Here is a 101,181-nt window from a genome sequence, read left to right on the forward strand (position 1 = left end):
CCAGCAAAGCTAGAATCAATGAGAACCTGGGGGCAATCTCTCCGGTGTTTGGAGTCATACCTGACACACAGGAAGATGGTTGCGGTTGGTGGAAGTCAGTCATCTCAGCTCCAGGACATCTCTGCAGGAGTTCCTCAGGATAAATGTCCTCGGCCTAACCATCTTCAGCCACTTTATCAATAACCTTCTCACCATAAGGTCAGAAGTGGGGATGTTCACTGATGATTGCACAATGTTCAACACCATTCACATCTCCTCTGATACTGAAGCAATCCGTGTTCAAATGCAGCAAGATCTGGACAATATCCAAACTTGGGCTGACAAGTGGCAAGAGACATTCGCACCACACAAATGCCAGCCAATGTCCATCATCTAACCATTGCCCCTTGACATTTAATGGTGTTGCCATCACTGAATCCCCCACTATCAACATCCTGGGGGTTACCATTGACCAAAAACTCAACTGGCATCACCACATAAACACAGTGGTTACAAGAGCAGATCAGAAGCTATGAATACTGAGGCAAGTGACACACCTCCTGACGTCCCAAAACCTGTCCCCAATCTACAAGGCCCAAGTCAAGAGTGTGATGGAATAATCTCCACTTGCCTGGATAAGTGCAGCTCCAACGACACTCAAGAAGCTTGACACTATCCAAGGCAAAGCAGCCGGCTTGATCAGCATTACATCCACTCCCTCTACAACCAACGCTCAGTAGCCACGGTGTATATTATCTGCAAGATGTGCTGGAGAAATTCACAAAAGATCCTCAGTCGGAATCTCATGACCACTTCCATCTATAAGGACAAGGACAGCAGATAGATGGGAACGCCAACACCGTCATGTTCCTCTCCAAGCCACGCACCATCCTGACTTGGAAATACATCACCGTTCGTTGCTGGGTCAAAATCTTGAAATTCGTGCTCTAATGGCATTATGAGTCAATCCACAGCAGGTGGACTGCAGCAATTTAAGAAGGCAGCTCAGCGCCACCTTCTCAATGGTAGCTAGGGATGGATAAGAAATACTGGCCAGCCCATGATGTCAGGTTTGTTTTCAGAGACCCCGACGGACTTGCTGCAATAACAAGACACTGACCCGTTTAGAAAAACACAAATCCTTTATTCCCAAGCAAGTACAAGCTGTGGAGAATCACTGTACTCAACCCAGTACAGAGTGCTGTGTCTCGTAAGTAATTCTCCCCGAGCAGCGGACAGTCCCTGCTTTTTATACTTTACTAAGCACATAATACATAAAACAATTTCACATCACACAATGACATGATACATGAAACAATTATTACAACAGACAAAGACAGGATACCAAACAATTATTACATCAAGAACATAAAAGACCAGGATCTAGTATCGATTGTTCGTGAAGTGGCTGCTAATGGCAGGAGGCGATTTCAAGTTGTTATCAGGACAGATTGCGATTTCAAGTTACCAATGTGCCTGGCTGGAACAAAGTCAGTACCCTGGCCCCTTTGTCAGAGACAGAAGTTACATACTTCAGAAGTCTCACACCTTTACAAATGTTCCTCGCTTGACCTTATTTGAGACAGTTTAATTCTAATTTTATTCAGTCAGGAAGCTTAAGACAGTGTCTGCATACCAATGTGTGGGAAGATAAGGAGTTACAAAGTCTTACACTGAATTCCTCGCTGGGCAGGAAGCTTCAGGGCAGTGCCTGCATGCCTATGTGTAGGCAGATAAAGGACATTAATTTATAGAAGTATAGAAATCAATGGGATGTTATCACATTAACATCTCATTCCCTCCTTTTATCATTTCATGATAACCAATAATGGGGCCGAGAGGGGATCTGCTAACCTGTCAAACACAAATCTGCCGCAAGGGCTCAGACATGCCATAAATGTACAGCAGGCAGCTATGACAACCACGAGAACAACTAACCCAAGCAGCAAATATGAGCCCCAAGAACCGCCCATAAGCCATCCCAACAAACCCTCTCCAGGGCGGGGTCCCTCACTGTGCTGTTCCAACTGCCCCTGTATGGCTTGGATAGCCTGGGTAATGTTATAGGACTCGTTGGTGACGTGGGTAATGCACTTGTCCCCGATAATAGTGCATACTCTCCTTGCTGAGCCAGCTGATAGTCCACTGCATACCGGGTTTGGTGAGCATAGAGCCGAAGTTTGGCTAAGTCGTGGTTGACTGCCTCCAATGCCGTCATTGTGCTGTTTCCCAGGGCGGTGAGTCCACTTACAAGGTAATTTTGAATTTTCTTTTGTGGCCACCACCCCAGGGGAGCTTCCCAAGCCAACAGTTCCCAGGAAGCCGTATCCCAAGGAACAGCCCAAGGCAATCGGGTTCTGCCATGCAGAGCAAAACTCCCGGCTCATGAAGCGTGTGACAATCCGCCATCGAGTTTGTGCTTGTTGGGGACAAGGGACCGTGAGGAGCCCAATGGTCCCAACAGCAAACAGCATCGGCAGGGCTGGAGCAGCAGTTGTGAAGGCCCTGTTAAAGAGGAAAATGAATCCCTTTTTAGCCCAGTAGCAGGTAACAGACTCACGTATTTCTTGATAGCTATGCCAGGAGGACTGACCCTTATGTGGATGGAAATTTGCGGAGTTAAATAGAAATGACCCATAGTCCATTCCTACATGAGTGCCACTGCAATCCCCACAAGTCCACTGTATGCCCGGGGTCACAGTTATTGGGTTAGATTTCAAGCAGGGGCAGTTCAACAATCCGCCTCTAGGGGTGCAATTTCTCTTTATGTACCGATGGGGCCAGGAAACATTATGGGGGTGATTAGTGACTAGAGCATGCACACAACAAGCCCCAGTTCCATTAAAGCAAAACGGATAGCTGTTGGGACCTGTACAGTTAGCCCTTTTTTTCCCATGCCCAGGTCTAGTGTCCCCACAACCAGGGAGCCACTAACTACCAGGTTTACACATGTACCCTGCACACCCCTCGTCCAAGTTCCCCTCTCCCCTCGGCAAGGCTTACCGGAATACTCTATTTCATAAAGCTGACTAGGGTTCTAGGTAGGTGTTGCCACAAATAACACTTCTACAGACCTGCTAGTGGGTAACATACTGTCTCGTTCCCATGCAGCCGGGTGTGTGTTCTATAAAACAGATTGTCCAGCTGGCCATGCATGGGCAGAATAACACTCAGTCCAATGGTTAACTGCACGCTGATGGGGAAATCCATTGTTTACAGTCACTAAGGTGGATCCAGCGATCCTGTCCTTTAACTTTAAGGGCTGTTGGAGTCTGAAGAAGCACTTGGTACGGTCCTTTCCACCTTGGTCCAAGCTTGGAGCGACCCCAGTCCCGGACAAGTACAAAATCTCCAATCTGCGGCCACGAAGATCGATCCTGAATTTCGAGGTCTTGTTCCGGTGTCTGCGGAGGCAGTCCGAAGGCGCACTTCACCTGCGAATGGAGAAACTTTCAAGATGATGTTAGTTGTTGGAAGTACATTTGCATTTCTTCTCCCATCACATTTAGGTCAGTTTTGGTGGGTGGGCTGGTATTGGCATCCCATGGTGTTCTGCTGTGTCGGCCATAGACTATTTCCGCTGCTGAGATCCCAGTAGTAAAATGGGGTGTTATTCGCATGTGATACAAGGCTAGTGGCAAAACCTTTAACCAATTCAGGCCGGTTTCTGATGTCAACTTGGTTAGTTTAGTTTTAAGTGTTTCATTAGCCCTTTCCACTATCCTTGCCGCCCGAGGGTGGTTGGCACAGTGGAATTGTTGTTGGATGTTTAATGTATCACACAGTTCCTTATTAATTTTCCCTACAAAATGAGGGCCGTTGTCCGAACTAATTTCTCACGGTACTCCAAACCTCAGTATTATTTCAGTTAAAAATAGTTTTACTACGGTTGAGGCTTTGTTATTTGTCATTGGGAAAGCCTCTATCCACCTACTGAATACATCTACAATGACAAGACAATATTTGTAACTGTTTACGAGCAGCAATTCAATACAATCTAGCTGAATGCATTCAAACGGTCCACCTGGCAAGGGTGTTTTTCCTGGTGAGCATCTCACCCCGACCCACATTGTTTTTCTGGCATGTGGGACATGATGCTATACGAGACTGGGCTGCCTCAGTCAGTCTGGGGTGCCACCAGGCACGGACCATAATACCACTCATTCCCTCCTTGCCAAGGTGGGTGTCAGAATGCAGACAGTCAACAAGCAGAGGTAACAAAGTATCAGATACACACACCTGGCCAACTGGGGTAACCCAAAGGCCTCAGGACGCAGAATGCAACATCCATGCGCCTTCCAAATATTCTTTTCAGAAGCAGGGGCGTCCCCCTGTAAGTGCCGAACAGTGACCATATCTGGCATGCCCATCTTGTCTGAAGGCGTGCGATTGACCACCTGCTTGTTCACAGAGGGTATAATAAAAATTTCATCTGCAGCAGCCTGTTTAGCAGCCAGATCAGCCTGAGCATTTCCCCCGAGTAACTATAGAATCAACAGAGGCATGGGCAGTGCATTTGATAATAGCCAATTGTTTAGGGAGGAGGATTTCCTGGAGAAGGTTTTTAACAGACAGGGAATTGTGGATGGATGTACCTGAGGACGTTAAGAATCCACACTGGGACCAGAGTGGGGAGTGGGGCATCAGTAAGGGCCGGGCGGGGAGAGGTTAGAAATTGGTTCCTCAGCAGGCAGTCATGTGGGGGTTCACTCAGAAATGTGGCTGGGTTAATAGTGGAGCAGGAAGAGATAAGGAACAAATCACAGGAAGAATTTGGGAACAAGGGGGGTAATCCCTGAGCTACAGTGTCCAGGCAAGTGGAGTAGTAGGCAATCGGTCATTATAATTCAAGTTTAAAGGGCCTATTGTAAACCTGTCATTAAGGTGGACAAGTCCCCATGACCGGATAGGATCTATCCCAGGTTACTGAGGGAAGCGAGAGAGGAAATAGCTGGGGCCCTAACAGATATCTTTGCAGTGTCCTTCGACACGGGTGAGGTCCCAGAGGACTGGAGACTTGCTAATGTTGTCCCCTTGTTTAAGAAGGGCAGCAAGGATAATCCAGGTAATTATCGACCGGTGAGCCTGATGTCAGTGGTAGGGAAGCTACTGGAGAAGATACTGAGGGGTAGGATCTATTCCCATTTGGGAGAAAATGGGCTTATCAGTGATAGGCAACATGGTTTTGTACAGGGAAGGTCATGTCTTACCAACGTAATAGAATTCTTTGAGGACGTGACAAAGTTGATTGATGAGGGTAAGGCTGTAGATGTCATATACATGGACTTCAGTAAGGCGTTTGAGAAGGCTCCCCATGGCAGGCTGATGGAGAAAGTGAAGTCACATGGGGTCCAGGGTGTGCTAGCTAGATGGATAAAAAAACTGGCTGGGCAACAGGAGACAGAGGGTCGTAGTAGAAGGGAGTTTCTCAAAATGGAGAACTGAGACCAGTGGTGTTCCACAGGGATCTGTGCTGGGACCACTGTTATTTGTGATATATGTAAATGATCTGGAGGAAGGTGTAGGTGGTCTGATCAGCAAGTTCGCTGATGACACTAAGATTGGTGGAGTAGCTGATAGTGAAGGAGACTGTCAGAGATTACAGCAGAATTTAGATAGACTGGAGAGTTGGGCAGATAAATGGCAGAAGGAGTTCAATCCAGGCAAATGCGAGGTGGTGCATTTTGGAAGATCAAATTCAAGGGTGAACTATACAGTAAATAGAAAAGTCCTAGGGAAAATTGATGAACAGAGAGATCTGGGTGTTCAGGTCCATTGTTCCCTGAAGGTGACAACACAAGTCAATAGGGTGGTCAAGAAGGCATATGGCATGCTTTCCTTCATTGGGCGGGGTATTGATTACAAGAGTTGGCAGGTCATGTTGCAGTTGTATAGGACTTTGGTTCGGCCACACTTGGAGTACTGTGTTCGGTTCTGGTCGCCACATTACCAAAAGGATGTGGATGCTTGGAGAGGGTGCAGAGGAGGTTCACCAGGATGTTGCCTGGTATGGAGGGTGCTAGCTATGAAGAGAGGTTGAATAGATTAGGATTATTTTCATTAGAAAGACGGAGATTGAGGGGGACCTGATTGAGGTCTACAAAATCATGAGGGGTATAGACAGGGTGGATAGCAAAAAGCTTTTTCCCAGAGTGGGGGACTCAATTACTAGGGGTCATGAGTTCAAAGTGAGAGGAGGAAAGTTTAAGGGAGATATGGGTGGAAAGTTCTTTACACAGAGGGTGGTGGGCACCTGGAACACATTGCCAGCGGAGGTGGTAGACGCATACACGTTAGTGTCTTTTAAGATATATTTGGACAGGTACATGGATGGGCAGGGAGCAAATGGACACAGACCGTCAGAAAATAGATGACAGGTTAGACAAAGGATCTTGATCAGCGCAGGCTTGGAGGGCCGAAGAGCCTGTTCCTGTGCTGTAGGTTTCTTTGTTTCTGTCAGTTTCAGTATGATGTCTGTGCGTGTGTAAGTGATGTAGTACCACACGGGGTAGGACAGCTTCAATACCCACTCTGCATGGTGAATGCGATCAGTCAGGAGGAAGGGCAACAGGGTTAGTACACGAAAGGGATCTCTGCTCTGTGTCATGTCTCATTTGCACTGTCACCATATCCCATTTGCCAAACTGAACCAGGGAGGCAGTATGGGCATTAACATTGCAATGGTTTCCTGAACTTAGAGAGAGAGTGGCATGAGGGGGAAGAAAGCTCTAGTTCGTTTAAAAAATTACCAAGCAAGAGTTGCGTGTTTTAGAGATGCGTGTGTACAGCACCATCAGTCAACAACTAGTCAAGAATTATCGTGTAAATTGACCAAATTATACATGCTATAAAAATTAACCAAATTTACCAAACACAAAAATCAGAAATTCTTGGTAATAAAAAGAGAATTAATGTTGCACGTCCAGCGACCCTTCCTCAAAACAGGAATGAATGAATGGATGGTGGTCCCTAGGACCCAGTGGAGCCACAGCTGTGGGAAAAACAGCAAGTTTCAAGAGGTATCCATTACCTGGAGAAGTGGTTGTGAATTTCAAATCAATAGCGTGTGCCATTGATGGAAAGGCGTTCTCCTGCCTTAAAGCTGCCTGGGGGGGAGGGTGGAATTTCACGGTGCTGGATATCTCGAATGGTTTCTGGTCTGTCCCGGTTCGGCAGGACCAGTACAAATTCGCATTTACTTTTAAAGGACAACAGTACACGTGGAGTTGTCTGCCACAGGGTTTCCATTATAGCCCCAGCATTTTCCACCAGTGTTTGACAGACTGTTTAAAAGATTGCAGTGAGCCACACAGGGTTGTACAGTACGTGGCCGACATCCTGTTGTTCACAGACAATAGTGAGGAACATGGCCCCCTACTGAGTGAGTTGTTACAACTCCCGTACAAGAGCGGGTTGAAGGTAAACCCTAGGAAGGCACAGATAGGGTTAAGGGAGGTCAAGTTCCCGGGACTGACCCCGAGGGCTGGAGAGCGCAGCATAGATGCAGCACAGGCTAAAGAGAGCTTGGGGGTGGCTTGGTACATTTGAATAGTGCCCAGGATGTAATCTATAAAATCTTCTGGGTTAGTCTTTTCGATCAGGGGCCCTTGACATAATTAAACACATCTCTTGTGGCTTCCAAGGGGCATAGACCTGCATTGCATTTTGACCCACTTGTGTTGGGTCCGGGTTCGGGACCGTGTGAGTAGGAATTTGTCGGAGATTTTTCTTACGGGGGTCCTTCTTTAGGGGATTGCTATTCGAGGGTCTTTTCCAAACTCTGTCCTCACATTCACTATCCTCTGCCTGTGAGTCGGGACTATCATATTCTTCGCTCCTTGTAGAATCACTAGGAAACACTGAACAGGCGCTAGAGGGTCAACTGAACTGCACACGGGACTAATGTTTTCCCAGGCTTCTCTTATGGGTTTTAAAAGAATCCTGCCATCCCTCCTTTTGTCCACTAATGGTCTGTTCTGAATTCTGTTTCCTGTCTGTTTAGTTTTAGACCGAGTACGACAGGAGATAGGGTCTGTACAAGCCGTGGGTTTGTCAGGGGATTCACGTGGGCTGACTACTGAAGGGCTTGGAGATTCTATAGCAGGTTTGGTTTGGTCTGGTCAGCGTACGGTGGCAGCGATACAGCTATGGGAGATGGCTGGGACTGATGGCAGTGTTGGGGTGCCTGCAGATGTAGGTTGGCCAAGGACGGGTAGGGTTGTGGAGGGGGTAGTGGTCCCGATGGGACAGAGGGATGCCTTACCCAGTCCTCCTCGTCTTGCTCACCTGTATCATTAATTTGGAACAACATCGGCACGCCAGATATGTCAGGAGGTACCTCCGATTTTTTGTTTTCTGTCAACGCGGCCTGCCACTCTAGCCCCCGATCTTGTCTCGTTGTTCTCTCTCCTGCCTTTTTCATTTAACTCTTTCCCTTTCATTCATCTCATGATCCTCACACTGCAGTTTTAAAACTTCCCAAGTTTTAGGTTTCCCCTCGTTATCACAGGCACTGATCCCTCTCCTGTGCGCATTATCCACCCAACTGGCCAGTTTTGATTTTTCAGTCAGCTCCTCAGCTCTCTTTCACCAGAATGACATTAACCCTTTCCAGTGTCTCTCCTGCTGTAGTACATAGATCTATATCCCACGTTCCCCCCAACGGCCAATTCTCATTTCCCAATTTTTTGTTTAAGCATGCTGACAGACGTCTGTATTGTACTTCATTTTCTGTGTCATCCCGGCATAACCGACGTAAAAGGGGTTCCGACACCCGACTTATCCAGCGCTTTCACTTTTTACTTATCTCTATATACTACAGCAGTGTCCTTAGTCTCAACACCCACTTCAGAGTCCTGACCTTCGCGTGGGGGATTCCCCTCTTAACAACCGGTCTAAGGCAGGGTGGTTGAAACAGACAGACATTGTAACTATTCTATACCTAGGTCTTGTACTAACTCCCCTCCCTTTTCCCAATTGCCCGACACAGGGTTTCACCCCCGGTCACCGGGGGATCTATCCTCCCAGATTTTAATTTTTTTTTCAGCTACTTGTCCCAGGGACTTTAGCCCCGGCCACCGGGGGAATCGAACCTCCCGGATTTTTGTTGTTTTTTTTAAGTTACTTGACTCAGGGACTCGAACACTGACCACCGGAGGACACCAACCTCCCGGATTTCTTTACCCAGTTCTACCGGGGGACTCCAACCTCCCGGATTTCTTTACCCAGCTCCAGTGGGGGTCTCCAACCTCCTCGATTTCTTTACCCAGCTCCAGTGGGGGTCTCCAACCTCCTGGATTTCTTTACCCAGTTCCACTGGGGGACTCCAACCTCCCGGATTTCTTTTACCAGTTCCACTGGGGGTCTCCAACCTCCTGGATTTCTTTACCCAGTTCCACCTTAAGAGTTAACATTTCGGAGACAGTAGGAACTACAGTTGCTGGAGAATCCGAGATAACAAGGTGTAGAGCTGGATGAACACACGCCAAGCAGCATCATAGGAGCAGGAAGGTTGACGTTTCGGGCCTAGGCCCTTCATCAGTCTGGTGACCCTTCCTCAGAACTGATTGTGGCTGGGATAACATCAGTTTATATGCAGAAATTAGGGAGGTGGGTGGGGTAGGGAGTAAATGATAGGATAGAGCCTAAAGAGAGAGAAAGACAGTTGGACAGACAAAGATGTTGATAACAACCTCGCTGGAAGTGTTAATAGTTGTTAGTGACTAACAAGAGGTAGTGTGTAATGTGATAACAAGGCCTGGTGTGAGGGGTAGGAGGCTGAGGCATGGGAGAGTTTAGACCCTAAAGTGATATTGAGTCTGGAGGTCCCCAAGTAGAAAATGAGGTGTTGTTCTTGAAGCTTGCATTGAGCTTTGCTGGAAAACTGCAGCAAGTCAGAGACAGAGATGTCGGCCAGGGAACGAGGTGGTGCATTAAAGTGGCAGGCAACAGGTTGTTCAGGATCTTTTTTGCGGACAGAACGTAGATGTTCTGCCAAGTGGGTCACTAAGTCGACGCTTAGTTTCCCCAATGTAGAGGAGACCACATTGTGAGCAGTGAATGCAGGAGACTAGATTCTGGGGAGTGCAGGTGAAGTGCTGCTTCACCAGGAATGTACGTTTGGGCCCTTGGATAGTGGTGAGGGAGGAGCTAAATGGGCAGGGATGAGGCCAGGGGTGGGGAGATTTTGAAACTGGTCATATCCACTTGAGACCAATGGGTTGTCGGCTCTCAACACGGAATTTGAGGTCCTCGAGTTTCAAACTGGACTGGTCTTTGTACAGCTTGCCATCACTATCTTCTGGCTGAAACTGGCACTGCAATAAACTGCACAGGAAAGGGCAACACTCTGGGCTCGATTTTCACTTTCATCATAGATCATAGAATCCCTACAGTGTGGAAACAAGCCTTCAGCCCAACATGTTCACGCTGACCCTTAGCACACCCACGCAAGCCCACTCCCCTGTAACCCACCTAATCTACACCTGAACACTTTGGGCAATTTAGCATGGCCAACCCACCTAGCCTGCACATCAACCTCTCTCTTTAATTAAGCTTTTGGGAATTTGATCTAATATATTATGAGGTGGCCTATTTCTCCACCTTGGGCCCCTCTCTTCTGTGCTTGTCCACTCTCTTCCGTGTTGGGCTCACTATCCTCTGCACTGGAACCACTCAGGTCCATACTGGGCCTACTTGAGTCTGCGTTGAACCCAGTTGGGTCTGTCTTGGGCCCAATTGAGACTGTACTGGACAAGCTTCGGTTTAGCAGTCCTACTCCACCATCGTGTTGGTGATATATGAGAAGGCAATTGCTCAAAATTTTGACAAGGCTTCAGACGGCTCAACAGCAGTTTTGTAATTGGTTTCATTTTTAAAAAACCTGTTAATGTTTCAGTTAAATAAAACACCATTAACTCTGATTTATAAAAGAATACAAAAATGGTTCCTGTGAGCACAGTGAACTGTGTAAGTTTCATTAGGTATTGCATGGAATGGTGTCACAGGATCTGGGGAGAAGCAGACTTACAAGGAAATTCCAAAATGTAATAGTGAATTGTTGTGGTGTTTTGACAATACTGCTTTGATATCAGCGTGTGTCATATCTCCTTTATACTCAGTACAAACTGACCACTAACACCAATAAAGGTCATTATTTTGAATCATGTCAGTAATTAAGAAAGGCAGGGGGACACAGTGGGACGTGACTCCCTGAGCCATGAATTCCAATAACATATCAAGATGAATATCATCTACTCCTGGAGCACCGTTAAGCTGGTGAAAATTACTACTCTGTGATCTTCCTGCGTTTGTCAATCTTACAGACCAAAGAGCTGTCAATAACTGTGAACTGTCGATTTGCACATTCCAAGGTCCAGGACGACATGCTGTGAGCTCAGAACATTCACTGCAAAGCTCAATGAAGAAACGCCATAGTCTAAGGTCATCCCAACAATTTTTTTTAAAAAATCAACCTTTTCAAAAATGTTATTATACATCTCTCAAGTAGGTGGATCTTGAAACTAGACCTTGTGGCTCAGAGGTAGGGACACCGCCATTGTGCCATAACAGGCTGGATCCCATGTCAAATCTCTCAAGTTGTCTGCACCAGAGAATGTTTAACATGAAATACAAATATAAATGTGTACTGTAAATGAAAACTCAAATTGTAAGTGTAATGAGACGCCTCAAAGTGTGATATTGTCATGACAAATGAAATCCATTGCAGCTTTAAATTCAAACTAATGTAATTTGTTTCATGGATTTCAGGAACACTATTTATTATGTAAATAAAACTGTATTTTATCATTTACTGGCCTGCTATCTGGATTGCTGCTTCTAGTTCTTCTTTCAATAGATGGTTATGTATGACACACTTGAAGCTTTTTTCAAATATTTTATTATGCCACACTGCTGTGGACATTTACAAGACCTTTCGAGTCACATCGATAGTTTATTTCAGGCTGTGCTGTTAGGTTCTGTCCATTTCCACCAGTCAATGATATCTGGGGCTGTGGGAACCATCCATTGATTCACAAAGAAGCCGAATTCCATTTTTACGGTAACCATCGACCTGGATCCAGTGCTCACAGCCCAGTGGTACACTAGTCAATAAACAACTTTTAAAACATCTTCCAAACAATTTGCAACTCACAAGTCAGCTTATTTACCGTTATTGAATGATAATACAGTTCAAATATTTCTGTGACAGCACAGTGTGGAGCTGGAGGGGCTCAGCAGGCCAGGCTGCATCAGAGGAGCAGCAAAGTTGAATATTTGGAACTCAACTCTTACATTCCCACAATCTGATTGAAGACTTTTGGTTCTGAACGAGGGTCACTGGACTCGAAACATGACTTTTCTGATTTCCAGCATCCCCAATATTTAATTCCATTGACTCTGTCCACAGATGCTGCTTGGCCTGCTGAGTATTTTCAGCATTTTCTGGTTTTATTTCTGGTTTCCAGTATCCCCAGAATTTGATTGTGTAACAGTGTCATCTGTTGGATTTGAATGTCACTAAATGATTTTGGGCCACAGTACCGTGTCCTGCCAGGCAGAGACAGAAAAAGAGGACATTTTCAGAGATTAACTGTTGTTTTGAACATGTTTACATTTTACTCTTCATTGAAAAAATTGTGGAAAGTAAAGTCTCTAAATCCTCAGCAGGTCAGGCAGCATCCACGCAGAAAACTGGAGTTAATGGAGTTGAATTCTGGGGATGCTGGGAGAGAGTGGATTTTGTGTAATTCCCTTCCCCATGATGCAAGGAGCTCAATACAGTATAATATGTAAATACAGTTCTGTCACCATGTCAGTGTTTGGATTTGCCCCTCAGGATTTCATGTTCTGGGTGCAGAGTGAGAAATGGAAACACAGAGAAATCCCAGCTCCAGACTGGACAAGATGTGAAGGGATAAAGAATGGGACTGGGGCGGGGCGGATGAATGAAGGTGGAATAAATAAACTAAAGGGAGATGTAAGATACTTAATGTAATTTTCATTGTAATCCGTTGACCTTGGTTTTTGCATTTTACAAACTATTATCTGGAAGCTCGCTGGCAGCTCTGCTGCCGCGCAGTGCCAGAGTTGGTGGGTTCAGTCCCAGCCTTGGCTGGCTGCCTGAGTGGAGTTTGCACATTTTCCCTGTGTTTGTATGGGTTTCCTCCCACAGTCCAGAATTGTGCAAATTTGGTGGCCAAATTTGTAGTGACTAGGTATGTCCAGGCTAGATGGATTAGCCATGGTAAATATGGGGATAGGGTAGGGGACTGTGCCCGGACCTCTGCAGATGGCAAGCACAGACTTGAATGGGCTGTTTCTGCAAACAAACAAACGAAGAAACCTAAAACACAGGAACAGGCCCTTCGGCCCTCCAAGCCTGCGCTGATCAAGATCCTCTGTCTAACCTGACATCTATTTTCTAACGGCCTGTGTCCATTTGCTCCCTGCCCATCCATGTACCTGTCCAAATATATCTTAAAAGGTGCTATCGTGTCTGCGTCTACCACCTCCGCTGGCAACGCGTTCCAGGCGCCCACCACCCTCTATGTAAAGAACTTTCCACGCATATCTCCCTTAAACTTTCCTCCTCTCACTTTGAACTCATGACCCCTAGTAATTGAGACCCCAACTCTGGGAAAAAGCTTTTTGCTATCCACCCTGTCTATACCCCTCATGATTTTGTAGACATTTTTGCATTGCAATCATTCTATGATTTAGTGATAATCTGTTGTCAATAGTGGTTTCTGACTTCCACCATCTACAGTTCTTTGTTTTTTTCCTAATTTCCTCCCATCCCAGCGTCAGGTCATTGTGAGGTGAAGGAGACTCTGAGGCCTACCCCTTTCCCAGATCCCGATCTGAGGTGGAGCAGATTTTCAGAAATTGGTTCACATCAAATGTTTGAAAGAAAGGATAAAGTTTCTCAGTGAATTTATTCCCAGCGAAGGTGTGGAGATGAGACTTGGTGTCTGCGTTGTAAAATGAAATTGTCCCAGACTCATAACTGAGATAAATTCCCACCTTCCCAGGGACCTGATCGACACAGAGTGGAGTTTGAGGGATTGAGTTTACATCAAAATTCTCCCTAAACCGCTCAATGGTCCAGAATCTATTATCTGGGATCAGTCTGACCCAATCCTTCCTCTGTACAGACTCTGAGGCTACTCCCAGAATCCAGCGCTGATTCCCCAGCACCTCCACCTCCCAGTAATGTCTCCCCGATGTGAATCCCTCTGATCCAAGGGCACAGTCCCAGTTTGAAAACCTCTTCCCAGTGTCAGGGAGACTCCTCCAGGTCCAGGTCCGTTTCATACTCTTCAGATCCTTCGACACCTCAAGCCAGGAACTTACTGTTTCCAAATCCAGGGTAACAGAGACTGGGAGAGAAAACAGAAATTAGAAGCAGCCCCTGGGGATGTGTCTGTCTGTATTTGGTGACCTTGGGGGGATATGAGAGTGTGTGGGTGGAATGGTTTGTCTATGCGGGTCAACGTGTGTATGGGCATGGGAATTGTATAAGTGTGTGCCAGTGTTTGTGTGAGTGTGTGTTTTTGTGGGGGGGTTCAGTGCAATGAGATGTGAGTGTGTATTCTGCGGTATGGTGTGGGGAGGCAAGGGGGACATGCGTGTTGGACACAGGAATACAGGTCATCATCATATTGGGAAGTGCACCTTGAGGCAGGCAATAAATGTGATCTTTGCAGTGATTCCAAATACTACAAAAGAAAAATAATTTTTAAGACTTTCTCTTTTTCAGATAACTGAAGCTACAGAAGACTTTTGCCAACAGCTTTGAATTTCTGAATGTCTGCAGACTTTCAACGTCACAACACAGTGATATATGAGGCATTCAGTGATAAAGCTGTGAACTTAAAAATGTTATTTTGTCCTGAGTTTTTCGGAAGAGAGGTTGTAAAGGCAGAGGTATGAAGTGGCTATGGAAGAAGGCCTAAGTTAACAGTCAGAGGAGGCCTTTAGGTTCTTTGTTACAATAGTAATTTGTTGTAACAATAGTTGTAGCAATGGAAGGCGAGTGGCCAGTTTTCACAGATCAAGCTTTGTAGCTTTTTTCAGTTGTAGCAGTCAGAAGCTATTTGGGGTTCCAGAAGAGTTGGAGCTTTAGTAAATGATTTCTAGCTGCTACTTTCTCTGAAATCACTCTTGATGTTGTTTCCTCCTGGACTGGGAACTGCCTGTCAGAGTCTGCATCTGAATTTACCATTTTTCCAAGGTGTGTACTTATGGGATGTTACTGTATTGGATTAATTATTAATAGGTTAATTATTAATCGGTACCGTATCTATCATTTGGTTAAGTTTTCCAATAGTTAAGTTATTCTAAATTTCTCTTTCTTTTGTTATTACTTTAACTGTCATGTTTAAGTAAATTGTGCTTTGCTTAATGTCAAATAGGTTGCCCATTCACCACCTCTGGAACGTGCACTTCACACCTTCATTTAAAATAAGAAAAAGTGACAGTCTTGGCTACCCTCTTAAAATACTTTGAGGGGATCTAGTCTGGTTCATAACAAACTGGGGGCTCTTGTCGGGATGTAATTCCATAATTCCAATTTGGGTTTAGGGCTGTTGAACTCAAAGGTGGCGAGTGGTAGGTGTTAGTGTCTTTTGTTTCAGCTGTTGTTTCAGATGGTTTAAACAGTGCTTTGTGCAGTAATGGCTCTTTCAGTCACTAAGAGTTTTCTGGGGGTGGAAGAAATGATTTCAGGGGTTTGACAAAAAGTGAGCAAGGTGAAACTGTTGGAATTAGCAGACAAGCAGGAGCTGAGGTTGCCTTTGTGAGAAAAGGAGAAATAATTATAGCAATAAAATCCGAATGAACTGCAGATGCTGTAAATCAAGAACAGGAACAAAGTTGTTGGAAAAGTTCAGCAGGTCTGGCAGCATCTGTGAAGTAAAAAACAGAGTTAACATTTCAGGTCCGGTGACCCTTCCTCAGAACTGATGGTGGCCGGGAAACCATCAGTTTATTTGCAGAAAATAGGGAGGTTGGTGGGGTAGAGAGTAAACGGTAGGATAGAGGACAGACAAAGGAGTTGCTAATGATCAGGCTGGGATGGTGATTAGTTGTTAATGGGGACTGTTAGTGACTAACAACAGGGGATGTATAATGACAGGCTATGTGATAACAAGGCCTGGTGTGTGGCGTAAGGTTCCGGAACATGGGAGAGTTTAGGCCCTAAAATTATTGAACTCAATATTGAGTCCGAATTTCAGAAAGTTTTCTGAAGAAGGGTCCTGACCCGAAACGTCAGTTTTCCTGCTTCTCTGATGCTGCCTGGCCTGCAGTGTTCCTCCAGCTCCACACTGTGTTATCTTATTTTGTCCTAGGATTTTTTTAAAGAGAGGCTGGAAAGGCAAAGGTGCTGAAGTCAACAATCCGTGGAGGCCTTTATGTTTTTATTACAACAGTTGTAACAATGGAAAGAGGGTGGCCAGTTCTTACAGATCAAGCTTTCTATATTTTTTAGCTGTAGCAGTCAGAAGTTGTTTGTGTGACCCTAAGACGGTTAAATAGATCTTCAAACAGATTTAGCAACTCAAGTCTGGGCCTCCGTGAGGTTCTGTAGGCCGTCAGTAGCATCAGAATTGTACTCTAGCACAATCTGTAATCTCATGGCCTGCATTTCCCCCACTCAACCATTACCATCAAGCCAGGGAATCAACTCTGGTTCAATGGAGAGTACAGGAGGACATGCCAGGAACAGCACCAGGAATACCTGAAGATGACGTATCAACCCGGTGAGACCACCAAACAGGACTACTTGCACACTAAACATCATAAACAGCAAGTGATAGACAGAGCTAAGCGATCTCACAACCAACGGATCAGACATGAGCTCTGCAGTCCTGCCACATCCAGTCGTGAATGGTGGTAGATAAACAACTCAATGGAGGAGGAGGCTCCACAAACCTCCCCAACCTCAATGATGGAAGAGCCCAGCACATCAGTGCAAGAGATAAGCCTGAGGCATTCGCAGCAATCTTCAGCCAGAAGTGCCGAGTAGATGATTCATCTCCATGTCCTCCAGTTATTCCCTTCATAACAGATACAAACTTCAGCCAATTTGATTCACTCCATGCGATATCAAGAAACGGTTGGAGACACTGGACACAGCAAAGGCTACCGGCCCTGACAACCTTCTGGTGACAGTACTGAAGACGTGTGCTCCAGAACTTGCTGCTCCCCGGCCAAGCTGTTCCAGCCCAGTTAAAACACTGGTATCTACCTGACAATATGGATTTTTTAAAAAATTCATTCACAGGATGAGAGCACCACTGGATAGGCAGAATTTATTGTGCATCCTTAATTGCCCAGTAGGCAATTAAGAGTCAACCACGTTGCTATGGGTCTGGAGTCACATGTAGGCCCGACCAGATGAGGATGGTAGTTTCCTTCTCTAAAGCGCATTAGTGAAACAGATGGTATTTTCTAAGAATGAACAATGCAGTCACAGTCATTGTTAAATTCTTAATTCCAGATATTTTACTGAATTCAAATTCCACCATCTGCTGTGGCGGGATTTGAACCCGCGTCCCAGGAATGTTATCTGAGTCTCTGGATTAACAGTCCAGTGATAATACCACTCGGCCATCACTTCCCCAAATTCCTAAGTATGCCCTGTACGCACAAAGCAGAACAAATCCAACCCAGCCAATTACCACCCCATCAATCTCCTCTTGATCATCAGTTAAGTGCTATCAAGCAGCTTCTGCTCAGTGATGCCCAGTTTGGATTCTGCAGGGCCACTCAGCTCCTGACCTCATTACAGCCTTGGTTCAAACATGGACAAAAGAGCTGAATTCCAGAGGTGGGGTGAGAGTGACAGCCCCTGATGTCAAAGCTCTTTGACCTTAGCATCAAGGAGCCCCAGCAAAACTGGTGTCGGGAGCAAACTGTCAGTGGTCGGAGTCATACCTCACACATAGGAAAATAATGACTCTGTTTGTCGGAAGTCAATCATCTCAGCTCAGGACATCTCTGCAGGAGTTCCTCACAGTAGTGTCCTAGGCCCAACCATCTTCAGCTGCTATATCAATGACTCCGTCATAAGGACAGAAGTGGGGATGATCGCCGATGATTGCACAATGTTCAGCACCATTCGTGACTCCTCAGACGCTAAAGCTAGAAGAAGGGTCTAGGCCCGAAATGTCAGCTTTCCTGCTCCTCTAATGCTGCTTGGCCTGCTGTGTTCATCCAGCTCTACACCTTGTTATCTCAGATTCTCCAGCATCTGCAGTTCCTACGATCTCATGTTAAAATGTAACAAGATCTGGGCAATATCCAGGCTCAGGCTGACAAGTGGCAAGTAATATTCATGCCACACAAATGCCAGGCTATAACCATCACCAAAAAGAGATCATTGAACCATCGGCTCTTGACATTCTATGGTGTTACCATCACTGAATCCCCCACTATCAACATCCTGGGGATTATCATTGACTCAAAACTCATTTGGGCACAACAAATAAACACAGTGGCTATAGGAGCAGGCCAGAAACTGGGAATACTGCTGTGAGTAACTCACCTGCTGACTCCTCAAAGCCTGTCCACCAACTACGAGGCACAAGTCATGAGTGAGATGGAATATTTCCAACTTGCCTGAATGGGTGCAGCTCCACCAACACTCAAGGAATTTGGCACCATCTAGGGCAAAGCAGCCCACTTGATTGGGACCACATCCACAAGCATTCACTCCCTCTACCATCGACGCTCAGCAGCAGCAGTGTGCACTATCTACAAGATGATCTGCAGAAATTCACCAAAGACCCTCAGACAGTGCATTCCAAACCCACAATCACTTCCATCTGAAGGACAAGGGCAGCAGACAAATGGGAACACCACCGCCTCCAAGTTACCCTCCAAGCCACTCACCATCCTGACTTGGAAATATATCGTCGTTCCTTCACTTTTACTATGGGAAATCCTGGAATTCCCTCTTTAATGGCATTGTGGGTCAATCCACAGCAGGAGGACTGCAGTGGTTCAAGAAGGCAGCTCACTACCATCTTCTCCAGGGCATGGGCAACAAATGCTAGCCAGCAACGCCCACATCCCACAATGAATAAAAAAATTCTGGTCTCCCTACTACAGAAAAGATGTTTTGAAACTTAAAGGACTCAGAAAAAAATTACAAGAATGTTGCCAGGCTCGTAGGTTTGAGCTATTGGGAGAGGCTGAATAGCCTGGGGCTTTTTTCCCTACAGCGTTGGAGGCTGAGGGGTGACATTATACAGGTATATAAAATCATGACGGGTATGGATAGAGTGAATAGCGAAGGTCTTTTCCTCAGGGTAGGGGAGTCCCAAACTAAAGGGTACAGGTTTAAGGTGAGAGAGAAAGATTTAAAAGGAAACTAAGGGGCAAAGTTTTCACATAGAGGGTAGTGCATGTATGGAATGAGCTGCCAGAGGAGGCTGACTCAATTACAACCTTTGAAATGCATCTGGATGGGCACATGAATAGGACAAGTTTAGAGATATGAGTCAAATGCTGGCAAATGGGTCAAGATTAATTTTGCATATCTGGTCTTTTGAGTTTCTTTCCCTCCTGTGTGTTAAAATACAAGTTGAGAGCTTACCTTCACAGTCACAAATTCGCTTCCACTCTGAAAACAAATAATAAATAGTTTGAAGAACTTGCTGTGATAGGAAGCATAACTAAAAGGTTTTCACAGACATTTTTGAATGTGGTAAATACAGCTTAATAGACCTCCTGTTGTAGTGCTCATTACAAACTGGAAATTAAGAATCAAATTTTCACAACTGTTACTGAGGCAGATAGCTCCAGTTGGGATGTTTCAGGACTCGCTTCAGTAAAAAGGACCTGAATTGTGCAATTTTCCCTCCAAAGGCAGTGGTGGATCGGGGTGTGGGAGTTGGGGACGTGGGATGGGGGTGAGTGCAGTGGGAAAGTCTAGGACAGAGTGGGACCTGACTGATCCTGGAAACAGATCCTTGGCCACCAAGGCAGCAGGCGAGGGCTGAGATGGACTGGTTAGAAGCCCTGCCTTGGTTCTCTGGGACTTTCTCACCCAGCTGTGATAAAACCAGGGGCTCTCTACCCCCGAACTCTCTAATTCCTTCACACAATCCCCATGGCCCTCATACTGTCCATGCCAACTCATCTCCCAAAACAATTTCCATGTCCCCTCTGATATTCCCCATGCCAGCTCAATGTCAACTCATACCATTCAGATATTTCTCGTGATCATTCATACTTTCCACACCATAGAACATAGAACATAGAACACAGAATATTACAGCACAGTACAGGCCCTTCAGCCCTCGATGTTGTGCCGGCCTGTCATACCAATCTGAAGCCCATCTAACCTACACTATTCCATGTACGTCCATATGCTTGTCCATACTCAATGTCAAATTATGTCCCAGTAACTGGGACTTGCTGGGAGCCATGGGTAAGATCTAATTAAATTACATTTCAAGATATTCCTGAATCTTGCTCACAATTCCTCTGAGAGGGATAGTTGGAGTCTTGTCATGGCAAATAGTTCACTTATCTGATTTGATTATGTTTCAGAGTTGGTGAGGAGTCACTGTTTGGTTGAATTAAGGACTGGAAGGATCGGTCAGTATTGTGGGAAGCAGGGTCTTGTTGGAATTCAGCTGATCCATTTGATCAGAGTGCTGTGATTAGACTGAATAGTTCATGCAATCCAGATGCGACCTGTCACTGGAAACTTACTGAAGGGGGTTAACAGGAAACAGGTGTGTTATTTCAGTTCTGAAAATATGGATGAAGCAAGCAGCGGTTCTTGTCTATTTTTCAATGCTTCATTAGTTATTCTGTTGAAGGATCTGCAGCCAAGAAAATTTTACTTATGTGATGGTGATTTGCAATTCTTTCTAAACTAAAAGTAAATGGTATCAGAGATAATGGGAACTGCAGATGCTGGAGAATCCAAGATAACAAAGTGTGGAGCTGGATGAACACAGCAGGCCAAGCAGCATCTTGCTAAGATGCTGCTTGGCCTGCTGTGTTCATCCAGCTCCACACTTTGTTATCCCAAAAAGGAAATGGGTTTTAGTTTCCAATTCTATGAAGGTGACATTTTCTTAAGCATCTTAAACTCATTTCCTTTAGCAGTAAGTGAAAGTGGCATTTCTGATAAATCATGTGACTAAATGGTTATCAAAGTTACCTGGTAATTGCTAAAACATTCAATAATTTGAGTTTTTCTGGACCAGAGAAAGAGAGGTAGAAGCAGGTTCGGTTCTGAGGATCCATTCAAAGTACCTGGAAATAACTCAGAACTTTTCTCTTTGATTATTATTGGAAATATATAGATGTGCTAATCAATGGAAAAATGGAGAGATTAATTAATAGAAATATCAACATGCAAATGATGAAGAATGGTGAACATTCAGAGATGGGGGTGCAGGGAGGGAGATTATAAGGCAGCAGCTATCACTCTGATAGCTCATGACATCAAAGGAAGTGACATCAGGTCACATGACACAGTATAAGGAATAGCTAACGGAGTCTATACAGATTTCTGTCAGGCCTTTGATAAGGTTCTACATGGTAGGCTGCTTTGGAAGGTTTGATCACATGGAATCCAGGGTGAGCTGGCAAATTGGATACACAATTGGCTTGATGGTAGGAAGTAGATAGTGGAAGGATGGAGGCTTGTGACTACTGGTGTTCCTTGGGGATCGGTGCTGGGCCCATCGCTGTTTGTTATCTATATCAATGATTTGAATGAGAATGTACAAGGCATGATTAGCAAGTTTGCAGGTGGCACTAAAATAGGTAGTATTGTGGACAGTGAGGAAAGTTATCAGAAATTGCAGCAGGATCTTGATCAGCTGGGGAAGTGGGCTAAGAAACGGCAAATGGGGTTTAATATAGATAAGTGTGAGGTGTTGCACTCTGAAAAGTCAAATCAGGGTAGGAGTTTCATGGTGAACAGTAGGGCCTTAAGGAGTGTAGTGGAACAGATGGACCTTGGCGTTCAGGTTTATAGTTCTCTGAAAGTGGAGTCACAGGTAGACAGGACAGTGAAGAAGGCTATTGGTACACTGGACTTCATCAGTCAGGACAATGAGTATAGAAGTTGGGAAGTTATGTTGCAGTTGTACAGGACAATAGAGAGGCCACATTTGGAATCTGTGGTCAGCTTTGGTCACCTTGCTGTAGGATGGCTGTTATTCAACTGCAGGAGGAATTTACAAGGATGTTGCCAGGACTCGAGGGACTGAGTTATAGGGAGAGGTTGGACAAGCTAGGATCTTTTTCTTTGGAGGATAGGAGACTGAGGGGGGGGGATCTTATAGAAAAGATTAAGATCATAAAAGGCATAGATATGGTGAATGCACTCAGTCTTTTGCAGAGGGTTGGGGAATCGAGGACTAGAGGGCATCAGTTTAAGGTGAGAGAGGAAAGAATACATGGGAACCTGAGGGCCAACTTTTTTTTACACAGAGGGTGGTATGCATATGGAATGAGCTGCCAGCAGAAGTGGTTGAGGTGCGTACATTAATAACATTTAAAAGGTATTTGGACAAATACGTGGATAGGAAAGGTTTAGAAGGATATGGACCAAGGGCAGGCAGATGGGTTTCGCGTGAAAAAAATATTTTTGTTGGCCTGGACCAATTTGGGCCGAAGAGCCTGTCTCCATGCTGTAGGACTCTATGGTACTACAGAACGATTACAATACGTGCACACCCTCAGTCAATAACCTCTTAGTGTATGTACTTTATTTATTGGTAGCTGCCACAGTTCTGTCTGTTTGAGATTCCCCTCTGCTGTCATTGAAATATCAACACCAATGTTCATTGTATTTTAGCTGTGGTCTGACTACTACCTTGTATAGGTTGAGCAAACCAATCTACTTTTATACCTTGTTTCCTTTTAAATAAAAGCCAACATTCCACTTGCCTCCCCTATTATTGGCTAAACTTAGGTGCTAGCTTTGTGTGATTGATGGATGAGGATTCCCAAATTCCTCTGTTCCATAGCTTTCTGCAGTGTTTCCACATTTAAATGATATTCGCTCCTTTATTCTTTTTGTAAAAGTGTCGAACCTCATATTTCCCACATTCCATCTGCCAAGACTTTGATCATTTGCTTAACCTGTCTGTGTTTATTTACAGATTCTTTGTTTCATTTCCACGTTTCTCCCCACCTTTGTTTGTGTCATCCACAAACTATGTGGTTGGATATTCACTTGCATCATCAAAGTCATTAAAACTGCACGGTGGCTCACTGGTTAGCACTACAGCCTCACAACACCAGGGGCCCAGGTTCAATTCCAGCCTCGGGTAACTGTCTGCGTGGAGTTTGCACATTCTCCCCGTGTCTGCGTGGATTTCCTCCGCGTGCTCCGGTTTCCTCCCACAGTCCAAAGATGTGCAGGCTAGGTGGATTGGCCATACTAAATTGCCTGTAGTGTTCAGGGGTGTGTGGGTTACTTGGGGATGGGGATGGGTCTGGGTGGGATGCTCCAAGGGGTAGTGTGGACTTGTTGGGCTGAAGAGCCTGTTTCCACACTGTAGGGAATATAATCTAACTTTACATTTGCCTATCATGTGCCAAAAAAACATGTGGTACTCTACTAGTTGCAGGTTGCCATCCTGAAAATGATCCCTTATCCAAACTTTCTGCCTTCCTTTAGTTAACCATTCTCCTATCCATGATAATATACTACCTGCAACACCATGGGTCCTTGTCTTATTACGTGGCCTTATGTGGAGTGCCTTTCCAAATACCTTTGGAAAAGGCCACATGTATTACATCCACTGTTTTTCCCTTCTCTGTGATACTTGTTATCTCCTCAAAGAATTCTAGTAAATTTGTCTGCCATAACTTTTCTTTCATGAAGGCATCCTAACTTTACTTGATCATAGTACTTATTTCTAAATCCTCTCTATTGCATTCTTTATAATAGATCCTAATATTTTGCCAGTAACAGTTGGTTATAGATAACTGGACAAGAGTTACCTGCTTTTTTGTCTCCTTCCCTTTTTAAATAAGTGTGTTACACCGGCAGATTTCCTATCCTATTGGGCCCATCTTCAATCTAGAAGATTACTACTAGTGCACCCATTATCTCTGTATCTACTTATTTTAATGTTCTTGGATGCAGCCCATCAAATCTAGACAGGTTTTTGTTTTCTAGCCCCATTTGTTTACCTAGACTTATTTTCTTTTGACAATTATTGTAGTTATTTCCCCTCTTCCTTTTGTCTCTTGAATACTTCGTAGTTTTGAAATGCTATTTGCGTCTTCTACAGTGAAGATTGGTGCAAAACCTTTATTCAACTCCTCGATTAATTCTTGCATTCCCCATTATTATTTCTCCAGCTTCATTCTCTCAGGATCCCATGTTCACAATGGCCTCTCTCTTACTTTGTGGACATTTACAGAAGCTCTAACTGTCCAGCTTGATATTAATTGAAAGTTTACCCTCAAAATTTTATTATCTCTCTCTTGCTTGGTCATTTTTTGTTTGTTTTTCAAACTTTCCCAACTTTCTGGCTTGTTACTAATCTTGCTTTATGTTTTCTTTCAATTTGAAGATGTGCTTAACTTACGTATTTAATCATGGGTGGTTTATGTCCTTCTGCTGCGAGCCACAAACTAATTTTTAAATGTCTGCCATTGTTGCTAAACTCCTTGTCCAGTCCACACCAGCCAACTCTGCCCTCATTTCTTTTTTTAAGCTTGGCAAAGATATTTCTGAATCAAATTCCTCCTTCTCTGACCATAACTTGGCAGAATTTAACATTTAATTTAGTGTTTTCTAGGGAATCTTTTTATCTTAACATACTTTTACTCCCTGTCCTTTGTTAAAATTGCCTCATTACACATCAGTAGATCCAAAATATCCTGATCTCTGGTTGTATCCTCAACATATCATTCTAGAAGAGGTAGTAAAAATTACCGATGCTGGAGTCAGGGATAACACAGAATAGAGCTGGAGGAACACAGCGGGCCAGGCAGCATCAGAGGTGCAGGAAAGCTGTTGGTTCCAATTGAGAGCCTTCTTCAGAAAACTGTCATTCTAGAAACCTGCCCTGAATATACTATGAATTCTTCCTCATAGCTTCCTCTACCAATCTGACGATAATAATTCAGGTTAAAGACACTTATAGACAGGAGTTTTAGAAACATTGTCACACCCAAAGTTCAGGCACGTAGGTGGGTGACCATGAGAAGGCCAGCAGGCAATGCAAGAGTCTTCTGTGGTTCTCCCCCACTCTAACAGGTATACTGTTTTGGACACTGTTAAGTGATCCTGTATCATGCGGTGGTGACAGAAGCACTTGCAGCAGTGGCACCATAGCTGGCTCTGTGGTACAACAGGAGGGTCAAAGTGCAGTAGAGCATGTGTCAGAGGTGACTGTATAATCAGGGGCTCAGATAGGCATTTCAGTGGCCACAAAAGAGACTGCAGGATTATGCGTTGCTTACCTGATGCCAAGATGTCTCTGAGTGGGCATGGGGCATTCTGAGAAAGGATGGTGAACAGCCAGAAACTAATGACATAGGTAGGAAGAGTGTTGAGGGAATAAGTTGAAAAGGAGGACCTCGAGAGTGGTAATCTCAAGTTTATTCCCTGTGCCACCTCACAGTGAGGCTAGGAATGGAAGATAATATAGTTAAATACGTGGTTAAAGAGTTGGCATACTAGGTAGGTCTTCAGATACGTGGATGATTGGGATGCCTTCCAGGCCGGAATATGTGTTGTACAGGAATAGGAAAGGTGCAATCACTTTTCTGGGACTATACTACTGGCCTACCAACAGCCAATGAGAGGTGGAGGAACAGATATAGAATATAGAACATAAAACATAGAACAATACAGCGCAGAACAGGCCCTTTGGCCCTCGATGTTGCGCCGGCCAGGTTATGGAAAAATGGGAAAACAACAGAGTTGTTGTGTTAGGTGATTTTAACTTTTCTGATTTTGACTGGGAATCACTTGGTGTGCGGGGCCATATTCAACCTGGTATTGGGGAATGAACCTGGCCAGGTGATAAATGTTTTAGTGGGGGAGCATGTTGAGAACAGTAACCATAAGTTACTTACGGATAAGGATTAGAGAGATCCTCAGGTGACAGCACTGAATTGGAGAAAGAATAACTGACAATATTAGGCAGGAACTGGGAAATGTAGACTGGGGACAGCTATTTGAAGGTAAATCCACATTTGGCACGTGGAGATACTTTGAACTTAGTCAAAAGACAAAAGGAGGCATAAATAACGTTTAGGAAACTAGAGATAGATGCAGCCCTCTGGTGGGGGGTCTGGGCCCGGGGCGTCAGCTTTTGTGCTCCTGGGATGCTGCTTGGCCTGCTGTGTTCATCCAGCCTCACATTTTGTTATCTTGGAATCTCCAGCATCTGCAGTTCCCATTATCTCTCTTTCCCAGAGTCTTGTACTGATTACCCCATTTGAATTTGTTTTACAATAGTTCCACAACTTGAGGGTATCCAAAAGCTATCATTCTTTTTGGTTCAACTAGCCTGAAAAAGTTTGTGAATCAGCAAACAAGACCATTTGACATTTGAGATGATGGGATGTGGGGCTGGATGGGCACGGCGGGCCCAGCGGCATCTCAGGAGCACAAAGGCTGACAAAGGGTCTAGGCCCGAAACGCCGGCTTTTGTGCTCCTGGGATGCTGCTGGGCCTGCTGTGTTCATCCAGCCTCACATTTTATTATCTTGGATTCTCCAGCATCTGCAGTTCCCATTATCATTTGACATTTTCTTTGGGTGACCAGGTTTTTGAGTATCGTGAATTGAATTTTCTTGATCTGCATCTGATATCTTTAACAATAAGTGTGAGTAAGATGGTAATTCTGAATATTGAAGAGGAGGCTTAGAATAAAGAGCAGCATTGGTGAGTCATCTTTTTACATAACACTTTATAATAAGCTTCATTATTGAAGACAGCAAGCATTGAACAAAGAAACTACAGTGGACAGGTAGTGCTGTCATATGACTGCAATCGTAACTGGGTTTATTTCAAATATATTCTTCAAGTCTTATGTTTAATTCAGTTGATTGCATTCGGTGACTGATAATGTACATCAAGTTCAGTTTGTACCAATTATGCAATTAAAAGAGTGCTATCAACTGAAATGGTGCGCAGCTGTAAGGATGAACTATCAATTCAACTTCAAATCCAAACTGAATGAACCTGGATTTAGTCTTATTTGTTTGTCTCCTGAATTTAACCAGCTAAACTCAATTCAGTGTTAGGATGACATATTTATCCAGTCAAAGTGAGTCAGTTTGCATTAAGTTAATTTGTATACAGTTGTGGCTGAATCACCAGCAGTGGAACCAAAATATCAGCGCTGCCCAAAAGCCAAATATGATTTTCACAACACTTGGAAACAATGCTGAAGTCTGGAAATATGACTTGAAACATGGTTTTCAAAGTTCACGTAGATGTGAGGCTGTTTTTATCTCTTGCTGTTGAGTTGTGGGATTGATGGGGTGGTTATGAAAATAATAATAGCTGGTATCATAGATGGCTGATTGAAATCCATCATGTCAAACTCTAATGGAAGAGAGACTGCCAGGAATTTTCATTCTTTGATTCTGGGATAATTAATTTCCCTTGCCGAAATTATCGAACATGAGTTGATCAGTTTACCTTTCAAACGAATGGGATTTCTTGCTGGCAGAAATATGGACCCCTGTGAGTTATTATTGTTAAGATCAAAGAGATTTTTGATCCATGGGTCTTGATGATCTTGTCAAATGCCCAAGTGCGAGATGAGAAGTTGTAGTCATTCAGTGGACCTATTTGGAAAATGCACAAGCAGCTTTGAAACTCTTGACAAATTAACATATTGATGTTGAAAACATTTCATGTATAAAGGGAACTAAGTTATTTCTGTGGAATACCACCTTGGTTCTGTCCCATTTTCAAGAGGACAGTTTTCCATGTACTTCTCAGCACGAACAGTTTTTCTCTGATTATCAAATATTTATATTTACATTCTTAATTTGTTGATTAAATCGTCCAAGCTCAGTTCAGGAAATGAGAATAACAACTGCCAACTGGGTCCCTAAGGATCTCAGATATTCAGAGAAAGCTCATTGTGGCCTTCATAGCATGAATTCTTTTGGAATCGCTTTTCAGATGTACCATCATGAACTCACTGCACAACTGCTTGATGATGCATCAGGTGGAATGTGTAATCCTTTCAGCTTACACAATTCCAGATGTATGCTACTTAAAACATGTCCCAGTTACAATATTAAGGACACAAATGCAAAGTAATTCCCTTCCACTGTATTTGACATTTTGTCAGAGAAAAAGATTAGAACTAGGAAACTACTACTGTCTCTGGTTTGTCGGCCTCAGGAAAGCAATGCAGACACACAAAATGAGAGCAGAAACAGAATAAAATAGGCCATCCAGATCTGTTCTAACATTCAATAATTTCATGGTTGATCTGTTCGTATTTGAAAGATCATATTCCCATCCACTCCGATGACCTATGATTCCCTTACCCAGAAAGAATCTATCTACCTCTGTTGTTATGGAGCAGACCAGAACCCCTTCAAATAGATCAAGGAGATAGCCTAGACCTTAACTTTTATTGTGTGTAAAGGCAAGTGTATGGTGCTGTGTTCCAGATGTAATTCTATTGGTTACAGTACTCAGCTTTAAACAAAATGCACTTTATTCTTAAAATACAACCAAAAGAAAGAAGACTTTTTGTAACTTTAACTCGATTGGAAAACTTTACAGAATTATAGATTATTTTACTGCTAAACAGTAACTGTTCCAGAATAGTAACATCCCAAAAGCACACCATTGGCAAAGGCAAATCCAGCAAAATAGATTGTTGCACATGCGATGTTTCTCCAGTCCATGAGAAATGAACACTAAGAAAAACTTACGGCAGAGAGAGAGAGAACTCCAGCTTTTTGCTGTAGGAACAAAAAATGAAATTACTTGCACAAACAAGTTCAAGACTCCAATTATTGCAGCTCTATAAAACTTTGGTTAGACCGCACTTGGAATATTGCGTCCAGTTCTGGTCGCCCTATTATAGGAAAGATGTGGATGCTTTGGAGAGGGTTCAGAGGAGGTTTACCAGGATGCTGCCTGGACTGGAGGGCTTATCTTATGAAGAGAGGTTGACTGAGTTCGGTCTCTTTTCATTGGAGAAAAGGAGGAGGAGAGGGGACCTAATTGAGGTATACAAGATAATGAGAGGCATAGATAGAGTTGATAGCCAGAGACTATTTCCCAGGGCAGAAATGGCTAGCACGAGGGGTCATAGTTTTAAGCTGGTTGGAGGAAAGTATAGAGGGGATGTCAGAGGCGGGTTCTTTACACAGAGAGTTGTGAGAGCATGGAATGCGTTGCCAGCAGCAGTTGTGGAAGCAAGGTCATTGGGGTCATTTAAGAGACTGCTGGACATGTATATGGTCACAGAAATTTGAGGGTGCATACATGAGGATCAATGGTCGGCACAACATTGTGGGCTGAAGGGCCTGTTCTGTGCTGTACTGTTCTATGTTCTATGTTCTATGTTCTAATACAAAGAAAGCAGGAAAGAAATTAAACAAGGAGTTAGAAAGCAAACAGGAGCCATGAAATAACCTTGGTAAACAGGATTAATGAAAATCCAAAAGCTTTCAACATATATATGGAGCATAAGGGTAGTTAGGGGAAGGGTAGGTTCACTCAAGGGCAGAGGACAGAATTCATGTGTGGACCTAGAGGAAGTGGGTGAGGTCCTTAATAAATACTTTGTGTTTGGAATGGTGAAGAAATGGCAATTGGTGAGACTGAAGACAGATATGTTGATAGTTTCGGGCATGTCAATATAAAAAAGATGTCAAGTGTTTTGAAAAACATTAAGATAGACGTGTCCAGTACCTGATGGGATCTACCCCAGAATAGTGAGGGAGGTAAGGGAGGAAATTGCTGGGGCCTTGTATAAAATCTTTGCATCCTCCTTAGGCAGAGGAAAGGTCCCAGAGGACTGGAGAATAACCAATGTTGTTACTTTGTTTAAGAAGGGCAACAGAGATAATCCAGAAATTACCGACAAATTTTCATTTGAACATCAGAGACTGTAGGGCAACCTATTGAAGTTTACAAAATTATGACAGGCATGGATAGAATGGATAGTCGGAGTTTTTTTCTGAGGGTAGAAATGTCACTTTGAGATGACATTTGTCTAAGGTAAAAGGGAGAAAGTTTAAAGGAGATGGGAGAGGCAAGATCTTTACACAGAGGGTGGTAAGTATCTGGAACATGCTGCGAGAGAAGGTGGCAGATTTGCATGCGAAAGCAACATTTAGAAGGAATCTTGCCGGATACATGAGTTGGCAGGACATGAATAGGCCAGGAACACAGGAATATGGACCACGGAGAGACAAAGGTTTTTGGTTAAGACAAGTGTCATGTGTCAGAATAGGAATAGTCAACTGAAGGACATGTGACTGCGGCACACTGTTCTTAAGATCCATTCTAGCATATGTGCCATTTTCTGCCTCAAAGTAACTGGAAAAGAGGTTTTCTCAGGGTGGAATGTTTTAGAGCCCTGTGTAACAGCACATTCCCTAGGTGAGAGACTGGTGTAGTATTGTGCCCTACAGCAAGATGGCCATTGCCTGGACTGATCCCGACTGACAGACTGTGGTGAGAAATCTTAGAGAATTATGTAAGAAGTGCAGTGAAGACTTTCTCAATGTTAGGAGCAACTTGTAACATTTTCAAATAGGTGTCCACCATCAAGATGAGATTCTGTCTATTGACGAGCTGAACCTCTCAGTGCTCCCTCACTTCACACCGACATGGAGACTCACAGCATCCTTGCCCTGTCTTGCCTTTCAGCACATTGGACCATCATCCAGACTGTTAAAATCTCACAGTGCTGTTGCATTGATTTACTGTTTAGTGCAAACACAGCCAGGCTGTGTGTCGTGTCTGTCATTTGGGATCCGTCCAGGTGATGGACATCTTGCTGTAGGGCACAATGCTTCACCAGTCTCTCATCAACAGAATGTGCCAGCTGCCTGCAGGGCAAACACACTGCATCATTTTTCACCCAATGGCCATGTCTTGGTGGGGGGAGAGTGGGGGGTGGTAGTCCTCCATTGAGATGTGGGCTGGGGGAACGGATCTGACCTCAGTCAGTGGACCCCAGTGTCCAGTCAGTTCAGGGATGGGTCAACACATGGTCCAAGGGCCGGGCCACAGTCAGACATCTGCTTGATGTGGTGATGGTCAGGAGCTCTCTCTGAGTACAGCCCAGGGAGTGAGCCACGGTCAGTCCTGTACGGCCATTGTAAGCAGTGAGGGATCTCGCATAGCATCAATCATAGAGTTGTAGAGTCATATAGCACAACTTGTCCATGCCTACAAAGTTTCCAAACAAAAATGATCCCATTTGCTTATGTTTGGTCCATATCTCTCTATACTTTTCCTTTTTATGTGCCTGTCCAAATATCTTTTAAATGTTGTAACTATATCTGTATCTCCCACTTCCTCTGGCATTTCATTCCACATACAAATCATGCTCTGTGTGAAAAAATTACACCTCAGGTCCCTTTAATATCCTTCTCCTCTCACCTTAAAAATATGCTCCTTAGCTTTGAACACCACTACCCTAGGAAAAAGGCCTTATCCATACCCTTCATAAACCTCTACAAGGTCACCCACCAGCCTCCTACACTCCTGAGAAAATAGTCCTAGCCTATTCAGCCTCCCCATATAACCCAAACCCCCCCAGTCCTGGAAACATCCTTGCAAATATTTTCTGAGCCTTCTCTAATTTAAAAGCATCCTTCCTATAGCAGAGCAATCACTACTGTACACAGTACTCCAAAAGAGGCCTCACCAAAGTCCTATACAACCTTGACATGATGTCCCAGCTCCTATACTCAATGTACCCTGCACTGAGTATATTACGATATATGTTACTGTGTGTAATGATGGCTTTCATGGTCGATGCTGTGCCGGGATGGGAAGGGTTCAGAGCACATGGTGCCCTACTAATAGACTGCAATGTGTTTGTACTGAGAACCTTGACCAAGAAGGCACTGATCCCAAAGAGACTCCACAACTCCACATGGAGCCCCCAGTGTCGGAAACTTCATGTCTCATTGTTTGGGGGAATGTGTGCAGTTGGTGTCTGCAGAGTACAGCAGCACTGACTATGTTCCAAACGAGGAACCTGTTCTGTTCCTTACAATCCCAACGCGGGTCATTCCCAGTGAGAGGGACGGATCTAGACACAGATGGGATGCTGCTCATAGTCGGTGTCTTTCTAAGAAGGTGAAGGCAGATTGAGGAGGAGTGGAAACAGCAGCGTTCCCAGGATCAGCGGTGATCCCAGGATCAGCAGCAATCCCAGGAACAACAGCAATCCTGGGAACAACAGTGTTCCCAGGAACAGTAACAGCTGCCACAGAGGGCAATGAGACTCCAGCTCAGAAAGAGGTTACACCTGTAGGGTCCTGCACTATTAGGGCCCAAGTCTTTCACCCTCGGTTCCATTTCCTCAGGATGGGCAAGGCGCAGTGTCAATACAGACTCTGTCTGTCCTGGACCTGTGACACTGAATTGTCCCAGCTGCTGGATCAGGCTCTGAGAGCTGAAGAAGTGGGGGCCAATCCTCTGTCGGTGCCTGGAAATGGGACAGCTGTGTGGGACTGCGATGTGACTGGCTTCTCCCAGGGACCCACTGGGGATCTGTGTGGGATCTCTCGGTCATCCACCCACAAATAGATCAAGCCAGTTATTGATGCCAACTGTACAAGAACTCAGCATTTCCTCTCATTTCCCCACATTGAGGCCAGTCCTGCAGCCCACGCAGTAGGATTCAGGAATAGCACTATCTTCCCCCAGGTACAGGGCACCATCAGCTGCACCCATGTCCCATTGAGAGGGAAATAGGACAACGCAGTGGAGTTCATCAGTAGGAAGGGTTTCCATTCCATTAATATGCAGGTTGTCTGGAATCACCAGTTCCACTTCTTAATGGTGTCCCTGGTATGTGAGAGCTGCCATGGCTTCTACACCTTGGGGCAGTCTCATGTCTCTGCTGTGTCGGAGGGTCCAGGTGCCTGACAACGTTACTTGGAGGCAAGGGCTACCCACTGTGATCCTGGCAGGTGGCACCATTGCTCAACCCCTAGACTGATGGCGACAGTGATATAACGCTGCCTCATGCTTTGACCAGGGCCATGGTGGAGAAGACAAGAGACCTTCTGAAGATGTAGTTCCACTGTTTGGACCAATCTAGCGCAGTGGGGCCTGCAATATACACTTGATAATGTATCACATCATCCTAACATACTATGCTCTGCACAAATGGAGTAGGCAGGGTGGAGATGTGCTGGATGCTGAGGGCATGTAAATACAGGAGCAGTCATCCAAGGAGAAAGATGAGGACATCATGAGTATCAGAGTTCAGCAACATTGGGCTACAAACCACACAGAACTTGACTGACAACCAGTTCCAGGAGATAAGAGCTGAATGTAACAGACAATCCTGGATTGTAATAAAGTCATTGATCATTATATAAGAATTTCGTTTTAATGGTGGTGGCAAACAGCCTGTAGCCTCTGGAGTTACATTGATTCAGAAGAGATTTCATTGAATCTTAGAAGGTCATGAAAGAATGTGACCAGTTGGATTCCTCTCATGAAGGAATCTAAAACTTGGGCTCACAGTTTGAAAATAAGGCATCACCCCATATAAGACAGACACAAGGAAACATCTTTTTCTCTCCAAGATTTGAGTGCCTTTGGAATTCCCTTCCACAAAAGGTGGTGCATGCATTGTCTTTAAATATCTTTAAGGCAGAGATAGACAGATTTTTGATCACCAAGGGGTTGAATGATTATCAGGAATTGGCAGGAATGTAGAGAGATGGTAAAATCAGATCAGCATGATCTATTGAAAGGCGGAGCAGGCATGAAAGGGTCAGTTGCATACTATTGTTTCTTATTCATATGTTTGTATGTCTAAAGTGGCCAAAAGATGTTTTGATGTTCGTGTAACCGCGTGTTCTCATCGGTACAGCCATAGTTCTGTACAACTCGTTTGTCAGAACATCTCTGGTGTATGACTCTGCCAAAGTGACAATACTTTAGAGATTGTTGCTGAAGTTTATCAATTAAAATGTAGGAAGAAAACTGATCAAATATTTGTAAAATTTACAACAGAATTGGGCCAAATGGTCTTTCTCTGGGCTACGAACCTCTATGTCTCTGTAAGAAAAAAAAATGTAATGAGATCAGTGGTCTTGTTCACTGAAGCCAATTTCTTTTTATAAAAATGAGAAAATGAGGAAAATCATAATTATGGATAAATTCTGGCATAGTGTTCTGGTGAACTACTTAGATGTGTGCCAAATATCAAAAATACAAGAAGTGAATGTTCTGGCCTTTACCTATGATATTGATTTTCAGACTGGAGGGCTGTGAGCAGTGGGTTGCCATAAGGATCAGTGCTGGGTCCACTGCTTTTTGTTATTTATATAAATGATATGGATATGATCACAGGAGGTATGGTTCATACATTTTCAGATGACACCAAAATCGGAGGAGTAGTGGACAGTGCATCTGGTTATCTCAGAGTACAACAGGAGCTTGACCAGAATGGCCAATGGGCTGAGGAGTGGCGGATGGAATTTAATTTAGATAAATGTGAGGTGCTGCATTTTGGAAAGGCAAATCAGTGCAGCACTTATACACTTAATGGTAAGGTGTGTTGCTCAACAAAGAGACGTTTGAGTGCAGGTTCATAGTTCCTAGAAAGTGGAGTCACAGGTAGACAGGATAGCGAAGACAGTGTTTGGTACGCTTGCCTTTATTGGTCATTGCATTGAGTAATAGCAGTTGGGAGGTCATGTTGTGGTTGTACAGAACATTGATTAGGCCACTTTTGGAATACTGCATGCGCAACAATTAATTTACAAAAATTGACTTGCTGTAAGGATATCGGCAAGATCTACCGAATGAGAAATATCAGCATTTGTTACATCAGGTGCACCTTTTTGGAAGTTCATTCTGCACTGTATTAGATGCTTTCACAAGCTTGTTAAAGAAAGACAAAAACTTTGAATAGAGAAAAGAACACCAGGGTCTCTTTGGAAACTTGGAATCTGTGCTACCACACTGGTAATGCTAAGTTATGATAAGCCATTTTAACTGCCAGTGATGCCGGTGATATTAGTCTTAATGCAGTGTTATTACAAGGGAATGATATGGGGATTGGATGGCCAGTCATTTATTTTTGATGCAAACACCCTGGTGTTCTTTTCTCTATTCAAAGTTTTTGTCTTTCTTTAACAAGCTTGTGAAAGCATCTAATACAGTGCAGGATGAACTTCCAAAAAGGTGCATCTGATGTAACAAATGCTGATATTTCTCATTCAGTAGATCTTGCCGATATCCTTACAGCAAGTCAATTCTGTCAACAGAAACCCATTCATGAAATGATTGAGAATCAGCTAAGGCTACTGACAAAATAAGGAATATTCCCTTTTCCTTATAGATTTGAGATATTTATGTCACTGGTTTAAAGAATAGAAGGGATTTTAGTAATTTTAAAAAATATTTTAATTGTCATAATGATTAAAATATTGTCACATTGCCTATTTATAAAATCAATCTAATCTTTCATTTTCAAACAAATTAAAATTAATCAATATTGTGAGCAATTTCAAAAGTTACTTAGCAATATTAATCACATGTCAAAAGTAATTCTGCAGTGCTGAGGAAGTCCCTGGGAAATAGTATGTACCTTTGTAAGTGCAATTTCTTTCTCAGTCTGTTATCAACAGTTTTCATCTCCCTGTTTTTGCTCCTCTCTTTCTGCTCCCACCCAGAAACTGCAGCTTTTATCAGTGATTATGGGCAAATAATAGTTTGTTCTTGGAACAATTTTTCATATATCAGCCCAGACCAGGGATCAGCAACTGTTTTAGCTGAAGAACCATTTTGTTAAAAGCCTAAAATAGAAGATATGATGTGCTGCATGCTGAGAATTCAGCATTTCTCAGCCAAATGCACTGTAAATGACCATGAGTATGGTTGAATGTATAATTTGCATGAGAATAAACTAAATACCTGTTTCGAATTTGAATCATCAAGTCATACAACACAGAACAGGCCCTTCAGCCCATCAGGTCTAACCATCCTATCTACACTCATCCCACTTTCCAGCACTTGGCTCACAGCCTTAAAAGTCTGAGGTTTCAAGCGTTCATCCACATACATTTTAAAAAGTTGTGAGCCTTCCACCCTCTGCTCACCTTCAAGGCATTGCATTCCAGATTCCCACCAGATTCTGGGTGAAAAGGTTTTCCTTAAATATCCCCTAAAATTCCTGACCTTTGCCTTAAAATAATGACTACCCCACCCCCAGCCTTCATTAAGGGGAGCTTTCTATCTACCTTGTCCATGCCCTTCACAATTTTTAACACCTCACCCAGGCCACTGAACACCCCCTCATGCTCCAAAACAACCTGAGTCTATTCAGCCTCTCTTCATATCAAAAATGCTCCAACCCAGGCAACACCCTGTAAATCTCCTTTGCACTCCCTCCATTGCAATTTCATCCTTTTTATTATGTGGTGACCAGAATTGCACACGGTACTCCAGCTGTGGCCCAATCAAAGTCTTATGCAGCTCCACATAACCATCCTGTGCTTATAATCAATTGAAAAACAATTTGAAATAAATCTAACTAAATGATCACATTTCAGATATTTTTGCCAATAGTTTTGTCAGAAACTTCTTCACAACAACTTTAAGACCTTTAGAAAACAGACTATTTTTGCTATTCGTTCCAATGATTGAACACAATGCTTCAGACATCACACACAAGATCACATATTATGTCAATCCCATCAGAAACTAATTACTGGAACTATATTTAAGCATTATGATGCTAATATTATTGAAACATTTGTTTGCTGGAATTAGCGTAATAGAACAGTCTCTTTAAATTATTTTTCTTATTTTCCTTCTCAACCTTTAAATTTGTAATCTTTTTCCATGATTATTTTACACCAATGTCTAATTTCAATCTGATTGTAGGTATAAATGAATTAACACCATTAAGTATAAAGAATTTTTTAATGAATCATCTTTTTTTTCTCTCAACATTTTGGGTCAAAATAAACCAAGCCTGAATGAATACTTTAAAACCAGAAGTCTCACAGTGTATTTGTCACTCCATCAATATATATTAACAATTGATCACAAAAAGGTGAATACAAGCACATTCAATCAAAATTTCAATTATTCCAAAACCCATAATCTTAATGGTTTGTGAAATTTTAATATGAAACACTTACCACATTCTACGAAAGATTTCTGAAGTTCTAGTTCTACAAAGATACAACAAAAATATTATCATGAGTATCAGAAAAAAATCATTTAACTGGTCACATCTTCTCAATAAAATTATTTACACAAATCTGATAATTTTTCAATGAAAATCAGTTCTTACCACTAATGATTCATAACTGTGCCGCAATTCATGTACTGTAATGTCTTACTAAGCAACTGATTTGTTTCTAAGGATGATGAAGTACAAGATGGAAAATTAAAACAATGGAATATTTAGGCAACTGCTTAAAGAAGCATAGGATAAGAAAGAAAACTAAAATACCACACCCAAGGGATTGTGGTTAAATTACTTCTAAAATTTACAAAGAAACATGAGCTGCAATAAAATTGTTCCAGAAAGAAATCACATTGTGCATGCAATTCATTAGAGATTAATGTTCCTGAAAATAAAATTAAGGCACCAGGTGGCAAAATGTAACCAGAACAGGGAGACACCAGAGAGTCAGATGGGAATAATAGGTGAGACTCTGCAGATTATAGAAACCTAAGAAATTTGTGACTTTGCCACAAAATGAGACATGAAAATGTTAAATACTAAAAAGGTTCTTTTAAAAGATCAGGGAACAGAAGATAATGATCAGGAAATGGCAGGTGTGATGCATGAGTTGGCTCAATCAATCCTTACATTTAAAGACTATGGACAAATTTCATTCAAAAGAGTCAAACTAAAATCGGACACACAGAACTTGTTTGATATACATTCTCATTAAGAAGGGAAAAACAACAACATTATAGATGAGTAATAAATGGTTAGATTCTGTCTAGATGGAGATAGTTGTAACCTGGCATTATGTGGTGTGAATGTTACTTGCCAATTGTCAGCTCAAACTTGGATATTGTCCACGTCTTGCTGCATTTGGATATAAACTACTTCCATTTCTGAGAATTCACAGATCGTGCTGAACACTGTGTAATCTTCGGTGAATATCCCTCAATTGTATCGTCAGAATTGGAGATAGTCATGGATAAAGCACCTGGAAATGGTTCAAAATGATACGTCCCTGAGGAACTCCTGCAGACAATGCCTGGAGATGACATGACTGACCTCCAACAATCATAACCATCTTCCTTTGTACCTATTATAACTCCTAACAGTGCGGTCTCAATTCCTGTATTGGTTGTGGTTACCATGAAGGTCCCAGTATCTCAACCCTATCCCTTGCCTGATCTGTGGTGACCCTGAGGTTAAACAACCACCAGTCATCTCTCTCTAATGAGAGAGAAGCCCTCTGGTATCTGAGACTATGGCAACTCTGCCTTTTACTATTGCTTAAACATGCGCATTCCTGGTTGTGAAGTCCCAGGGAAACAATTTCCCACTGTATTCCATTGTTCCAGTGCTTCTGCTGGGAATGTCTTGCCCAGAAGAGACAGGCAGGTTGATGATAGATGTTCATTTTATTTTAATCTACTTCAATATTTTCTCAATACAGAGAAGACTGTGACAGGAATGTCACAAATTAAAATGCCAGCAGCAAAGGTATAAGTACTGAGTGAGGCCTTTCTTTTTCTGAGGAATGTGGACCAGTCTTGGTCACAGTCCTACTCAGGCCCCGTCCCACAACTCTTTCCCTAGTTTATCAATGACTGCATTGGTACCACTTTCTGCACTCATTCAGCCCTAGAAACCAATAAGTTTTATCTCTAATTCCCACCTTTCTCTCATCTTCACCTGGTCCGTCTCTGACTCTTCCCTTTCGTTCTTTAACCTCTTGGACTTATTCCTGAGGATTGTCTCTGTACTAATATGTATCATATGTCTACCAATTCCCACAGCTATTTTGAAAACATGTCAGTTTCTCCACTGCATCTGTACTGATGATTGCACCTTCCGCTATGGTACTTCCAACATGTCCTTCTTTTTCCTCAACCTCCACCCATCTTTACCCTAGTGTGGTTAACAGGGCCCTTCATAGTGTCAAGCCCATTGCTCACATTTCTGTTCATTTGCCTTTCCCTCTTTCCCAGAATTACAACAGTTTTCACCACATCTTTGTGTTCCATTCCACCAGCTTCTGGATTTAAATGACCTTCATCCATAAACTCCACAAGATCCCACATGATGACACACCAAACACATCTTTGCCTCTTCTCCCCTGTCAGTACTCCAAAGGGATTGTTCTCTCCCTGGCCCACTCTGTTATCATCTTCAACAATTTGTCTTTCTCCTCTCATTGCAGAAGTTGTTACATCTCCTGATTTACCTCCTTCTCCTCACTGTTCAAGGTCCCAAACGTTCCTTCCACATGAAGCAGCTATTCTCCTGCCCTTCTTTCGATCTAGTCTACCACACTGACTGTTCTCAATCCAGTCTTGCCTTCACTGGGAGACTAAACACAAACCGGCTGATTACTTTGCACAGCGAGATTCTGTTTGCATGTTATTTCAAAACAGCACCATCCTCTGAAGCTCATGTTCCTGTCCAAGGCCTGATGCACGTTCCACTATAGCTGGAGGAACAGCATCACATTTTCCACGAAGGCATTTGACAGCCCCATGCCCCGAACAGTTGACTTCAACAAACCAATCAAGAACTCTGCTGTCCATTTAGGATGTTTTTCCCCTAGTGTCCGTATTTTATTCTCATGCTTTTGCTTTTAATCTAACCTTTCTCTGACCTTCACTTTTGTCCCATCACAACTCACCAATTTCCAACTCTAATCAGTTCTAAACAAAGGTTACATTGCACTGAAAACACTAACTCTGTTTTTCTCTCCACAAAAGCTGCCAGAACTGCTGAGTTTCTCCACCACTTTTGCTTTTTCTTGTAGCTGAAACAGTGCAATGGAGCTGTATTTGTTCACCTGTTAGTCACATACTTGTTACGGGTAAAGTTATTATTCCAGTTCCAAACAAGCATCACTGAACTTAAAATGTTAACTTTGCTTTCTCTCTACAGATGCTGAATTTCTCCAGTAATATCAGTTTTTGTTTCAGATTTCCAGCATCCACAGTTCCTTCTATGATATGTATTGTTCTGGACTATTTTTGCTTCAAATTTGCCCACCAAAATGTTATGCATATATACAAGAGGAGCATAACAACAAAGTATTCAACAGGTAACATTTGATTTAAAATTATTAAAGGAGTGTTTTTTGTTCAGCTGGAAACTGGAAATCACAACTGTTTCTTTGTTCTTCACCTCAATGTGACCAGCTCTTCACACTACCCTTCCCCAAACATTCAGCATCAGAACAAACCTAATCCTTTTCTACACATGTTGCACTGGAATAATATTGTGGTTCTGAAATTCCACAGGGTTGTTTGTGTGTCACAGCTTAACTGATGGAGACTGGGAGATTGCCAATGGATTTCCCAGGCTTGTACCTTTATTGTCTTTAGTCAGTGTTACACTGAGACTGTACCTTTAATCTGTCTATGGTGTTTCACACTCCAATAAAGCAGAGCAGCGATGCCAGCAATCACACAACAGAGGGTCGTGAGTAATGGTGCCAGCCAATCAGGGACACCAGGGAAGATATCGTCTGCAAAGTGAATACCAGTGAGTTATACAACTATATTTTCTATAGCATATGCCGTGAAAATATGATGACAAAACATCAACATATTAGTGAATGTGCATTAGGTAGAAAATCGGTAGTCCTTGCAGTAGTCTGCTGATTTAACGTCAGTAGGGGTCCACTGGACACCCAGAAACACCAAAACTGATGTTTGTTATGGGATAGAGCCCCTGCCCATTTCAATCACTGGCAGTGATGTTTATTATGGTTCTCTCTATAAAGACAGGGTCTCTAATATTGGCAATAGCAAAGGGGGAAAACAATAAAGCTCCATCTCTACTTTGTATTCCAGAATTCATTGGACCAACAATCCTGCTCTTCCTGACTCTCTGCCTGGAAAGGTGTGTCAAATGAAAGCAACATACTGCAGATACTGGGAATCTGAAACAAACACAGCAAATGCTGGAGAAACTCAGCAAGTGTGTCAGCACCTGCGGAGAGAGAAACTCCACAGACATTGCCAGACCTGTGATGTTTTTCCAACATTTCCTGTTGTTATCTCAAATATGCCAAGCCACATCCAAACCACATTTAATTTGTGACTCCATCCCTGATGCTGTGAATTCTGAAGGAGCCAGTAGCCGGAACAAGGTGCTGGCATGTTACAGCGCATACAGAGACACATAAGGCAGCTGGCAAATTATCCTTTTCTAGGCTACATTTAGTGGGTTATGAAATGTTTCACAAAGCAGTAATTTGCTAACAGTGGATAATAGGTCAAACGAAGAGATATTATGAAGAATGATTGCTCCCCGATCCACATTGCTTTTCATTGGTCAAACAATGTCTTGATTTTAAAATTTTCATCCTTATTTACAGGTTCATCCATTCCCTTGCCTTCCCTACCTCTACAATCTCCTCTAGCCCTAACCCTCCAAGCTACCTTCACTTGTCTAATTTTAGCTCCCAGACCAACCCCAGTTTAAGTGCTCCATACCAGCAGCAGCACCTAATGTTGCTGAGGACCTGAGCTTTAGAAATCATTCCTAAAACCTCTCCACCTTATTCTCCTTCTGCATGAAATAATTTAAAACCTATCGCTTTAATCAAGCATCATCCAATTTAATATCGCCTTAGCTATACCGCTTTAACTAAGTATTTCTTCATCTGATTTTATATCTCCTTTGTTGGTTAAGGATTTTGCTTCATTAAGCACCTGAGAAGGGCCTTGAGGCGTTTTCTTATATTGAAGTACTGTGTCAATACAAATTGTTGTTGTGAGCAACCGACAGTGAGAGTCCATCGCTCTCAGTTGGGTGTCAGCACAAGTGGGAAAAGACCAAAACCCTTTATTGCAGTTACAGAATTTGAAAACTGCCAAGATAAGTGACCAAAGATTCTGTCAATTTTGCAGAATGAAATACTCATTTTGTGTCCATATATAGAGTGTGACATTTTTTCAACACGTGAGATGTTGACACAACTGAGTTTGAAATAATCAAACAATTTTTATGAACATCTCATGGATTATCACATGAAGGCATCTTGGGGACAGTTAAACACATGATGTGATGTACAGTGGAATATAAATGACCTTTAACTGTATTGGTCAAACATTGTCATTTACAAACCTGATATCCTGATTGTTGTTGTTCGTGTAATTCCCAAATGGTCATTCTTTATCAGACATGTGAACTTGTTTGTCAATTGTTTTGTAACAATGATGATGCTCTGGACATTTACAAGACCATTAGAGTCTATATCGTTACTTAGTTCAGCTTGTGACAAGGCAAGTCCATCTTCATTGATCCACTGGATTTCCGGCTGAGAGAACCATCCACTGGATTTACACACAAGCTGGATTCCATTTTCATGATATCCCTTCAGCTGAATCCAGGGCTGATGACCCAAACCTGTAATTGATAGAGAACAGATTCAGAAATAGCAAACTATAGGAGCACTTCCTGTAGTCTGTTGGAACTATTTATTTTATCTATTAATCGATATCTAATCATTGTTTTATCACTGTCTTTAATAAGATTATGAACTACATTTTACCTCAGAACATGTCCGTATGGAAGATTTATAGAATATTGTAGAATACAATAATTGAAATGAATCAGATTACAATTATTAAGATTAATTAACTGTCACAGAATTATACTCCTTGGAAAGGAGAGGAAGAGAGAAAATCAGCGGGATTAAAAAAATTTTATACATTTCTGCTCAATTATACCTGTGAGGACAAGTGATATGTATGGACTTTAGAGTAATAATTGCCAATAGATTTTCAAGTTTCTGTTTCTCATGTTTTTCCCTGTTTTAAACCCAGTTCAAGACCTGTAATGGGCCTTCTTATATTTTAGGTTAAGATAAATGTAGCAGTAACAGTGCTTCGACTGCTCACAGTCATCTTGGGATTTCAGGTTGTGATGATAGTCTAAGAGTTATTTAGACTACAAGAGTTACATGGTGGTTTCTTTGTTCACAGTACACAACATTCTCCAGTCAAACATTGTGCACTGAAGAGGAACTGTTCCCTTATCCAAGTTGAGGAAAGCACTGATGGCAAACACGTTACCCAATCAGATTACAAGGTGGGGTTTGGGAGAGGGAATAAAAATGGTGCCAATCTCCTCAGCCTACATTAGGCATTCAGGGGGATGCCCTTCTTTCAATGAGCCTTAATGAGTTTGCAAATATGCACACACAGGGCCACTTCTCTCCAGGCAAAGTTTCTGAGTTCAAGATCCTGGAACGAGAGCCCACAACCACTTGTTTTGGCTGTGCCCGCCCGTGGCTGGACTCTTGCCCTCCTATGTAGGCACCAGCCCACTGAATGACTCCAACACAAAATCAGAAATTGCTGGAAAAACTCAGCAAGTCTGGCAGTATCTGATCTCCAGAATCTGCATTTCTTTGGTTTTGTGTTAACTGAATGATGCCATGTTGTTTTCAGAGCACACTCTCCTTTTGGCTAAATGACATATCTTCACTGAGCTTTGCAGAGTGATGAGTCTGGTGAGTTTTTTAGCTTCTCACTTCCCACAAGGAGATGCTCTATCATTTTGCAAACCCTGGTGTTTAACCCCAGTTTCATTCCCAGTCCATGTGTTTGGATTTTCTGAGCTGACATGACAGATTCAATTGAGTGGATCAGGCAAGCAAACTCAACCACAGCCACTGAAGAAACTAATGAGAAACTTTCCTACATCCCAAAGATTATTGTTTATTCACCCAGCTCTGTCACTCTTACTGTGTCAGAAAAATGAAGGAGGAAGGCATGAGAAATGTTTTTCGGTTGTCAGACAACAAAACAAGATGCCAAATCTCTCCTCTCTCTCTTGAGTTGGATTGAAGTTAGATCTTATTTTTAGGAGCAGAAGATATCAAATGGGAGAAGCAGGAACAGAGAATCACATCAGGGCAAGGGCTTGGCTCCCACTGTTCTTGGGGATTCCTTTGGACGAGGGTTAAGGTGACAGTCTTTGTGGAAGAGTAGATGGAAGGGATGGCTGTGATGGGAGCATGTGCTTTGATCCATTGTTCACATGGAGGTGTTGCAAGTGAGGCTATCATTTATTCTCCTTCTGCAGTTTGGAAAAAAAGTTCACAGAGTCAGGGCTACACAGAAAGGTACTATTGGCCCATGTGCTGGTGAGACTTCTCCTGAAACCAGATACTAGGTTGGATACTACTGAGTGTCTGAGCCACTGAGCAGGTTGTTCAACCAATCATGTTGGTGTGGGACGTATTGGCCCAGCCTCGGTAAGTACAGCAGGTTTTCTTCCCAAATGAACCACTGGATTTTTGTGGGAATCTGATTTCTTCATGTGCTTTGTCTCCAGATTTTTAAATCGGAACTTAAAAGTTCTCAAATAGCCAGGGTAAAATCTGAATTCCCTTCCTGTGGATTACAAGCCCTCTTGTGTGGACGGCAAACATAATATTGCACATGGATTGTTTGGTTCCAATTTACTGGAACTTTTGCTAGTTTAAACTTGGAAGTGAAGCCAGAAGTCATGTGTCAATCGAATATCTCAATACCAGGACTAGATATTCTCATTTGTCATGAGTAATGTTCTTTGTCATGCTTGTGAGAGTAAGGTCTTTTGCATCCTGGTGTCCAGATATTGCACAGGACCAGTTTGAAAGAAGCAGGGCTAGTTTCATGACATGAAATTTCAAATTATAAGCAATTGCATGGGCAGTGTGGTGGCTCAGTGGTTAGCACTGCTGCCTCACAGCACCAGCAACCGGGTTCAATTCTACTGTCTGTGACTGTCTGTGTGGAGTTTGCAAGTACTCCTCATGTCTGCATGGGTTTCCTCCCACAGTCCAAAGATGTGCAGCCTTGGTGGATTGCCCATGCTAAATTGCATGTAGTTTTCAGGGATGTGTAGATTAGGTGAGTTATAGGGGAAGGAATCTGGGTAGGGTGCTCTGACAGTCAGCGTGGACTTGTTGGGCCGATGGGCCTGTTTCCATGCTGTATGGATTCTGTGGATTTTTTTTGTCTAACAATGGCATGTTTGTCAAATATTTCATACTGAAGCCTGAGTTTTGGGGTGGCACATTGGCCCAGTGGTTAGCACTGCTGCCTCTCAGTGCCAGGAATGCACTGCCAGTGCAATTGGGTTCAACGCCACCATTGAGTGGCTGTCTATATGGAGTCTGCGCATTCTTCCTATGTCTGTGTGGTTTCCTCCTCATGCTCCAGTTTCCTCCCAAAGTCTGAATATGTGCAGGTTAGGTTAGGTTGGCCACAGTGTCGAGGGTGGGAAATGTAATGAAAGGGTGGGTCCAGATAGGATACTCTTTAGAGGGTCAGTGTGGACTCCATCCCCACTGTAGGGATCCTATGAGAGGTACAGTTTACAGAAGCTAAGATATTTTCCTAATTCCGAATAGGACAATTGGACCCTACTGAGACAACGGTGCCCAATATTCTGGACACGCAAAGGATGTTGGGGGATACGAGGAAGAGAAAGCACCCAGAAACAAGTCTGGGTCTTGTGATTCAACTCCCTGACCCTGATCACAAGTGCATCTTCAGTTACACCGCTGGCATGCAATATTGTACTATTAGATAGAAGTACAACAGATCGCAATATTAATTTTGTTTTCACGGCTTCTTAATGTTTTCTCAAGGGCTACCTTTTGGTTTTCAGGGGCTCATTTTTCATTCTCATCAACAATAATAACCGCTTTATTTATGTTGACTTATAGGGAATTTGAACCTTCTAGGAAGAATTTATCAATGCCCTCAATAATTATCAACACTCCGTTAAACATAAAGCTGCAAACACACAGGCAAACATTAATTTCCAACACATTACAGCATGTCAAATGAAACAAAATAGCAGGTTTAAGTGTGCAATTATTTTTACAGTAACTGTCAAACACTTCTACACAAAAAAAAATCACAATGACTACACATACCATACACTAAAAAGTCCGCTAATGTATTTTTGTTGCATATGCACAAAGCTGGAAGATTTTAAGAAGGCATTTATAACTCCATATACTGCAATGTAGATTTCAACCTGAGACTTAAAATTTCACATTTGACATAGTGATCATGACAATGGCATCTACTACATTTTCCCTAATAGTATCTTCTCAACATTTGCTGCTTTCAGCTGTAAAGCCCACAACCATTTGAAAAGAATTCACAACGTCAATGAATTGAAATTTTCTTGGATCCCTTTCAGCTGGATATTCCCTAATTGACAGGTTTAAAATTGTTCTCTCTCCTTTGCAGACCTGCTCTCACTGAGCAGCCCCTCTGTCCCTCCATGCACAGCCTACCCTCCACTGCAGCCTCCTTCTCCCCCGTCCCATGTCAGCTTTCACTGTCTCACTCTTTTGACCCCCTTAAAATCTCCTTCTCTCTATGCTTGGTTGCAGCCTCTTTTTCACTCCTCATGCAGTGTCCATCTCCATCCTTGTCTTCTCTTGAGCATTCTTCAGCCCCACAACCCCTTGAAGTTTCTTTGTCATGGCCACGTCCACCACCATCTCCACTCAGGTCTCTCTCATCCATGCACCTCCCTGTGGAACCTCTTTCTCTGCCTCCCCACCTACCCCTTTGGAGTTTCTTTATTGCTGTGGCCAGAGAATACCAACCACACAGTATCCAACAGACAACCCCTTGGCAAAACTCTGCCTGGCCTGGGCCCTTCAGCAGAAGGTTGCTTTTTTCCCGTGTTTACCCAAAGGTTCATTGCTCTTCCAATCATACACTGCTTCTCTTGCCCTTTTCTGGTGACTAACCCACTCATGAGCAGTAAATATGAGAGACTTTGAATAGTCTTTGATGGAGGAGAAACTCCTCACTTGTTCTGCCCATTCTACGACTGATGGGAATTTTGTCTGGTTGGGTTCCCCTGCTGAATTTTCAAGGATTGGTTTGGGGGGGCTCAGGACAGATTTACCTGCTGCCCTGAGTCTTTGAGCTGTGATATAGGTACACTACTGAATACAAACCATTAAACATCCACTCCCATTATTGAGGGATGTGGCGATAGAGATCGTGGATACATTGGTGGTTATCTTTCAGAAATCCATATATTCCTGTAGACTGGGAAGTAGTAAATGCAACCTCACTATTTAAGAAGTTGGGGGGAGAAAACATTTAAAATTTCAGACCTGTTAGTTTGACATCAGAAGTCAGTCATAGCGAAAATATTATAAGACATTATAAAGGATGTGATAACTAGACACTTCAAAAATAATTACAGGATTGGGTAGTTACATGGATTTATGAACAGGAAATCACATTTGACATTCCTGTTACATATTGTTGAGGATATTGTTTGCACCATTTATGAAGGAACATCAGTGGATATGGTGTATTTGGATTTTCACAAGGATTTTCATGATCCCACAGAAGAACATAGAACATAAGACAGTATAGGATCAGGTTCTCTGGCCCATCATGTCTGCACTGACCATGATGCCATTCCTAAATTATTCCCATCTGCCTGCACATGGCCTATATGCCTCTATTCTCTGCATGTTCCTGTGTCTTTCAAAATGCCTCTTAAACATTGCTTTTGTATATGCTTCTACCACTACCCTGGCAGTGTCTGGCACCTACCACTCTCTGTGTAGAGCTTGCCAAGCACATCTCCTTTAAACATTTCCCCTCTCACCTTAAACCTATTCCCCCTTGTATTTGATATTTCTACCCTGGGGAAAAGACTCCATTTATCCACCCTATCCATGCCTGTCATATTTTTATATCCTTTTATCAGGTCGGCCCCCCTCACTCTCCAGCTCTGTAATGAAAACAATCCAGGTTTGTCCAATATTGCCTTTTAGCTAATACACAGCAATCCAGAAAACATCCTGGTAAACCTCCTTTGCACCCTATCGAAAGTCTCCATATTTTTCTTGTAGGGTAATGACCAGAATTGCACACAATACTCCAACTAAAGTTTTATGCAGCTGCAAATGACTTGCCAACTTTTATACTCAATGCCCTGACTAATGAAAGCAAGCATGCAGTACACCTTCTTTACTACCATATCCAATTGTTTATCCCCTTTCTGGGAACTATGGATTTGAACCTCAAGATCCCTCTGTATATCAGTGCTCCCAGGGATTCTGCCATTTACAGTGTACTCTCCTCTTGCATTTGACGTCCAAAAATGCATCACCTCACACTTCCCTGGATTAAACTCCGTCCACCATGTCCCTATCCAACTTTTCAACAGATCAACACATCTTTTGATAGTGTTCCTTACTCTCCACAACTCCATCAATTTTTGTGTCATCTTCAAACTTACTAGTCAGATCAACTACATTTCGATTGAAATCATCATTATATAAATATATACTGCAAGCATAAGTACCATATCTGGAAGGGCTAATAGGACCAGGAATTCAAGAGGAATGTTTCCCACTTTTCAGGGCACAGAGCTAGGAGCCATTCAGGTTAGTTAGTTGTCTGAGGACAGTAGCATCATTTGTTGTGTGACAAGTAAACATTAAATACATCCGCCACCAATAAAAAAAATAAAAAGGATACACCATGTACTGATGCTTTAATCAGCTGTCTTTGAATATTTAATGATGACCATGAAATTACTGTTAGTCATTGTATAATTCATCTGGTTCACTAATGTTTTCAAAATAAGGAATATTCCGTTCACGATGGTGAGGAAGAGGAATATCTGCTCTCAGAGGGTAGTGAGTCTCTAAAAGTCTCTACCCTAGAGCCTGTAAAAGCTCAGTCATTGAAAATGGTCAAGATAGAGATATTTCTGGTTACGAATGACATCAATGGATACAATGATGGAGTAAGAAGGTTGTAGTGAGTTAGATGACCGGCTGCGATCTAACTGAATGGGAGAGCAGGCTCAATGGGCTCCACGGCCTACTCATGTCCAATGTTCCCACGCCTTATTTCATATTGATATATTACAAACGTTTAATTAGTATAATTATTCAATGTAATATTATATAATTTAAACCGGGCTTTTAGAAGACAGAAACATATAACTTCTCCAAAGTAACTGAATTGTACGAACCTATGACATTCAATTTGACTGCAGTTTCTTCAGAATAGTTTCCATCATCAATTAAACATCTGTATTCTCCACTATCAAAAACTGTTATGTTCTTTATTCGAAGAGAAATGGCTCCTTGGGTCAGTTTGTTTTTCAATAGTTCTGTCCTTCCCCTGTAATTCCTGTGCTGAGCAGCAGCATCATCTTCACCATGTCTGTATATGTGAACTGGGGATTCTAGACCTGATATAAACCACTGCACTAACATATTGCTGGCAGATAAATCTGGCACAAGGTGGCATTCCAACAGAGCATCTTCACCCACTGTGGCTTCCACAGGCTGAGCAGGTCCAACGACAAGGAACTCACCTAATGAATAACAATAAAAAAATCAGTATTTATGTCATCCACAGAACAAAATTACATTGAAAACAGCTGGTTTTATAAATCATAAACTGTCCTGCGATATAAAATTCCTCCAGAATTCCTGGACTTGTAAATGAATTTGAATTCAGCAAGTTTTTTATTCTGATTTTCAACCATTGGGTCATAATCAATTTGGAAGAGTCCTGACAACTTTTAACTTATAAGTTTACATGTCAATATTCCATTAAGTTATGATCCCTGTAACTTTTAAAGAAAGTAAATCCGCAAATTACATCAGCAAAAATAACAAATGGACAAGATTTTACATTTTAATTTATTACTGTAAACAAACAAAATTACAAGTGGCAAAAATAAGGACATATGAAATAAGAGCTAAGTGGGCCATTCAGTCTCTCAACTGTGTCACTAGATCATCGAATATATTCTCCCTCCACTCCATTTTGCTGCAACAGTACCATATCCCATGATTCCTTTGTCTAAAAATCTATTGATCTCTGACATGAATGTACTCAATAGCTGAACCTCCACAGGCCTTTGTGTTGGATTGTATTATTTTTCAATAATAAATACTATTGACTTAATTTAGCAAGTGAAAGATTAAATTACATGCTATTTAATTGTTGTTAGTAATTGAACAGTTTCTGTAGAGAATTGATCCATATAATAAGACAAAAAGTAAGGTTGAGACTTTGAAGGCATAGGAGCTGAAGTAGACCAATCCACTGATCAAGTCTGCTCCCACCATTTAGTATGATCATGGCTGCTCTGACGTCCTACAGCAAGTACTCTGGAAAGGTAATAGAATATTCTAGTTTATTGCAAAAGCAATTGAATGAAAGAGCAGGGACGTAATGCTTCAGTAGACTACATCTGAAATACAGTGTGCAGAACCTGTCATCATACTTACACAAGGATGTTAATGCGTTGGAAGCAGTTAAGAGAAAGTTTACTACACTAATACTAGAATGAGATTGCTTTAAGACGAAATGCTGGACAGGGCCCGCATATCGTCTGGAATTTAGAAGAGTCAGAGGTGACTGAATTGAAACAAATGATAGAAAACCTTGACTGAGTGGATGTTGAAAGGATGTTGATGTAGAGCAGACCAGACCCCTCAAAATATTTTAAGAAGGCAGTCTAGACCCTAATATTTTCTTATCTTAAAGGTAGAAGAGAAGCACAGTGTTCCAGTGCAATTCAACTGGTCAAACTACTCAACATTAAGCAGAAACAATTTATTTAAACATTATACTTAAAATATAAACACAAGAAAGAACTTAGAATAATTTTACTCTCATGGGAAACTTAACTGAGTAATAGATACAGTAACTATGTTCCAACATAGTAATATTCTATAAACACACCCCTTGGGAAAAAAGGAAAATTCAGACACAGATTCTCACATGCAGTTCTCCAATCGAGGAGGAAAAAAAATCACGAGAAAATTCAGAGAGAGTAGCAGCCAGGAGACATCTTCTGAAGCTTCCAACACTGATGACAGCCCAGTAGCTTTTGATGGCACTGAAAAACCAAAACCCAGAAATCCTAACCTGTGAGTCCTGGTCACACCCATTCAGGTTGTGAAAAAAAATACAAGACCTCCAAAGCTGTTTACTCAAGTGGTATTAACTAGCTAGCACTGTACCTCTCATTCAATCTGTCTTTGACAATAAACCAGAACTAGGAGTCATAGTTTAAATATAAGGATCACCCATTTAAGTCAGAGATGAGGAAACATTTTCCTCTCAAGAGATTTGTGAGTCTTTGGAATTCCCTTCCTCAAAAGGCAGTGGATGCAGAATCTTTGAATATAAAGCAGAGGTCAATACATTTATTTTATATATGAGGTGTTACTGAAAATTGCTCTTTTAGGCTTAATGTTATTGAGGGCATAGACTAGGCGCAGAGTGAGATGGCAAGTAGATTTAGAGAAACGACTACACAACAGGATCAGTCAGATAGATGAGTGACTGTCAGGAAAGGTAAGAAGTCCGTTCAAAAGCCTTCTGAGGCTATTCCTCCATCAAACAGGTATTCCATTTTAATAAAATGTGAGGCTGGATGAACACTACCTCTCTGATGAAGGGTCTAGGCCCGAAACGTCAGCTTTGTGCTCCTGAGATGCTGCTTGGCCTGCTGTGTTCATCCAGCCTCACATTTTATTATCTTGGAATTCTCCAGCATCTGCAGTTCCCATTATCTCAGGTATTCCATTTTGGGTACTTTTGAAAGGTACAGTCTCTCAGAGGAAAATAGAAGGAGCCGTCAGTTATTGGAGACTAGGAATGATTCTTATGTTAGGTAGCGTTTGTCAAAATTTGAAAGAATATTTGTTACAGGAGACTCTCCTGTTAGGGACATAAACAGGAGATCCTTTGGCAGTGAGCATAAATTCAGGATGGCCTGTTGCTTTCCTGGTGCTAGGATTAAGGACATCTCGAAATGATTCAAGTATATTGTTAAAGGTGAGATTGAGAAGCCGCAAATTATCATACATATTGGGGGTATTTACATTTTTGTGGAAAAGATTAAAGCTTTACAAAGTGAATGTAAGAGGTTAAAGAGAAGATTAAAACCTGAAAAGTAATAATTTCTGGTTTTCTCCTGGTGCCAAACTCAAATGAGGGAAGGAATAAAAGGTTAAAGAAGACAAATCAATGGCTGCAGAGGTGGTGTATTGTTGAGGGATTCAGGCTTTTGGACCATTGGAATCTCTTCTGGGACAGAAAAGACTTGTTCAAAAAAGATGGGTTTAATCTGAACCAGAAAGGATTCAATATGTTAGTGGAGTGATTTGTTGGCTCCATTAAGGGAGACATTACATTGCTAGAGGCCGGATGGATGGATTTAAGGTAGCAGTTTAACTGAAAAGATTGATGAGGAAGGTTCAGAATATGAAAAGAGTAATTCAATTTGAAAAGAAGAACAAAAGAGAGTCAGAGAACACAGTGCCTGTGAAGAATTAAATTGCAGTTATTTTAATGCAAGGGCCCTTACAGGTAAGGCTGACGAAGTCAGGCCATGTTTGCAAACATGGGATCGGGATGTCACAGAAACTTGGCTGAGGATTGACAGACTGGCAGTTCAATGTCATTTTGATGCCATTCCTACTAATGTGTACAATAATTTCCGACTTCTTGCTCTCCCCTTTAACAACATGCTTGAAATGTTGAGAGACTTCCTTAATCCTAACACCAGGTTTTAAATGCTAAAAAAGATAGAAAGTGGGGCCAAGAAAGAAGGGGGAATGGTATTTTTGATTAAAGAATACATTACTGTTGTATCTAGAGAAGATATTTCTGAAAAATCGCCCAGTGAAAATATATGGGTAGAAATTAGAAATAAAAAAGGAAAGATCACCTTGATGGGATTTACTATAAGCTTCCCCAACAGCCAGACAGAAATTGAGAAACAAGTATGTAGACAACTCTCAGATATATGTAAGCATTATAAGGTTGTACTAGTGGAGGATTTTAATTTTCTAAATATTGACTGGGGCTACAAGATTGTGAAAGATTTTTATGGTGAAAAATTTGGCAAATGTGTTCAAGAAAATTTTCTTTATCAGTGTGTGAATGTTCCAACTAGAGAAGGAGCAAAACGTGATTTTCTTGTGGGCAAGAAAGCAGGGTGACTGAGGTGAAAGCAAGGAAACACTTGGTGTAGTGGTCGCAATTCTATTAGTTTTAAAATAACTATCGAAAAGGATAAGCCTTCCATAAAAGTTAAAGTTTTTAATTGGAATAAGGCAAATTTTAATGGTATGAGGCAAGACTTTCAAAAGTTGATTGGAGTACACTGTTTACCAGTAAAAGAGTGTCTGGCAAGTAGGAGGCTTTCAAGAGTGTGATGGAGAGAGTTCAGAGGCATTATGTTTGAGTGAAGGACTAGCAAGATAAAGAACAATGGACGAATAAAGATATTGCAGCTCTAGTCAAGGATAAAAGAGAATCTTATTTTAGGTATAGAAAGCTGGGTTCAAATGAATCACTTAATCAATATAAAGAGTACAGGGACATTCTTAAAAGAGAAATCAGGAAAGGAAAGAGGGAATATGAGATAGCATTGGCAGATAAGGTTATGTATAATCCAAAGAGATTCTATGAAAACATTGACAGTAAGAGGGTAACTAGAGAGAGGGTAGAGCCCCTTAAAGATCAAAGAGGCCTTCTTTGTGTTGAACCACAGTAGATGGGAGAGATGCTAGATAAATATTTTGCACCAGTTTTTACTGTGGGGTAAAAAATGGAGGCTGGAGACCTCAGGGAAATAAAATTGATGTTTTAAAAACAATTGATCAAGGAAGTTCTGGAGGTCTTAGAGAAAGATGCATAAATCATTGGGACTTAATCTAATGGATTCTATGGGGCAGAAGGGGGTAAATTGTGGGTGCCCTTGCTGAAATGTTTGCATCATCTACAGCTACAGGTTATAGCCATGTGAATCTGACTTTAGGTGAATTGTTTGAGGTTATTCTAAAAGATTGGATTTATAAATATTTCGAAAGGTAAAAATTGATTAGGGATCATATGCATGGCTTTGAGCAAGAAAAATTGTGTCTCACAAGCTTGATTGATTTTCTTTTGAGGAAGTTACCAAAAAGATTGATGATGGCAGAGCAGAAGACGTTGTTCACTTGGACTTTAGTAAAGTCTTTAACAAGGTTCTGCATGGTAGAATAGTTTATAAAGTTCGGTCACATAGGATTCAGGGTGGGCTTACCAACTGGATACAGAAATGGCTTAATGGCAAGAGACAGGATGGTAATAGAAGGTCGCTTTTACGACTGGAGGCCTGTCACTAGTGTTTTTTTTCACAGGGATCTTTTGTTGTCATTTATAATAATGATTTGGATGTGAATATATAAGGCATGGTTAGTAAATCTGTGGAGACACTAAAATTGGTAGCATAGTAGTCAGTGAACGTTGTCTATGATCAAATAGGTCAATGGGCTACAAAATTGCAGATGAAGTTAAATTTGGATAAATTCGAGATAAACAAACCGGGCAGGACTCATACAATTAATATTAGGGCTTTGGATAGTGTTGGAGAACAGAGAGACTTGGGAGTTCAGATGTATAATTCTTTGAAGTTTGCATCACATATAGATAGGGTGGTTAAAAAGGCATTTAGCACACTTGCCTTCATTGCTCTGTCCTTTGAGTATAGGACTTTAGAAGTCCTGTTGAATTTGGACAAGACATTTTTGAAGCCTCTTCAGGAGTACTGTGTCCAGTTCTGGTCAACCTGGTACAGGAAGGATATTAAGCTAGAGGGGGTTCAGAAGAGATTTACCAGGATGTTGCTGGGTGTAAAAAGTTTGAATTATAAGGAGAGGCTGGACAGGTTGGGACATTGTTCACTTGTTCATAGGGGGTTGAATAGTAACCTTATAGAGGTTTATAAAATCATGAGAGGTATAGATAGGGTTAATGGTAGGTGTCTTCTCCCTAGGATGGGGGATTTCAAGATTGGGAGCAAATGTTTAAGGTGAGAGGATAAAGACTTACAAAAAGAAATGAAGTGAAATTTTTAGACAGAGTCTGGCTCACATGTGGAATGATCTTCCTGCAGAAGTGGTGGATGTGGACAGCGTTGCAATGTTTAAAAGACACTTAGCTAGTACAGGAATAGGAAATGTTTGAAGGGAAATGGGCCAGGAGCAGACAGGTAGGACTCATTTCATTTGGCATTATGTTTGGCATGCACTGGTTGCACTGAAGGGTCTGTTTCCATGCTGTATGACTCTATTTGCCTTCCCTATTATCTGCTGACCCTTTGTGTCAGCTTCTTGTGATTTATGCACAAGGACCTTCAAATCATCTGTGCCAAATCTTTCTACAGTTTGTCTTCTTTTAAATAATAATCAGCTCCTCCGTTCTTTCTGCTAAAATGCGGAACCTCACATTTTCCCACATTAAATTGCATCTGTCAAGATTTTGCCCACTCATATAGGCTATTTATTTCCTTTGTAGACTTTTTGTGTGATTGTCACCACTTGTCTTCTCACTGATTATTATGTCATTTGCCAACTTGGGAATAAGCTATTCACTATCCTTATCAGCATTGTTAATGTATATTGTAAATAACTGTGGCCCTGGCAATGATCTCTGTGGTGCTCCACAACAAGTTTCCAATGTCAAAATAACACAGTATGGAGATGGAGAAGCACTGATGTTGCCTGGCCTGCTGAACTTCTCTAGCTCCATGCTGTGCTATCTCTGTCTCCAGCATCTGCAGTTCTTGCTTTCTCCTTTCTGTAAATGTCCTCTTATCTTAACTCTGTCTTCTGTCCATTCTAATATACTACCCCCAACACCATGGGGTCTTACCTTATTATGTGGGATACCTTTCTGAGTATACTTCGGAAATCCAAATACATTACATCCACTGCTTCCCCTTTATCTTTCCTGCTTATTACATCCTCAAGGAATTCTAATAAATTTGTCAGGAACGATTTTCTGCTTCATGAAGCCATGCTGACTCTGCTTGATGGTACGTATTTCTATAGGTTTCACTATTACATCCTTTACAATAGGCTCAGATGTTTTCTCAAGAACAAATGTTAAGCTAACTGGCCTATAGTTCCCTGTTTTTGTTTCCTTTCCTTTTTGAGTAAGTGAGTTACGCTGGCAGTTTTATAATCTTATAGGAAGCTTGAAAGATTACTGCCAGTGCATGCTCTATCTCTGTAACTACTTTGTTTAATATAGTCCCTTTAATTTCCTTGATACTTCTTCTCCATTTCATTCCCCTTTCCCCTTTTGCTCTTTGATTATTCAATATTCAGTAGTTCTAAGCAAGATCACTGGACTCAAAGCATTAACTCTTTTTCATTCCCCACAGGTGCTGCCAGATCTGCTGAGTTTCTCCAATTATTTGTGTTTTGTTTACTTGGTTTTCCATCTGGGAAGGGCATTTGCGAATGAGATGGATTTTTATAGCAATCAGTAATGGTTTCATGGTCACCATTATTTCTTTGTCCTGGAAGGTGTTAAACTTCTTGAGTATTGTTGGAGCTGCTCTCATCCAGGCAAGTGGGGAGCATTCCTGGATTGTGCCTTGTAGATGGCAGTCAGGCTTTGGAGAATCACACGCCCTGGAGCGTGTCCAGCAGGGATTCACACGGATGATCCCTGGAATGGTAGGTTTAACATATGATGAACGGCTAAGGATCCTGGGATGGTACTCATTAGAATTTAGAAGGTTGAGGGGAGATCTAATAGAACTTACAAGATAATGTATGGTTTAGAAGGGGTGGACACTAGGAAGTTGTTTCCGTTAGGTGGGGAGACTAGGACCTGTGGGCACAGCTTTAAAATTAGAAGGGGTAAATTTAAAACAGAAATAAGATGACATTTCTTCAGCCAGAGAGTGGTGGGCTTGTGGAGTTCATTGCCACGGAGTGCAGTGGAGGCCGGGACGTTGGATGCCTTCAAGGCAGAGATCGACAAATTCTTGATCTCAGAAGGAATCAAGGGCTATGGGGAGAGTGCAGGGAAGTGGAGTTGAAATGCCCATCAGCCATGATTTAAATGGCGGAGTGGACTTGATGGGCCGAATGGCCTTACTTCCACTCCATTGTCTTATGGTCTTATGGTGTAAAGTGAGTTACTTGCCACAACATTCCTAACCTATGGTGTGTGTGTATGTGTGTGTTTGTGTGTGTGTCTGTGTCTGTGTGTGTGTGTGTGTAGAGAAAGAGACAGAGACAGAGATATAGTTTTCTGTATTTATTTGTAGAGTTGGAGCTTTTGTTTATCATCACCACTTGAGTAATGTTTGATTGCATCAACCTAGTTCTTCATTTGTTATGAAGAGAACCTGGTTGACTTGTTTCTGACACAAAAAGCTATATAAAATCTGATATACTATAACATATAATTGGCAATCTCTATAATCACTAATATCTATAATATAATCTCAATTCAACTGCAAGAAATGTCACAACCTGCTGTGAACCTTTCTGCTAAAATCTGACTCCAGCTTGAGACGTGGAATTCATTGTAGGACTCATTGTGGAAGATCAGTGACTATTACAATTTTCAGACTATTCCAATTGTAATCTGTGGTCATCCCATCATTATTTTTACTCAATGTGAATGTGTGTGAGAGTGTGGACATGCTTGAGATCGTGTTTATGTAGCATTACAATAATTCAGGTTAAGCGTATGAAATAAATAATGTTTTTTAAAATTCTAATTAATGAAAGCCTGCTGCTTAATACCACAACAAATGGTATCAGAAAAGATTCCACAAGTTCCTCGGAACCATCTTGTTTATGGAATAAAAGACACCACACTAAATCTGTCTGTAACACCTGGTCACCCTTGTCAGGGACATCACCGCTGATAGTTGGCTTCTGCCTACTAGCTGTTATGAACTGAAACCCAAGAAGATATTCCCTATCACATCGCGTCTTATTTAGCAATTGCCCTGCCCTCTTTACAGTGATACAACACAGATTCATCAGGATTTTGACTTTTACCAACAGACTTTGAGCTATTCTCTTCAGGTTCTAGCTTCTAATCTCCGTCTTCTTTCCTGAAAGTGTGCTTTCTTTTAAATTTCTAAATCTTTCAAAAACAAATGCCAACCAAGCACCCGAACTGTCCTTCATTCCAAATTGTGTTGAATTCCAAATTGTCCAATTCACCTCAGCTTGTTTAAATTCAGGATTATTTTTACTTTTACATTCTTTTTCATAATGTGAAGCTTAGGTTTTGTGTTCCAGGAAAGCCTGTTTAATGCTATTGTATTCCATACTTGCCATATATTTTGCTGCCAAGTTAAGTTCTGCTTTAAGAACTTCATTGAGGCCACTTTGGTGATTGTTGTCGTGGCCCATGACTAAAGTTGACAAGATGGCTGCTTGGGGATTTTTTATTTTAACTGACACAAGATGGCTGAAAGGGTTAGGCAAATAATATAGCAGATATTTACAGCCAGACTTGTAGTCAGCATACAGAGATACTGGATGAGATAAGGTTCTCCGAAGGAAGAAACGTCAGGGAAGATAATTAGGTTCTAAATAGCCGCTGTTAAAACATATAAGCATTTTAATAAGGGACATTTTGAAAGGCCTAGTTTAGCCACAGTCCCCAGTTTGTTACTTAGTTAAAAAGTAGAAGAGAAAGTCTTACCATACAGTGTTCTGAACCTTTTAAGTGTTTGTAAAATTAGAAATGCAAACAACGAATTAGTGTGAAAAGGTTAGTTGCATTCCTTGAGCAAACGATTGTCAGCGGTAAAGAGGCCCATTTCATTATTAGGAAATATAAAACGGTGTAAACAGACAACCTCTAAGAGAGCAAAGGAGGGTGGAAAACATGGAGAGATTAACATTTGCAGTTTAAGTGCAGATTCTTCTATCCAAAGATCAAAGGAAGCGTGACCGACACAGGTTATAAAATACAGAATGAAGCTGTGGTTATGTCCCCTCGTTATTTATGGAATCTAAACAAGTTTTGTTTAATGGTTTCGTAAAGTTGAAAAATGATTGAATTTCACCCTCATCAGTGGAATTTGAATAGATGCTTTTTATTGAGAAAATTAGTAATGGAAAGTGTTTAGAGCAGAAACAGTAAAAGATTCATCCAAGACAACAAGGCATAGAGCTGGATGAACACAGCAGGCCAAGCAGCATGTTAAGAGCAGGAATGCTGATGTTTCGGGCCTAGACCCTTCATCAGATTTCATTTCTACTGAAAGGTCTAGGCCCGAAACGTCAGCTTTCCTGCACCTAAGATGCTGCTTGGCCTGCTGTGTTCATCTAGCTCTACACCATGTTGTCTCAGATTCTCCAGCATCTGCAGTTCCTATTATCAAAGATTCATTCAAGATCTGATTTAAAATTTTCTAATAGAATGTACATAGCAGGGTGTCATATACTGTAGCTGCAAGTCAGAAGGACTGTTGTTTGATCTATCAAGCTGAAGTGAGAGAGGCTTGTCCCGATCTGTCAGTGTGTCGCGGAACTGTAGTAACGCAATTTTGATTTCAGTTGATTTTAAAAACTATTAAATGATTAGTAGAAATTGATAGTCTTCTGTTCAAATGTTTGCAGAGAATTTGGAGGAGTTTTTTGTGAAAAGTGACTATTTAGATTATTGGTATATAAAATGCAGTGCAGCTGACAAATGTCAGGGAAGGAATAGAATTGTCAGAAGCTTTGCAAGATCCCAAAGACAGAAAATGCAGGTATCTGGTAGACATCATGAGATTATGGGAGTATACAGGGTTGTCCATAGAGTTGTCTGTCATTGATCACTTGTTTACTGGATTGGATGTATAGATTAGGGGGATATGGGTAGTGATGACATTAACGTTGCATGTCATTATTGTAATGTGAAAGACATAAAAATGTTCTATTCTGCTGGGGAAAGTTGTAACGTCATTGACCTCTCCTGTGATCTGAGCTGTCATCAAGAGGGCCCCACGTGAAAAACAGATTTGGAGGGGTCTCTGACCTCTCCCACTTATGTGGTAGTGGAGCTCTGAACAAAGATTGTTTCTGCTGCTGAAGATTCCTCTTTGATATTTCTCCCTACAACATTGATCATCTGAGAAAGCATGATCTGTTCAGTTCATGAATTCTTCTGATTTCCTTTGGTTTTTCATATCTCCCTGAGATTAATATTAGCCTAATTTTGCCCTGGCAAGAGCTAGTGTTTCCTCAATCTGTTGCTTTAATTTACATTCAAGATCATGTATTCATCCCTGCAGCTTGATCATGTCAACATTGGATTCAGCTTTCCACCTTTCTTCAAAGCAGGCTTTTTCCTTTGGCTTTCCTTTAGCTTTGAGGCTGTTGCTATCTGCTTTTCCAAAGTTTGCTCATGCCTTTACTGCATTTTTAAATGAGGTTGTCTTAAAATTTCTCCAACTACTGCTAAATTTTATCCTCCACCTGATGCTACAATGTTCTTTTTAAAAGTTTATACTTGCTCTGCAGAAGACCTCAAGGTTCTGACCTCAAGTTTCAATTACCTTCCATTTCAACATACCACCATATTCCCTGGCCACCAGCTATGTCTCAGGCTTGTTGCAATGCCCTGGTGAGGCTCAGCATAAGCTGGAAGAACAGCATTTCGTTTTTCACTTGGGGTCTCTGCAGTCTCTAGAAAGTTAGAAGCTGATTATGTCACTCCATGTTTGTTCCTCACCATGGTCCTGTCATGACATTTGTTGCTAACAGCACAGCATACCCCTTCTCTCCCACAGTCAGCTCTTATTCAGTTTCTCTTCTGTCCTGGCTTACTGTCAACAATTCCCCTGTCTGTCTACTCCTTTCCTCTCTCTCTCTCTCTCTCTCTGGCCTCTGTCTCCGCCTATCTGCTCACTTTTCCTCCCTTCACCCCTCCCCCATCCCTGTCTTCAGCATAAATATCACTCGTTCTCACCTGGTTATGAGTTCTGATGAAGAGTCACCAATCTCAAAACATTAACTCTGTTTTCTCCCCAGGCATGCTGCTAGATCTGGTGATTTTCACCAGCAATTTCTGTTTTTGTTTCAGAACCAGTTTAAAACATTTTTGTGCGATACTAAGAACTTCCGATGCTGCAGTCAGAGATAACACAGTGTGGAGCTGGAAGAACACAGTGAGCCAGGGAGCATCAGAGGAGCAGGGATGTTGATGTTTCGGGTCGGGATCCTTTATCATTTTTGACATATGTTTAATCTGAACATTAATTGCAAAAACAGGTTTTCAAAAATTATTTGGTACTCGGAATTTACTCAACTTTTCCCATAAACTTTTGTATCAGCAGAACCAGCGAAGAGATGGCAATGATTTATCCCCAGCCAAGTCATTCAGTAACAAGAAGTCCATACCTTCAACAGGTAAATTAGGATTGATTTGTTCCTCTATATAAGGTACAAATACAGGAACAAATACAACAAAGAACTAGAAACCTTCTTCAGAAATAAAACACTTCTTTCAATACCAGTACTTCTTCACTCAGCAAACTTTCTGGAGAGAAATTCAGGTCATTTGCTAACATCAGTGACAGCTGCCCATGGATCCTTCAAGATGATAAATAACTTCCTGCCTCACGAAACTTTGTGTTTAAACAAAAAGCAGAAAGCAAACTTCCTGCATGCTGTCTTTTTTCAGAAAATTCATTCACAAGATTTATTGCCCCTCCCTAATTGCCCAAAAGGCAGTTCAGGGTAGGCTACATTGCTTTGGATTTGGAGCCACATGTAGGTCAGACCAGGTAAGGATGGCAGTTTCCTTACCTAAAGGATTTACAGTGGACCTTGATGAATTGGACTGATGGTCTCAGGAGTGGCAGATGGAGCTTAATTTAGATAAATATGACGTGCTGCATGTTGGAAAGGCAAATTAGGGCAGAACTTATATACTTAATGGTAAAGTACTGGGGAGTATTGCTGAACAGAGAGACCTTAGAGTGCAGGTTCATAGTTTCTTGAAAGGGGGTTCCAGGCAGACAGGGTAGTGAAGAAGGCGTTTATTGGTTAGTGCATTAAATATAGAATTTGGAAGGTTATGTTGTAGCTGTACAAGACATTGGTTAGGTCACTTTTGGACTACTGCATTTAACTTCAATTTCTCTGCTATGGGAAAGATGTTGTGAAACTTGAAAGGCTTCAGAAAAGATTGGCAAGAATGTTGCCAGGGTTGGAGGGTTTGAGCTCTCCAGAGAGGCTGAATAGCCTCGGGCTATTTTCCCTGGAGTGTCAAAGGCTGAGTGGTGACCTCACAGAGGTTTATAAAATCATGAGGGGCATGGGTAGGATAAGTATCAAAGTTTATCCCCAGGATAGGGGAGTACAAAATGAGAGGGCATAGGTTCAAGGTGAGAGGGGAAAGATTTAAAAGGAACCTAAGGGCAGTTTTTCACGCAGAGGATGGAGCATAAGTGGAATGAGCTTCCAAGTAAGTTTTGGAAGCTGGAACAATTGCAGCATTTAAAACGCATCTGGATGGGTTCATAAATTGGAAGGGTTTCAAGGTAAATGCACTGAATGCTGGAAAATGGAACAAGATTAATTTCAGATATCTGGTCGACATCGATGAGTTGGACCAATGGGTCTGTTTCTGTGCTGTACAAATCTATGACTCTAAGAGATAACAAAGTGTACAGCTGGATGAAAACAGAAGGCCAAGACTGTATCAGAGGAGCAGGAAAGCTGACGTTTCAGGCCTAGACATGTTTTCAGAGGTTCACAATTACACTCTTAATACCGCTTTTATTGGATTGAAACTCCATCGTCAGCCATGGTGGGATTCAAATCCAGTTTCCTGAACATTACCTAGGTCTCTGGAGTAATAGTCCTGTGATAATAACAGTGGGCCAGTGTCTCCTTTTATTCAATCTATCAGTAAACATAGAAGGGCCTCGGGTTTAGGACATAGTATAGGACATATAATTTTACCTATGGCTGCCATAACCTCTGGAAGGAGGAGGAGTTATTTATCATTGGACAAGTAGCCTAGAGGCTCAGGTGATGTTGCAGGGACCTGGGCTTGAACCATATCTTGACCTCCAGTGCAATTTGAATTCAAATAAAGTTGAGAATTAGAAATCTAATAATGATCATTTGTTGTGTAACTCCACTGTGATCACTAACATCCTTTAAGGAAGGAAATCTGCCATTTTTACCTAGTCAGGCCCTGCAGCTCCTGTGAAGAGATGAAAGAATCTTCCCCAGTTCTCTTTTCTCCATCCAGAGCACCATTTGGTTTGATTTCTCTATGTCTCTACATGTGTGCGTGATTATTAAAAAGGTACACAGGGTTTCAACTTGTTGAACTGCATGTTGATAATTAATTGTTTTACCCTGCCTGTGATTAATATTTAGTTACATGTACCAAAAAGCAATTTTATGAAGGACAGGAACCTGGTTAGTGTTTTCTGTTAAGCTGAGTACATCAGACTTCAAAGTTGGGGGATATGAGCATTTGAATTAAAATGTTAATTTTTTGTGATGACGTCAGCAATTGTGGGGTTTGAGGATTGGTGCATTTTCTCAAGAGGGTTGTAACAAAACATGGATGTTAAATATCAAAGCTATGTCATATCTCCTTAGAATGTTACAGCTCCTTTGTGAAGATCAATTCTATTTCCTTTTTCTCTGACTGGACAACACTCAAGCCTGGCCTCCCCCAATCCAACACACTGGCCCTGGTTCCTCCTCCCTCCAACTCCCGTCCATCGAACACCCATAACCCTTCCCGTTCCCCTTATGCCGGAAAAACCTATCCACAAACCAGGCCAGGTGAGGAGGAAAGCCCAGGTAGTGAGGAAAATTGTTTCTGATGCCCACTTTGATATTAATTCTATTGTGCTATGTCTGCAAGTGTCCCATTAGAGGCAAATGTGAATTCAAGGTTAGTTCAACTCAAATCGTCAGGTGAACCGAGTTCTCCTCTCTTGGTGACCTGGACTTGTACGTTTCCTATCTGTCCCTTTTTCTCTCATGCTATGCTTCTGACACAAAAAGGCCAAAGATGTGTTATTAACCCTGCTGCTTGGAACTTTTTAAAGGTCATCATTATTGTTTATTTATCCATAGAGTTCCTACAGTTTGGAATCAGGTACTTTGGCCCAACAAATCCACACTGACCCTCACAGTATCCCAATCAGATCCATTCCCCAAACCCACCTGACATACACATAAACACGACGGGCAATTTACCATGGCCAATTCACCTAGCCTGCACATCTTTAGACTGTGGGAGGAAACCGGAGCATCCGGGGAAACCCACACAGACACGGAGACAATGTGCAAACTGCACACAGACAGTCACCCAAGGTGGGATTGAACCCAGGATCCTAGCTCTGTGAGACAGCAGTGCTAACCACTGAGCCACCACGCCACCCCAAATATTAATATTAAGTTTCAATTTAACATCAATTGAAAGATCAATTTATTGCTTTGGCTTTTTACTTGCTTAGCATTTTTTAAAAAATCCTGAATTACCTTTCTGAACACAACTTTCATAAACAACCCAGTGTATGTGCCTACTCCTTCCTCCTAAATTAGGTACCAAGTGAATACCATTTGTGGCAACTGTGTCCATTCTTAGATAAAAGACCAAAAGTGTACACAGAACCCCAGGTGAGGTCACACCAAGGATCTATTCAACTGCAGCAGGGTATCTTTACATCTGAACTCAAATCCTTTTGCAATAACAGCCAACATACCATTTGTTTTCCTCACTGCTTGCTGCACCTGCATGTAGACTTTTAGTGATTTATGAATAAATATTGCCTTATTTTCCTGTCATATTGTTTGTCCCTGTTGCTTTCTCATGAATTATCTCAATGATATTGACATTCATTTCCAAAAGTCAAATATTGATGTGCATCTTTGATGAAAACTAGAGGTTAGTGAATCGTCAGAAAGAGAATATAACTTCAATTTACACAATGTTTATTATTATCCATCAAATGAAAAATTAATTCTAATATCTTTACTCCAGCATTGGAATCACTCCAAACTCCCCACGATTGCACAAAACATAGGCCTATCATTTATGGTTTTCATAGAATACTGCCTAGAATTATGAAGTGGTATTCTCAAATCTCCTTTGTAAAAAAATCCAGAATACGATTTAATAAAAATGGCAACTGACTTATAGAATCGCTGCAAATTATTGACTGGGACATTATTCCATACTTTGTAGAAATCCTACACATTAAGTAATGAATATTCCCTTCAAATCAGTGTAAGGAACAGCACTGGAGGGCAACTGGTAATTTCATTAAACAGATTACAAAGATCCTTACCTTTCGCCGAGTCATGAATCACAAGCAGTAATAGCACAAAGTGGTGAACACCTTCCATCCTCAGATCTCAGCAGAAGAAGAATTGCCTGAGAGGTAGAGATGTGATAGTCTACTTATTTGTCACGGATCTCATGTTATACCAACAGTGCACGCATGCCATTGTTAAAACAATTTCTGCAACTATTCCCTCTTATGAACATTTGTGTGTTATTAATGCATTCCCTTATAATTCTTTTACAGCTGTGGGTAATGTCTCTGGAATCTTTTTAAAAACACAATGATCGATAATCACCTGGATAATAACCCTGACTTAAGATGAGTCAAAACTTCACATTTGATATGCATGTTATTCATTGGGTTGTCATTGCTGCCCTCAGGGTTTGGTGCCCAACAGGAACTGAGTCCCTGATGAATGGAGATTAGTCACTGTGCCATTAGAATATGCTGTGAATATGCACAATATCTCGGATATCCTGACTGGCAATCCTCCACTTCTCCTTCTCCCCCTTTGAAGAGCTCAGCTATGGGTTAGTGGGGTGAAGAGGGGAGTAGAATTCCAAAGGGGAACCTACAGTTCTATTATTGTGGGGGTGAAGCTGGATTTTTACAGCAAGCAACTCACTTCTAACTCCCTGAAGCGTGGTCACCATCTACCAAGTGTGATGGCACTTTAAGAACGACGTGATCGGTCCTGTTTCTCTTGAAGAGAAATGTTGCCACAATGTTATCGGAATGCCTCTTACTGATAGGCAGTTGGTAAGCAGCCTTTAAGTTCTACCTGGATGTTATTTTAAAATGAGACAAAAGAATCATGATTGGGCAGGGTCAGGGCTCACACGGACAGAGGAAGTCTTTTAGTTTTGCTCTTGGTTCGTGAGGTCTGCTGACTGCTGAGCTAACAGCTTGAGTTCTCTGCGAGGTCGAAATCTACGACAGTGAGAGTTCCTCTTAAAAATCAAGAGGTGTAGTTTTTTTTCTCCCGGACTGGAGAGAACCAGCAAGTGAATCAGAGCTGTTTTGCTGAAGCGCGTTTTTGCCGAAGAGTGTGTTTATGGGCGGCTGCCTATAATGGAACAGCTGATGATTAGTGGTTAAATCTTATATTATGTTGTTAAGTCATGCCAATTTTATTTTGTATTTTAACTATTCTGTAAGAATAATGCATGTTTTACTTAAAGTCTAGTGTTGGGCCTTTCAAACTACATCTGCAGAAAAGTGCGTGACACTTGGCTTTAAACAAATATATAAGTTTGGGAGATAATAAAATGTGAGGCTGGATGAACACAGCAGGCCAAGCAGCATCTCAGGAGCACAAAAGCTGACGTTTCGGGCCTAGACCCTTCATCAGAGAGGGGGATGGGGGGAGGGAACTGGAATAAATAGGGAGAGAGGGGGAGGCGGACCGAAGATGGAGAGTAAAGAAGATAGGTGGAGAAGGTGTGGGTGGGGAGGTAGGGACGGGATAGGTCAGTCCAGGGAAGACGGACAGGTCAAGGAGGTGGGATGAGGTTAGTAGGTAGCTGGGGGTGCGGCTTGGGGTGGGAGGAAGGGATGGGTGAGAGGAAGAACCGGTTAGGGAGGCAGAGACAGGTTGGACTGGTTTTGGGATGCAGTGGGTGGGGGGGAAGAGCTGGGCTGGTTGTGTGGTGCAGTGGGGGGAGGGGATGAACTGGGCTGGTTTAGGGATGCAGTGGGGGAAGGGGAGATTTTGAAACTGGTGAAGTCCACATTGATACCATATGGCTGCAGGGTTCCCAGGCGGAATATGAGTTGCTGTTCCTGCAACCTTCGGGTGGCATCATTGTGGCAGTGCAGGAGGCCCATGATGGACATGTCATCAAGAGAATGGGAGGGGGAGTGGAAATGGTTTGCGACTGGGAGGTGCAGTTGTTTGTTGCGAACTGAGCGGAGGTGTTCTGCAAAGCGGTCCCCAAGCCTCCGCTTGGTTTCCCCAATGTAGAGAAAGCCGCACCGGGTACAGTGGATGCAGTATACCACATTGGCAGATGTGCAGGTGAACCTCTGCTTAATGTGGAATGTCATCTTGGGGCCTGGGATGGGGGTGAGGGAGGAGGTGTGGGGACAAGTGTAGCATTTCCTGCGGTTGCAGGGGAAGGTGCCGGGTGTGGTGGGGTTGGAGGGCAGTGTGGAGCGAACAAGGGAGTCACGGAGAGAGTGGTCTCTCCGGAAAGCAGACAGGGGTGGGGATGGAAAAATGTCTTGGGTGGTGGGGTCGGATTGTAAATGGCGGAAGTGTCGGAGGATAATGCGTTGTATCCGGAGGTTGGTAGGGTGGTGTGTGAGAACGAGGGGGATCCTCTTGGGGCGGTTGTGGCGGGGGCGGGGTGTGAGGGATGTGTCGCGGGAAATGCGGGAGACGCGGTCAAGGGCGTTCTCAATCACCGTGGGGGGGAAGTTGCGGTCCTTAAAGAACTTGGACATCTGGGATGTGCGGGAGTGGAATGTCTTATCGTGGGAGCAGATGCGGCGGAGGCGGAGGAATTGGGAATAGGGGATGGAATTTTTGCAGGAGGGTGGGTGGGAGGAGGTGTATTCTAGGTAGCTGTGGGAGTCGGTGGGCTTGAAATGGACATCAGTTACAAGCTGGTTGCCTGAGATGGAGACTGAGAGGTCCAGGAAGGTGAGGGATGTGCTGGAGATGGCCCAGGTGAACTGAAGGTTGGGGTGGAAGGTGTTGGTGAAGTGGATGAACTGTTCGAGCTCCTCTGGGGAGCAAGAGGCGGCGCCGATACAGTCATCAATGTACCGGAGGAAGAGGTGGGGTTTGGGGCCTGTGTAGGTGCGGAAGATGGACTGTTCCACGTAACCTACAAAGAGGCAGGCATAGCTGGGGCCCATGCGGGTGCCCATGGCCACCCCCTTAGTCTGTAGGAAGTGGGAGGAGTCAAAAGAGAAGTTGTTGAGTGTGAGGACGAGTTCCGCTAGGCGGATGAGAGTGTCGGTGGAGGGGGCCTGGTCGGGCCTGCGGGACAGGAAGAAGCGGAGGGCCTTGAGGCCATCTCCATGCGGAATGCAGGTGTACAGGGACTGGACGTCCATGGTGAATATGAGGTGTTGGGGGCCAGGACTGCTCGACCATGTCCTGAAGCAAACCAGGTACCACAGCCACATCACCTTTCTCAGCACCTGCCTACGGAACCAGATCATCCCCAAGGGACTACAGTCTACATTTCAGCCTTCCCAATTTGGCCCCAACCGTGACCACCTCTACACCCAGAATATTCAGACCCTTCAGAAGCGGTTCTCCCTGCGAGTCCTGAAACAGACACTCGCAGCCATGCGCCGGCACCTCCAGGCACTGCAATCCAGCCTGCCCCAGCTCAGAGCCTCCCTCTCCCAGACCTGCAAAGGACCTCTGCTGTTTTTTATCCTCCGCAGGATCCACAGACTGAACACCCAGTTCCACTCAGCTTTACTGGACACCAAAAATCGTAAGTACAACAAACTCACTGGCCCCTGCCACCCACCAGAGGATTCCTGCGCCTCCCAAATCCCGACTCTGTCCCTGCCCCTCCCCCACCATGCACCCGCCGCCATTGACCATGAGGACACGGCCGGAGACCCCACCGATGACGTCACATCGGCCTCCGCCGGCCACAGAACTTCCGGAACCGCTGCTGCAGTCACCACCTCCACGTCCAGGTACGACAGCCCACACACCACCCTCACCTCAGCTGCTGCCGCCCACCCCGATCCTCCCACCGCCGACGGAACCCCGCCCACGGCCGACGCCGACGGAACCCCGCCCACGGCCGACGCCGACGGAACCCCGCCCACGGCCGACGCCGACGGAACCCCGCCCACGGTCGACGCCGACGGAACCCCGCCCACGGCCGACGGAACCCCGCCCACGGCCGACGACATCATCGCTCCGCCCACAACCTCCACAGCCTGCAACCCCAGAGGAGACAGCCACCCTGAGCCCTGCCGAATCTTCACCATCCCCCCAGACCTCCCACTGACTGAGGACGAACGGTCAGTCCTGAGCAAGGGGCTCACCTTTGTCCCCCTACAACCACACATCAACGAATACCAGTCACGGTCGGACACAGAGCAGTTTTTCCGCCGTCTTCGCCTGCATGCCTACTTCTTCAACCGGGAACCCAACCCTCCTTCCACTGACCCCTTCACCCGCTTCCAACACAAGTCCTCCTCCTGGACACCACCCCCAGGCCTCCTACCCTCCCTCGACCTCTTCATCTCCAACTGCCGTCGAGACATTAACCGCCTCAACCTCTCCACCCCTCTCACCCACTCCAACCTCTCCCCCGCAGAACGGGCAGCCCTCCGCTCCCTCCGCTCCAACCCCAACCTCACCATCAAACCCGCAGACAAGGGTGGCGCAGTGGTAGTATGGCGTACTGACCTCTACATCGCCGAGGCCAGACGCCAACTCTCCGACACCACCTCCTACCGCCTCCTCGATCATGACCCCACACCCGAGCACCAAACCATCATCTCCAACACCATTCATGACCTCATCACCTCAGGGGACCTCCCACCCACAGCCTCCAACCTCATTGTTCCCCAACCCCGCACGGCCCGTTTCTATCTCCTTCCCAAAATCCACAAACCTGCCTGCCCTGGTCGACCTATCGTCTCAGCCTGCTCCTGCCCCACCGAACTCATCTCCACCTATCTGGACTCCATTTTCTCCCCTTTGGTCCAGGAACTCCCCACCTATGTCCGTGACACCACCCACGCCCTCCACCTCCTCCAGGACTTCCAATTCCCTGGCCCCCAACACCTCATATTCACCATGGACGTCCAGTCCCTGTACACCTGCATTCCGCATGGAGATGGCCTCAAGGCCCTCCGCTTCTTCCTGTCCCGCAGGCCCGACCAGGCCCCCTCCACCGACACTCTCATCCGCCTAGCGGAACTCGTCCTCACACTCAACAACTTCTCTTTTGACTCCTCCCACTTCCTACAGACTAAGGGGGTGGCCATGGGCACCCGCATGGGCCCCAGCTATGCCCGCCTCTTTGTAGGTTACGTGGAACAGTCCATCTTCCGCACCTACACAGGCCCCAAACCCCACCTCTTCCTCCGGTACATTGATGACTGTATCGGCGCCGCCTCTTGCTCCCCAGAGGAGCTCGAACAGTTCATCCACTTCACCAACACCTTCCACCCCAACCTTCAGTTCACCTGGGCCATCTCCAGCACATCCCTCACCTTCCTGGACCTCTCAGTCTCCATCTCAGGCAACCAGCTTGTAACTGATGTCCATTTCAAGCCCACCGACTCCCACAGCTACCTAGAATACACCTCCTCCCACCCACCCTCCTGCAAAAATTCCATCCCCTATTCCCAATTCCTCCGCCTCCGCCGCATCTGCTCCCACGATAAGACATTCCACTCCCGCACATCCCAGATGTCCAAGTTCTTTAAGGACCGCAACTTCCCCCCCACGGTGATTGAGAACGCCCTTGACCGCGTCTCCCGCATTTCCCGCGACACATCCCTCACACCCCGCCCCCGCCACAACCGCCCCAAGAGGATCCCCCTCGTTCTCGCACACCACCCTACCAACCTCCGGATACAACGCATTATCCTCCGACACTTCCGCCATTTACAATCCGACCCCACCACCCAAGACATTTTTCCATCCCCACCCCTGTCTGCTTTCCGGAGAGACCACTCTCTCCGTGACTCCCTTGTTCGCTCCACACTGCCCTCCAACCCCACCACACCCGGCACCTTCCCCTGCAACCGCAGGAAATGCTACACTTGTCCCCACACCTCCTCCCTCACCCCCATCCCAGGCCCCAAGATGACATTCCACATTAAGCAGAGGTTCACCTGCACATCTGCCAATGTGGTATACTGCATCCACTGTACCCGGTGCGGCTTTCTCTACATTGGGGAAACCAAGCGGAGGCTTGGGGACCGCTTTGCAGAACACCTCCGCTCAGTTCGCAACAAACAACTGCACCTCCCAGTCGCAAACCATTTCCACTCCCCCTCCCATTCTCTTGATGACATGTCCATCATGGGCCTCCTGCACTGCCACAATGATGCCACCCGAAGGTTGCAGGAACAGCAACTCATATTCCGCCTGGGAACCCTGCAGCCATATGGTATCAATGTGGACTTCACCAGTTTCAAAATCTCCCCTTCCCCCACTGCATCCCTAAACCAGCCCAGTTCATCCCCTCCCCCCACTGCACCACACAACCAGCCCAGCTCTTCCCCCCCACCCACTGCATCCCAAAACCAGTCCAACCTGTCTCTGCCTCCCTAACCGGTTCTTCCTCTCACCCATCCCTTCCTCCCACCCCAAGCCGCACCCCCAGCTACCTACTAACCTCATCCCACCTCCTTGACCTGTCCGTCTTCCCTGGACTGACCTATCCCCTCCCTACCTCCCCACCCACACCTTCTCCACCTATCTTCTTTACTCTCCATCTTCGGTCCGCCTCCCCCTCTCTCCCTATTTATTCCAGTTCCCTCTCCCCATCCCCCTCTCTGATGAAGGGTCTAGGCCCGAAACGTCAGCTTTTGTGCTCCTGAGATGCTGCTTGGCCTGCTGTGTTCATCCAGCCTCACATTTTATTATCTTGGAATCTCCAGCATCTGCAGTTCCCATTATCTCTGATACTATATAAGTTTGGGTCAAGGTTATCTCCTTACCATATTTTGGGAAGATGTCTGGTCTGGGAACATGGCAAGGAATATGATAAAAAAAATCTCCCACTTGTCTGGATGAATGCAGCTCCAACAACAGTCAAGAAGCATGACATCATTGAAGCAACCCACTTGTTTGGCACCAGACCACCATGTTCAACATTCACTCTCTCTGTGACTGATGCATAGTCAAAGCATTTTGAAGCACTCAAAAGACAGACTGCAACAACTCATCAAAGGACCTTTAAAATCATCTTCAAAATCCACTACCTCCATGGAATGACAAGTGTAGCAGATGTATGGAAACACAACTGCCTATAAATTCACTCTAAGGAATGTGGAGTGTGCAGCAGGTCAGTATCACTGTGAAACAGACTGGCAGGAGTGTGCGGCAGGTCAGTATCACTGTGAAACAGACTGGGAGGAGTGTGCAGCATGGCAGTATCACTGTGATACAGACTGGGAGGAGTGTGCAGCAGGTCAGTGTCACTGTGAAACAGACTCGGGGGAGTGTGCAGCAGGTCAGTATCACTGTGAAACAGACTGGGAGGAGTGTGCAGCAGGTCAGTATCACTGTGAAACAGACTGGGGGAGTGTGCAGCAGGTCAGTGTCACTGTGAAACAGACTGGGGGGAGTGTGTGGCAGGTCAATATCAATGTGAAACAGACTGAGAGGGGTGTGCGGCAGGTCAGTATCACTGTGAAACTGACTGGGAGTGTGCAGTAGATCAGTATCACTGCAAAGCAGACTGAGAGGATTGTGCGGCAGGTCAGCATCACTGTGAAACAGACCGGTTAATGGATCAGAATAAGAAAGTGAGTGGCAGCAAATGTTAAATCTGGCAGCAGTGAACCACTTCAACCTGATACTATCTGTCAGAGCTGAAGTACAACATAACAGAAAAACATGTTGGTGATATGTGGGTATTTCTTCATGTTTCTTTTCATTGGCCCAACTTGTTTAATTCAGGAGATATTATTGAAAGCTGAAAAGTGCAATTCAGATATGCATTTTTAAACCATTTAAATCAAAATTAATTTTATAAATAAACAATTAAATGAAATTAATAGAACAGAATGGAGAAAGCAGGGCAGGTAATGTGTTTCATCTGTAATATATGGGTGCTGGTGGATTCCAGTATGATCCATTATGACCACATCCATAACGAGTGTTGGCCACTCCCGAAACTTTGACTGTGAGCTGATGAGCAGGAATTGAGCTGCAGATACTGTGTCCCATCAGGCAGGGGGAGAAATCCCTGAACACGGTTTCATGAGGTAGTTGTATTTCTTTGATAAATTACATCAAATTTGGTCCATGGTCAGGGCCAGGGCAGTGTGACTGTGATTGTGCAGGTTTTGGAATCAAGATTTCAGCTTCACAGAAGCCTCGGCCAGTCCCTTATCCTGTGGGTATGAGGTGTTGCTGATGTGGATGACAGCTCATACTGCAGGAAGAAAAAGTGAACTGACTACAGAGCACCAGCCTGATGCAGGAAGGAAACAGTATTGTAGAGATAGTAGGGGATGAGCACAGTTAGGGAAATAGATACTCTTCTCTGTAGCAAAGACAGGATATCCCAAAGGATGTGTTGCCTACTGGTGCCTTGATTAAGAACATCTCTTCTGGGCTGGAGAATAAATTAAATGAGGAGGGAAGGATCCAATTTGTATGGTCCACAAACATACCAATGACATAGGTAGAACTAGGAAAGAGGTGTCCTGAGAAATTATGAGCAGCTCAGGGAAAAATTAAAAAGCACAGCCACAAAATTAATGATATTCAGATTGCAACATGACATGAACATTGGATTTGGGTAAATAAGAGTAGAGAGGCTTCAAGACTGCTGCGGAAGAAATGTGTTTTGATTCATGAGATACTAGGATCAGTACTGAGCAAAGAGAAAGCTGTTCCCTTGAGATGGGCTTCATATGAGCCATGCTGGGAGCAGTGTCCTGGCAAATCGTCTAATGATGATTGTAAATACTACTATAAACTGATTAGTGAAGGAGAGGGATTGGTCAAAGGAAAATTTTAAAAATCAAAGACAAATTTTAAAAATCAAAGACAGAACTGAGATGCAAGTAATACCAAGGCAACTGATGATCAATGAATGACAGGATGGACAAAGATAATTGCAGAACAGTGGAATGTGTGGCCTGTTAGACATGGGAAGTCATGGATCCTAAATGATCATATTTGCAGGAGGTGCTCCAGCTGCAGAAACTTGAGCACCAGGTTTTGGAGATTGAGTCCAGCTGGAGTCAGTGTGGCACATCCGTGAGACCATGAGGTATGTGGATAGCACATTTAGAGAGGTGGTCACACTATAAATCAGAAGGGAATGGGGTACCATCAGGTAGTCAAACAGAATCAGGTGGGCACTGCAGGAGGCTCTTGGGGTCCCAATTTCAAATCTGTTTTCCATTTTTAAAGCTGATGGGATCATTGTTTCATCAAGGGAGTGCCGACAGACCCAAGCTTCTGATATCACAGGCATCCTGACTGTACAGGAGGGAAGGAAGAAGAAAGCAGGAGCAATCGTGATATGGAATTTATTATTTAAGAGAACAGGCAGGCATTTCTGAAATCACGGACGTGTCTCCAGGATAGTATGTTGTCTCCTTGGTTCCAGGGTCAGGGATGTCACTGAACTGCTGCAGGTCATCATAAAGGGTGAGGGTGATACCAATGATGTTGGTAGAATGAGAGATAAGAATTCAAGGAATGAGGAAGTAGGCTAAAGAGCAGCACACAAACACAGGCACAGAATTAGGCTGATAAATGTGTATTTCATGAGTTGGTGCAGGAGGGGAAGGATTTTAGATTTCTTGGTCACCCTGGGACCTTAGGAAGGTCAGACCTGCACAAGCAGGTTAAACACAAACTAGATTGGAACCATCATCATTGAAGGTGGGTTAGCAGTGCTTTTGGGAGAAATATAATCCAGTTCAGCAGGGAAAGGAGACATAGAGTGTCAGTGCAATAAGGATAAGACCTTGGTAAATGAACCAGTACCAAGGGAGTTCAGCCATGTTGAGTTTGAAGGGAGTAAGACAAGGCTGAATGGTGTCTACAATTCCCAATATTACAGGTAAAACAGATGAGCTAAGTGGAAACAAAAGCAGAAGTTGCTGGAAAAGCTCAGCAGGTCTGGCAACATCTGTGAAGAGAAATCAAAGTTAATCTTTTGGGTCCAGTGATCCTTCCTCAGAATGGTCACCGGCCCCAAAGTATTAACTGTGATTTCTCTTCACTGATGCTGCCAGACCTGCTGAGCTTTTCCAGCAACTTCTGCTTTTGTGTCGATTTACAGCATCTGGAGTTCTTCCGATGTTTATTTAGGTGAGTTAAGTGTGTTGACTGACACATGGAATTGTAATATTTTTACCATCACAGAGACATGGTTGCAGGAGAGGCAGAACAGACAACTCAAGATTCCAGGAGATGGGTGAAAGGCAGTGGTGGCGGATGGCGGGGGGTAGTGATCAAGGAGATGGTGTTGTATTGTTAAATAAGGAATGTTACTGCAGGAAGGAGGATTCTGTTGTGTTGGGTGAACCGGCCTGCAAATTGGATACTAAACCATTCCACTACATCCTGCAGATAGTGCAGGTTTGTTCTATTATCCCTCATATGTTTTCTTTGTATGGGAATGGACAACATTTGGAATAATTTGACAATTCTAAAATGTTATTTAGAACACGGTGTCAGATATTAATCAAGATATTTACCTAAATGATTTTTCCAAGACCACAATGCACCCCTTACGGAGCGTTTATTGTGCATTATGTGCTGTTGTCATGACTGTATCCAAAAATGTAGCACATGCACAAGGGAAAATGATGTAGCCTGGATAGCTGTGATATGACCCACCAGATACTGCAGTATGTGTAGATGGGATCGTTTTGCTCCACCCTGTAAAATCAGTGATACTCGGGTATTAAAATCAGTTTATGGTCCATAGGAAACCGAAAAGGAGTTCCATATTGTGTTATCTGAGTGTGGGGTTTGCAGATATTTGATAGGGTTTCTCTGAGAATGAGTATATGGTAGTGGGTTGCCCAGCATACAGCTCAGACAAGAAGCCAGAGTTAGGACGGCGATGCCCCAGAAGCTCCACCAGGGAGAACTCCTGGAGTATGAAATTAAAAATGGACTAAGACCGCCAGTGAAGGCTCGTCCCCTAGTTTCTCCATCACACACACCAGGCCCTTGCAACGGACTAGTCATTACAATCACAGGTAAAAGTTTGTTTGACAACATTCGCCATGAGCTAATGCCAGTCATAATAGATTTATCAGGGATACAGTTACCGCAGTGATATCCTTCACAATTAAATGATTACATTCCCACCTCACAGAATAATGGGACAAGGAACAGGGAAATATGAGGGAAAACCCAGACCAGCAGCTAATAGACAGAAGAGAAGAGAACTCCTTACTCCTGAATGATCTAGCCACAGGATATGGAGCAGGAGTACCAATAGTCAATACCCTGGATTTGGCTAATTTGGCAAATAAACTCAGGATCTTGACCCAACAAGTCAAACAAGCCCTGGAGGGACCGAATACAGGCAATCGACAGAAGACCATGGGACAACTAGTGGAGAATCAGGACAGCCATCACTTAGTGACCATACTCTAAGGTCACGCCAAGACAATTACCCTGATAATCTAGGGCAAAATCAGGGAGGAGGGTGAGCAGCAAACCTGCACCCTGTGCAGCATCTACGGAAACTGGATGATTGAACAGTTGAGGGAGAACCTCAGACAGGCAAGCCAAGTGATTTCCCTTCCTGGATTATTGATGAACAGCTCAAACATTTGTTCCAGGAGAGAACCCACACTAACATCTTCACATCTGCCAATGTGGTATACTGCATCCACTGTACCCAGTGTGGCTTCCTCTACATTGGGGAAACCAAGCGGAGGCTTGGGGACCGCTTTGCAGAACACCTCCGCTCGGTTCGCAATAAACAACTGCACCTCCCAGTCGCAAACCATTTCCACTCCCCCTCCCATTCTTTAGATGACATGTCCATCATGGGCCTCCTGCAGTGCCACAATGATGCCACCCGAAGGTTGCAGAAACAGCAACTCATATTCCGCTTGGGAACCCTGCAGCCCAATGGTATCAATGTGGACTTCACCAGCTTCAAAATCTCCCCTTCCCCCACCGCATCCCAAAACCAGCCCAGTTCGTCCCCTCCCCTGACAGCACCACACAACCAGCCCAGCTCTTCCCCTCCACCCACTGCATCCCAAAACCAGTCGAACCTGTCTCTGCCTCCCTAACCTGTTCTTCCTCTCACCCATCCCTTCCTCCCACCCCAAGCCGCACCTCCATCTCCTACCTACTAACCTCATCCCACCTCCTTGACCTGTCTGTCTTCTCTGGACTGACCTATCCCCTCCCTACCTCCCCACCTATACTCTCCTCTCCACCTATCTTCTTTTCTCTCCATCTTCGGTCCACCTCCCCCTCTCTCCCTATTTATTCCAGAACCCTCACCCATCCCCCTCTCTGATGAAGGGTCTAGGCCTGAAACGTCAGCTTTTGTGCTCCTGAGATGCTGCTGGGCCTGCTGTGTTCATCCAGCCTCACATTTCATTATCTAACATCTCTAGATGTCTATTGCAACAGCTCACCAAGGTGTGGTATAATGACAACTGCAAGGACACTGTTGGTGAGGTGCTGGGCTTGGTGCTAGTGACAAAGTTGGGTTGAAGACCTTTGAAGCTGAAAATATTGGAATTATAAAAAACTGGTATTTGGATAGGTATCCATGACATCCTCCCAAATGCTGTGGTAAGATATAAGATATTAATAGGAACCACTCTAAGTAAATGCAAACAAACAGGCCGAACTATTGTCTGTATATCCTAATGAACATGCTCTCTGTTATTTTAAAACAAACAGTGATTCAAACTGCACTGTTGAAGCTAGGACACAGGTCTTATATGGCAGGGAGGGAGAATACTATGTAACACCCTCACTTGATAACTATCAGAATGGACATTCCACCTGCAACATCCACCTTTTGTTTCAACCCCCACATCCCTGCACGCACAGGCTGAATAGAGTTAACTGACATACATCGGAGACAAATGACATTCATCAATGCTGCTGATTAACTGAGAGATTCTGTCAGGAAATTCTTTGAGAAATTCTTTGACACTGGGATAAAACTCTGACCAGAGAAGCTGCATGAGGTCTGAACACAACTAACAAGTGCCCACCAAACTGTCATTTGCACAGTACAGCATACCCAAATGCTACAGTATGAAATAGATGAGTTTAAGTTTACTAATTGGTGGGATGACTTCTGGAACCGAGGCACAAATATTCAGATCGATCCATGGATCCGTCTCTTCTCCCATCTGGCTGTCATCACAGTCTCATTTACTCTAGTGTATGTCACAGTGATAACTCTAAAGATCAGGAGTTGGATAAAGCGGATATCTCAACAACTTGACACAATCACCATAAGCAGTGCACATGCCTGAGTTAGAGATCCATTGGACACAGGGAACACTTTGGTTATTTTCTCTATTCTCTGATGTACATATGCATGCTTATGTATCCCTTCCTACTTTGCTAATTACTTTAAATTCTGAATTTTTTTTTGCAGTGGCTTCTTTTATGTATACTGAAAAACAATAATGTGCAGTGTTGCAACAATTTACTGCTGCATGTAATCATGTAAACATTGTGTAATTATGATGTACTGAACTTTACCAACTTGATTTGCATGCTCATTTAATTACCTGAATTCATGATGGTTTGTCCTGTATGTTGCCTTTACGACACATACACCCCATGATAGACCTACATCAGCTTTGTACCTTTACAGTATTTGCAAATGCTTTTTCTATTGTTCAAGAGAAGGAATGTAGCAGCGTGTGACTGTTCAAGTGAAATAAAAATCAGAAATACAGGCACAGCAACTGAAATAAGCAGGGCATCAAATTTGGCCAAAAAGCAAAGTATGCTGGAAATGCCTGAGCCAAAACAGACACAAGAGACAATTCAGGATAATAAAATGTGAGGCTGGATGAACACAGCAGGCCAAGCAGCATCTCAGGAGCACAAAAGCTTATCAGGGATAATGGGAACAAGAGACAATTCAGGCTGGGGGCAAGTCCTTGCAAGATTAAAGCCCAGACAATTGAAACCAGAGAGACACCAGAACACATCAGGAGGTGTGAAATGGCAACTGAATTCCTGACAAACAACACTACTTGCATGGGATAACAAGGTGTAGAGCTGGATGAACACAGGAAGCCAAGCAGCATCAGAGGAGCAGGAAAACTGACGTTTCAGGTCTGGACCCTTCTTCAGTTGCATGGTGCAGACATGATGAATAGAATTCACAGAATTCATCAGTCAGACAAAAAAAAAGTGTATATTCTGGGATAAAACCAGGCTTCCCGGCCCCCAGAGCAGATACACGAAAGGACTCACTGATAAGCATGCCATGGAGAGCGATAAGCAGCATTTCAAGGTGACAATTCCAATTAATTTGATTCCTCTGATTGGTCAAGTCCTTGGAAAACTCTGGAGGGGAACCAGGAGGGTATAAGAACCCAGTCTGTCAGGCCTTGGGGTACTGCCCCACTCTGCGTGTCAGGATACATCAGTGACCGGAGCAGCTCACTTTTCAAACAGAGAGAGAGAGAGAGTCAACCTGTGAAGACAGGTACAGACTGAACACTGCATCAGACCAGCAAAAGTTACTGGTATCTGGGAAGTATCTCAAGTTTCTAAAGAATTGGATAGTTAGGAATAGTTATTGAAAGTGTAAAATTTAACTCTTAGCCTTCATTGTCTTAAAATAAAGTTGCGACCTGGCTCATTAACTGCAGATTCATGCTGTGTAGTCTTTCCTGTAACATACTAAGGTGCCTGGGTAAATTAATATTGTGTACACTGGTTGAGGAGTCTGCAGGTCTTAGAGACAATCTATTCCAGACAACAGTATGAACAATCAAAAGGCAAACTATTATGTAAATAGAAGGAGACTCCAAAGAAAAATGCTGTGCAAAAGGATCTGAATGTTCTTCTGCATGAAACACAAAGACAATAATAAGAAGGAATAGCAAGTAACATGATGGCAAATGGAATTCTGGTCTTTATTATTAGTGAGCTTGAGTTTTAAAATGAGAAAGCCTCGTTTCACCTATGTAGGGTGTTGGTGAGGCTGCACCTCGATGACTGTACCAGTTTTGGTCCCCAGACTTAACAAACGATACAATGGCGTTCACATGAATGATTCCTGGGATGAAGGAGTTAATTTATCGAGTATGCTGAGCCTTTATTCATTTGAGTTTAGATGAATGACAGGTGGTCTTTCTGAAACATATGAAATTTGAAGGAGACTTGACAGGATACCTGTAAATTAGATAACAAGGTGTGGTGCTGGATGAACACAGCAGGCCAGGCAGCATCAGAGGAGAAGACGAGCTGACAATTTGGGTCTGGAAACTTCTTCAGAAAGGGGGAAGGGGAAAGAGGCTCTGAAATAAATAGAGAGAAGGGGAGGTGATAGTAGAAGGTGGATAGAGGAGCAGACAGGTGCAGAGAAGACCGAAAGGTCAAGGAGGTGTGGATGAGACGAGTAGGTAGGAAGTGGGGATGTAATTGGTCAGTGAGGTGGGAGAAAAGATGGACAATTCAAGGAGTTGGGGACGAGCTGGGCTGGTTTTGGGATGCAGTGGGGGGAGGGGAGATTTTGAAGCTTGTGAAGTCCACATTGAGACCATTGGGCTACAGGGTCCCCAAGCGAAATATGAGGTTCTGTTCCTGCAACCTTCAAGTGGCATCGTTGTGGCAATGGAGGAGGCCCAGGATGGACATGTCGTCCAAGGAGTGGGAGGGGGAGTTGAAGTGGTTCTCGACTGGAGGTGCAATCGTTTGTCACGAACTGAGTGTAGGTGTTCCACAAAGCGGTCTCCTTGTTATCTTGCTATCTTGTTATCTCAGACTCCAGCATCGGCAGTTCCTACTATCTCTGAGTGAGGATATCTGTAGTACTTATCACTGTTACAAGATGTGCCTATAAGAAGTATTTGTTTTGTCATTTTTCTTTTGAAAGCAAGTGCAGTAAACTTGGAGATAATGGGAACTGCAGATGCTGGAGAATTCCAAGATAATAAAATGTGAGGCTGGATGAACACAGCAGGCCAAGCAGCATTTCAGGAGCACAAAAGCTGACGTTTCGGAAACGTCAGCTTTTGTGCTCCTGAGATGCTGCTTGGCCTGCTGTGTTCATCCAGCCTCACATTTTATTATCTTGCAGTAAACTTGGAGCCAGTTTGTTTACTCTGAGCCCAACAATTTATCTAGCTTTCTGTATTTTTTAAGACAAATGAAGGGCAACACAGTAGCTCAGTAGCTGGCACTGCTGCCTCATAGGACCAGGATCCTGGATACGATTCCATCCTTGGGTGACTGTCTGTGTGGAGTTTGCACATTCTCCCCATGACTGTGTGCATTTCGTCCATGTCTCCGGTTTCCTCCTACAGTCCAAAGTGTGTAGGGTAGGTGGATTGGCCATGCTAAATTGCTCGTAGTGTCCAGAGATGTTTAGGTTAGGTGTGTCAGACGTAGGGGAGTGAGTCGGTGGGGTGGTGTGGACTTGTTGAGCTGAATGGCCTGTTTCCACACTGCTTGGATTCTGTGAACAACGCACAGGCTCAAGGTTTTGTTTTTCAGCTGGGGAAGCTAGGATTTTGAAAGTCATAGCTCTCCCTATTCAAAAGCTGCTGTTCTCTCTTTACTGCTTGGTTTGTGTTTCCAAGTTCTCCTGTCTATTTTGCCTTTGCCAAAAGTGTTTGTAGGAGGCTGCTATACTGGAACAGGTCATCAGTAGTAGTTAACTGGCCTACTATTTTGTTGAGAATTTTGATGGAGTTACAGTTAAAGCAATTCTTTCATTTATTTTTCTTGTTGTATTTTAACGGTAGTTTAGGAATAAAGTGTGTTTTGCTAAAAGCCGAGTAGTTCAACCAATCGAATTGCATCCGGAATGCAACACCTGACATTTGTCTTTAAAATAAAAAAAAGGTCTAGGCTATCTCCTTGACATATTTTGAGAGGGATTGATCTGGTACATTACATAGCACAAGGGGATACTCGTTTTAAACTGAGAAAAATGAATTTCTTCCTGAGAGGATAGTGAGCATCTGGAAATTCAAAGTTCAGAGTTGTGGCGTGATCACTGAAAGTATGTAAAGAGCGTGTTGATAGATTTTTGAAATACAGAGGAGCTAAGGGCTTTAATGAGCTGACATGAAAAACAAGTTGAGGTCAGGGTCAGATTTGCTGTGAATTGAGATTGGCCAGGCCTTTTTTATTATTCAAGGAAAGTGAGCAATGCTGGTTAGACTAGCTTTTACTGCCTATCCCAAACCATCAAGAGGCCTGGGGGGTCACAAGCACTGATTGACAACAAATTTGTTGTTGGTCAAAAGGCAAGCATTCACTGCCTGTTCCCAGAAACAAATGCAGCATTTTTTGACTTTGTTTTTGCTGTTTATGAACAACATTGAACATTTTTAACCAACTGATGGATTTTCAGTGTTTACCGCTCCCACATTGAACAATGTGAAGATGTTAGGCTATCCTGGATATTATGGAAGGAATAGCACTCCCTTAGTCAGGCTTCTCAGATGAGATGACACAAAGTACAGAAACCTGTGTAGCATGCTTCTTAGATAGCAACACAGTTACAAACATACACTGTACTAACAATGAGTGTCGGCATGTCACCAAATTACCTTTAGTAGGGTTCATTTGCCATTCCCTTCCCACAGTGCACTGTGAAGGCAAGCTCCTTCCTGGCAGTGCTTGACCTGTCACTCAGCTAGCCTTTAAAATGGCACCACACTGGGAAGCTCAGGAGGTGCCAGAAGTGTGTAATTTATATGTATTTTCACATCTTTTGTTTTTCGATTTTGACCAAGTGTCATGTGGGTTTTGATGTGTGCATGAGTAATTTATGAGTAATTTAGGCTTTTTTAAACAATCAAAGTGAAACAGTCAAAGAGAAATAACTCCTGTCATGTCATTGGAATTTGTGTGCCTTCTGAGAGTGTTTGATTGATTTGATTTATTGTTATCACACGTAAATGAGATACAGGGAAAAGTATTGTTTTGCATGCTATCCAGGCAGATCATACCATACATAAGTACATCAGGGTAATAGAACAGAAAGCAGAATTTAGTGTTACAGCTACGGAGAAGATGCAGAGAGATATCAACTTCAATATTTGAGAGGTTATTCAAAAGTTTGATACCAGCGAGGAAGAAACTGTTCTTGAATGTGTTGGTACATGTTTTTGTATCTTTTGCCTGATGGAAGAGAGTATAATTGGGGAGAGAGGGGTCTTTAATTGTGTTGGCTGCTTTGCCAAGGTAGCGGGAAGTAGAGATGAAATCATTGGATAGAGGGTTGATTTACATGATGGACTGGGATGTTTTAATTTACTTATTCAGGCATAAGGGCATCACTTGCCAGGCATTTATTGTTCATTCTAATTTCCCAGAGGGCAACTAAGAGTCAACCACATTGCTGTGGGTCTTGAGTCATATGTAGACCTTCTCTAAAGGGCATTAGTGACAGTCAGCAATGGATTTATGGCCATCATTAGACCCTTAATTCCAGATATTTATTGAATTCAAATTCCAACATCTGCCATGGCTGGATTCAAACCAGTTCTCCGGATCATTGCCTGGGTATCTGGAGTAACAGTCCAGTGATAATACCACTAGGCCATCTCCTCTCCTAAATTAAGGATTACAAGAAATTCTCTGTAATTTCTTGTGATCTTGGCCTGAGTAGTTACCATGCTAAGCTGTTATGTACCCAGGTAGAATGCTTTCACTGGTGCATTTATAAAAATTGGTAAGAGTTATCAGGAAACGTGAATGGAGTTAGAGCAGAATTTGGTCACACAGTTGGGAGTGTGTAAGGAGTATAACAAGGGACTGAGTATGCAGCCTTGCAGGGCACCAGTTTTGAAGATTAATGTGGAGGAGGTATTGATTGTGGTCTATGGGTCATGAAGCTGAGGATCTAGTTACAGAGGAGGGAGCAAAGTCCTAAGTATGGAGTTTGGAGATGAGTTTGCTTGGAATTATGGTGTTTAAGGCAGAAATATAGTCAATAAATAAGTGTCTAATGTAAGCATGCTTGTTATCCAAATGTTCACAAGCATAGATAGGAAACAATGTAGTGCATTAAGTTTTCACTGAGAAGGATCCTTTTTTAAATCTTAGAGGAAATGCCAATAACTTGTAAACATCTTAAATTCAGTTTTCAGAGTTCCAGGTGGAAATTCTTGAGTGTTGTCGGAGCTGCACCCATTCAGCCTGCTGGAGAGTATTCTATCGCACTCCTGACTTGTGCTTTGTAGGTGGTGGACAGGCTTTGGAAGTCAGAAGTCATAGAGTCATACAGCATGTAAAAAGATCCTTTGGTCCAACTTGCCCATGCTGACCAGGTTTCCTAAACTAAACTAGTCCCATGTGCCTGTGGTTGACCCTTACCCCTCTAAACCTTTCTGATTCATGTACCTTTCCAAAGGTCTTTTACATGTTGTAATTATACCAGACTCTATCACTTCCTCTAGAAGCTCTTTCCACACATGTGCCACCCTCTTTGTAAACATATTGCCCCTTAGATCGCTTTTATATCTTTTCCCTCTCACCTTAAACCTATGCCCTCTTGTTTTGAAATCCCCTATGCCAGGGAAAAGACCTTTGGTATTCAACTAATTTATGCCCCTCATGATTTTATAAACGTCTAAAAGGTCACTTCTCAACGTCCCATGGAAAAGTCTCAGCCGATCCAGCCTCTCCATATAACTGAAACCTGCTGTACCTGTAAGATTCTTGTAAATCTTTTCTGCACTCTTTCCAATTTAATAATATCCTTCCTTTAGCATGGCTACCAGAACTGCACAAAAGTGGCCTCACCAATGCCCTGTACAGCTTCAACATGACGTCCCAACTCTTACACACAATGCTCTGACCAATGAAGGTGTTTGAAAAGTACTTGCTATAGTATTTCAAGCCTCTGGCCTGTTCTTGTAGCCACTGTGTTTATATGACGAGTGCAGTTGATTTTCTGGTCAATGGCAATCCCAAAGATGTTGATAGCGGAGCATTCAGTGACGGTAACACTATGTTGCATGCCACTTATCAGCCTAGATTGGATATTGTCCACATCTTGTTGCATATGAACATGGATTGCTTCAGTATCTGAGGAGTAATGAACGGAGCTGAACATTATGCAATCACTGGAGACCATCCGTCTTCTGGCCTTATGATGGAGGGAAGGCCATTGATGAAGCAGCTGTAGATGACTGGTCTAGAACACTACCCTGAGGGACTCCTGAGCTGAGATGACTGATCCTCTGACAACTATCTTATGATGTGCCAAGTATGATTCTAACAATTGGAGAGTTTGCCCTGAGGTCAGGAACTGAGTGATGATGGTGGAACCCAAACTGGGCATCACTGAGCATGTTATGGCTGAGAAGGTGCTGCTTGATAGCACTGTTGATGACACATTCTATCACTTTACTGAAGACTGAGAGTAGACTGATGGTGCAGTTATCAGCTGGTTGGATTTGTAATGCTTTTTAGTGGATGGAATATACCTGAGCAATTTTCCACATACTCGGTTGTATGCCACTGTTGTAACATTACTGGAACAATCTGTGTTACACCTCACTGTGTATTGAGCTAGACATCAAGTCCTGCTATTTCTACAGTTATCACAAAGTTAAGTATTTTATAAAAGTACACAAATTTCATCTGTTTATCTGTCTTTTAGGTGCAGGTTGGCAAATAGAATGGGCCAGCTTTCTGTAATTAACAGGAATTACTATTTCTTACAAACAATAAATTGTAGCTACAGTTAAGCAATTATGAACCTTCACTATCTGTATGTAACTCTTTTTGATAAAACTGTAACCTCCTTATAAAACTCTCTCTGTAGACACATTCAGACGGATAGACATCAAAATAAAACATGAGTATTACGGATGGACTGTAGGCCTGGGAATACAGTTCAACGGTCCTACTTCACAGAACCCACTGAGGTGGTACTTTCAACTTGTCAGGGCATGCTGCTCCTTGATTCTCCTTCTCCAAATACCTTCATTTATTTGCAGAAGATATAGGGTGGCTGGTTCACTCTCATGTAAGTCCCTGACTGAATGGTTAAGAGCCACAGCTTACAGCAACCAGTGACGAGAAAACAAACCAGCTTTCTTCAGGCTTCTGGTGGTTTTTGCAGCAGAGAAAAGAGACAGCTCCTGCTCTTACAAAAATCCAATTGTTTCTGCCACTTCATTCACATCACCCAAGCTGTTCAGCTATCCTGGCCATTGAAAGGCAGAAGGCCTTTGTCCTTGATAACTCACTTGTCACAGACCAATCAGCCATTCGTCAGCCAAAGCTCCATTCAGCCAAAACCATTGGCGACAGTTCATCTGCAAACTTGGCTTCTAGTTCTGCTTGAACATGTGGCTGTTTAAATTGTACTTATAATGAGTTCCACTTTCCTTGCTTTTAAGATATGCAACAATCCTTCGAAAGTCCTTGATTTTAAAACACAATTTTTTTCCCATATGAATCCATAATCGAAAATACAGAATATTTAGAAGGTATGGTTCTTGCGTCTGGGTGAAGAATTCACGGCCATTGTGCAGGAATAGCGGAATAAAGAGAAAGTATGGATTTGTGAAGGAACAACAAAGTTGATATTTTTAATGAGGTCACTTGGAGGCAGGTGGGGATAACACACCTGATCGGTCTATCCACTTTCAAACAATGACTTAAAAAATTAATAACGTTCTTCTCAGAAAATTTGAAAATATGATGGCTTCCAAGGTGTCCTCCAGGCCACAAACTATTCTGATGATAAACTATTTCACTGTTAATTCACTTTCATTGGGGTAACACCTAGGAATTTCCTCCGAAACAGCATTGTGGGTGTGGCTGCTCCCCAAGGAGTTAGCTTGTCACCAGCTTCTCCATCCTCCAGAGATGGATGATAGGTCTGCTGGCCTAGACACTGACACCTCACTCTCTATCATCCCTCCCACTCCGGCCATTGCACGGACAAACCATTAAGTAATGAGAGGGCAGCAGAAATACAACATTAGCTAAGGGCTGGAACACACTTGAGTCATTGGAAATATAAGTTTTACAGGCTGGAGCAAGGGCTTTCAAAGTTGAATGACCATTCCTATTCCTGAAATGCATTAACGTCTTCAAAGAAGGGGTACAATTGCTGGGTATGGATGGCAAACATCCCAAAAGTGCAGTCAAAATTTCAAGAGATTATAACCAAACTTGTTGAATGGCCACATGGTACATGGTTCAATGCAGACATTTGTCACTTGCACGCTTCTGCCAGGTCACTTGCATACAAGCATACACACATCTCCTGCATCTACATGCGATGTACCTCATGGCTGTTACTTTATTTCCTTAGTGCTCACTCACTTTGTGCTAACTTGCTTGTGCTGCTCATTAGTTCAGAGGGAGAGGCAGGCAACTTGTGACAGTGAGGACTGAACTAGAGAGGGAACTGACAGGTAGCTGTATGGTACTTGGCGAAATCACACCCACAGTTTCTGCCAGCTGGATCTGGAATGCACGATTTGAGATGGCTGTAAAAAGCAATTAGATAAGCAACAGAATTCAAATAAAGTACCTGGACATGGGCAAAGATCAGGGAGTGGAGCTAAGCAAATTATTATTGTAGAGAGCTTGTACAGACTGGAATAACTGAATGGCCTTCACTTGTACTGTAACCACTCTATGAACTTCTTGACGACCATTGATTTCCAAACATGAAATTACTTTTTTGCTACGAAACATCTCAAAAGCAGCCCAATTGTTCAGCTGATAACATAAAACACTGAATGTGCTGGTGAAAAGCTGAAACTGCCTGTAGACGCTGTTTTATTTCTTTATGGGATGTGAGTGTTGCTGCCAAGGTCAACATTTACTGCCTAGCTTTAACTGCCATTGAGAAAGTAGAACAAAACAGTTATTGGCTTCAGTGATAATAGGAACTGCAGATGCTGGAGAATCCAAGGCAATAAAATGTTAGGCTGGATGAACACAGCAGGCCCAGCAGCATCTCAGGAGCACAAAAGCTGACATTTCGGGCCTGGACCCTTCATCAGAGAGGGGGATGGGGTGAGGGTTCTGGAATAAATAGGGAGGGGGAGGCAGACCGAAGATGGAGAGAATAGAAGATAGGTGGAGAGGAGAGTATAGGTGGGGAGGTAGGGAGGGGATAGGTCAGTCCAGGGAAGACGGACAGGTCAAGGAGGTGGGATGAGGTTAGTAGGTAGGAGATGGAGGTGCGGCTTGGGGTGGGAGGAAGGGATGGGTGAGAGGAAGAACAGGTTAGGGAGGCAGAGACAGGTTCGACTGGTTTTGGGATGCAGTGGGTGGAGGGGAAGAGCTGGGCTGGTTGTGTGGTGCAGTCAGGGGAGGGGACGAACTGGGCTGGTTTTGGGATGCATCCCAAAACCAGCCCAGTTAAAAACCAGCCCAGTTCGTCCCCTCCCCCCACTGCACCACACAACCAGCCCAGCTCTTCCCCTCCACCCACTGCATCCCAAAACCAGTCCAACCTGTCTCTGCCTCCCTAACCTGTTCTTCCTCTCACCCATCCCTTCCTCCCACCCCAAGCCGCACCTCCATCTCCTACCTACTAACCTCATCCTTGACCTGTCCGTCTTCCCTGGACTGACCTATCCCCTCCCTACCTCCCCACCTATACTCTCCTCTCCACCTATCTTCTTTTCTCTCCATCTTCGGTCCGCCTCCCCCTCTCTCCCTATTTATTTCAGAACCCTCACCCCATCCCCCTCTCTGATGAAGGGTCTAGGCCCGAAACGTCAGCTTTTGTGCTCCTGAGATGCTGCTGGGCCTGCTGTGTTCATCCAGCCTTACATTTTATTGCCCAGTTATTGGCTTCAAGCTTTTTCAGAGGGCCAACATTAACCATAACCATGTTGATCTGGAATAAGATCTGATCAGACCAGGTATGGAGAACAGGTTTCCTTCCTGAAAGGACACTGGTGAACCAAATGAGTACAACAGGATCTTGACCAAATGAGCCAATGTACCGAACAGTGGCAGATGGAATTTCATTTATATTAATGTGACGTGCTGCATTTTGCTGAGGTAAATCAGAGCAGGACTTACACGCTTAATGATGAGGTTCTGGGGAATGTTGCTGAACAAAGACAGCCTGGGGTGCATGTTCATAGTTCTTTGAAAGTGGAGTCACAGGTAGATAAGATAATGAAGAGGGTGTTTGGTAAACATGCCCCCTATTGGTCAGTGTATTTATCACCCAGACATTTTTCCATCCCCACCCCTGTCTGCTTTCCGGAGAGACCACTCTCTCCATGACTCCCTTGTTCGCTCCACACTGCCCTCCAACCCCACCACACCCGGCACCTTCCCCTGCAACCGCAGGAAATGCTACACTTGCCCCCACACCTCCTCCCTCACCCCTATTCCAGGCCCCAAGATGACATTCCACATTCAGCAGAGGTTCACCTGCACATCTGCCAATGTGGTATACTGCATCCACTGTACCCGGTGCGGCTTCCTCTACATTGGGGAAACCAAACGGAGGCTTGGGGACCGCTTTGCAGAACACCTCCGCTCAGTTCGCAACAAACAACTGCACCTCCCAGTCGCAAACCATTTCCACTCCCCCTCCCATTCTCTAGATGACATGTCCATCATGGGCCTCCTGCACTGCCACAATGATGCCACCCGAAGGTTGCAGGAACAGCAACTCATATTCCGCCTGGGAACCCTGCAGCCATATGGTATCAATGTGGACTTCACCAGTTTCAAAATCTCCCCTTCCCCTACTGCATCCCTAAACCAGCCCAGTACGTCCCCTCCCCCCACTGCACCACACAACCCCCAGCTCTTCCCCCCCACCCACTGCATCCCAAAACCAGTCCAACCTGTCTCTGCCTCCCTAACCGGTTCTTCCTCTCACCCATCCCTTCCTCCCACCCCAAGCCGCACCCCCATCTACCTACTAACCTCATCCCACCTCCTTGCCCTGTCCGTCTTCCCTGGACTGACCTATCCCCTCCCTACCTCCCCACCTATACTCTCTCCACCTATCTTCTTTACTCTCCATCTTCGGTCCGCCTCCCCCTCTCTCCCTATTTATTCCAGTTCCCTCTCCCCATCCCCCTCTCTGATGAAGGGTCTAGGCCCGAAACGTCAGCTTTTGTGCTCCTGAGATGCTGCTTGGCCTGCTGTGTTCACCCAGCCTCACATTTTATTATCTTGGAATTCTCCAGCATCTGCAGTTCCCATCATCTCTGATACTATTTATTACAGGAGTTGGGAGGTCATGTTGCGGTTTTACAGGACATTGGTTGGGCCACTTTTGAAATGCTGTGTGCAGTTCTGATCTCCCTGCTATCGGAAGGATATTGTGAAACTTGAAAGGGTTCAAAGAAGATTTCCAAGAATGTTGCCAGTGTTGCAACATTTTAGCTGAAGGGAGAGGCTAAATATACTGGAGGTATTTTGTCTCGAGTGTCAGAGGCTGAGGGGTGACCTTATAGAGATCTATAAAATCATGAGGGGCATGGTTAGGGTAAATAGACAAGATCTTTTCCGTGGAATGAGGAACCAAAACTAGAGGGCATAGGTTTAAGGTGAGAGGAGCAAAATTTAAAAGGGACCTAAGGGGCAAAGTTTTCATGCAGTGAGTCATGCATGTGTGGAATGAGCTGCCAGAGGAAGTGGTGGAGGTGGTACAATTAGAACGTTTAAAAGGCATCTGGATGGGTATATGAAGGGGAAGGGTTTAGCGGGGTGTGGGCCAAATGCTGGCAAATGGTACTAGATTAAATTAAGATAGCTGGTTGGTATGGATGATTTGGACTGACGGGTCTGTTTCTATGCAGTATATCTCTCTGACTCTATAATGCTAATATTATGGAGAACTAGGAAATGGCAGACAAGCTGAATAAAAACTGTGCATCAGCGTTCACAGTAGGAAACATTAACATTCCAAAATGATCAAATATTCAAGGCACAAAAGTTTAGCAAGAAATAAATGTAGCAACTATCGCTGGAGGAAAGATATAGCAGGAAACTAATGGTGCTAACAGCTGATAAGTAGCATGACCCTGATATCTTGGGATATTAAAGTAAGTAGCCACACTGATCAAGGATACATATTGTACAGGAATTCCTTAGTTCGGAAAAATGCCAGAGGAGTGGAAAGTAGCAAAGTAACATTTTTATTCAAAAATGAAGGGATCAAAACACATGTTATTATCCATCAGTTTACTGAAGATTTGCTTATGGAAAGCTATTATGTGTAATGTAAAGGCTATTATAAATATAAAGGCTATTGGAAAGGATGTAACATCAGAGTATTTAGGAAGACATTGTATGACCAATCAGAATCAGCATGGCTTCATGAAGCAAGAATCACACCTGACAGATATACAGGAATTCTTTGAAGAGGTAACAAGCAGATAGATAAAGGGGAAGCAGTGGGTGTAATGTACTTGGATTTCCTGAAGGCATTTGATGAGGTAATATATAAAAGTCTATTTAACAAGTTAAGAGTCCATGTTGGAGGTTGTATATAGAAACATGGAAGATAGGAACAGGAGGATGCCATTCAACCCTTTGAGCCTGCTCTGCCATTAATCATGATCATGGCTGATCATCCAACTCAATAACCTCATCTTGCTTTCTCCCCACAACGCTTGATCCCAAGTGTGATATCTAGCCGCCTCTTGAATACATTCAATGTTTTGGCACCAACTATCTCCTGTGGTAATGAATGCCATAGACTCACCATTCTTTGCATGAAGAAATGTCTCCCCATCTCCATGCTAAATGGTCTACCCCAAATTGTCATACTGCGATCCCTGGTTCTGATCACACCCACCATTGGGAACATCCTCCCTGCATCTATCCTGTCTAATCCTGTTAGAATTTTATAAGTCTCTATGAGATCACCACTCATTCATCTGAACTCGAGCAAAAACCATCCTAAACCATCGTCATTTGTCAGACCTGCCATCCCTGGAATCAGCCCGGTAAATCTGCACTGCACTCCCTCAACAGCAAGAGTGTCTTTCCTCAGAAAAGGAGATCAAAACTACACACAGTATTCTAGTTGTGGTCTCACTAACACCCTGTACAACTGCAACAACACATCCCTGCTCCTGTACTTGAAACCTCTCACAATGAAGGCCAACATACCATTTGCCTTCCTTACCGCCTGCTGCACCTGCATGCTTCCCTTCAGTGACTGGTGCTGAAGGACACCCAGGTCTCACTGAACACTCTCCTTTCTCAATTTGCAGCCATTCAGATAGTAATCTGCCTTCTTGTTTTTGCTCACATTTATCCAAATTATAATGCATCTGCCACTGATTTGCCCACTCACCCAACCTGTCCAAATATTAGCATGAATAGAGGGTTGGTCAACTGGAAGAAGACAGAGATAAGGGATCCCATTTTCAGGATGACAGCCTGTAACAAGTGGAGTGCCACAGAGGTTAGTACTGGGGCCCACAATTATTCACAATAAAAAGACTTGGATGATGGAAGTGAGCATAATGTTATAAGCTTGCGGTTGACACAAAAATAGTTGAGAGCAATTTGGATGACACAGAGCCTACAGAGGGATACAGACAGGGTAAGCCTGTGGACAAGATCTTGGCAGATGGAATGTGAAATGGTGAAATATCAGTCTATACATTTTTGCAGGAAGAACAGAAAAACTGGCTATTATGTAAATGTAGAAAAAACTGCAAAGAGCCACATCACAAATGAATTTGGGAGTAACAGAGTTGTATAATATGGATATATACTCTTCGGTCCTGCTCACCCGCATCGAGCAGACATCTGACCAAGTCCACTTTACCAGCATTTGGCCCATATCCCTCTGAAGCCTTCCTATGGATATACCTCTGGTGCCTTTTAAATGTTGTAATTGTGCCAGTCTCTGTCACTTCCTCTGGCAGGTAATTACACACATGCACAACTCTCTCAGTGAAAATGTTACCATTTAGGTCCCTTTTAAATCTTTCCCATCTCGCTTTAAACTGCTGCCCTTGTGTTTTGGATTCCCCCATCCTAGAAAAAAAGACTTTGGTTATTGTCACTATACAAGTCCCTTGTGATTTTGGAAATCCCTGTAAGGTCACTCTTCTGTCTCTGATGCTCCAACCTATACAGCTTCCCCCAGCGGCTCAAACTGCACCCCCCTATAGAATCCCAAGCCCCAGTCCTGGCACATCCTTGTAAATCTTTTCCACACACTCTCAAGTTTAACAGCACTCTTCCTGTAGAAGGATGACCAGATTACACACAGTATTCCAAAAGAGTCCTAGTGCATAAATGACCAAGAGAAATGAGCATCCAGGTTTATTCAGAAGACAAATGGAATTCAGGCTTTTATTTCAGAGAGACTTGAGCATAAAAATACACAAGTCTTGCTGAAACTATACAAGGCAGTAGTTAAAACAAGCCGAGAAATTGTGATTGGTTTTATTCTCCTTATCTAAGAAAAGATACACTGGCATTTCAGGAATCTAGTGAAGATTCACTGAGGTGATTCCAGGTATGGAGGGATTTTTTTTATGAGGAGAGGTTTAGAGGGTTGAGTCTCTACACATTGTAGTTTAGAAGAACAAGGGGTAACCTCACTGAATAGCATGAGACAACATTCTTGGGGAACTTGGCCAGGTAAATGCCAAAAGGTTGTAGCCACTTGTGAGAGAGTAGACAATTGGAGGGCATAACCTCAGAGTAAGGGTCACCCACTTAGGAGGGAGATCAGGAGGAATTTCTTCTCTTAGGGATGGAAGATCTGCAAGGTTCTTTCCACTGAGGGCTGAAGAGGTTGGGTTCTCAAGTATATTCAAGGTAGAATTTTAACCAGTAAGCGAATCAAGCATTATAGGGAAAAGGCAGGAAAACTGGAGTTGAAGGTCATCAGATCACCAATGGTCTAACTGAATGGCAGAAAAGGATTAATGGGCTGGATGGCTTACTTCAGCTCTTACATTTTATGGTCTTGTGGAACCATCTGGCAGGATTCAACATCTTTTGCCCGCAGTGCCTCAAGGAAATTACATGCGTGCCACTTCCTCATGGAATTGTGGTCATAATTATCTCCACATGGACAGGCAATAAGGCACATACCAAGTATAGTGTGAGCAGACCCATCCTTCACAACATAGGGGACAGGGAGAAGCTCAGCACATAGTGACACTCAATGTTTATGTACTGAGGGTCTAAGCACAGCCTGATGAAGCCACTCACAAAGGTGACCATCAGGATGAGGTCAATGTTAGGTATGTTCTGTCTCCTTTATCTGGAGTTTTGTACATTGTGACCCAGGGAACACAGTCCATCTTTGCCCTCCCAGTAGAAAGGAAGACAGCCTGGCTGATTGCGGTGATGTGGGAGTGAGGAGTGGCCCAGAGCTGCTGTAAGGGCAGGAACACTGAGAGCACACCACACATAATGACCAGCTTCTTACCCACAACCGAGAGGGAGCATTCATAGAACATAGAACATAAAACATTACAGCACAGTACAGGCCCTTCGGCCCTCGATGTTGTGCCGACCTGTCATACTGATCTCAAGCCCATCTAACCTACACTATTCCATGTACGTCCATATGCTTGTCCAATGACAACTTAAATGTACCTAAAGTTGGTGAATCTATTACCGTTGCAGGCAAAGCATTCCATTCCCTTACTAATCTCTGAGTAAAGAAACTAGCTCTGATATCTGTCCTATATCATCCAGCTCTCAGTTTAAAGCTATGCCCCCTCAGGCTCGCCGTCACCATCCCAGGAAAAAGGCTCTCCCTGTCCACCCTCTGGTTATTTTAGACATTTCAATTAAGTCACTTCTCAGCCTTCTTCTCTCTAATGAAAACAGCCTCAAGTCCCTCAGCCTTTCCTCATAAGACCTTCCCTCCATACCAGGCAACATTCCAGTAAATCTCCTCTGCACCCTTTCCAAAGCTTCCACATCCTTCTTATAATGCGGTGACCAGAACTGTACACAATACTCCAAGTGTGGCCGCACCAGAGTTTTGTACAGCTTCACCATAACCTCTTGGTTCCAGAACGCGATCCCTCTATTAATAAAAGCTAAAACACTGTATGCCTTCTTAACAGCCCTGTCAACCTGGGTGGCAACACTCAAGGATCTGTGTACATGGACACCGAGATCTCTCTGCTCAACTACACTGCTAAGAATCTTACCGTTAGCCCTGTACTTTGCCTTCCGGTTACTCCTACCAAAGTGCATCACCTCACACTTGTCTGCATTAAACTCCATTTGCCACCTCTCAGCCCAGCTCTGCAGCTTATCTATGTCTCTCTGCAACCCACAGCATCCTTCATCACTATCCACAACTCCACCGACCTTAGTGTCGTCTGCAAATTTACTAACCCATCCTTCTACGCCCTCATCCAAGTCATTTATAAAAATGACAAACAGCAGTGGACCCAACACCAACCCTTGCGGTACACCACTAGTAACTGGTCTCCAGGATGAACATTTCCCATCAACTACCACCCTCTGTCTTCTTTCAGCAAGCCAATTTCCGATCCAAACTGCTGTATCTCCCACAATTCCATTCCTCCGGATTTTGTACAATAGCCTATTGTGAAGAACCTTATCGAACGCCTTGCTGAAATCCATATACACCACGTCAACCGGTTTACTCTCATCTACCTGTTTGTTCACCTTCTCAAAGAACTCAATAAGGTTCGTGAGGCACAACCTTCCCTTCACAAAACCGTGCTGACTATCCCTAATCAATTTATTCTTTTCTAGATGATTATAAATCCTATCCCTTATAACCTTTTCCAACACTTTACCAACAATATAACCTTTTCCAACAATATAACCTTTTCCAACACTTTACTACACACTCTGTTTCTCTTTGTCCAGAACACCTCACTCCTTCCAATTTTAGCACAAACCACAGCCTCTCAGAACAAAATTCCCTTCAACTCCAAATTGTCTCCCCTGACAATGAAGGGAACAAGGATCTCTCACGCCAGTTTCCAAAGAACATGGCCCTCGTTCTTACTCTGATTCATGTTGGTTCCTGAGGGCAGTTTGAACTGGTCAGAGACATTAACCCAGTCTTCACACTGACAGTGAATCCCAGCTGGAGACAGTGATGGGGTCTACGTGCAGGGAGATATTGACCTCAGTGCCTCCACAACCTGAGACCATCCCCCCTCACATTCCCCCTATCCTGGGGGTGATGGGATTTAGGAAAAGGCCCCATACAATACACCTGGAGGACAGGGGAGAGAGGGTAGCCCTGCCTGGCTGGGACAGCTTTCTGATTCCCACCCACTGATGGCAACTGGGTCACTGCTGTTTGTGTGGAACAGTTCTATCCAAGTGCAGCTTCCCCCACCCCCCAAATCCCATGTTACAGAGTGTGTCCAATCTGTCAGCGCGGGAGATTCTGTCAAAGGCCTTTCTCCTGGACCAGGTAGATGATGCAAGTGCCCACAGCCCCTGACCCGCACATGGGCAATGCTATCCCTGAGGAAGTGGAGGCTCTCGGAGATGGTCTTGTTGGATACAGCACAGGTCTGTGTGAATAGATCGGCTCAAATTTCACACAGTCACAGAATGATGCTGATGCAGAGGGAGGCCATTCTGCCCATCGTGCCTGCACCATCTCCAACATTGTGTCTGGGTCTATGATCTAGGGCCAATCTCCTGCCTTTTCCCAATATCCCTGCACACCATTATCATCCAAAACACCATCCCATACTCTCCCCAATTCCCCAACTGAGCCTGCCTCCACCACATTTCCAGGCAGCACATTCCAGGCTCGAACTACTCGCTGTGTGAAAGTGTTTTTCCTCACATTATCCTCGCTTCCCTTGTCCATCTCTCTAAAATGTACAAATTAAATATTTACACAGGGGAAGGGAAAGTTAGTGCATCAATACTCTTTAAAGACCCGACTTAAACAAAGCAGCAAACTGCAATCAATGTGGATGGAGGAATGGCTGAACATTAACTTTCTGCTTTAAAGCGTTGTTCCCCGAGATGAAACACGGAATTATTCAAAGGGCTCGATTCTTTATCTTCAAACACCCAGCGTCTCAGTTTCACCTCAATCTTCCGTCTCCCTTTCCAGTCGCTGTGTCTGACCCTGAGAGGTGAATGTTACACATTGCCTCTCCCTTCTGATCCCTTATACTGACAGGAACCAGCTCCAGGCTCTGTGCAGCTGATCAGAGACACTGGAGAAAGGTTTCACCTTTTCACTGCACAATCCCCAGCGGCTCCCCGTTCAACTCCTTGGATTTGATTGGGATCTTTCAGCGGGAATAAAATCCACCCGATCCCACTGGGAATGAGCCCTTCCTGAAATTAAAGAGGATTTGGGACTCACCTCTTACTTTCCCACAATCTGATCGAACATTTTCCGCCTTTTCCCGGACAGGTGTGTAAAGAGTAAAGTGGAAGTTTGCAGCTTCCTCCCACACGGAGACCTTTCACTTTCAGAGTTCACTCACTGAGTGCTGCTCCCTCGCTTCCAGATTCTTGGTGCTCGGCTGCTCTCGGAGCGTCTGGCCTTGAGAAAGTAACTCTTCTCCCTCAGGGTCAGAAAGCTGCAACCGGGTCTCTCCATTCCCTCACAATCCCTGTCCCTCCCATCTCACTTCATCCGCCTTTAGCCCACTTTCCACATTCCTCTCCTCTCCCATCACATTCCCCTCTGCCAACTTCCCTCAACCTCCCCATGCCAAACATTCCTCTCTTCTCACCAACTGACCCACTTCGCTCTCACTCCTCTCTCCATGCCCCCCTCTTTCCCACTCACCAGCCTCCCTACTCCTCACCACCCCCATTCCCACATTCCTCCCTCCCCTCTCCAATCTCCTCTCCTTTCTCACTGCTCTCCCCACTCATGACCAATGGTTCAACAGGAGGAGAAAGAGGTTGGAGGTGGAGGGTTGTTTTTCAGACTGGAGGCCTGTGACCAGCAGTGTTCCACAGTGATCGATGTTGGGTCATTTTTTTTTGTCATTTTTACAAAAGATTTGGACAAGAATTGAGGAGGCAGGGTTAGTATGTTAGCGGAGGACCCCAAAATTGGTGATCCAGTCAACAGTGAAGAATGTTATCTGACATTACAAACAAACATTGATCACTTGTGTCAGTGGGCTGAGGGAGTAGCAGATGGAGTTTAATTGGATTAAAATAAGGTGTCGCATTTTGGTTAAAAAAAGAGCAGGAGTTATACAATTAACGATAGGGCCTTGGGTAGTGTTGACGAACAGAGAGACTGAGAGGTTCAGGGACCGAGTTCTTTGAAAGCTGCACTGCAGGTAGAGATGATGGTTGAAAAGGTATTTAGCGCACTTGCCTTCGTTGCTTAGACCATTGAGTATAGGAGTTGGGACGTCATGTTGAGGTTGTACAGGATGTTGATGATGCCACTTTTGGAGTACTGTGTACATTTCTGATCACCCTGCTACGGGAAGGACATTATTAAATTGGAGAAGGTTCACAAAAGACTGACCAGGATGTTACTGGGACTGGAGGGTTTGAGTTGTCAGGAGAGACTGGATCGGCTGGGACTTTATTCTCTGCACCTCAGGAGGTTGAGGTGTGACTTTATAAAATCATGCGGGACATAGATAAGCTGAATAGCAAAGATCTTTTCCCGAGGGTGGGGAAGATCAAACCTAAAGGGCATAAATTTAATGTGTGAGGAGAAAGATTTAAAAGGGACCTGAGGGGTAACTATTTCACTCAGGGGGTGATTTCCATATGGAATGAAATGCCAGAAGAAGTAGACTTAGGTACAGTTACACTGTTTAAGGGATATTTGATTAGATACATGAATAGGGGAGGTTCAGAGGGATATGGGCCGAATACAGGCAAATGGAAGAAAAACATAAGTTGCAGGAAAAGCTCAGCAAGTCTGGCAGTATCTGTGAAGAGAAGTCAGAGTTAATGTTTTGGGTCTGGTGACCCTTCCTCAGCAACTTCTGTTATGATATCTCTGATTTTTCTTCATAGATGCTGCCAGACCTGCTGAGCTTTTCCTGCAACTTCTGGTTTTGTTTCTGATTTACAGCATCTGCAGGTCTTTCGGTTTTAAAGGCAATTGGAACTAGTTTAGTTTGGGAAACTTGGTCAGCATGGACACATTGGACGAAAGCATCTGTCTCTGTACTGTATGACTCGATCCTTCCCCGCTGATCACATTTTCTCCTCCTCTCTCATCACCTCTATTCCTCACAATATCACTTCCCTCACCCTCCCCTCCCCATGCACACACTGTTTTCTCACCACCTTCCCCACTGCTCTCTATCCCCTTCCAATACCCCCCCCTCAGAACTCCTCTCTCAACATCCTCCCCAGTTTCTACCTCATCTCTTCTCTACCCTCCCTATCCTCTCTTACCAACCTCCCCATTCTCCTTTATCACCCTTTTCCCCCTATCCATCCACCTTCTCCTCTCTCACCATCCTCCCTGATATCCTTAATCACCCTTCCCTTCAATCGCCTTCTTCTCTCTCATCATCCTCTCCATGCCCCTCTCCTCTCTCACCCTCCTCTCCTCTAAACTCCTCATTTCCCTCCACTCTCCCTTCTCACCACCATCCCGAGTTCTCTCTATCCTCCTTCCCTCCCAATCTCCAGTCCCCTCCCCTCTCCTCCTGGGATGGAATTGTTGGAGTGAATGTTGAGTATGAAGGTTGTAAAGCCTCAATTGAAAGATGAGGTTTGATGTCTTGAGCTTTCATTGAGCTTCATTGTGTTGTGGCGATTCTATAAGCATCATTATTGTGGGTTTGGGTCCATCACATTTACACTTCATGCAAATACTTGCTGGAAGATACGTTTCATGAAGGCTTACAGAGCTTTCTTCTTGAAACACGTAGGAATTTTATTTACTTACGCGTGGGACGTGGTCATCACTCCCCGGCCAGTATTTATTGCCTGTCCCTAGGAACAGGAGCTGGCCATTCAGCCCTCAAGCCTGTTCTACCATTCAATGAGATCATGGCTGAGATAGGGTTTGAGAGACGTAGTAAAACTTCTCTCTTGAATGAAGCTTCTGGGAATCTCATCTTTGAGGTGGCTAAATGTCATATTTTATCCTGTAATGCCTCTGTGAAGGCCTTGAGCTGGTTCTTTCAGTTAAAGAGATATGCACATTTGTATGAGTCAGTCACTAATTTGAAGGAATCTGTCACTCAGTCAACTTTGAACACAAGTGGCAAATGTCACAAACCTACAACGGTGCTGCAGGATGTAAACCTTGTCACCTGAAGAGGTTTACTTCAATATTAAAGTAAATGGTCAGAATTTTGGTACCATTTCTTATCTGGCATCTTTCCAACATGGGCCCCTGCCAACCTAACACCTGATCCTCACATCATCCCCAAACTATTCCGAACTATGAAGGACCTGTCAGAATGTAAGAACAGCTCTGCATTTCTGAAGGGGCCCTGATGGACTCTCCTGTTAAAAATGGGAAGATCTTCCCGTACATTAAAAGGAAGGAGTGGAATGGCAATCCATGTGTGATTGCTTCTCATTTGAAAATCTGGCCCAGAGTTTGGCTTTGTAGATCCAGCAGTCAGTGAATGAAGCAGATACTTCAGAAGCTACAGACACCTGGAATCCTGTTATTGAGAACTCCTCGGTCAAACCTGAAGTAGTTGACTGTGTCCAATTCTCAAGAATTTGAATCCAACTTGGCTAGAATCAGAACCGAACATTTATCATCAATCTGCAGCTGTCAGAGATTCAGCTTCATGAGCAAGAAATTCAGCAGATGTGAGAGTTCATCACATTATATTGTCTACCTCCAAATACAGCAGATGCCCTTTCCCTTTTTCATTCTAAAATCCTGTCATCTTGAAAGAGATTTGTTGTGTTTTTATGGGTCCTTGT

The 101,181-nt window shown here is 43.5% G+C and overlaps 1 protein-coding gene across 10 annotated transcripts; it reads right to left on the reverse strand.

Moving 5' to 3' along the window:
• Positions 1-11,891: 11,891 nt before the first annotated feature.
• On the reverse strand, positions 11,892-97,771 carry LOC125446539 (butyrophilin subfamily 3 member A1-like). 10 transcript variants are annotated; one of them, XM_048520177.2, is made up of 8 exons: positions 97,658-97,771; positions 65,502-65,587; positions 49,377-49,724; positions 42,471-42,752; positions 40,744-40,863; positions 37,324-37,356; positions 19,583-19,609; positions 11,892-14,360 (listed from the first exon to the last, which is right to left on the reverse strand). In XM_048520177.2, exons 2-8 carry the CDS (start codon positions 65,557-65,559, stop codon positions 13,819-13,821), a joined length of 1,410 nt encoding a protein of 469 aa, XP_048376134.1. In that variant the 5' UTR covers positions 65,560-65,587; positions 97,658-97,771; the 3' UTR covers positions 11,892-13,818. The 10 variants fall into 10 exon arrangements, with proteins under 10 accessions (XP_048376134.1, XP_048376136.1, XP_059495489.1 ...); XM_048520179.2 differs by lacking the exon at positions 97,658-97,771 and adding an exon at positions 72,159-72,182; XM_059639506.1 differs by lacking the exon at positions 97,658-97,771 and adding an exon at positions 69,192-69,221.
• Positions 97,772-101,181: the final 3,410 nt, after the last annotated feature.

This window comes from Stegostoma tigrinum, chromosome 34 (genome assembly GCF_030684315.1).
Source record: "Stegostoma tigrinum isolate sSteTig4 chromosome 34, sSteTig4.hap1, whole genome shotgun sequence".
NCBI classification, from domain to species: Eukaryota; Metazoa; Chordata; class Chondrichthyes; order Orectolobiformes; family Stegostomatidae; genus Stegostoma; species Stegostoma tigrinum.

Excerpts from the sequence above, each read along its gene's own strand:
- LOC125446539 (XM_048520177.2), bottom strand. The coding sequence starts at position 65,559 with ATGGAAGGTGTTCACCACTTTGTGCTATTACTGCTTGTGATTCATGAC. Across the intron at positions 49,725-65,501 it reads GATTCATGACTCGGCGAAAG|GTGAGTTCCTTGTCGTTGGA; the intron begins GTAAGGATCTTT and ends GTTATTCATTAG. Across the intron at positions 37,357-40,743 it reads ACACCATAGACAGATTAAAG|AACTAGAACTTCAGAAATCT; the intron begins GTACAGTCTCAG and ends GTATCTTTGTAG.